Below are 144179 nucleotides of genomic sequence, written 5' to 3'. Positions count from 1 at the left end.
TTCAAAATGTTCTTTCTATAGAAAATCTAGTCAGAATTTCATTTGTATGGGAAATTTTGTCAAAATTTCTTTTGTATGGGAAATTTTGTCAAATTTTTTTTTTTGTGAAAAATTTTTTCCATTACAAATTTTGTCGAAATCATCATATGGTTGTCTGTCTCCCTTTAAGCAAACCATAGAAAATAATAAAAACCCTGAAATATGTATTCGTTGTTTTTTTCTGCTCCTGGAATCTTTCGCTTGATTTCGCTTTATTTTTGGCAATTTTCCCCCTTCGTTTTTCCTTAAAACTGTTGTGATGATTCAAGCTTTTATTTCCATTTTATAATAATTCCATTTAAAAATGTCTGTCACGAATACTCTCAAGTAGTATTTTCGGCAGTTTTTCTAAGAGATTGCCAAGACAAACACTCAAACCGTGAACTTAACACTGAAATGTTGAAGTGTCCTTTTATTGATGTATGATCCTTGATAACAAAACAAAAATAAAAAAAAACAGGCACAAAAGTTGGTAACAAAAACAACATATGAAATCTGTGCAGGCGAGTTTAAGAAATAATACCAACTCATGAAAAGAGGGGGGCCAGTACTTGAAGAGAGAGCAGAGAGTAGCAACAGCAACATCAGCCTTACACGTGTGAATGGAAGGCACACGTATTTCCAACAATGGTCTCACAAAGTGAAGAGCTCCATCAGCGTCAGGCATGACATCTACATCGTCCTAGGCAGCACCAGCACCAGGCAATGCCAATGGCAATGGCAATATTGTCACAGCCATCCATCCACTGATGGTGGAGGCTGTTGCAATTTATTTACGTGTTTGCCAAACAACAATTGTCTTGCCCCTAAGAGTGCTTCAGGCTTCAGGCTTTTTTCGGCACCATTAGGTGATGGTGGCCTAGGGTACCAGGTTAAATAAGGTACATAAGGTTGTAAAGATAATTTTTTTACTGTGTTTTTTAAGAGATTTTTTATATGCCAAAGTTTTTATAAGGGATGCTTTTTATGGGATATAAGGTTAACCTTTTCTTTATAGGAAGTTCAACCGAAATTTCATTAATTCAGGAAAAATTTCTACGCGAATTTTCAAGAAGAATTTTTGTAAAAATTTTAATTCAATAGGAAATTTTGTCAAAATTTCATTTCCATAGGAAATTTTGTCAAAATTTCAATTCTTTTGGAAATTTTGCCAAAATTTCAGTTCTATAGGAAATTTTGTTAAAATTTCGATTCTTTTGGAATTTTTGGCAAAATTTTATATCAATAGGAAATTTTTAGCAATATTTTTATTCCATATAGAAAATTTGATTCAAGTTTCCTTTCTATTGGAAATTTTGTTCAAATCTCTAAAGAAAAAAGTTATCAGATTTTCTTTGTGATATGAAACTTTGTTAAAAATGTCTTGGATTGGATTTAGAAAACATAGAAAAATGTCTCTTTTGTTCCAGCCGACTTTGAAAATTGAGCCTTCACCATATGGCTAATTAAATTTGTTTTGACCTCTAACCACTTCATATGCCGTCAATTTTGGTTGCCGGAGGCCATATACTGCTTAAATTTCTTGAGTTCATTGTCTTTGACAACTTTTGTTTCACATGATACTCACATACTTTTATCATATATCTCAAATTCTAGAGACAATAAGCAACAACATTAGACTGTCCCAATCTATTTGAGGGATATATATATATATATTTTTTTTTTTTTTTGGAAATAGAGATACGCATACCCACCAATTATTTCCTTTTGATCCAAATAAGCAAAATGCGAAATATCATGGCAACCAGTTAACTATAACCCGTGCCGCCACGATTCCTTTCTAAGGAATCTAGTTGAGTATTTTAAGTCGTAATTACTAAACTGAGTACACATTTATAGGGAACTAGCTGAACCCGGCCCGATTCGCTGCGCCTTCTTTAACTTGGTTGTACATTTGGATATCAAATTCATATTCTACTCCCAAATACCTTAATTAGAGTCCCATATTGCGATGGTCAATTAAAAAATAGCTGTTTGTGGGGTATTTTGGGAAAGGAATAGACCCACAAAAATTGGTCCCGAAAGTGGGTATAAATTCTTGCTCTGCCCCGCAATACCTTTCATTTAAGCCCCATATTGACATGGTCGATAAATATGCCCGATTTAGATGTGTTTTGGGGGATGGGGTGGTCCCTCAATCACTAAACCCTGAAATATCAGCAACGTGCTCTATTCTCATATATTAGAACCCCATATTGCCATTGGCCTCGATATTGGATATCAAATTCGTTTTCTAATCTCAAATACCATTCTCATTATTGAAAAAGCCAGGTATGGGCCCTAAAAACTATCAATATCGAGCTCCACTGTCTTGAAGACCCAAGTTGTCTTGGTGATCAAATACGTCGTACTTGGGAGTTGTTATGGTTGTTATGACGCCCACTAGACAATTGGTCCCGAATGTTGATGTCAGATTCATGGTCTGCTCCCAAATACCCTTCATTTGAGCTAAATTTTGCCATTGTCGGCAAGTATGGCCGGTTTGGGGGATGGGGCGGCCACTCAGTAACTTGGCTTTGAAAATATACATCGGATTCGTGTTCAGTATTAAAAACCCTCTTATCTGAGCCTCATATTGCAATGGTCAGCAAATATTGGGTTGCCCAAAAAGTAATTGCGGATTTTTTAAAAGAAAGTAAATGCATTTTTTAATAAAGCTTAGAATGAACTTTAATCAAATATAATTTTTTTACACCTTTTTTCTAAAGCAAGCTAAAAGTTACAGCTGATAACTGACAGAAGAAAGAATGCAATTACAGAGTCACAAGCTGTGAAAAAATTTGTCAACGCCGACTATATGAAAAATCCGCAATTACTTTTTGGGGAACCCAATACTTCCTATTTGGGTGGTGTTATGGGGGTGGTGTGGCCCCATAGACACTATTCCCGAACATTGATATCAGATTCGTGCTTTACTTCCAAAGACCTTTCATTTAAGTCCCATATTGCTATGGTCGCGGCCCCCCAAAACACTTGGCCCCATATTTAGATATCAAATTCGTATTCTGCATTCAAATACCTTTTATGTAAGCTCCATATTCCCATGGTCAGTAAATAAGTCCTGTTTGGGGGTGTTTTGGAGAAGGGGTGGATCCCCAGAAACTTAGTCCCAAATTTGGAAATCATATTCGTATTTTATTCGCAAATACCTTTCATTTGAGTCCCATATTGCCATGATCGGTAAATATGTCCGATATAGGGGTGTTTTGGGGGTTGGGGTGGTCCCCCCAAACACTTCGTCCAACAATTGGATATCAGATACGTTTTTTCATCCAAAATATCTTTCATTTGAGTCCCATACTGTCGTGATTGGTCTAAATATATGTTTTGTAGGTTTTAGGGTGGGACAGCCCCCCTAGGTACCCCATCCGAAATTTGCATACCAAATTTTTATTTCTAGGGTACTATAGGAGAGTACACAAAATTTCGCTTAAATTGCACCAACCATCTGCGAGATATGGCGTTTCTGAGAATTAGGGTAAGGGGGAGGATCCGCTCCCCCTTCAGATATCAAAACTTGTAGTATCCTATTTTCACCACGGGGTCATTGTGCAAATATGTCCGATTTTGGGGGTGTTTTGGGGGTTGGGGCGGTCCCCTGAGCACCTAGTCCTACAATTGGATATCAGATACGTTTTATAATCTTAAATACCTCTCATTTGATTCCCATATTGTCGTGATTGTTGTATATATGTATTTGGTAGGTTTTGGGGTGGGACAGCCCCCCTAGGTACCCCATCCGAAATTTGCATACCAAATTTTTATTTCTAGGGTACTTTTTGTTTTTTGGGACACTCTAATATACATTCATACAAATATTAGGCATTATTCCCAAATTTTCTGATATAAGAAAAATAATAATAATATGTGTTAGAGAGTACACGAGTATGATGGTACACTTTTTTGTTTATTCGTTGACATTTCTTTTTATATTGTCCCACTGCGTCAAATGACACGTGCTTTGGTTTATTTACGAAACCTGCTGTCGTCCTTTTTCTTGCGAAAATATCCCAAACATTTGGGTATTTTTGGAATTTTTTTCTAAGAATTTTTATTCCCTATGAAATAGCTTTTGCTGTCCAAGATATTTTTCTTATAATTTTTTCTATGGTTTATTGGCCATATTTGAAACTGTGAATATTCAAAAAGGATAGTACAAATATGTGATTTATTTTGTTTTGACTTAACTGACATTGGTTGGGCCTACCTACTTCCAGGTAGAAATTTGTTTAGATCTTAGATTTTCAGGACCAAGAACAAGGGCGGGAGAAAACATGTTCACACTCTGATAACAACAAAGGTGTTGACAGCACTGTGACCCTTCTTTCCTACTCAGATTAGGAAAATTTGTGACTATTAATTTAAATCATATTTAAAGATAGTTGAAGACATTTTTCAGAAGAAGAGGTAACTCGTTTCTCAAAGCTAAATGGAAAACTTTTGAATAAATATTTTTTTCAAATGAATTTGGACCTAAGGACTCTCTTATCAACATGATAAATGACAACTATATTGGGGGAAAAAAAAAGGTAGGGAAGGTGGCAAATGGGAAAATGTAATCCAGGCAAATGAATACTAAACAAATTAACTGAGGTACGCCATTGTTCTGGGTCCACTGAGAATTTCCTAACTTTTATTGGAATTTTGACATTCATTGAAATATTTCAGCATTAATAATAAGACGCAAAATTAAGCATAAACAAAACTACTATTTAAGATACAAATTCTTCAACAAAAATCTTTTACCAAAGAAATTTTTTCCTTAAAAATTTTTAAAATTAAGCATCTTTAAATTGAGTTCGGCATCAATTGTTTTGAATTTTTTTTTTTCAGTGTACAAAACACATCTTAAGTTCTTGTTTTCACAGCTTTCTCGCCCATGATCACCTGCCTATGACGACAGCAGCATCTACATATCAAACACCACACATTTGACTTTTCGTAGAAAGTTACCAAATGAGTACTAAATTTCGTTCATCTAGCTAAGACACCAACCACAAAAGCAGTTGATCGAAGACAATATTGCCAGACAACAGATACGTTTTATTAGAAAACCAGTAAGGAAGGGCAAAAGTCGGGTGGTGCCGACTCTATAAGACCCTACACCTACCCTATAAGTACAATTTGGGACCTATATACAATTCTGAACCAATTTTGATGGACCTCGGCGAGCAAATATATACAAACTGTAAAAACTACGATTGACAAATGACAAAATTAAGGCAAATTACCCAAATTCTGACGAATATATATATGGGAGCTATATCTACTTCTGAACCGTTTTCGAGAAAAACTTCTCAGATTATGCGGTAGTCGTCGAGGAAAGCGTTTTGCAAAGTTTTGGCAAGATTGGTTCATAAATGCGCTTACAGTGGCTCTTGGGGTGAAAATCTGGCGATATACATATATGACAGCTACATCTAAATCTGGGCCGATTTCAATGAAATTTACCAGTAATATTGAGAGTCATAAGAAAATCCTTCCTGCAAAATTTCGGCAGAATCGAATAAAAAATGAACACATTTTTCAATATTTCTCAAAATCAGACGAAAATATATATGAGAGCTATATATATAAATCTGAACCGATTTCGAGCAAACTCCTCATATACGGTGGCAGTCGTCGAGGAAAGCGCTTTGTAAAATTTTGGCAACACGGATCAATAATTGAGCTTGCGGTGACTCTAGAAGTTAAAATCGGGCGATATATAAATATATATATATAAGAGCTATATCTAAATCTGAAACGATTTCTATGAAATTTACCAGTAATATTGAGAGTCAAGAGAAAATGCCTCCTGCCAAACTTCGACAAAATCGGTAACCAAAAGACAATTTTATTGCAATTTTACTGAAAATCGGAAAGGCGAACAAATATATGGGAGCTATATCTAAATCTGAACCGATTTTGTCCAAACTCTATATATATTATGATAGTCATCAAGATAAGCGTTGTGCAATATTTTGGCAAGATTGGTCAATAAATGTGATTGCAGTGGCTCTAGGAATGAAAATCGGGCGATATATATATATATGAAAGCTATATCTAAATCTGAACCGATTTCTATGCAATTCACCAGTAATGTCGACAGTCGTAAAAAAATTCATCCTTTCAAATTTCGAGAGAATCGGTTAACAAATGACCATTTTATAGCATTATTACTGAAATCGGACGAACATATATATGGGTACTATATCCAGATCTGAACCGATTTTTTCCAATTTCAATAGGCTTCGTCTCTAGGCCCAAAAACATGCCTGTATTTGAAGACGATCGGTTGAAAACTGCGACCTGTACTTTGTACACAAATTAACATGGATAGAAGGACAGACAGACTGGCGGACAGACAGACAGACGGACATAGCTAAATCGAATCAAAAAGTGATTCTGAGTCGATCGGTATACCTATCAATGGGTCTATCTATCTGTCTTTTGGGTGTTACAAACTAATTCACTAAGTTTTAATACCCTGTACCACAGAAGTGGCACGAAGTATTTTGTTATGATATCCAACAACTGTGTCAAGTATGGTTCAAATCGGTCCATAACCTGATATAGCTGCCATATAAACCGATCTTGGGTCTTGACTTCTTGAGCCTCTAGAGTGCGCAATTCTTATCCGATTGGAATGAAATTTTGCGCGACGTGTTTTGTTATGACATCCAATAACTACGCCAAGTATGGTTCAAATCGGTCCATAACCTGATATAGCTGCCATATAAACCGATCTTGGGTCTTGACTTCTTGAGCCTCTAGAGTACGCAATTCTTATCCGATTTGACTGAAATTTTGCACGAAGTATTTCGCTATGATATCCAAAAACTGTGTCAAGCATGGTTCAAATCGGTTCATGTTTTGATATAGCTGCCATATAACCCGATCTTGGATCATGACTTCTTGAGCCTCTAGAGGGCGCTATTCTTTTCAGATTTGACTGAAATTTTCCACATAGTGGTTTGGTATCACTACCAATAACTGGGTTCAGTATGGTTCAAATCGGTTCTTAATCTGGTATAGCTGCCATATAAACCGATCTTGGATCTTGACTTCTTGAGCCAATAGAGCGCGCAATTCTCATCCAATTTGGATGAAATTTTGCACGAAGTATTTCTTTACGACTTCCAATAACTGTGCTAAGTATGGCGCAAATCGGAACATTACATGATATAGCTGCCATATTTTCCCCCAAAGGATGTTTCCCCACAAATTTGGAAAAATGTTCATCGTTAAATTAAGTTTACTTATCTTTGGCTCGAATCTCTAAAATTAAGGCAACAATTAGGACAAAAATCATTATCATGTACGAAATATTCAACAAAAATCCTTAAAGCCAATAAATTTCCTTAAATGTCCCTGAAAATCAATGAACGCTTCATGATAACTACTATCAAATTTTCTCCTGCCTTCTCTTTCTAATTCCGCCTCTTAATTCTTCGAATTAATTACAATCTTTGGAAATGTTTACATGCACTTAATTTTCTTTCTCTCTTCTAGGCGAGATACTTAATTTGTATTCACTTAATGCCATTCTTCAGAATGTCTAACAAACTCGGCATTAGCACCATAATCACCATCACATTCATCATCATTTGGAATAGTCAAAATTCTCATTTGCCCATTGCCGAAATGCTTTAGCAAAATCCACATCGGCAGCAGTTGTGAGGAAAATTCGAATGCAGCCAATGTCATGTTTAACAATTCCTCAAATGGATTTTGTCTCTTCATGCCGAACATTGTCTTGCTATAATGCTTTGGGTTGGAAATCAACTATCCTTCATGTCTGCTAGCAGGACTTGAAAATCCTTTTTGTTTATCTGTGTATCATTCTGCATATCCATGTTGCCATTTGTTAGATTTTCTACTAGTGTCAGTGGTAGCAAATATTGCTATCAGTACTCCTACCCATTTTGTGATCACTTCAAAGGTCTAGGGGGAGGTAAAATATCCGATTTACAATAAAAGCTTCTCTGAACTCGACAAACGTGTGATGGGAAGGCACAGTGCTTGAAAACGGGATTATCGAAAAAAAAAATTGGCAAAAATTCACTTTATAGGGAGCATCTCTGATTTCGCTGATATTTAGTATGCAGACGTAGTTTGACCCCAAAAACACAAATCCAAAGTTCGTTTTTGGAAAACATATCAGAAACTGTGGCCCGGGAAGAACCTACTGGGTCTTGTGAATTTTGAACCCTCTTTAACCCTAGGCAATATGGGTATCAAATGAAAGGTACGAAGAAGTAGATAACGATAGATATGCAAAAAAAAATTTAATTGAGTTCAAAAAATAATAAGAATAAAACAAACCTGCGATTTTTTTTTTTTTTGAAAATTTAAATTTTGTTTTAATCAATGAAAATTTTTAAAAATTTGAAACTAAAACAAAGTACCCTATATTCTGCTGTCGGACAATATGGTATTGTATGAATTATTTCAGAGCAGAGCGGACGAGTTTCCATTTCGATCTTCACAGAAAAATATCTGTATCACTGTATGGGAACTACATATAACACAAAAATGGTAAAGCCTTTCAGGAATAGACTCAAAATGGACTCCAAAGACCCAATAGGTGTGGGTGCCTTGGCACCTGTAGTCGGGAGTAATGCCTCAAGCGCACAACCAGTCATCAGACTAACAAATGTGGATAAACCAGAGGCATGCGTAGTTCGTTCCCCGCCTTTAAGTAAAGATGGTTTTTACGATTCTGATTTATACAGCGACAGTGTCAATTAAACTGTTATCGCAGCTAAATCGAGAGATGAGGACAATGGGATGGCGGCAGTATTGAAAGAAAGCTTGGCTAAGCATATAAAAAACCAAGATATCACTCCGGGCAGAACGAAGGAGAGTGGGGAGTTATCACCGGCAGCGCAATCAAACGGAAGTGCAGGATGCTGGCAGGGAATGTACTGACATTCCAAGCCTTCCCGCCATGGAGACTCCAGACAGTGTCCTGCGGAGGGAGACAAAATCGGAAAAGGAACGAAGGAAGCGCGCACGGCCCTGAGTCATCATGGATGCCACAGGCATCACGGAGGCGCAGAGAGTGGCAAGGAAGCACAACTTTATATGGATCTAATGTCGGAAGGCCTTAAACTACTCACTGTTTCAAATTTCAGCGAAATCGTATAAAAAACAAGTAAAAGGTTGCTAAGTTCGACCGGGCCGAATCTTATATACCCTCCACCATGGATCGCATTTGTCGAGTTGTTTTCCCGGCATCTCTTCTTAGGCAAAAATGGATATAAGAAAAGATTTGGTCTGCTATTAGAGCGATATCAAGATATGGTCCGGACTACAATTAAATTATATGTTGGAGACCTGTGTAAAATGTCAGCCAATTCGAATAAGAATTGCGCCCTTTGTGAGCTCAAGAAGTAAAATAGAGAGATCGATTTATATGGGTGCTGTATCGGGCTATAGACCGATTCAGACCATAATAAACACGTATGTTGATGGTCATGAGAGGATCAATCGTACAAAAATTTCAGGCAAATCGGATAATAATTGCGATCTCTAGAGGCTCAAGAAGTCATGATCCCAAATCGGTTTATATGACAGCTATATCAGGTTATGGACCGAATTGAACCATACTAGGCACAGTTGTTGGATATCATAAGAAAACATGTCGAGCAAAATTTCATTCCAATCGGATAAGAATTGCGCACTCTAGTGGCCCAAGAAGTCAAGGCCCAAGATCGGTTTATATGTCAGCTATATCAGGTTATGGGCCGATTTCAATCATACCTAGCACAGTTGTTAGATATCATAAGAAAACAAGTCGTGCAAAATTTCATTCCAATCGGATAAGAATTGGGCATTCTAGAGGCTCAAGAAGTCAAGACCCAAGATCGGTTTATATGGCAGCTATATCAAAACATGGACCGATATGGCCCATTTACAATACCAACTGACGAACACTAATAAGAAGTATTTGTGCAAAATTTCAAGCGGCTAGCTTTACTATTTCGGAAGTTAGCGTGCTTTCGACAGACAGACGGACGGACGTGGCTAGATCGACATATAATGTCGCGACGATCAAGAATATATATACTTTATGGGGTCTCAGACGAATATTTCGAGTAGTTACAAACAGAATAACGAAATTAGTATACCCCCCATCCTATGGTGGAGGGTATAATAAAGCTTTTATGACCATTAGACCCTTTATCGGCAGATCGGTCTATATAGCAGCTATATCTAAATATGCTATATATAAATATTTCAGCTCAATATCTCAATTTTTGAAGGCTGTTTCTGTAGTGATTATAACAGATGGACTGACAGACACACGGACATCGTTAAAATGTCTTAGAATTTTACGATGATCCAAAATTAATATACTTTGTAGGGTCGGAAACTGATATTTCGATGTGTTGCAAGCGTGGTGGTGGGTATAAAAAGCCTTCCATAAAACAATTGTGTCTAACTTTGTCTCTATGAGGCTTGCATGGATATCCTCAACACTGTGACCCCAATTTCTAAATAATTTGTATACCAATTTCATTGGTTTTAGTGTGTTATGAAAGTGCTGCCAACTCTTTATGTCCATGAATGTGTGATGGGCTCACCCATATACTCATTCCATGCAAACATTTTTGATCGCCATATAATCTCTAGCAAAACTTCAAGATGAAGGATATGATCGCGGACGAGCTCGTCGAAAAGTCGTAGATGATTCTCCCGTCGTGAGGACTTGTATCCCCAAGAAAATTCTTCTGGAAGAGTGTTGCGCAAATCTTCCATATCAGATGCTAGCGAGTAAGTCAGAAGAGTCTGGGAGGATCTAAAAAGAGTCGCTCAAGAATAGAGTGGGCGATTACACAATAAGTGTTTCGAAAGATTTATAAAATACTCTTCTAAAAGAGTAACACATTACTCGTCTGGACGAGCAACAAACTCAAAAACAAATTTTTTTTTCGTCATATTCGTCCTACTAATTCCAACCGCCATTTAAGCCAAGTGAGAATTCTGTTTGGTGTTGTGAAAGTTGACCACTCAAAACAAAACATCGGATAACTTAATTACATACAAGTCCTAAACGCACCACATATGAAAATAAAAGCAATCGCAAATGTTAACTCAGGCGATTTGTAAACAAATCTTCGGGGTGTTTAAAAAGCAATGAGTTGCGTAACAATCGTCGCACAGTGGGATGGAAAAAAAAAACGGAAATAAGTCTGCCATTTTGAAACGGATAGAGATATCTTCCTGAAATTTTACAAAGTTATAGCTGAAGTGTTATCCAGTTTCAGGGCCGTAGAGGTACCAGATGCCCATTAGTGGGCCTTCAAAATTGGTCACCTCAGCCCTACAAAATTTTGTTCGGGCTATCGAAAGCGCTTTTATGGTCCGATTTTCAAATTTTCTGGAAAGTGCTTAAAAAGCCCTACAAAAAGCAGGCCAAAATGTGCGGGGATATCTTTTATAGTGTCCAAGAAATTTGTCTAGCAATTTTTTTTTTTTGAAATTTTCGCAGAGCCTGGTCTCTTATTTTGTTGATTGTGAAAGCATTTCTAAACCGATTTCAAAATTTTTAACTGATTTGGAAAGCTAACAAAAAAAAAAACTGGGCAAACGCTTCGAGTTCTCAAAACGCAAAGCTGAGACCCCCACCTTTATAACATACTAGCCGAACCGGGCCCGCTCCCCTGCGCCTTCTTTAACTCTTTCATATCTTTTTAGGGTGGGGACACTTTGCCCTGAATCCGGATATCTTATTCGGACGCGTTCGAATCCTAGCGAGAATATCGGACAAAGCTGAGTCTTATCCCTCTAAATGTTAGCGTCAATTGCGAGGTACAATGCATGGTCATTTAAAAAAGTTTCCCCAAAAAGATGACGCACTACGGGACGCCTTTCGGACTCGCCTATAAAAAAAGGTTTCTTATCATTGAGTTTAAACTTGAATCGCAAATCACTCATTGAAAATAAATATCAAATTCGTTCTTTATTCTCAACGGAAACGAAGTTCAGGGCTAACCCGAAATCACTTGACTCCAAAATTGGATATAAAATTCGGGTATTTGGACCCAATGGTCTCCAATACCTTTTGATTTGACACCCTTATTGTGCCCATCAGCCTATGTTTCCTTCCAGACAAACGCACACAATCTATGAAAATTGAAAATCGGTTAAGCCAAGTATCATATAATCATAATGGGTCTAATGGCGTTTTTGTGGGCTGCCGTGACCCCCTATACTTCGATCTGATTTTGTATGCCAGCTTCAAAATCTACTCCCGAATAACTTTCGTTTTAGCCACATATTGAAATGAACGTCCAATATGTCTGTTTGGGGGAGTTTTGGGCTTGGGGCAACCCGATGGGTACTTAGACCATATTCGTATTCTACTCTCCAATACCTTTCATTTGATACCTATATAGTCCCGATCGATCCACTTTTGATTTTGGGTTGTGTTTTTGGCATAAGGGGGAGGGTCCGTCCCCCTTTCGATACCGAAAAATTAAATAGCCTATGTTTCCTTACAGACCAACCTACACAATATGCGAAAATTTCGAGAAAATCGGTTCTGCCATTTTTCTGTCTATACGGAACAAACAAACCGAGTCCCATATATCCGTGATTGGATAATGTGTCAATTTTGGGCATTTCTGTGGGGGTGGATTGACCGCCTATACTTTGACATGAATTTATATGACCGATACGTTATCTACTCCCGCATACTTTTCATTTGATACTCATATTGTCTTTATCGGTCCACTTTTGATTTTGGGTGGTGTTTTTGGGGTAACGATGGCGGACTCTCCACCCCCTTCCGTTATCAATAAATTATAAAGCCTATTCTTACTTCCTGACCATATTCGTAATCCACTCCCGAATACCTTTCATTTGAGCCCCATATTGCCACTATCGTCAAATAAACCTATTTTATATTGTTTTGGTGCTGGTGCGGCCCCCCAGATACTTGGACCCAACTTTTATTACGAAATTCGAACTCTACTCTTGAATACCTTTCATTTAAATCCCATCGTACTTTTGGTGTAAGGGGGACAGTCCGCCCCCTCCCCTCTCCATCAAAAAATTATATAGCCTATGTTTCCTTACAGACCAACCTACACAATCTGTGTAAATTTCAAGGTAATCGGTTCAGCCGTTTTTGAGTCTATACGGAACAAACAAACAAACCGACAAACAAACAAACAAACACAACTTGAATTTTATATATAAGATTTTCATTGCCCCAAGTATTGGGTTGCCCAAAAAATAATTGCGGATTTTCATATAGTAGGCGTTGACAAATTTTTTCACAGCTTGTGACTCTGTAATTGCATTCTTTCTTCTGTCAGTTATCAGCTGTTACTTTTAGCTTGCTTTAGAAAAAAACTGTAAAAAAGTATATTTGATAAAAGTTCATTCTAAGTTTTATTAAAAATGCATTTACTTTCTTTTAAAAAATCCGCAATTACTTTTTGGGCAACCCAATAATAACATGAAATATATGAAATTTTACAAATAAACTGGATAACACCTCAGCTATAACCATGTAAAATATCATGAAGATATCTCTATCCGTAGCAAAATGGCAGACTTTTGTTTCACTTATATTTTGCCTCATCCCACTGTGCGTCGTGAAGAGTTGCTTAAAATTTCGCATACGAGCTGGATCGTCCAATGATACTCTAGGAGAGTATTTCTCGACTCATACGGATGATTATAACGCAATGAGTTGTAAGAAAACCATCGCGAAGTGTTGTTAAAACTTCCGAACATGCCAGGGATTGCTCAATGATGTCACAGAAGAGTGTTTTGCGACTCATACGGAAGAACAATTACTAAAAATACCTTTCCAGAAGATTGTTTTATTCATCGCGGAAAGCTCTTCCAAAATTATGAAAAATGTTTGCAGGGTTCTAACACTCATCGTCATCTTCATCATCGCCTCTGACAATGATTCTAATTTCCCCCTCGTTTTCCTTTTCAATTTCACATTTGGTGTGCGACATTCATTTGTGGAGCTCTTTTGGTTATGGATGTGTTGCCATTATTGTTATATTCAAATGAGTATTTGCAATAAATTTAGAATTTGTGGCACGACAATTGTGGCACCACCAGTCACATATTGAAATAACCGAAATATGTGATTTTTATTTGAAATCATTTGCATAGATCCTGAGGTCGATAATGAAACACATAGTGTGGTTGCATAAAGGGATTCGCCATGGCGTGCTTAAGGAGAGAGAAATTACAAGCATTTAAAAATGATGGAGAATGAATGTTTAAAGGCAAATAAATTTGGGTAAAATGTTTAAAAAACTATTTAAAAAAAAAGTTTTAATGGAGTTGCAAGAAGTTTCTTAAAATTATTTTTCTTCTTCAAATAATCTACACCAAAAACTTTCTGGGTGTAAATGAGCCAAATAACCATTTGCATATTTTAAGACTTACTCAAGGATTTGCACGTTCACAGTGGGAAATCACAGAAGTTGATGTTACTTAAATAGTTTTAGTAACTTTGGGATTAAATGAATGAATTCCTTAATCCTGTTATGATACGTATGTGGTGTGGTAACTTGGGCACCAGAGGCCCACAAAACGCCATCAAAAGTAGTTTTATGTATCAAAATATTGGTTGCCCAAAAAGTAATTGCGGATTTTTTAAAAAAAAAGTAAATGCATTTTTAATAAAACTTTGAATGAACTTTAATCAAATATACTTTTTTTACACTTTTTTTCTAAAGCAAGCTAAAAGTAACAGCTGATAACTGATAGAAGAAAGAATGCAATTACAGAGTCACAAGCTGTGAAAAAATTTGTCAACGCCGACTATATGAAAAATCCGCAATTACTTTTTGGGCAACCCAATAGAAGTAAAAGAGTTTAACTTAAAAACGAGTAAAAGCGTGATAAGTTCGGCCGGGCCGAATCTTGGGAACCCACCACCATGGATTCTGATAAAAATTCATACAAACTTCTGTCAAACATACCAAACTTCTGTCAAACCAGCAAAAATTAAAGCTTCTAGAAACCGAATAAGGATGATATGGAGACCGGTTTATATGTCAGCTATATCAGGTTATAGACCGATTGGAAACGTATTTGGCACAGTTTTTGGAAGAAGAACAGAGCACCACATACAAAATGTCAGCCAAATCGGACAAATATTGCGGCTGGTAAGGACCTAAGAAGTCAAATCGGGAGATCGGTTTATAAGGGGGCTATATCAGGTTATAGACCGATTTCGACCGTACTTACCACAGTTGTTGGAAGTCATAACAAAACACTACATGCTCAATTTCAGCCAAATCGGGCAAAAATTAAAGCTTGTAAAGGCTCAAGAAATCAAATCGGAAAAACGGTTTATATGGGGGCTATATCAGGTTCTTGACCGATTTGGACCGTACTTCACACAGTTGTTGGAAGTCATAACAAAACACTACATGGTTAATTTCAACCAAATCGGATAAAAATTGCGGCTTCCAGGGGCCAAAGAAATCAAATCGGGAGATCGGTTAATATGGGAGCTATATCAGGTTCTTGACCGATTTGGACCGCACATGGCTTGTTAGAAGTGATAACAGAACACAACATGCTAAATTTCAGCCAAATCAGATAAAAATTGCGGCTTCCAGGGGCTCAAGAAGTCAAATCGAAGATCGGCTTATATGGGAGCTATATCTAAATCTGAGCCGATTTGACCCATTTGCAATTTCCAACGACCTACATCGATATTAAGTATCTGTGCAAAATTGCAAGCGGCTAGCTTTATGCGTTCCACCTCTATCGTGATTTCGACAGACGGACGGACGGACGGACATGGCTAGATCGATTCAGAACATCGAGTGGATCAAGAATATATATACTTTATGGGGTCTTAGACGAATAATTCGAAGTGCTACAAACGGAATGACTAGATTAGTAAACCCCTTTTCTATGGTGGTGGGTATAAAAACAAGTAAGAGCGTGCTAAGTTCGGCCGGGCCAAATCTTATATACCCTCCACCATGGATCACATTTGTCGAGTTCTATGTGCAGTATCTCTTCTTAGGCAAACAAAGAATATTGAATAAGAACTGTTATGCTATTGGAGCTATATCAAGTTATAGTCCGATTCGGGCCATAAATGAATGCCGAATATTGTAGAAGTCGTTGTGTAATATTTCAGTTCGTTCGTCATTAGGGGCTCAAGAAGCCAAATCGGGAGTTAAGTTAATATGGGAGCTGTATCAAGGTATTGATCGATTCAGACCATATTTGACACGTACGTTAAAAGTCATGAGAAAAGCCGTTGTTCAAAATTTCTGCCAAATCGGATGACAATTGCGCCTTCTAGATCCTAGGTTCTATACCGATTTACCGAAACACCTCATGCAAAATTTCAGTCAAATCGGACGAGAACTACGCCCTCTATTGGCTCAAGAAATCAAGATCCAAGATCGGTTTATATGACAGATATACCAGATTATGAACCGATTTGGATCACCCTTAGCACAGTTGTTGGAAGTGATACCAAAATCATACGTATAAAATTTCAGTCAAATCGGAGAAGAATTGCGTCCTCTATAGGCTCAAGAAGTCAAGACCAAGATCGGTTTATGTGGCAGCTATACCAAAACATGGACCGATTTAAACCATACTTAGGGCAGTTGTTGGAAGTGCTACCGAAACATCACGTGCAGAATTTAAATCAAATCGGATGAGAAATGCACCCTCTAGAGGCTCAAGAAGTCAAGACCCAAGATCGGTTTATATGGCAGCTATATCAAAACATGGACGGATTTAACCCATTTACAATCCCAACCGACCTACACTAATAAAAGGTGTTTGTGCAAAATTTGAAGCGGCTTGCTTTACTCCTTTAAAAGTTAGCGTGCTCTTGACAGACGGACGGACAGACGGACGGACAGACGCACGGACGGACGGACGGACAGACGCACGGACGGATGGACGGGCAGACGGACGGACGGTGGACATGGCTTTTTCGACTTAAAATGACAAGACGGTCAAGCATATATACTTCATGGGGTCTCAGACGCATATTTCGAGGTGTTACAAACAGAATGACGAAATTAGTATACCCCCATTCTATGATGATGGGTGTAAAAATAAAGAATATCTGAAATTGACACCTTACTTTACAATATTCTGCAATATGGTGAAAATTGTTCCCATATTTTTATCGATTTTTATACCCTCCACCATAGGATGGGGGGTATACTACTTTCGTCATTCCGTTTGTAACACCACGAAATATGCCTCTAAGACCCCATAAAGTAAAGATTTATATTTTTGATCGTCATGACATTTTAAGTCGATCTAGCCATGTCTGTCCGTCCGTCTGTCTGTCAAAAGCACGCTAACTTTCGAAGGAGTAAAGCTATGCGATTGCTATTTTAAACAAATACTTCTAATAAGTGTAGGTCGGTTGGGATTGTAAATGGGCCAAATCGGTCCATGTTTCGATAAAGCTGCCATAAAAACCGATCTTGGGTCCTGACTTCTTGAACTTCTGGAGGACGCAATTCCTATTCGATTTGGCTAAAATTTTGCACGTGATGTTTTAAAATCACATCCGACAACTGTGCCAGGTATGATCTAAGAGGGCGCAATTCTTATCCGATTCAGCTGAAATTTAGCACGACGTGCTTCGTTATGACTTCCAACAACTGTGATAAGTATGGTTCCAATCGGTTCATAACCTGATATAACTGTCATATAAACCAATCTTGGGTCTTTACTTCTTGAGCTTCTAGAGGGCGCGATTCTTATCCGATTTGGCCGAAATTTTGCACGAAGAGTTTTGTTTTGACTTCCAACAACTGTGTTAAGTATGATCGGAATCAGTCCATATCCTGATATAGCTGCCATATAAACCAATCTCCCGAATAGACTTCTTGAGCCTCTATAGGGCGCAATTCTTATCCGATTCAGCTGAAATTTTGAATGACGTGCTTCGTTATAACTTTCAACAACTGTGCTAAGTATGGTTCCAAACGGTTAATAACCTGATATAACTGTCATGTAAACCGATCTTGGGTCTTGACTTCTTGAACTTCAAGAAGGCGCAATTATTACTCGATTTGCCTGAAATGTTGGTGGTGGTGTTTTCTATGACTGGCGTTTATACCCTACACCACTACTGTGGTACAGGGTATTATAACTTAATGAATTTGTTTGTAACACCCAAAATAAAAAGAGATAGACCCATTGATAAGTATACCGATCGACTCAGAATCACTTTCTGAATCGATTTAGCTATGTCCGTCTATCCGTCTGTCTGTCTGTCTCTCCATGTTAATTTGTGTACAAAGTACAGGTCGCAGTTTTCATCCGATCGTCTTCAAATTTGGTACAGGCATGTTTTTCGGCCTAGAGACAAAACCTATTGAAATTGCAAAAAAATGGTTCAGATCTGGATATAGCTCCCATATATATGTTCATCCGATTTTCAGTAATAATGCAATAAAATGGTCATTTATTAACCGATTCTCTCGAAATTTGGCAGGAAGGATTTTTTTACGACTCTCGAGATTACAGGTGAATTTCATGGAAATCGGTTCAGATTTAGATATAGCTCTCATATATATATATCGCCCGATTTTCACTCCTAGAGCCACTGCAAGCTCATTTATTGACCAATCTTCCCAAAAATTTGTACAACACCCTCCTCGACAACTGCCACAATATTTGAGAAGTTTGCTCGAAATCGGTTCATATTTAGGTATAGCTCTCATATATATGTTCGTCCGATTTTCAGTAATAATGCAATAATATAGTCATTTATTAACCGATTCTCTCGAAATTTGGCAGAAGGGATTTTCTCTTGAATCTCAATATTATTGGTGAATTTCATGGACATCGGTTCGTATTCGTATATAGCTCTCATATATATATATATATATATATATATATATATATATATATATATATATATATATATATATATATATATATATATATATATATATATATATATATATATATATATATATATATATATATATATATATATATATATATATATATATATATATATATATATATATATATATATATATATATATATATATATATATATCGCCCGATTTTAACTCTTAGAGTCAAAGCAAGCGCATTTATTGACCTATCTTGCCAAAATTTTGCAAAACGCTTTCCTCGACGACTGCCACAGTATCTGCGGAGTTTGCTTGAAATCGGTTCAGATTTGGATATAGCTCCCATATATATGTTGGTCCGATTTTGACAAATATTGCAAAAAAATGATCATTCTGTCGAAATTTTGCAAGAAGCATTTTCCTACGACTCTCAATATTACTGGCGAGTTTCATAGAAATCGGCTAAGATTTAGATATAGCTGTCATATATGTAAATCGCCAGATTTTGAGCCCAACAGCCACTGCAAGCCCATTGTTTGACCTATCTTGCCAAAATTTTGCACAACGCCTTCCTCGACGACTACCACATGATCTGAGAAGTTTGCCCGAAATCGGTTCAGATTTAGATATAGCTCCCATATATATGTTCGTCAGATTTTGGGTAATTTGCAATAATGATGTCATTTGTCAACCGTAGTTTTTACAGTTTGAACACATTTGCTCGTCGAGGTCCATCAAAATTGGTTCAGAATTGGATGTAGGTCCCACATTATACTCTGGAGTAGGTGTATGGTATTATGCAGTCGGCACCGCCCGATTTTTCCCTTTCTTACTGGTTTTCTATTCGAAAAAGTCATTTAAAGAACTTGACAAATGCGATCTATGGTGGAGGGTATATAAGATTCGGCTCGGCCGAACTTAGCACACTTTTACTTGTTTCCAGCTATACTCTTTATAATCCTTTATTCGCCTTCTTTCCGCAATCCTATGCTTATGCTTTCCTTTCAAGGCCCTAGGTCATAGACGATTTTATTCCATCCAAGCCTATTGCATACGAGTTTCAAGGGCGACTGTATGATACGCTAAATACTCCCCTGATGGTCTTTGAGGACATCGTGCAAAATAATCTCGAATTTATTTGGTCTGTTGCCAAAAAAAGATTAACCTTACCCCTTATGACTCTTTTGTTGCCTTTTGAATGTTTCCAAAATTGTTTGTTACCCTTAGGGAGCATCCAGAGTATGCCGAGTAGGGAAAAGGGTAGGCCTAACATCTCCTTTGTTTCTTAACTGAAAAACTTATTTTTTTGTTTCCTCCACCAAAGGGGATTCCTTAAAGTGTAAACTATTTGAGGTTTCATTGTGAATGAAAAGAGCACCTGTTTTTCTTTAAAGAAAAGTTTCCTTTCTTTTGTTCGCCCACAATTTGGCCAACAAGTTTTTCCATGTGTTGGGGAAACTTTTCAACTTTTATGGCAGTTAGGTGCATTTGCATTTGAACTGAGGTTGATTTTTATCAACCATACAATTTTATGGGCTCAACAAAAAGTTTTTCAAGATTTTTTCCAAACAAAGTTTGAGAAATTACACAGCTGTGGAAAGCCTTCATAAATGTTTGAGATGATTAGGTTTCAACAACAGTCATTTATGGTATATATGATTTTTATGTTATCAAAGATTGAGGGTCCAAATTAAATTATGCTTAATTGGGTTAATTTCCATTTTCCTCTTTAACCAAAGAAAAAAAAAATATAATAAAGATTGGTAACAGTTGGCCAGAGATTTCTGCCACACCTTTATATCACATACCATTAGCAGAGTACATAAGAACATTGGCTACAACTAATATTTATTTCCGGCCTCCCTATTAACGCTGTTGAGCCCTTATAAGCCTAAACGTCTATCGAAGCTAGGTTGAAAAGAGGGGGCGGATATTAATCCGTCCCATGCCACTATGGCCATACACCTAAGCCTATCTATCAAACTCGGCTGAAATTGATTCTCTTTCCAGCTTCCGTAGAAGTGCTTAGAATGTCACTTTTATACCTTCCAGCATCCTGCACCTTCGCCCAATGCATTGGACAGAATCATTGCAATGGTTCTCCTAAGTCTCATTCGTCGGGACCGTATAGCTTTCTCGGTTGTCTTGTGACCTTAGCAAAACCCTTAGCTCACTACTGCCGTCAACTGTCTCAGAAACACCATCTTCACTTAAAGGCTGGATACGCGCTGCACATCCCTCTGGTTTATCCTTCTCTTACTCATTTGTTAGTCTGACGACTGGTGGTACGCTTGAAGCATTCCTCTCTACTACAAGTGACAAGGCACCCATATCTGTAGGAGACGCAAAACGGTTCCATGGCACTACCGCAGTTTTTAGAGTCCATTTTAGGCCTACTCCCGAAAGGCTTTAAAATAGGTAGTACCTGTTCTGGGACACAGATATTTTTATTTGAGGAGCGACGTGAAACACTTCTGCTCTGCTCAACAGTTACTTACCAATGAAATAACATGCAAAAGCGTACAAGTTCGGCCGCGCCGAATCTTACATACCCTCCACCATGGTTCGCATTTGTCGAGTTCTTTTCCCGTCATCTCTCCTTAGGCAAAAAAGGATATAAGAAAAGATTTGCTCTACTAATAGAGCGATATCAAGATATGGTCCGGTTTGGACCAAAATTATATTATATGTTAGAGACCTGTGTAAAATTTCATCCAATTCGAATAAGAATTGCGCCCCTTGAGGGCTCAAGAAGTAAAATAGAGATCGATTTATATGTGAGCTGTATCGGGCTATAGACAGATTCAGACCAAAATAAACACGTAAATTGATGGTCATGAGAGGATCCGTCGTACAAAATTTCAGGCAAATCGGATAATAATTGGACCTCTAGAGGCTCAAGAAGTCAAGATCATGCAAAATTTCAGCCAAATCGGATAGGAATTGGGCCCTCTAGAGGCTCAAAAAGTCAAGACCCAAGATCGGTTTATATGGCAGCTATATCAGGTTATGAACCGATTTGAACCATATTTGGCACAGTTGTTGGAAATCATAACAAAATACTTCGTGCAAAATTTCGTCTCAATCGGATAAGAATTGCGCACTCTAGAGGCTCAAGAAGTCAAGACCCAAGATCGATTTATATGGCAGCTATATCAGGTTATGGACCGTTTTTATCCATACTTGGCACAGTTGTTGGATATCGTAATAGAACACGTCGTGTAAAATTTCATTCCAATCGGATAAGAATTGCGCACTCTAGAGGCTCAAGAAGTCAAGACCCAAGATCGGTTTATATGGCAGCTATATCATGTTATGAATCGATTTGAACCTTATTTGACATAGTTGTTTAAAGTAAGAATAAAATACATCATGAGAAATTTCAGCCAAATCGGATAGAAATTGCGCTCTCTAGAGGCTCAAGAAGTCAAAACCCAAGATCGGTTTATATGACAGCTATATCAGGTTATGGACCATTTTTATCCATACTTGGCACAGCTGTTGGATATCATAATAGAACACGTCGTGTAAAATTTCATCTCAATCGGATAAGAATTGCGCCCTCTAGAGGCTCAAGAATTCAAGACCCAAGATCGGTTTATATGACAGCTATATCAGGTTATGATCCGATTTGATCCATACTTGGCACAGTTGTGGAAAATCATAACAAAACACGTCGTGCAAAATTTCGTTTCAATCGGATAAGAATTGCGCACTCTTGAGGCTCAAGAAATCAAGACCCAAGATCAGTTTATATGGCAGCTATATCAGGTTATGAACCGATTTTAACCATTCTTAATACAGGTATTGGAATTCAAAACAAAACTCCTGGTGCAAAATTTCAGCCAAATCTGATGAGAATTGCGCCCCCTAGAGGCTCAAGAAATCCATATCCGATTTCGGTTTATATGGGAGCTATATCAGGCTATGAACCAATTTGGGCAGTACTTGGCAAAGTTGTTGTAAACCAAAGCAAAACACTTGGTCCAAAATTTCATCCAAATCGGATAATAACTGCGCCCTCTAGAGGCTCAAGCAGTCAAGATCCCAGATCGGTCTATATGGCAGCTATATCAGGTTAAGCGTCGATTTGAATCATACTAAGAAGAGTTCTTGGAATTCATAACTGAACACGTCACGCAAAATTTCAGCCATATTGGATAAGAATTGCCCCCTCTAGAGGCTCAAGAAGTCAAGATCCCAGATCGGTTTATATGGCATCTATATCAGGTTAAGCGCCGATTTGAACCATACTAAGCACTGTTGCTGGAATTCATAGCAGAACACGTCATGGACAATTTCAGCCAAATCGGATAAGAATTACGCCCTCTAGTGGCTCAAGTAGTCAAGATTCAGGATCGGTTTATATGGCAGCTATATCAATTCAATGACCAATATGGCCCATTTACAATCCCAGCCGATCTACACTAATAATAAGTATTTGTGCAATATTTCAAGCGGCTAGCTTTTCTTCTTCGACAGGCAGACGGAGCGACGGCCAGACAGACGTACGGACGGACGGACATGGCTAGATGAACTTAAAATGTCATGACGATCAAAAATATTTATACATTATGGGATCTTAGATGAATATTACAAACGGAATGACTAGATTAGTATACCCCCATTCTATGGTGGTGGTTATAAAACTGGGCCATAGAGTAGACTCCGCTGTTCTCTGGATAGTTCAAATCTAACATCATCCTCATCCAAAAAACTACAAACCTTGCTATATTGTGATCGATAGCAAACATGCCCAAAAAGTAATTGCGGATTTTCCATATAGTCGGCATTGACAAATTTTTTCAACTGCTTGTAACACTGTAATTGCATTCTTTCTTCTGTCAGTTATCAGCTGTCACTTTTAGCTTGCTTTAGAAAAAAAGTGCGCGAAATTTTGTTTACATTTGTTTGTTTGGCGTCAATTTTAATATGGAGCCCACAAGGGAGCATTTTCGTCATATTTTACTTTATTATTTCCGTAAAGGAAAAAACGCGGAGCAGGTTGCTAAAAAGTTACGAGATGTGAATGGTGATAAAGCCTTAAAAGGAAGACAGTGTCAAAATTGGTTTCGCAAATTCCGTTCTGGAGATTTTTCACTTAAAGGTGAGCCACGTTCAGGTCGGCCAAATGAAGTTGATAATGACCAAATCAAAGCATTAATCGAATTGGATCGTCATGTAACTGAGCGTGAGATAGGAGAGAAGTTAAATATACCAAAATCAACGGTTCATTATCACATAAAAAGTCTTGGACTGGTGAAAAAGCTCGATATTTGGGTACCACATGTATTGAATGAAATTCATTTAACAAACCGATATGCAACTTAAACGCAATGAATTCGATCCGTTTTTAAAACGAATCATAAATGGAGATGAAATTTGGATTGTTTACAACAACGTTAGTCGAAAACGATCATGGTCCAAGCATGGTGAACCAGCTCAAACCACTTCAAAGGCTGATATCCACCAAAAGAAGGTTATGCTGTCTGTTTGGTGGGATTGGAAGGGTGTGGTATATTTTGAGCTGCTTCCAAGGAACCAAACGATTAATTCGGATGTTTACTGTCAACAATTGGACAAATTGAATACAGCCATCAAGGAGAAGCGACCAGAATTGGTCAATCGTAAAAGTGTCATATTTCACCAGGACAACGCTAGACCGCACACATCTTTGCTCACTCGCCAAAAACTGAGTGAGCTTGGCTGGGAACTTTTGATGCATCCACCATATAGCCCTGACCTTGTACCATCAGACTACCATTTATTTCGATCTTTGCAGAACTCCTTAAATGGTAAAACTTTCGGCAATGATGAGGCTATAAAATCGCACTTGGTTCAGTTTTTTGCAAAAGAAGTTCTATGAGCGTGGAATACGAAATTTGCCAGGAAGATGGCAAAAGCTTATCGAATAAAATGCAATTATATATTTGATTAAAGTTCACTCTAAGCTTTATTAAAAATGCATTTACTTTCTTTTGAAAAATCCGCAATTACTTTTTGGGCAACCCAATATCCGCAATCTACGATCCATTCATTGTACTAACATTGACTACGATCCCGAAATTCAATCAGGAGATCGATGTATCCATGGACTTTTCGGGCTTATATCATATCGTATAATGTTTGGAGCAGTATCAGAAGGCCAAATACAACTAGGCCAAGCGATCAGTGGTCGGCAGACACACATAACATGACTTTGTAGTTTTAACCTTGTCTATTTCGAAAAAAAAGAACTTTATTAAAAATTTATTTCTTCCTCTTCAAGAAAAAATTTAATATTCCCATACAACTCATTACTATGGTGGAAGTGGGGGAGGAAGAATTATGGCCTGTCGTCATTGTCAACTCTACATTCACCACCCCCTTCGCCAAATAGAGCGACTCCTATCAATCGAATAGCATCTGTATCTTCAGAATATGCTTTTGTAGCTTCTGTATCTTCAATTTGAGTATTTATAGAAATATTATCATTTTATGGACATAACAGAACATTTGATGTATGGAATATTTTGGCCTTATAGGGCTTTAACAACACTTTAATATGAACATAAAATAAAATGGATTTCGGAAGTGTGTGTATTTGGTCCATCATGCTGCCAAGCATGGCCACCATGCAACTCACATCACCAAATATCATATGATTCACATGGTTGATATTAAAGGTTCTATTTTATGTACTTCTCGCCGTCTTCATCAACTTTTGGAAACATAAGTGCGTGTTTTTATTCTTTTTGTTTTTTTTTTTTTTGGAAAAAAAATACATCCAGTCATGTCTTTATGCGGTATAAGACAGCTGTCATAATGTGTTGAGTTTCGTATTTTCCTTTTCATATCAAGCAAGCAACAAATTCCCATTCTTAACGAAGAGTTGATCTATGATTATTATAAATTTAAACACATGTAACTCAATTTATGAAGATGTATAAGAATGATGTATGAAAGTACTACATAAAATTCTATGACAGAAAATAATTCTTTGTGGTTGAGATGTGAGAAGATTAAATGGCATAGAAATAAACCATAGAAATAAAATCAACAATAAGTGAAGATAAACTTTTTCAAGCTTAGTGTACAGTTTGAGGTGTAAAGGACTTTGGTATACGCCAAAACAAGAGATATATTTTGCACAAACTTTGCCTTTTAAAGTGCAGCGTAAGAACATTACAACAGGTTCAGGTTACAAAAATGGAAATTTTGCCCATGAACATTCCACTAAGGAACAGGGACAAACTTCTCACATATCAATGAGTGCAGTCCGATTCAAGTTTTAAGCTCAATGATAAGGGGCCTCCTTTTTATAGCCGAGCCGAACGGCGTGCCGCAGAGCGACACCTCTTTGGAGAGAAGTTTTACATGGCATAGTAACTCACAAACGTTGCCAGCATTAGGAGGGGGAAACCACCGCTGACAAATTTTTCTCATGGTCTCGCCAGGATTCGAACCCAGGCGATCAGTGTCATATGCGGACATGCTAACCTCTGCCCTAATTTCGGGGATCATCGGGCAATAAATGAGCATTTTATGGGCTCAAAACCATAAATCAAGAAATCGGTCTATATGGCAGCTATATCCAAATTTGAACCAATCTGGACCAAATTGAAGAAATATGTCAAAGGGCCTAACACATCTCACTGTCCCAAATTTCAGCAAAATCGGATAATGAATGTGGCTATTATGGGCCTTACACCATAAATCGGAGGATCGATCTATATGGCAGCTATATCCAAATCTGGACCGATCTGAGCCAAATTAACGAAGGATGTCGATGGGCCTTACACAATTCACTGCCCCGAATTTCATCAAAATCGGATAATAAATGTGGCTTTTGTGGGCCTAAGACCCTAAACCGGAGGATCGGTCTATATGGCAGCTATATCCAAATCTGAATCGATGTGGACTAAATTAAAGAAACATATCAAAGGGCCTAAGACAACTCACTGTCCCAAATTTCAGCGAAATCGGACCATAAATGTGGTTTTTATGGGCCTTAGACCCTAAATCGGAGGATCGGTCTATATGGCAGCTATATCCAAATCTGGACCGATCTGAGCCAAATTGACAAAGGATATCGAAGGGCCTAACACAACTCACTGTCCCAAAATTCAACAAAATCGGATAATAAATGAGCCTTTTATGGGCCTAAGACCCTAAATCGGCGGATCGGTCTATATGGGGGCTATATCAAGATATAGTCCGATATAGCCCATCTTCGAACTTAACCTGCTTATGGACAAAAAAAGAATCTGTGCAAAATTTCAGCTCAATATCTCTATTTTTAAAGACTGTAGCGTGATTTCAGCAGACAGACGGACAGACGGACGGACATGGCTAGATCGTCTTAGATTTTTACGCTGATCAAGAATATATATACTTTATAGGGTCGGAAATGGATATTTCGATGTGTTGCAAACGGAATGACAAAATGAATATACCCCCATCCTTCGGTGGTGGGTATAAAAATGAGTCATGCACTGCCGCCAGATTACCAAGCCATATGATAACTTTGCTGCCCACTGCTCCATGTAATCATGACCGCCAGGACCGCCATGACCTACTATCAGCCATTTGTGGTCAAATTTACGAGCAGATTGGAGTGTAACAATGGATTTCCATTGATGGGATACGAAATCAAGTTGTATACGGACGGCTCCAAGGAGAGGTGTGGAGTAAATTCGATTGTTCTCTCAGAGGAAACTTTCTTAACAACCTCTGTTAAGCTTTCTGAGTATTGCAGTGCATTTCAGGAGAACATACTGAACAAAAAGTACCAAAATGTTTGAATTTTCAATAGATCATTTAGTCCCCCATCATATATATCTAAGTTGTACCTAAATGTCAAATTTCAGACCACAAGCTCCATCTGAACAGAAAGTACAAAAATGTACCAATTTTGGTACTAAACTGTACGAATTTTGAATAGATCATTTAGTCATTCATCATTTATTTCTTAGTACCTACATGCCATATTTCGAACCTCTAGCTCACTCTCTAAAAAAGTACCATATAGTACCAATTTTGGTACTGAAGTGTTCGAATTGTGAAAAAAACCATTTAGCCCATCATATATTTCTAAGTTTTACCTACATGCCAAATTTCAGACCTCTAGCTCGATCTATGCAGAAAGTACCAAATGGTACCAATATTGGTACCAAAGTGTAGTCACCCATTATATTTTGCCTAGTTGTACCTTCATGCCAATTTTCAGACCTCTAGCTCCATCTGCAAAGAAAGCACCAAATGGTACCAATATTGGTACAAAAATGTACGAATTTTAAAAACATCATAGTCACCCATCATATTTCGCCAAGTTGTACCTTCATGCCAATTTTCAGACCTCTAGGTCCATCTGCAAAGAAAGCACCAAATGGTACCAATATTGGTACCAAAATGAACGAATTTTAAAAACATCACAGTCACCCATCATATTTTGCCTAGTTGTACCTGCCTGCCAAATTTCAGACTGCTAGTTCCATCTGTTAAGAAAGTACCAAATGGTACCAAAAAAGTTCGAATTTTGAATAGATCATTTAGTCACCCATCATATATTTCCTCGTTGTACCTGCATGCCAAATATAAGACCTCTAGCTCCATCTGTAAAGAAAGTACCAAATGGTACCAATTGCGGTACTAAACGTTACATTTCCTCCCGTTAGCAGTACTATTTTTCATTTTTTTTTTTCACCCTCTTCCTTTTGAACCAGATGCATTTGAAGTCAAAATTCTACCTCTATCCATCCGCCCTATACAAAGTTCATTCATTCGAACATTTTTTGGTACTTTTTTTAGTACCTATATGTATAAATTTCCAAAAAAACTCTTATAATCACCCAATTGAGGTTGCATGTAAGACACAGATGTCAAAAAGCTAAACATAGGTCCCTCTGTCCAATTTCAACGAAATCGGGTAATAAATGCGGCTTTTATGGGCTCAAGACCTTAAATCGGGGGATTGGTCTCTTTGGCAGGTACATCGAAATATGGGCCCAAGACTTTAAATCAAGAGATCGGTATGTCTGGCAGCTATATCCAAATATAGACCGATCTGAACCATATACTACACAGATGTCAAAAAGCCTAACATAGGTCCCAGTGACAAATTTTAGCAAAATCGGGTAATAAATGCGCCTTTTATGGGTTCAAGACCTTAAATCATTAGATCGGCCTATGTGAGCTATAACGAATTAAGACCGGTAAGGGCAATATTGAACGAGGATGTCGAGGAGTAGAGTAGAGTAGAGTAGAGTAGATTAGAGTAGAGTAGAGTAGAGTAGAGTAGAGTAGAGTAGAGTAGAGTAGAGTAGAGTAGAGTAGAGTAGAGTAGAGTAGAGTAGAGTAGAGTAGAGTAGAGTAGAGTAGAGTAGAGTAGAGTAGAGTAGAGTAGAGTAGAGTAGAGTAGAGTAGAGTAGAGTAGAGTAGAGTAGAGTAGAGTAGAGTAGAGTAGAGTAGAGTAGAGTAGAGTAGAGTAGAGTAGAGTAGAGTAGAGTAGAGTAGAGTAGAGTAGAGTAGAGTAGAGTAGAGTAGAGTAGAGTAGAGTAGAGTAGAGTAGAGTAGAGTAGAGTAGAGTAGAGTAGAGTAGAGTAGAGTAGAGTAGAGTAGAGTAGAGTAGAGTAGAGTAGAGTAGAGTAGAGTAGAGTAGAGTAGAGTAGAGTAGAGTAGAGTAGAGTAGAGTAGAGTAGAGTAGAGTAGAGTAGAGTAGAGTAGAGTAGAGTAGAGTAGAGTAGAGTAGAGTAGAGTAGAGTAGAGTAGAGTAGAGTAGAGTAGAGTAGAGTAGAGTAGAGTAGAGTAGAGTAGAGTAGAGTAGAGTAGAGTAGAGTAGAGTAGAGTAGAGTAGAGTAGAGTAGAGTAGAGTAGAGTAGAGTAGAGTAGAGTAGAGTAGAGTAGAGTAGAGTAGAGTAGAGTAGAGTAGAGTAGAGTAGAGTAGGGTAGAGTAGAGTAAGGTAGAGAGAGTAGAGTAGAGTAGAGTAGAGTAGAGTAGAGTAGAGTAGAGTAGAGTAGAGTAGGGTAGAGTAGAGTAAGGTAGAGAGAGTAGAGTAGAGTAGTTTAAAGTACAGTACAGAAGAGTGGAGTAGAGTACAGTATACACACCAGCATGTTCGCCGAGATGGGAGAAGTACCGCCTTCCTAGGATGGAAAGTTCTTGCTGTTGTAAACCCGCGCATGAACAAAGTAGGTGTTTGGCTGTCTCCTCGTCATCCTTTTCAAGACATCGTTCACAGTAGTTGTGGTGCGGGGCTCTTTTCCACACGGCCACGTTGTCTATCGCACAGTGTGCTGTTATTACTCCCGTAATCGTACCCAGTGACCCTTATCTACAGCAAGCCAGCAATTCCCTCGTCCTCCTCCGGTCAACAGCTGGCAACAGTGTGTTGGCAATCCGACAACTATCCACTGACCTTACCACCTTCCTTACATTCAGACAAATCCGGAAATCTCCCCATTTTTTTTTTTTTTTTTTTTGGAGACAGGTAGTCTAAGACCCTCCTCCAGAATGGAGCCTCAGCATAAGTACTACCTTAGCGCCACAATACCGAATATACACCTCAACAGTTTATAAATTCATCATGGCCTACAGATCCGCCTGTGTCTCAACGACACCCTGATCCCGACCCAGGCCCGTTTCTGTACCTTACGATGTTCCTTGGTTTGTATACTCTTCTCCACAGCCTTCCACCAAACCAGTTCGTGTTGATCGCACGCAAATTTCTTATGATTCCCCTATCTTCTCTGATTCCTTGATTGTAGAAATAAAAATGCAAAAATTTTCACATACATACGATTTTCTTAAATTTTTTTATTTTTTAAAAATGATTTCTAACCAAATAACACACATACATAGACATTGAAAAACAGAAAATATTTAATAATTTGTTTTATTACAATATTTGGGCAATGTAAAAACTATGTTAAAAATTTTCATGATATTACAATGTTGAAAATTAAGATTTTTAGGCTTTTTATAAAAGGTGAGTAAGAGGTTAATTTGTTTACCCTCTACCAATAGTTTGAGTGCGTTAGTGTTTATGTGTGTTTAGAACTTTGGGGTAAAAGTTTACATTTCGTTTATATAGCCAAAGGAAAATGGAAAAATATTTTTTTTATTTTTTCAAAGAAATATAAATGGATTTATGTCTCTATAGATGTATTAAATATCTTTAAAGCATAACATAATATAGCAAACTTATTTTTTTTTTTAATTAATTAATCTGTTCTAAAGCCAGAACAAAACTTTTGGGGATATATTGAAAGACAATTTGTGCAATGAGTGAAGGGAGAATTACTACTCTATACACTAATTTGTGTTAAAGTTGTTTCTTTGGTTTTGGATTTCCACTAAAAACTAATGCATTAAGCTAATCTAAGGGGAAAGTGAATATTAACAGAAAGTTTCATAAAACAAAATTTCTTGGCAATATTTTTTTACAAAAAAATGAAAAAGGAGTTAAAAAAAATATTTACATTCATGGTTTTTAAGAAAGTTTTTGTTTTCTGTTTTGTAATATTAATAATTGCAATTATAAGGCCACTTGGTTAAGCATTGAATTTGGTAGTAATAAGCTTTACACAAAAATACATTATTTGGTTTTAATAACTAAACAATAAGGGTAACATTCACTATAAGCGACTAATATACATTTTTTTTCTATTAAAAATTTCTATGGGCCTGCTTATTTTATGAATATAACCCTATGCCTCTAAGCATTTTCAATACACTACATAAATATAATATTTTATGATGGTTATTTTAGATTTTGGCAGTTAAAAGCCTGGGGGCCGTAACAATTTGCTCGAATTTGACAAGTTTTTTTTTACGAATGACTACAAACTACTATATACAGCTTAAAAGTAAACATTTTTCTTATACTCTTCATGTGCATAACATGTTAAAATTCTCTTTCAATAACCAACTTTATATACTTTGTGCTTTAGAATGAAAAAAAAACCAACAAAGTCAAAAAAATCAAAAGTTATGTAGAAAGTTTGTATGGCATTCTTTTAAACGAATTGATTTTGACAAAGTAATGGCAGATAACATTTCGTTTAGTCTGCCTCTTTGTCGAAATATTTATTTGATTTATGTGTGCAGCATATTTTCAAAAAGTCCACGGTGGCGTATGATTAATTTAAAATAATAAAAGTTAATTTGGTGAAGCAAATGAATTGATATTAAAAAAATTATTTCACTGCTTCTTTGCCTACCATTGCAACTACACTGACATGGATTTTCCATTCCTGTGTGCAGCCAAATGAAAAATCAATGTCGTAACTACTAAAAATCATGGAAAAACTTTCCCATTTTCTTAAAGGAACTGATTTTGAGAAAACTATACAGCAAAATAGTTGATTTAATCTTTCTCTGTTTTTCTCCAATATTCATTTTGCGTGCAGCATATTTCCCGGAAGTGAACATAAGCGTATGATTAATTTAAAACAAAGACAGTAAGCAAACGAATTGATATTAAAAAACTTACAACGCTGTTAGTTAGGTGAACATTCGAACTATAAGACCATTTAGATTTCGTTCATGTGTGCATAAGGCTCAAGTACCCCAATTGTACAATTGTTATCCCAATTGTATAAACGAATTGATTTTGCACTTACAAAGGCACAAAATATTTCATATAGTCTCCCTCTTTCTCAAAATGACCGTTGAATACAGGTGTGCAGCATATTTTTGGTTAGTCTGCAGAGACGTGTGGTTAATTTGGAATAAAGTTTGTACCGTTAGAAAATCAAACGAACTGATATTAAAAAAAGTATACCACTGGTAATTTAGCGAACATTCAAGCTAAAAGACCAAGTAGATTTCATTTGTGTGTGCATTGCAATCTTAATTCAATATTGCACCATAAATCGCCTATGGCATTCCATTTGCACAAACTAATTGATTTTGCCTAATCGATACCACAAAATCATTGGTTCATCTCCCCTCTGTGACAAAATGATCATTTGATCTTTGTGTGCATTATATTTCCTGTAGGTCTACATAGGCGTATGATTAATTTGCATTTTAAAATGTAGGTTTAAAAAAGTAAACGAATTGATATTGAAAAAGCGACACCACTCAAACGTTCACATAGTCCAAAGCTATAACAAACTGTTTATTAGATCTAAGTGTGCAGCACATTACTCATAAGTTCACTGTGGCGTATAATTAATTTTGAATAAAGAAATTTTATTTTATAAAGAAAATCAATTGATATTTTAAAATTTATTGCACTGACCTTTTAAAGAATATGGCGACTACTACAGTACGTATATTTCATTTATGTGTGCACACAAATGCAAAAACAATGTCTTAATACAAGTTATTTCAAGGGTTGCCCCATTAGCTTAAACGAATTGTTAATGAAAAAGTCAAATCACAAAATTGTGCCTTTGTCCATCTGCTGTAACAATATGTACATTTGACTTATGTGTGCATTATATTCCTTACAAGTACATAGTGGCGTATGATTAATTTGGAATAAAGAATGTTCACTTTGCAAAGCAAAAGAATTGATATTGAAAAATTTTTTTAATAGAACGTTTTTGTGGGATTCAAACTAAAAGATCAAGTACGTTTCATTCATGTGTGCATTCAAATGCGGAAACACATCTACAACAGAAGAAAGATAAACAATTGGTAATAAAAAAAAACGTCCTCATAACACACATAAATGTAGGGCATTAATAACCGCAATTTCGTACTCTAATCTGTGATAGGTGATATCGCATTCACTTCAAGCTATTTATTATGAAAAAATTTTTCCTTGATCAATTAATAATTTTAACATTTTAAAGCAAAAAGTTTTAAGTTGGCCTTTGACATGTTACTTGAATATCAAATTTATAGTTTTTTTGGTTAATTTCTGTATACAAAATCCCTACAGTTTCTACAAAATTATTCCTAACAACTTAAGACAAATACACTTAAAAAAGAAAACAAACAAATATGTTTACAATAAGGTTCTTTGTTCTTGCTGCCCTTTTGGTTGCTCGCTTAAATATACACAAAATGACCCAAGCCTTTGGCCGGATTATTATTGACCTCTTCGCCGCCCAATGTTGTGGTCAATGACATGCTACCACCGGTATGATTACCATTTACGTCCTGCTGTTGTTGCAATAACGCCGCTGCCGATGTGGTTTCTGTGGGGCTAGTGGCATCCATAATTATACGCGGCACTGTTCTACCCACATACACTGATTGTGGTCGGGGACGGCAAGTCGAAGGCTCAAAACGTCCATTCATTTCAATGTCTAATAATTTCTTATCATTACCCAATGAAGAAAACGAGTGGGTGGCAGTTCTAATTTCACGTATATTATACACCGGACTATAGCTGGTGGGCAGAGATTGGCCTGCTTTGGTTGTGGATACACTTGAGGGGCTGCGGGTTAACATGGCATGAGGTTGATTTTTGTGGCAAAAATCGCAGGATTTGTAACTATTATGACATTGAGTGCATAATTGGGCAGATTTGGGTATGACGGTTAGGGTGGAAGGTGTTCGCCGTATGCTGGAGGAGCCCTCGGAGGATGTATCCGAAGAGCCCGAAGTTGAGGAAGCACATTCATCATCCTCATCGCTGGTCATTAGGCTTTGCAGATCATCCGATAGGGTTTCTATGGAGATATCCAAAAGGCTGGTGCTGTCATCCAAAGATGACATGCTACAATCACCATCATAAGATTTGTTGGGGCAGATATTGACACCATTAGCAGAGGCATTTGAAGCATAGGCTTGTTCCACCTCATCCAAGGCATTGAGTATCTGGCGGCGACGGGCATAGTTGGGATTACGTCTAACCAAGAAATGACAAGTCTCTCCACGTTTGCAGCGTTCATTTTGTGCTCTCAAAGGTATATCATCAGGATGGAGTTTGCGTTGATACTCCTGACCGGGACAGACCTAAGGGAAACCATAAAAGTGGAATATTAATGAGAGTCCTTGGTTTAGAAAATCTATTGAAATCCTTACCTCATATATTGAAAATTGTTCTACTGGTTCCATGGAATTATAACATGACAACAACAATTGCAATAACTCATCCGAGGTTGTCTCTTCCGAGATGACCAATGATTTATATTGCGAAGAGGGTAGAAGAGCTGAGGTATGTACTCGTATTAGACCGCCTGGCTTTAGCTGCAAACAGAAACGTGATTCACCTTTGGGATGACAGGCTTGCAGAATTGCTGGTCTGGTATCCTCATCAAGTACCATGACAGTCTTAACGCCTGCCCGACGCACTGAGACTTCCATGGACAGATAGAAGAGGCGAGGATCACGGTGACGCATTTTAAGGCTAAAAATAGAAAAAAAAAAGAAATTAAGTAAGCAAAAAAATATTAAAAGTTAAACAAGTTAAAAGGAATTAAGTTCAGCCGGGCCGAGCTTTGGATACCCAACACCTCGGGTTTATATGTAGGTTAGAACTTCTTACTGTTTCAAATTTCACCGAAATCGGATAAAAAATAAAGCTTTTTTTCGCTTCAGACCCTTTATCGGGAGATCGGTCCGTAGGTAGGTATATTTAAATAAAGTCCAATCCGAACCCTATTTGAGACAGATATTGGGAGACCTAAAACTACCTACTGTTTTAAATTTCAGCGAAATCGGGTAATAAATAAAGTTTTTATGGGCTTCAGACCCTTTATAGGCAGTCCGAACTGAACCATATTTAGGTCAGATGTCGGGAAGCTTAAAACTAATCACTGTTTCAAATTTCAGCGTATTATTTAAGCTTAGTATCATATAAATGTTCCAAAAGACAAGCCAACTGAACATAGGAGTTACAAGCATTTTAAGTTACAATGCCATTGAAAAAGATCTCTCCAAAAGAGTTTGGGAGTTACAAGCATTTTAAGTTCACAATTAAGGAATTTACTACCCACAAAAGAGAAGTTTGGTAGATACAAGCATTTTAAGTTACTCTACTATTGAAGAAGAACTGGCCATGCTTGAGAGTTACAAACATTTTAAGTTATCCTTCTATTTCATACTATTTCCACTGAGCATAGGAGTTAAAAGCATTTAACGCAGGTGTTCGGTGCCATAGGCGCCTCAGTGCCAATTCTTTTGGGTAATATCATGAGAAAATGCATTAAGCGTCTGACAAGTGCATGTTTTTATCTACGGTACCATCTTAAATCTGTCAATGTTTCAACCCGAGGGATAAGTTTTATCCAGGAACCGCTTTCGCATTGCTTTGAAGTGGATTCATATCTGGTGATTATCCATTACTCAGCCAGATCTCCGCATTCATACTCTTCGCCGCTGCGTCCATGTCTGTCTTCTTACTGCGCAGTACATTTCTCATCACCGCCTAGGAACTGTTAGGCGGTGATGAGAAATGTACTGCGCTGTCCAAAATCCTCTGGAAGGGTTATTTCAGGTGAAATGTTTCTAAAAGCGCTCGCAGTGACTGTAAATTGTCTTCCCCTAATGCAATGGCAGGAAGAACATTTACCAATTCTATGTAGGAGCTTTCGGAAATAAACATGGCCTGTTTACACCTGAGTAACTCTGTAGTTAGTACCCGTCAAGCTCCTAAAGGTGAGCACGCTCGTTCCGGTCCATAAGACCGATCGTCGCGGGAACGAGATGGCCATTGGTTATTTAAAAGCGCCAAAAACTCGCCTTGTAATTTTGAGCATCATAGGCACGCAGCATTTAAGCCGGTGCCGCCCGTCCTCTCACTGAGACTCTCCACTCGATACCGCTGATTGTTCGCAGCTGCAATAACAGTTACTCCATATGGAGTATGCCACTATCCGCCACCTGTAGACGCGCCTGGTAGCTCTCAGCTAAGCTTCTTGTGATACCGATAAACACCACACTGATCGGAACTCATAGATCCAGCCCGCGTGGTGCTCACACGTGCCTTTGTTATCAACAGTACCGGCTAAAATCTCACCCTGTGTCTCCCCAGGGGATTGAATCCACCTCGGAACCTCTTTCGCATTACTTTGAGGTGCACACCAAAGCTGTTTATTATCCGTATCATCATCATTATGTCTGCGTCCAGACCTACACATACATAATCTAGGGCACTGCGGTAGGTCCGTCTTCTTATTGCGCAGTATTTTTCACCCAGTACTGGCAGTGACTTTACAGCGTCTGTCGCACTGCGGCCGTTCGGACTCGGCTATAAAAACGAGGCCTTTTGTCATTTCCTAAACTTCAATTGGACAGCACTCATTGATATGTGAGAAGTTTGACCCTTTGCGGGCAAATTTGGATCTCAAACTGCATACCTTACATCGGCATAAGTCGTCGCCTCCACCTTTCCCGGCTCTCATTTATCAACCTTTATTGTCTTCGCTCAATAGTCCTCTGGTGTATGTTAAATCACAATTTCTCTATCTGAGGTTATACCGCGTGGTGTATAACCTAGTCCGCTCCGTGGCCATTCCATTTATTACGAGGGCTGAGGTCTCAATCGCTGTTCAATAGGATGATATTACCTCAGCTCAGCATACCGTCTGTTGTAGCTGGACCTATATCTCGCTTTCATATAGGAGAATGCTTCTCATGTCTCCATTAAGAGTGTGTGTCCACTTGGATGAGGCCATCCAGATACTGAGTTGAACCACTATAATCGCCACCTTTGTCATCGCATGCCGGATTTAATCAGCTTGTCTTTGTATCCAATTGGATCCCAATCTCTTGGTATTCCCCATCATGTCGTCTATAAGCATATTCACTTCCCTTGTGATATTTTTCTCATAAGTGGCAGCCACTCCATCTTAAGCATTGCAAGTTGTAAGCCGTGCGAGTTCAGCCAGTCCATTGCTCTTAGCATCACTTGTCGTAGTTTGCGCTATGCCTCTTCCACACCTCTTGCCTTGATGACTGCAGTGATCTCGTCAGCGTATCCTACCTAAAGAGGTTCCGTTGGAATTTTCCATTATGACTGATATTCCAGAGAACTGGTCCATGTATGAAGCCCTTCGCCTTTCCTGATGTAACCTCATATCCATTCGTTTCATGTGGAGTGTTATAAATCAGTACCCTATTATGCACTGCTCATTATTCTCCTCACATAGGCCGTCATATTAAAATTCTCTCTTGGCTCATGAAGGATGTCAGTCTTTTTGAGGCTATTGAATGCATTCTTCACATCTAGTATGGCCAAGAGGACAATTGACTAGGAGTATGAGTAGTGGTATGACTCTACGATTTGTTGGAGATGGTTTTCAATAATTTTATTATTTAAGGAGCTATATGCATTTTAAGTTAAATCGTTGAATAATATGGAGGAACCAGTGCGGAAATAAGCGCGCTGCACAAAGGAGCTACATGCATTTTAAGTTTTATCATTGCATAGGGGAATGAGAAAATGAGCCCACTGTGCAATGGTGCTGGCAAAATATCGATAGGACTATCGATATTTTATATTTTGACTGAACATCTGTTGATAATTTTCCTTTAATCTTATGGTGGAAATAGGAGCGCTGCACAAAGGAGTTCCATGCATTTTAAGTTTTGTCATTGCATAAGGGAATGCGAAAATAAGCCCCGTGCGCAACAGAGCTAGCAAAATATCGATAGGACTATCGATATTTTATATTTTGACCGAATATCTGTTGACATTTTCCCTATCGATGCTACCGCCAAAGTTAATTTTTTTTGCGAAATTTAACAAAAATAAGCGATCCAACAATGAATGTATCCTCTAAGATACATTGCGCCTATAGAGGGCGCAATTTTAATCTGATTGGGTAAACATTATGTATAATGATTTCTCTCATGAGTTCTAATTGACTTTAAATAAATTGGGATTTATTTGATCTGTGCATTGATATCGCTTCTATATAAATCGATCTCCCGATTTTTGAAAAATAGGTGATGGGAGTGAACGATAGTATCTAAGCAATCGATATTTATATTAAGAAATATCCAAAATATCGATTGTTGCGATTATCGATAGTTTGCCAGCTCTACTACGCAAAGCAGTTACAAGCATTTTAAGTTTCACCACTGCATAATGGAGTTTTTGGTGCAAATTTTTCATGGACTCTTATACTTCTAAGCACTAATTTAGGACTTTTATGGTATGATTTAAAATAATTTTAGCTTCCAAGGAGCTACAAGCATTTTAAGTTATATAATAAAGCATGAGTTCTGGATCGTGGCATTTTTACCCAAAAACTAAAACCAAAAGGCTTTGAAGGAGTGAAGCAAAAATCCTACGGGAAGTTTCAACCACTGGTAATTTAACAAGGAAAGTAGTGTCTCACTAGCAATAGGCAACTGATGGCTAAGAGCACTCTAAAATAACGGCTGAATAGCTAGAAAAGATGCTAAAAACCTTCAGAAGGTAAAGGGAAATCACTCAAGCATTATTTTCATTAAAACACCCAGCTTATGGCCGAAACAGAGACCTTTATGATAACCTGAGGCCACTGTGGCGCAGAGGTTAGCATTTACGCCTATGACTCCGAACGCCCGGTTTAAAATCCTGGCGCGAACAGCAGAAAAATTTTCAGTGGTGGTTTTTTTTGTATCAGTAGTAGTATAAGATAATCTTCGGGTGTTTTTGCATATCCTCAGATCCATGGACAGTCAAAACCCTGATCTTCTCACTGCTGTTGTCACTATAACTTTCTTTTCGTTGCCTACCTCCTTTCATCTTAGTTTTCTTTTGAAATTATATCACATTTTCTTACTCACCGTCTTAATAATTGTGCAATAACCTCTTTGCTCGTTGTATCCCATTGTATACCCAGAGTTTTGTACTCAATATCAATTTTCAAACAACTGGTGAAAACTTTGATAGTAGTCTGCAACAAAGAGGAGTATAGATAAATTATTAAGAGAAAAACTTATTTTCTTATCACTCCATCTTACCTGAGGTAATTGTTCATTCAGACTGGAAAAGCTGGAGGCCCTTGAAGGCGTACGCTGTAAGTCTGTGGGTGGTTCGGGACTGCCACACATGGATGAGGCACATGATGTACTTGAACGCAATGAGACCGAATCCGAACGATTGCGTAGGGGTGAAATTTGAACGTGTTTGAGCATCTGTAAATAGAAGAAGAAAGAGGAATTTCAAGTTTAGCAAAGAAGGAATTTCAAAGAAGTTTAAGAAGATTTCCTAGAAATCTAGTATTGAAGAACAAAACAAAACCATAAACAGCAGTTAGGAAGTATAGAGAGCATCGGCAATGGCATAACAAGATTTTTTTTAAAAAGGGCTGTTTTTGCTTAAAAAAAAAGAAGTAAAAACAAAAACGACCCCAAAACTGTTTTGTTCCAAGCAATTGATTTTGATGAACAAAAAAAAAAACACTTGGTACTGATGTATAAAGAAAAAATAAATAAAAGAAGAAGTAGAAAAAAAAAGAGTTCACATTTTTCAATATGACAAAGCTTAAAGACTTGGAAACCTCCGCCCGAAGATGTATCCGGTTCATTCAAGCAGAAAACAAAAAAAAAGAGGAAAAAATAAACAACACACCAAAAAAAGTTTCTACCTTCATAGCAGACATTTTGCATATGTTTAACTGTCCCCTGTAACTGTGAGCAACTCACATAGGGGCATCAAAGCCTATGGAGCGTAATTCTTGCAAACAAAACTTCAGAGCGATAGGCAATACAATGGACAAAAATATAAGCACGTACATACATACACAGCATAAAGAAGTGGGGACTACATGGCATGTATCGCATAATTATACGAGTTTAAGTGGGTATTTAAAACAGAGAGACAGACAAGCCTCACACAGTACACACCCACATAGGGGCCAAGGGAAATGCTGACACAATCATAATTCTCATTTGAATAGAAAAGGGTCCCTCTCCCCTTGGATAATGTCAGCCAATTTATCAATGTATTGAATTGTTAAGGCATAACCATTGAACTCACATAGCCATTGTAGCATAAATCCCTAAAAATATGACATGATGACAAAACCATCATATAAATCTGTAATCATCTACTATTCAAAAAAAAAAAAAAAACCCAAAAAAGTGCATTATAAGTGCATCCGCTTAGTTTACCTCATATCATAGAATATGAATGTTTCATCGCAACAATTTATTCTAAACAGAAACGCACTCACACACTTGCTGTGACCCATAGCAAGCCAGGGGAGTAAGCAAAGCGTTAAGTATACCGCAAGTAAAGTTCAACTGGGTGTGTTTGTCACATACGACTAAACGAGCATATGGTCGATCATATGGAGGAATAATGCTATGGGCTTGAAAAAAAAAAAACATACACAAATTACAACAATTCCCAGGCATGTGTAAAGAGGGCAGGCCCCAAAACAGAGGTGAACAAACTTTCGATAGAAGTGGAACGAAACATGGGATAAATATGCAAAATAAGCTAATTACACTATAGCAGAGCAAAAGGATAAAGATCGGCCACCCGTATCCAATTAAGGAGTTACATGCATTTTAAGTTATCCGGATCAAATGAAGGAGTTACAAGCATTTTAAGTTAATATTTAACCAATATAGAATGGATATTGATATGTAAATCTATATTCCGAACTGGAAATAAAATTTCATTTCAGGACTTTTCGATTTGAAGAAAATGGTTCATAACAAATTTAAGTAAATTAAGGAGTTACAAGCTTTTTAAGTTAATATTTAACCAAAATAAAATCTTAATGGATATTGACATGCAAATCCATATTCCGAACTGGATATGAAATTCTTTTTAAGGGCTCTTCGATTTGAAGAAGATGGTTCATACAACAAATATCACCAATATAAGAAAATTAAGGAGTTGCACACATTTTAAGTTAATATTTAACCAAAATAGAATTTTAATGTATATTGACATGTTAGTCCATATTTTGAACTGGAATGGAAATTCATATTATGACTTTTCGATTAGAGAAAGATGATTCATAGCAAATTTAAGCAGTTAAAGAGTCACTTGCATTTTAAGTTATTTCATTGCCATGAGTTCTGGATGGTGAAACTATATGTTCCCATTCTCATATATATCAAACAAACTGGCCCGGTGTGATTTGCTACACCCACAAGTGTTTGCGGCCCCGTTTCCACATGATCCAATTTTTAAAATCATTTTTGTTCGTATTTAACCCCAAATAGCTTTTATTTGCAAATATTGCCCATGAACATTTCACTAAGGAACAGTGGCAAACTTCTCACATAACAATGAGTGCAGTCCGATTCAAGTTTAAGCTCAATGATAAGGAGGCTTCCTTTTTATAGTCGGGTCCGAACGGCGTGCCGCACCTCTTTGGAGAGAAGTTTTACATGGCATAGTACCTCACAAATGTTGACAGCATTAGGAGGGGAAAACCACCGCTAAAAATTTTTTTCTGATGGTCTCGCCACAATTCGAACCCTCTGTGCTACGGCGGCTTCCAATCCCATATTTTCCAGTTTGGTATACATGTTCATTTGGTGCATAATTCTGGGGTGGGACAACTTCCCGGAAATCGACCTAAATATTTATATAAATTTTGTATTCTCCTCTGAAATACCTTTCGTTTGAGTCCCATATTGCCCCGTTCGGTGTATATGTCCATTTGGTGCATAATTGTGGTGTGGGGCGACCCACCTGGGAATAGATCCCACAGTTTTATATAAGTTTCATATTCTACTTCCATTTACCCTTCATTTGATACCCATATTGCCCCAATCGGTAAACATGTAATTTTTTATATAAGTTTCATATTCTACTTTCAATTACCTTTCATTTGATAAAGGACAAGTTTTGAATTATACTTCCAATTACCTTTCATTTGATACCCATATTGCCCCAATCGGTAAACATGTCATTTTGGGCGGTTTTTTGGTGGTTGGGACGGTTTTTTGGGGGTTGGGCGGTTTTTGGGAGTGGGGCGTGTCCCCCGATACGTGAGGTCAAAATGTTATATCAAGTTCCTACTCTACTCTTAAATACCTTTCATTTGATACCCATACTATCCCAATCGGAAAACATGTCCGTAAGAGTGGGTTTTGGGGTAGGGCGTCCCCCTCGGTTATTCGACATCAAAGTTTTATTCCAATTTTGTATTTTTGGATTACCATAAGGTAGCATACAAAATTTCACTTAAAGCAATACACCCATCTTCGAGATCTAACGTTTTTGAATATTGTGGTTAGGAGGAGGGTCCGCCCCGCTCTCAGATATCACAAAATTAAGTTCCCTATTTACTCCAGGAGTCGAAACTCTACTATCTGCGAATATTTCATGGGTTCAGCCGTTTTTGACATTTATCTATACTTGGTACCTATTACATGGTTAGAATGCCCTATTACATACGAAGGCTGACCTATTACAAGCGAAACCTGACCTATTACATGCGCAAACTGGGCATTGGCATGGCAATGGTACCAGCGTTTCAACCACCTTTCCGAATGTTCTAAACACATTTCCACTAGCCGCCTTTGCTTTATCTCATGGCTGCGGAGTCTGTTACTCGATGGAGTATTTAGACGGATTGGAGACCGGTTATTGTAAATTCCAAGGCATTACTGCAAGAAATTTTTGCTTTTGATGGATTCTGCATCAGGGTGCATTGGAAGCTATTCTATGTATTGGACCAGAGGTGCATAATATGGAAGAACGGAAAGCAATTTTAAAGCAGTTCTTTAATATCTTTGGAGTAAGGTTAGGTTGAAAATGGCATATTAATCCGCCCCTGCCACTATGGACATATCCCTTGTCGCTCTAAAAACTTAAAAACTGTTCCACCCTAAACATGTCCGTTAGGGTGGGTTTTGGGGTAGGACGTCCCCTCGGTTATTTGAAGTTTTGTTCCAATTTTGTGTTTCTGGATTATCATACGGTGGCATACAAAATTTCACTAAATTCGATACACCCACCTCCGAGATCTAACGTTTTTGAATATTGTGGTTAGGGGGAGGGTCCGCCCCCTAACGGATATCTCAAAGTTAAGTTGCCTATTTTCACCCGGGTGCTTTAAACTCTATCATCTGCGTAAATTTCATGGAAATGGTATCAGTTGTTGTTGACATCTATCTACATATACCTGGTACCTTTTACATACGAAAGCTGACCTATTACAAGCAAAAACTGACCTATTACATGCGCAAACCAGGCATTGGCATAGCAAAGGTTCCAGCGTCTCAGCCACCTTTCCGAATGTCCAAAATACATTCCCACTAACCGCCTATTCTTTATCTCAGGGCTGCGGAGTCTGTTACTCGACCAAATATTTAGACGGATTGGAGACGGATTGTAAAATCCAAGGCATTACTGTAAGAAATTTTTGCTTTCGATAGATTCTTCATCACGGAAGCTGTTCTCAGCAGTGAACCAGAGGATCAAAATATGGTCGAATAATAAGCGATTTCAAGCAGATCTTTAACCCCTTTTGGAGTAAGTTAGGTTAGGTCGAAAAGAGGATATTAATGGAAATATCCCTTAGCCAGTGATCGGCTTGTTGAACGCTCTAAAAACTTTAGGAGTAACCCTGTATCGAAGTAACGAATTTTGTGCGACTCGCAAAATCTATAGTTTTTTATCAACTCCAAGCCCCTAAGTTGGCCTAAATCTGATATTGCGTCACCACCTAAGTTCAGAAGTCAGTTGCCATGAAAGTCAGGCAATGACATACGAAATGTTCCAAAGCGCTGCACATGATCTCGATAACATCTCAGCTCTAACCATTTCAAAGAGATATCTCCATCCGTTCTCAAGTGGCATATTTTTTATTATTTTTTCGATTCAATCCCACTGTGTAAAGTATCATCATCTTTTCCAGATGCGCTACACATGGTATAACTTGCTGCACTTATTCTCCATATGTGCTCTGCGTTCGTTTACTGCGCCCTAAACTCAAACTACATTGCCCCGAAAGGCTTGGGATTCATCATGTTCTCTGATGACGGTCCTCTAGCCATCGCGGGGAAATGGCCTGCCCTTTCATTCTTCTTACTCCTCTAGGGCTCGACACCTCTCGGTGACTATGCCGTCCTGATCTTTACAGCCCTGATGGCCATATTACTGTGGCTTAAGATGATCACCACACCACCTCACGCGTTGATTGATCGCCCGGATCTCCGTTTGCTGGATAAAAAACTAAATATGCAAAATTTTCCATAAATCAGATAAAAACGTCTTCTAGCGGTTCCGGAAGTTCGTTTCCTGTGCCCTAAACTCGGACTGCATCGCCCCAAATGGCTTGGGATTCACCAAATTCTCTGATGACGGTCCTTTAGCCATCACGGTCAAATCGTCTACCCTTTCATTCATCTTACTCCGCAATGGCTGGGCAACTCTCGGTGACCACGCCGTCCTGATTTATATAGCCCTAATGGCCATATTACTGCGAGTTTAGATGTTCATCATATCACCAAACGCGTTCCTTGATCGCTCGGATCTCCGTTTGATGCATAAAAATCTAAATATACATAGTTTTCACCAAATCAGATGAAAACGCCTTCTAGGTGTTCTAGAAGTAATATTATAAGATAATCGGTTTCTACGGGAGCTACAGCAGGTTAAAATTTATCACGCATGCTTGTTGGACCGTATGCAGTGTTTAATCCAAGACGGATACAAGTTACGTCACCCAGGTACTCAAGAAATCGAACCAAAAGATAAGTTTATATAAAAGCTATACCAAGAATGGATATTGGCAGTAATAGGTTAGGTTTAGGTAAGGTATGCTATCTTAACCCAATCGTATACACAACTTTGCTCTTCGGGATCAAGACCGATATGGGCCTTTTGGAATGCCAGTCAGTCATTGTCAAATGGAAATATTTGCAAAATATTTCAAGCAGCTGGCCTCAGTCGTTCAAAGATTTGAGAATGACTCGGCATTAAATGTGCGATCAGAAATATCTTTACTTAAAGACCCTTAGACTAGATTTTGAAGTGTTACACGCAGAATGACGAAGACTTTATCACGAAGTTTGTATGTCCCGTTCCTTAGGCAGAATATACAAAAAAACGCTTCGATTACAATGGAGGAGCAAATGATACCAGCACAGATGCTGAACAGTTTTTATGATCTCAAATTCAATATAGGTAAGCTTTAAGCTAATACTTATGATGAAATGCTTTTAAGGGGATACAGTCATTTTAAGTTAAATAATAAATCTTTTCTTAAACAAATTCAAGCCATGTTCCTGTGTTCCGTATACTGGGCATAATGTTGCAGTAAAAGTCTAAGAGAGAAAATAGTCTGCAGAGAAAAAACATGTCTCTGCAAAGATATGGTCCAATATACGATTTACTCACTAACCTTGACAGTTGTGTGAACTTTTCATGAGAACGAATATCTATAACAAAACCACTATTCATTGAGCTTTTCGAAAATTGTGGCATCCCGAGAATTCGAAAACTGTGTTATTCTAAGTTAGGGCGCCCCGGTAGCCGAGTTGGTAGCGTGCTTGCATTACCAGTGGAGGGGTCGTGGGTTTGATTCTTGCCAGAAGCCTTGGTCTGTCGCTACTGTGGTATCACAATGGACTTAAAATTGTCTAAGTGAATCTGTAAAGGACTGCCACTCTTACCTAACCTAACCTAAGATCCAATCCATATGTTTTCTCCAAGCCTTCGCCTATCGAATGGATATGGAAATTGTTATCCATTAAGCTGACGACCATATATTGAAAAGTTTTAAAATTTCCCCCGAGGATTCCATTAAAGAATAATGGGGTCTTGTCTTGGAGGCTACCGTAGCGCAGAGGTTAGCATTTCCGCCTATGACGCTGAACGTCTGGGTTCAAATCCTGGCGAGACCATCAGAAAAAAATTTTCAGCGGTGGTTTTGCCCTCCTAATGCTTGCAACATTTGTGAGGTACCATGCCATGTAAAGCTTCTCTCCAAGGAGGTGTCACACTGCGGCAAGCCGTTCGGACTCGGCTGTAAAAAGCAGGCTCCTTATCATTGAGCTTTAACTTGAATCGGACTGCACTTATTGATATGTGAGAAGTTTGCCCCTGTTCCATGGTGGAATGTTTATAGGCAAAATTTGCATTTGGGGTCTTGTCTACAATCAAAGAAAGACCTCTCCTAAATGCCTGCCCTGGAAATGCCGACACCTTATTTTAAAAAAGTTAAACATGGTGGGTTATTTATTGACTTTTTAGCTATCGCCCATAGGCGACAATTATTATCATTATTTATTAATCATTAATTTTTTCAAGTATGTTTCAAAGCAGAGTGTATCTAAATTAGAGTTGGTGATATTTTTAAGGAAATACAAACATTTTAAGTTATTTTAAATACAATTCGTACAGCATTTTCCCATATAATAGCTTCTTGCCAAGATTTGCAGCTGTTTGTGCAGAAGTTTCACATGGTGGGTAATCTCTCGATTTGTCTTAGGGATGCCCCATACGTTGCTCTTGCTCTTTCATTCATTAATTTGCGTTAAGGGATTGGCTTATTAGGAGTTTATGCTAATATTAAGGAAATACAGACATTTTAAGTTCTTGTTACAATTATTTAAAGAGCACTATTCTATAAAATAGATGTTCCTCAAATTCAGTATTTACTGCTAGAAAATCTTAAGAGAGAGAGAGAGAGAGAAATACGAGAATTTTAGGTTTTTTAGGAAGAAATTTAAATGAAAATAAAATTTTTCATATTTCCTAACAAACATAATTTTTTTTTTATTCTAAGGTGCCTATTCTGGTCCTTTCCTGTCCTCCATTGCTAGCTACTAAATACATTAAAATATACTTATGCGCAATTCATGTCTGGATTGTTGCTTGCTGAAGCCTTAAGGAAAATATCATTTCCCATCATATGCTCCCACTATATTTCTATTCACTTTGCTCTAAGTGAACAGTGGTTTAAACCTTCCAATGCTTAGAACGTGCCTTAACATACCATCATGTGCGTATATGGCTCTTAGTATAATGTCTTCCTATTCTGCCATATTTCAATGCAAATGTTGCATGCAACAACACCGACATCTGAGTTGCTGTCAAGTAATACAAAAGCTACCATAAAAGGAAGTATTGCGCGTTCTTGGCTGTGTGGCTCTCATGGTATCACCCATACCATTTGGGAGGAAACTCCACAAAAAAATGCATAAATGCACGTAGTGCTAGCTATCAAAACAATAAATCTTCATATTGTTTTGAAGAAAAACAAATAAGTTTATACAAATAGAATATACTCAAAACTTTAAATCCAATTGTAGAGAAAGAGCGTTAAAGTTTGGAATAAAATAAATGTTATTATCCTAGCTAACTGCTATACTCTAATTCTGTTAAGGGTGATGTAGAAGTTTTGCCTACTTAAGAAAATATAATGTTTCTCCCTTTACTGTTGCGAGCTTTGCTAAAAGTAAGCTTCATATGTCGATTTTTTCAAAACAGGAACTTAAGGACTTTGTAGGATTTTCTTTTACTCCCACTTGCTCTTTGGCTGGGAAACTATTTTAACTTGCAACAGAAGCTATTCTTCTTGTTTTCTCCACTTTTTTTCCACTTACGTGTGAATTTTTTCGCCTTAAACTATAAAGAGAGACACTTTGAATGGCACACGTCTCAGACTTGAAAGAAGCAGGCAATGATGCATTGCATAAGGCCAAAAGGCTATAAATTATAGTATAAAATACTATTTTACCCTATACTTGCTGGTTGAGTGATGGTTCTGTAAGTGCTACATAGTACTACGAGTAGTTGGAAAAACAGCTTAAAAAGAAAATTCTTTGATGATGCCTTAGTGGGTGTGAGTGTGTTTGAATGACATAAAAGTTACTAAAGACTTAAGCATATTGACAGTATGTCAATATCGAAATTAAATTTTATGATGTTTGCATTTGAAAAGAAATTTAATAGCTTTGAGACAAGAAAATTACATTTATTACATTATAATAGGATACAATTAATGTGTGTGCTGTAAAAATTTGAAATGCTGTAAATATTTACATTTCCAGAAGATTAAATAATTTTGTGTTATTGAATGAAAAATATAACCAAAGGGTTAAATAAATTTTTGAGGAGTTAAAATCACTAACTAAAGTATAGCCCAAATTCGAATCACAATCAAATATATTTAAAAGGAAACAATTCTTACGTAAAGGTAGACACGACCGCGGAGTAGACAATTGCATTGAAATTCTCACAAAAACGAGCCCAATGAAAGAAGCATCCCAAGAGTGAACACTAACTTAGTGTAGACGCGACCCAAGAGTAGAAAAAAACCAAGGGTAGACACTAGTCTGGAGTATACCCAACCCAACAGCAGGCACGACTCAAGAGTAGACAATGACATATAAGCTATCCCTCTGTAAACTCGAAGAATTTGAACTCACTGAAAGCTAACCTTCAAAAAGGAAAATCATCCAGTTCTAAACGAATTCCAGTTGAGGAGGTACAAGCATTTTAAGATATTGGATATACATTTGGATTTTGGAACTGTCTCAAAAGTGAGCCCAAGAGAAGAAGGATCCCAAGTGTATACACTATGCGTAGACGCGACCCAAGAGTAGGAAAAACACCAAGGGCAGACACTAGCCTGGAGTGCACACTACCCATCAGTAGGCACGACTCAAGAATAGACAATGACATTTAAAGTACCTCCCTTTAATCTCAAATAACTTAAATTAGCTGCATCTAATCTTCAACAAGGAAAATCATCCAAATCTCAACGAATTCCAGTTGAGGAGATACAAGAATTTTAAGTTATTGGATCTACAATTGGATTTTGGAATTGTCACAAAAACGAGCCCAAGAGAAGAAGAATCTCAAAAGTATACACTAACTAAGTGTAGACGCGGGCCAAGAATAGAAAAAAAAATCGAGGAAAGGCACTACTCAACAATAGGCACGACCCAAGAGTAGACAATGACATTTAAGCTATCCCCCTTTAATCTCAAAGAACTTAAACTCGCTGCAGGTAACCTTCAAAAAGGAAAATCATCCAGTTTCAACCGAATTCCAGTTGAGGAGATACGAGCATTTTAAGTTATTGGATCTACAATTGGATTTTGGAAATGTCACAAAAATTAGCCCAAAAGAAGAAGAATCCCAAATGGATACACTAAGCGTAAACGCGGCCCAAGAGTAGAAAAAAAACCAAGGGTAGACACTATCCTGGAGTATACTCAACCCAACAGTGGGCACGACCCAAGAGTAGACAATGACATTTAAACTACCCCCTTTGAAACTCGAAGAACTTAAATTCGACAAGAAAAATCATCCAGTTCTAAACGAATACCAGTTGAGGAGATGCAAGCATCTTATAATATCGGATCTACAAGTGAATTTTTAAACAAACAAAGACAATTCTCAACAATTTGGGTTGACCAAGCCGATATTTAGACGGACATATATCACTTAAATATAGACACGACTCAAGAGTGGAAGCAACCCTAAAGTATATACCACCAAGAGTTCCCACCATTCAAACGTACAGAATGGGATTGAAGCTATCGCAAAATATAAGCCCTCTAAAACTCGGAGAACCCAAAATCTGCGCACGTAGCCTTCAAAGAGGAAAGGCATCCGCTCCCAACCGCATTGCAATAGAGAAGACACAAACATTTTAAGTTATTGGCTCTATAAGAGAATAAATCTGATTTTGTCAACAATTTTGGTGAACGAAGAATCTTTTTAAGAAGATACGAGTTAAGTTAATGGTTACGCTTTTTGGATGGATATATAATCATCAGTCAAAAATAATTTCGACTAGAGAGCGGACGCAAATTTAGAGTAGATACTGCTAAGAGTTATCGCTGCACAAAAGTAGGTAATGACATTAAAACTGTTGCAAAATAACACTCAATAATACTCGAAGAACTCAAACCCACTGCATATAGCCTACAAATAGGAAAAGCATTCGATCCCGACCGAATTTTAGTTAAGCAGACTCAAATGAACAAATCTAATTTTGTCGACAATTTGGATTAACTAAGAATCCTTTCTTTGAGAAGATACGAGCACTTTAAGTTAATGGTTACGACTTAAGTCAAAAATAATCTCGACTTGAGAGTGGACGAAAATTTAGAGTAGTCACTGGCAAGAGTTATCACTACACAAAAGTAGACAATGACATTGAAACTGTTGCAAAAGTACACCCACTTATACTCAAAGAACACTAGGGCCTCCTATAGGAAAAGCATGCGATTCCGACCGAATTCCAGTTGAGGAGACTCAAGAATTTTAAGTTATTTGAAGATACCAAATCGGGAAAAAATTAAAGCTTCTAAGAATCAAACAAAGATAGCCGAGAGATCGGTTTATATGGGAGCTATACCAGGTTATAGACCGATTCAGACCGTACTTAACACAGTTGTTGGAAGTCATATGAAAACACCAGGTGCAAAATTTTAGCCAAATCGTACAAAAAATGTGGCTTCCCGGGGATGCAGACGTGAAATCGAGGTGCTACTATTTCTTTCTCACTTAATAGAAAGAGTCATTAGATGATGGCTTTAAGTATATGCCACATGGATTTTAGCATCCTTATAACTTCTCAGTGTTGCTCTAGTATAGATTTTTTACCCTCCCCTGTTCCATGATATTTTATCATTTAGTCTAAAAACTATAGCATACTTTAAGGCATCCCGTTTTATTTTCCTTCCTTATTTATCACATAATTTAAAATCTCACATGCCGCCTTTTCGCCATTGTCCTTTTTTTACACGGAATTAATTCTCTTTATAACTTTTTCATACTTTAAAGGCTAGCAATATAAACTTTGCAAATACTTTCAATAGCAAGAAGACGTTTACGTTGAAAAACTAAAGCATATATACTATTGCTTTAGTTTTTTCATTGTGTAATATGTGTGTGCAGAAAGAAGGAAAAAAATGTTTGTGTCAAAGGACACATAAAGGGGGAAAAGAAGGAAAAATGAGCACAGAATTAAGTCCCTGGCAAAATGTGATAGTGGGCGACGAAAACACAAACAAACAAGATGATGCTAGGAAAATGGATATGTAACAGATGCTGCAATTGCATTTTGCCATAGTAAGTCAAGAATTTTTATTACAAGTCCTCAAGAATAATAATTTTTTTTGTCTTTTAGTTCTTTGAAGCAGCTCTTGCCAAAATTGTTTTTCTTTAACACCAAACTTCCTACAATGTTGATGGCATGGTTTTGTTTTTAATTATTGCCAAAGTTTTAACATTCCTGTCACGACATATGGTGGAAACAGGAGGAAGAAAGGAAAATTCTATTATTGTTGTTTTCATTTTCAACACTTGTTTGGTTTGCTTTTATTAAAAGAAAACTTTAGTAAATATGGTCATAAACTAAGGGAAAACTAGTTTTGAAAGATTTTCATAACTTAGAGAGAAGGAATGAATAACATTTCATATGATAAGGCCTACATTGTGACTGGCATTCTTTATTAACTACAAAAATTTTCCATGAACATTCCATTATGGAACTGGGGACACTTCTCTCTTATTATTGAGTGCAAACCGATAAATGTTCATGCTCAATGATAAGAGGCCTCCTTTCAATGCCGAATTCGAACGGACCTCCATTCTTTATTGATAAGTAAAAAATGGGGTATACTTCTAGGGGTTAATTTTTCTTCCTCAATTTAGACGTCAAGTTATAAAAGCAGAGGCACATGCCATGGCCCACCAAGCTGTTTGTTTTACAATGTTATTAATAAAAAAATATTTAAAATCAAAAAGTGTTGCCTACTTTTTGGAGTTTTTCTATGAAATTTTCTTAGAGTCTAAGAAGATTTTAATAACTAAAGATAAACCTTTTATTAGGATGGCTATGCTACCACTACTATATTAATATGATAAATATTCAAATGATGTATTTAGAGGATAAACTTTTGCAGCATTTTTAAATAAATATAACATTTTACAAAAATTTTTGCCTACTTTTTGGGTTTTATTATAGGAATATGAAGAAGAGGCTATGACAGAACGTTTGAAAATAATCCTATTAATGTGATGGCTCTATTAAATTTATTTGGCAGTATTTCGAAACATTTGTCAAATAATAGTTAAAATTACAGAAAATGTTGCCTACTTTTTTGGGTTGTTGTATTGAAATGCCTGCTAACTTTTATGAGAAAAGGCTTTGAAGGATTATCATAACTTACAGCTATGGAATTAACAAAGTATCTTATGATAATCATTTTTATTGTGATGACTGTACTATATTGATGATAGAAAACAGAGTCTACTTTTTGGGATAATTTTCCTTTTTAATTAACTATTCTTTTTTAAAAAGTTATTGGAGTTTTCACATAAAAATGGAAAGTGTCAACCTTATTCTGTCAATAAGTTATCAAATGTGATGCCTCTTGTCTAGAAAAATAAGCATTAAAAAAGGTTGAGCTTTATTAGAAAAACATTAAAAAAATAAAAAAAATATTGCATACTTTTTGGATCATAATACAGATTTTCTGATTTAGACTGATTTTCATAACTTATAGGTGTAGAATGGATAAAGTATCTGAAAATAATCTTTTTATTGTGATTACTCTGCTATTTTTGTTCGCCAATAATTTCGTTAAAAAATATTTATCATTACAAAATATATTGCCTACTATTTTGGGTTAATGAATACAAATATCTGGGAGATTTGATAAGAAAAGACTTTGAATGATTTACATAACTGAAAGTGTTCCATTTATTATTATAAAGAATCTAGAGATTATATTTTTACTGAAATGACTATAGTATATTCATGGCATAAAATGGAGTATACATTTAGGATATTTTTAATTTCCAAAGAAGCTGTTACACAATTTTTGAGTTTTCGATTAACATGGGACAATATGAAACCAGAAGATGTTTAGGCATTCCCAAATTTGAGTCGTTTTATATTAAAAAATCAAATTAAATAGAAAATGCAGCCTACTTTTAGGGGCATTGAAATAGTCATATATTCAAGGTAAAATTAAGAAAATTACTAAAATAATACAATTTTAATTAAAAATAATTTTAAATGGGTTATTTCCTAAATTAAGCCGTGAAATCTAATTATGATGCCTACTTTTAGGCTTCAAAATAACCTAGAAAATTTTTGCTTAATATTTCAGAAATTTGTTTTGATGCTAATTTAGTCAAGAGTAATTAAAAAAATTATTTATATAATAAAATTTAAACTCAAAATATTTTTTTATAGCCTATTGCTCGCTATAACGAAATCTTGAAAATATAAAGAATACTTTTGGGCTTTATATGAACTTAGAAAAATAGTGCCTACTTCTAGGGTCATCTACAAGAAGTTTGGGTAAGAGTTAAAATTAAAAATTTTAAAATCCTAGCTGTTATAGCTTTTTTAAAACTCTTGTTTTGAAATTTTCAAAATATGTTGCCTAGTCTAATGCTATAGATTTTTCTTATCTTGTTATTATAAAAAAATTCAACTAACCATATCATAAAAAGTTATTTTCTTAAAAAAACATATAAAGCCCATAAATGTCTACTAAACCCGTTTTTATTATTTTCTATTTTATGATACTTTTCTGCCGGTTAATTTCATATTTTCCCTATGATCTTATATGGCATTTTCTTTACGGTTTGTGAATCAAGGAAGAGAAAGACAGCAAAACAGAAAATTCTAGAAGTCACCCAAGGAAATATTAGAGAAAGTTATTAAACGGAAATTACAAGCGATGAAAATATTTCATTTACACTTGAGGGATAAGGGTGTTTTTTTCCAGTCATAAAGTCTAAATAAAGCATACTTTTAGGGTTGAACTGAAAGCAGAAAGGAAAAATATGAATTTTTAAAATATGAATTCTAAGAAAAACGGTACGGTGAATATTTGAAAAAATTAAGAAATGATATTCTTGCAAACTTTTGTTTTAGTGAGAAAAAACAGTACAAAGGGAACGGAAAAATTAAAAAATTATTTTTCTGTTTAAGGGTATTTCGATGAAGGGACATAAATAATGAACAAAAAATTATGAATGCTTAAGACAGATAACATTATGATAAACAAAAGGCAAAACTTTTGTTTTAGTGGGAAAAAATGTAAAGGGCAAATAGAAAATTTTAAAAAATATTTTTTTTTTTCGTTTAAGGGTAAGTGGATGAAGCGACATAAATAATGAACAACAAATTATTAAGGCAGAATACATTTTCGTAAGCTGAATAAACCTTGGGATAACTTTTTGTCGTATGAGAATTGTATATAGATCACCTTTAGAACTTTTTTTCACTGGAAAATAATTTTTTTGTTTGGGAGTTTGGGTTAATGTTAAAGATTTTCTTGCCATGAAAAAGGAAAGTCATCGTATGCCATACAGCAACCACTATGTAAAGCGTTTTGCCTTTTGGCAAATAATTGACATGTTTCTTGACTTGACTATGAAACAAATGTTAATATTTCATAAACCCTTTAAAGGACTGCAACAAGTACATGCTGCATTAAGACTCATACATAATGTCTACCTTCTGTTCCCACACTCAATAGTAGTCTTTTTTTATAACACCTACAGTGCAAAAATTACTATGTCCCAAGCTTGCCTTCCATTGTAGTCTTAAGTAAGCTGATAATTACTGAACGTCATGCGATTGTAAATGCCTACTTTCAGTGTTCCAAAGCTATTTGGAAAATATTTTTTTATCTATGAATTTGGTTCACATAATTTTTTCGCCATCAGGCTTCTAGCCGTAAAGCCTCTAGACTTACAAAAATGCTTAATTAAGCGTGGGAAGAATTGTTTGCAAATGCATTATTTGAAATGTTATTGTTTTCAAATGTTTATGTATACCCTTTGATGCATGTCTGTCATAAGATGACGTTAAAAGTAATAATAAATTATGAGAAAAAATACTTTATGGATTTGCAAATATCAAACCTAAAAGTATGCTTTAGCAGAATTTAATAAATGAGAAAAAAATTTAAAAAAAATATATTGGCTTTTTGGTTAAATGAGTTTTCATTTGGCTTTGAGTGGACTTCACCAATAATAGGTCGGATGCACACTTTTGTGGGCTACAAGCCAGACCATGATATATCTGCTAATAAGTTATCCCTTTCCTTCGCTCCACATGTCAGTTTGGTGATTTTTTGTTATTGTTGTGGTGTGGGGTGATCTAAAATACAATTCATTTGATACCCACATTGTCCCAATCGGTCAACATACTGGGTTGGGGTAGATCAGGAAACCTGCCAGAGGTACGTTCGGAAGATCACCCAGATCGCAGTAAACCGGCTCCTATTCTGACTATTTATCATTTTTTTACTTACAACCCCAAAAGTATGCCTTAAAAATTACAGTAAAAAAAATGTATTTTCTTTTTATGAAATCACAACTGTCCAAAATTATTTAAAAAAATTTCATTAAAAAAAATCTTTTTTAACCAGCATTACCTTAATTTCTTAAAAACCTCCTATAAGTATGCTTTAGAATTTGAAAATTTAACATAGCTGCAAAACTCCATGAATTCAATATCAACACATGTGCTGTTTCGTAAGTTTAGAAAAAAATTTTCCTTTCTAAACACATTCCTTGCAGTTGAACATTCAACTCCTAAGGGTATGCTTTGAAAAAATTCCTATGCTTTATTTTCCTAAGAGCCTTAAAATCAATAAATAAACACTTGAAGAGTGCGATGTTGAAATTGCTTATAGCAAACTAAATAGTACTTTCATTACTCACATTTCGCTTTTAAACCAGTGAGCTTCTTACAGCACAAAAGTAGGCTCTGAAATTTGAAAAGAAAAACTCTAAAGCAACCTCTAAGCCATTAGCTTGTGAAATAAAACAAGCATGTAACTTAAATTGCCTATAACACAATATCATTTCTCATACACATGTAGCACACTAACTAACTTTATTACATTAAGCCCCAAAGTATGCTATGGAAAATTGAATATAAATCTTAGCAACACATTAAATCAATATTTATTGATTTTTCTATTGCACTCCACTTCCATTTTTGAAGCATTTTCACTTTTCCGCCACTAGTTGCACTAAAGCTTGCCGTGTTCGTTTATGACCCATGAAGTATATGGCTGGAACATGGGTAAACGTTGCATTCGTGCCTGCAGCGCAAGTCACACTTCAAATGCAATGCTAGGGTGTTATGCATGACTGCAGTTTTATGTTTAAGAAAAAAAAAGGGAAACAATATATGCATGTAGTACGAGAAATATATAAGAAAAACTAAATGCTAAGGCCAGGAATGGCAAATGGACTTTTGGACCCCCTTGGAAAACAACCAAATAAAACGGAAACAAAATCTACAAAATTTATATACAGTGAAAATATTACAAAAGATACCACAACGAAATTCTATGGAATTTTATTTTTCAAAATCCCATACAGGCAAAAAGGGATTTCCTCTCTAACAAGCTCAACCCATGATTTATTGACTTTTGACTATAGTACAGCATAGAAAACGGAAAAGTGGGGGAGTGTGTACTTCTACACAATTGTTATTGCAATCATAGTACATTTTTCCAATATTCACTTAAGCATGAAGCAATAACAGCGTTTTAGCTCTTCTTTGTTTGTGCGTGTGTGTGTGTAGTTTTTTTTTCAATTGATTTGAATTGAAATTTATTTGCATCAATGCTTTAACTGACATTATATATGACATAAAACGAGTTTAGATTTTTTATTTTTTGATTTTTTATGTGGTTTTTTTCTATCAATAAACCCGCAATTTAAAATGTTGTCTTTTTTATTTTTGTATGAATAATTGATGCTATTGTTTGATGAGAATTAATGGCATAATGTTTGTTTCTATTGTTTTTTGAGTTTTGTTGGGCAATTATTTATAATTTTGTGTTGCTTCTGAGAACATTAAGATTTAAGTTGAAATTATTTTTTTTGTTTCTTACAAGATGCTATAGTGGGAGATATTAGATGGCATGTTTTAGGAAACAATAAAATGTCTTGCTTTTGTTCACATAGGATTATAGGAAACTTAAAGAAAGAAAATAAAAACGTCAGCTTGAAGAAGAGTTATTGCATAAATGCTAATTGGTCCATGAACATTCCATAAAGGAACACGGGCAAATTTTTACATATCAATGTGTGCTATTCGATTCAAGTTTAATCTCAATGATAAGAAACCTCCTTTTTATAAACGAGTCTGAATGGCGCAGCGCAGTGCGACACCTCTATGGGATGAAGTTTTCTACATGGCTGCCATATGAAATGGTAAAGTACCTCACAAATGTCGTCAGCATTTGATGCTCTCGCCAGGATTCGAACCCAGGTGTTCAGTGTTATTGACGGACATGCTAGCCTCTGCGCTACGGTGGCCTCCAAAACACACCGCGTGTACATTTTAAGTACAACACATCTTCCATGCAATTACTTAGTTTTATCCTTTAACGCCTCAAAGTATGCTTTAACATATGTAACTTCATTTAAAAAAATCACACATATCGCCAACATTAGAAGGGAATAAACACGACTGAACATTTTTTGTGAAGCTTTTGCCAGGATTCGAACTCATACGTTCAGCTTCATAGATGGTAACCATTGCACTATGTTGGCATCTAACACACATCGCGTATAAAGTTTTAGTCCACATTACAAATTCAATGGATTTTATTAGTTTTACCCTTTAACGCCCAAAAGTATGCTTTAATATATGTAACCTAATTTTAAATCAATTTCAAACCATATCGTAAATTTTAGAAAGATTTGAAAGCTTTGGATCAACACTACTTTTTCTTCTCAACCATTCTTATCCCATTGATAAATTTTTCTTAAGAAGCCCAAAAGTATGCTTTAAAGGTGCAAATTTAGTATAATATCAAATTTAAAACAAGAAATTTCTCAAAAATAAACTTCTTTATAAAAATCCCAAACAATGACTTGTCTTAAGTTTAGTTCTCATTTTTCATCACCCTAAAGTATGCTTTTAAAACGTTTAACTTAATTTTTATAATCAAATAATCAAAAAATAAATTTAAATGCTTATGATTAGAATGAACTCTTCCTTACAAACATTTTGCTAGTTTTCATAAAAGTAGCCCAAAAGTATGCCTTGAAATTGCATGGTAAGTCTTAACCCAAAAGTTTGCTTTGAAATTGTGAAATAAGTCTAAAATCCCACAGAAATCAACAAAAATTTTACTTCCAAAATAAGGTTAAGAAATTTTCAAAGAAAAAAACCTTCTTAATAAAACTCCCTCATCTGCCTTTAGGTCATCCTTAAGCATTTCAAGCACCCTAGATTGTTGGTTGATTCTTAAAAAAAGAAAAAAAAACTTAAATTTGGATGAAGATTTATAATATATTTGCTTACAAATTGTAATCCCCACACCATTTACTAGTTTAACCCTATAACGCCCTAAAGCATGCTTCAATATTAGTCACTTTAATTTAACTCAATTTTTCACCAAATCATAAATCTTTGGAAAAAACTACAAGCTTTGGCTAAACACCACTTTTTCTTCTTGAACATTCTCATCCCATTCAACAATTTTTCTTAAAAAGCCGAAAACTATGCTTTCAAAGAGCAAAATAAATAAAAAAATTTAGATTAAACAATATTTAAATTTTCAAAAAATTAAAATAAAAGAAATTGCAAAAAATATAAACTTTTTAATAAAAATCCCAGACAATCACTTGCCTTTGGTTTAGTGCTAACTTTTCATCGCCCTAAAGCATGCTTTGCCATTTTTTAACTTACATTTTTTTAACAAATCGTTAGTTCATAAAAACAAATTTAACTGCTTTTGATTAAACTTACCTCTTCCCAACAAACTTTCCTAAGCCATTGCTAGCTTTTCATAAAAAAGCCCAAAAGTATGCTTTGAAATTGCATAGTAAGTCTTAACCCAAAAGTATGCTTTTAAATTGTATAATAAATCTTCAAACCCCCAGAAATCAACAAAAATTAATTTAATTTCCAAAAAAATGTATGAATAAAAAAAAGATTTTTACAAAACACAAACTTCTTAATATAAATCCCTGCATTGCCCTAAGGCCATCCCTAAGCATTTAAAGCACCCTAGAAACTAATAAAGAATAAATTTATGAAGCACCTTAACCTCTTAAGTTTGTTGCTGCCAATAAAAATTTCAACTCAATTGGTTTGACCATTTTGTTAACCGTTTTTCTTTGTCTGCAAGACAGTTTAAACCCAAAACAAAATTTTGGGCTACCATTAAAACAATAAAACAAGTAAAAGCGTGCTAAGCTCGGCCGGTACGAATTTTATAAACCCTCCACCATGGATCCCATTTGTCAAATTTTTGGCTGGTATCTCATTATCGGCAGGCAAAGGGTATTGGATAAGAATTGCTATGCTATTGGAGCTATATCAGGTTATGAACCGGTTTGTGCTATACCTAGATCTGATGTAGCTAACCATAGTAGGTGCCATTGAGCAAAATTTCAGCCAAATTGGATAAGAATTGCGGATTCAAGAGGCTCAAGAAGCAAAATCGGGTGATCGGTTTATGTGGGAGCTTATCTAGCTAATGACAGAAAAAAATAGCAAAAATATTGTATAACCACCTGGAATGAAAATTAGCTATTACTCCAATAAATGCTAATATTTTGGAGCAATATACATTTTATGGGGAAAAAATCAAAAAGAATATAAGCCCCTTTAAGTGTCAAGAATTTAAAAATTTTATTTAGCATTGCATACTTTTAGGAAGTATACAGTCTTAGCAAAAAATAATTGAAAGTCTAATTTTATTCTTTATGTACAAGAAAATTATAACTTGTGAATGTTATATATAAAAATAATTCTTGGAGGCCTTGCATATTTTTAGGCTTATATTCGAAAATAATTTACAGGCTGACAGAAAAATATTAAAGAAATTGCTAGTTTTTAAAATTAGCTATTTTTACTCACAAATATTATTAAGAAGACTTAAAATGAGACCACCGCTACCCAGAGATCAGTATGTCCGCCTATGGTTTGTTCACACCCTGCCAGAACATTATGCAATTTTCAGCAGCAATTTTCCATCACTAATGCTGGCTATACTTCCATTTCATGGTTTTAACCTTAATCAATGACCCCAAAGTCCTATCTAAGTACTTGAAAAACATAAAACAAAAGCATGCTTTTAGGAATGGCCTTTGGCTCAAATTAAGAACCAAAGGCAAGAAATATTTTGTGATGTGATGACCCAAAGAAGAAACATAAAAATAACATTCCGAACTTTACTAGGGGATAATGCACATAAACAAAAACGAAAATATATATTCAATAAATAGAACAAAGAAGTTTTTTTATATTTTTTTAAAGTTTACAGAACTTGTATCTTCATAATAGAAAAACAGAAAATAAAAATATTAAACTTTTTGATCTAGTGTCTTAGTGTAATTCCTGCTTCATCCTTATAGACAAAGAAATTTCAATAAGGCATGAGAACTAATAACTTTACTGAAAAAAAGTAATATGGGTAATTGACCATAGTGTGGCATACTTTTAGGCAGGAAGGAATGCAAATTTCTTACCTCTATTATATTTCCGATAAGTGTTATTGCCAAAAAAAATATTAAAATCGCAACAAGAAATACATCGAAAATTCAATCCTTCATAATGTTGCATACTTTTAGGCATGTAAAACAAATTGTTTAACCTAAATCAATAATATCCCTTGTATTATGGAAACAAAAATGCGTTTTATAAATAGCAGTGGTGGGAAAACTAACAGTGCGACACATTTTTGTACTATTAAACGCCTTCACATTTTTGTTGCATTCTTTTAGGGAAATGGGAAAGATTTTAATTTTTCAAACATAAAATTTGAAACTTTTTGCTGTCTTTACTCAACACTTTCAAAATTTTCCAAGAATAACATAAAGCCACAAAAAAGAAATAAAATAAAGTATAAATTCAAGACCAAATTTTTTGTAATTAAGAAACTAATTTATTGAACTTCTTTCATTAGAAAAATAAATAAAACCTTAATACGTTATTGATCTTAAGCCTTAATGGCATTTCTTCTCATCCTTATATACCCAGAAATCTCAATAAACCCATTAAATATAAAAACACTATTAAAAATAAGTATAAATATAAAAGCATATTGGCGTAGCATACTTTAAGGCTTTCGTGTATAAGCCTTCTTCTGATTTTAAAGTAATTTCTTTTTATCCTAATAGTCAAAGATATCCTAAAAATACATTGAACAAAAACAATACTAATACAAATAACAAAAAAGGATAAAAGTTTGGTGTAGCATACTTTAAGGCATATATGAAAGAAAGAAAATAAATATTTCATAACATCTGGTGTCTTATGGGCGCTTATATGCGTTTTATAGACTTCAATGGCAGAATGCTTAACCCTAATTCAAGCTCTGTAGTACTATTGAATTATTTGATATGTTTATAGCATACTTTTAGGTATATAGACGGAAACGTGATTAATTTCTATTTCTCAAACTTTACGAAAACCTTTTGTTTTCTAGTTTTATTAAATGTCTTATCCTTATTTCTTTATTCTAATTATTTAAATGTCTTATTATGGTCCTTCAATAAAAACCTCAAACGCAATTAAAAAATTTCCCTCCCTCTTTATCACATTTTATTGTGGCTGCATTAAATGCAAAAACCTAAATTACATTTCTGCTTTTCCTTTTATTGCAGTGGCGAATAGTTTGTGCAAAGTTTTGTGTTTTTTTAACACTTCTTGGCACATTCCTTGCATATAGTAGTGTGCAAATGTGGTTTCAACGCCTACAGTTATGCTAAACACAACAACAACTAAACCCCAACTAACAACATTTTCCAAGCTCTAATACCAACACTTTACAAAACAAAGCCTTAAATAAATACAGACATAGAAAAAATGGCGCTTGGCATGTTGCTCCGGGGGCTACCAGAGAATAAAAAAGTTCTATTCAGAGAAGGAAGGATTCGCACACCTTGCTTTTGTAAAATACAATGAAAGCATGTTGTGCTGGCATGGAATTCTGCAAATGACTTAGATTGTTTGACTCGCTACCCTCCCCCAACCACATCATCCTCCAGGCTTTTTTTGCCAACAAAGGCAAATAAAATTTTTTTTAACGCCAAAAAAGTTTTTCTATACTTTTGTTCTGCAGAGGGTTTTATGTTTTAACCAAATTGTTTCACATAATTACCACTATTTTGTTGAAAATGCCATTGTCTGCCACTAGCTAGCTAGCTAGGGGTATGTCCAAAAGTATACGTTGGCGAACGGTAAGGGAAATGTTGTACAAACAGTCTGGATTGGGGAAAGCCAAACTAAAAAAAGTTAGTTTGCCAAAAATGTTTTATCCCAAGCAGTAATGGAATGGCATGGTCATAGTATAATCAGATTTTAGTTTTAATTGTAGCCTTTTAAGGTAAATTGGTTTAATTTGAATTTACGGGTATATACAATGGAGATTTGTAGCGAAAAATAATAAAAAATATATATAACTTTTTTTAACTCAGCCTAAAAGTAGGCAATGGTAGGTAAAAAAAGGTGGTTATTGGTATTTATAAATTTTAATCTTTATTGTTAACCTAGGATATTCATCCTTTGCAAAAATAATGACACGTGCAAAAATAAATTTTTTTAAATCATCCTAAAAGTAGGCAATGGTAGGTATAGGAAAATGTTTGATATTAATAGTAAAAATTTTAAATAATACATAATCTTTTTTGTTTAAGCCTGTCATCCTTTGCCAAATCGGCAATGCGCGACGACTTTTTTATTATTGTAAACAAAATAGGGATGACTATCCAGGGTTAATGACTTTTGTTAAAAAAGCCATGAAGAATAAGAGAACTATGAGTAACGTTTTAGAAATTTAAAAATACCCACAAATAGAATAGAATATTGAAAATAAGGAAAAAATTCGAACCAATTGTGTGGGGCATAATTTTAGGCGTTTGCAAAAACATTTTTTTGAATTGTATTAATAATATCGGGTGACATATGGGTACCGATATGCATTTCATAAACTGCTGCAGTTGTACGTTTAAGAGTAGCCCAAACTGTAGTACTATAGAACATGCTGCCAATTATGTAGCATACTTTTGGGTTTTTAAAGAGAAACAAATTTAACTTTTATCCTTAAACTGACATATTTTATTAAAGCCGAAACATCTTAAAATTTATCTACCTTAGCCCAAATTGTTCGCAATTTGTGCAGCATAGTTTTGGGCATATTTATGGAAAATCCTGGCCTAAAAAAATTTTTTGCTTACTTTATAGTTGAAAAAATTTAGTAAAGTCCAAAAGCAAAACATTTTGAAATTAGGAAAAAGTTCATCCATCTTTGTGGGGCACACTTTAAGAAGTTTATATAAAATTTTTTACCCGTATCAATAATATTATCATGTCCCTGGTGGCATATGGGCACCAATATGGGTTTTATAAATTGCTGCAGTTGTATGACTACCAGTGGCCCAAACTGCAGAACTATAGAACATGGTACCAATGATGTTTCATACTTTTAGATGTATTCAAGAGCAAAAAAATTTAACTTTTGTCCTTAAATACACATATGTTATTAAAGGTGAAACAACTTAAAATGTATCTACCTTAGCCCAAATTGTTAGCAATTTGTACAGCATACATTTGGGCAGATTTAGTAAAAATCCTGGCCTCAATTAAATTTTCTTCTTACCTTATTGTTTTAGAAGTTTGAAAATACCCACAAAACTTCAATATTTTGAAAAGAAGTTTAAACTTAAATCCATCTTTGTGGGACATACTTTTTGGCGTTTATATAAATATTTTTAAAATCTTTATCAATAATATCTAGTGGCATATGGGCACCAATTTGGGTTTTATAAACTGCTGAAGTTGTATAACTAACGGTGGCCAAAGCTGCTGTAAAATAGAATGCGCTGAGAATTATGTTGCATACTTTTAGGTGTATAAAAAAGATGGAGAAATGAGGTTTCTGATATATTAGAAAATGGCCAAAAACAGCAACATTGTGAAAATAAGAAAAAAGTTCAATAAATCTTTGTAAGACATACTTTTAGGCGTTAATATATAAAAATTTTTCGACCTGAACCGATAACATATGTTGTCACATGGGCATCAGTATGCGTTTTATAAACTGCTACGGCTTAATATGTAATACTATACTGTACTATACACAGTAGCGCAAACTTTGGTACTATAGAACGCGCTGAGAATTATTTAAGCCATATTTCTTCTTTTTGTGAGCTGTTACATCAGCCCAAGGGTATGCTTAATTTTTTATTATTTAAATATCTTATGAATTCTGCCTCTCGTCTTGTTAAAACCATATCCAGCTTAATAAATCAATTTAATTAGTTTTAGGAAGTATGACAATGACAGCCTGAATATATGCTACATGTTTTGCCTATTAGCTTTAAGGGAAAATTAAACTTTGACACAATTTTAGGAAATAAGGCAAGTATTTTATTATATGATTTTTTAATGATGACATTTTTAATCTCAGAAAATACTAACTCAATTTTTTAAATCATTATTACTGAAAATAAAAAATCTAAAAACATTGCCTATATTAGGGGGTTGAAATTTTAAAGCATAGTTTATTTTATGCTTCAGTGTTTTAGTTAATATGCAAGCAGTCTTCAATTAAAATTAACTTCCTTCCCTTATAAGCCCCCATTGATTTCATGGTTGTTTGCATTATCCTCTCTCTCAAACTAATATATAATAAATTGAGTTTCATAAAATTAAATGTTGTCAACCATATTTTAAGGCTCGCTATTTCCTGTTGTGTCACTCAAATCAAAAAAAAAAAAAAAAAATATTTCGTAAAAAAATACCATAAGTATATGGAATACCTTAACATTTTAGTCTACCTATCAACAATTTATAGGCATATAAAATTTATGCGGTTAAAATATTGTTCGCAGATAAATAAGTTGTATGAAAAACAAAAAGAAGAATTCGTTCGACATAAACATACATATATATAAGGCTTAAATTTATTTATCGATATTATTTCACACAAATAACTTTATCCATTGGCTTGGGCATATTTTATATTTGCTGGTTGATTGTTGGCCAAACACTTTGTCATCAGGGATATAAAAATCCTGCACGCAATATTGTTGAAGAATTTAATAGCCTTTATGGTCAATGCATTGCAGAATTATGGGAATTTGTTTTGTTTTTCTGCTGAGCTATTTTAATTTTACTTATGTGCCAGGAAATTATGTATATACAGCTTTAAAATTTTAATATATTTATATTTTTGCGTGCAAGCTGATAGTCATAAATTATAGCATACTTTTGGGGGATGGGAGAAAAGTGTATATATTAGTCCAAAGGGAGTCTTTTTATACTTTGTGGACACCTCGAATGACAAAGTGTTTCAATAAAGTGCTATAAATATTAAAATTTTAAAGCAGATGGCTATTTATTGAGTTTTTGTTTAAAGGATGATTTTAATGAATAACAGAAAAAAGTATTTTTAATATTTTTTTTCGATATTGTTTTCATTATTTTTATGAAGTTTTTTAATATTTTAAGACTTTTAATATTTTTGAAGAATTTTGTTCATCTTTGTTACCGCCTTACAATAGGCCTAAAAAAATACTTACTAAACTTGTAGCATACTTTTAGGTACACAACAAAAACCAATGAGAATTAGTTTTTATACCCTCCATTAAGGGGCGGTGGCTTTTTAATTTCGTCATTCCTTTGCTTTGACATTTCAGAACCTGCCCTTTTCCCTCGCATGCTCTCTTCGTACCATTACAAAAATTGTTTGTCACAGTAATTTCAACAAATTTGTTCAAACTGCATGTCCTACTTGGTTTTTGTGGGGGGCAACTAAAACTGTTTTACATCACTTAACAGCCCTATATGTGGAAGCTTTCCATTCCAGTTATGCAAATTTCAATCCTTGTTCAGGGACGAACAACGAGCAGATAGTTGCCTGTCACTGACACTAGGCAGTGCTCGTTTCGTTTTAATTTTTGCCACATGATTTTGGCGGATTAAATAGGCTCCAGCTGTGGCCTAATGGCAAGTGTAGACCACAGAACAACTAATACGCTTTTGCACAATACGCATAAATGTGGTCGGAGGCACTGCCATCAGGGATTTGCAAGCATTTTGCCGGTAGCAGATACCACGACACATGCCATTTGCCACATTTTCCCATCAAACTAAACGAAATGTTTTTTTTCCTGGCATTACAAATTCTATTGCTACATGTGACATTTTTGGTTATGTCAAAATTGTTGCCGGTAATGATGCCTCAGCAAGTGATAGATGTGCCTGCATTATTATCATACTCTCATAGACATTATTGACATTATGTGGCTCTTTATGCCTGAATTCCTTTTATAATTTTGCCATATTTGTATATATGACGGTCTTCTTATGTTTGCAATCTAATCAAATAGTTATGCTGAATATTATTTCTGGTTTTTGTGGTATTTACAATACAATAGCAGACATATGTTAGATGACAGTTTTTGTATAACATTTTTAAAACTAAACAGTAATATATTGGATAAGTTTTGATTGTAACAAATTGCTTAATGGAAATCATTTATGTTAATTAAAATTGATCAAATTTTAAATGACATGTATAAATAAAGCCTATAAATAAGAGATTAGATGTCATAAGCCTAAAAGTATGCTTTATTATATAATATATAACAAAATGTTTACTTAAAAGGTCAATTAAATGCCATTTATTTAAAAATTAAAGAATTTTATTTGTAAATCAGTTGATGGATTGTCAAGTTTGTAGCTTTCATTTACTTGCACTAAAATTTGTTGTGTTTGGGGACATGTTGGGAAAATTTGCCACATTTTGGGGACATGTCAGAAAATTTTTTTAAAGTTTTGGGGACATGTTGGGAATTTTTATACCCACTATTATGGGATGGGATTATTCTAGTGTAGTCATTGCGTTTGTAACATTTCAAAATAGTGATATGTGCTGCCATAAAGTATGTATATTAGGGCGGGTTGATTTGTATAAATGAAAAAAAAGTTAAAAATCGTATTCCAAAAATGTAATCTACTTAAAATTTTAAGAAAATTCTCTGAAGAAACCATGGATCTAAAAAAATGGATCAAACCTAATCCACGTCTCTCGACTAGGAAAAATCAATTATTTTTTTTAACACTTATTTTTTTGGCAAAGGCGGGCATCAACATTTTCAAGTCGAGAGGCGTAGAATAGGTTTTTATTCTAGATGCATGGTCCCATCGGCGAATTTTCTTAGAATTCTATGAGGTTTACGTTTTTGCTATACGATTAAAAAGTAAAAAAATCGACCCGCCCTAATGTATTGTCTTGATATTCTAAGTCGATGCATATCCGTCCGTCTCGCCGTCTGTTGAAATCACGATAGCAGTCGAACGAACTAAAAAATTCACTTGAAATTTTGCATAGGTATTTCTTATTGATATTGGTAGTTGGGTATTTCAAATGGGCCATGCCGGTTCAGATTTGGACAAAGCTCCCATATAAACCGATATCCCGATTGGACTTGTAGGGCCACCAGAAGATGCTATTGTTTTTCGATTGAGCTGAAATTTTGTACATAGTGTTCTTTTACGACTTTCAACTACCATGCCAACCGATCTCCCGATTTGACTTCTTGAGCCCCTAGAAGCCGCTATTGTAGTCCGATTTGGCTAAAATTTTGCACGTGGTATTCCGTTACAACTTCCATGAAATGTTCCTAGCGTGTTTGCCTAATATGGTATAAATTTTGAGCAATCCATTATAGTGACTATCTAAAGTTCGCCCCGGCCAAACTTAATGCCTTTTTACCTGTTGTACTGTAGCATCTTCCATGAAATATTTAAAGTATATTATATTTAAAAATGTTACTTATGGAATATAAATTGAATATACCCCCATTCTGTTCAGATGTTCATTGAACTATTTCCGATAATTTCCTAAGGTTATTGCTGTCAGAAAAGTTTGTATACTTAATATTTCCCAATATTACAACCACACTCGACCTCAAACATGTTCACCATACTTTGCCTTTCTATTATGTTCACTGCTTTATTGAACCATAGTTTGATTTGACCTAACATAGACTCCCCACAAGATTTCTCATACAACCTTTACGCATTTGAGTTTAATTATTTTCCAAGCAAAATTTTAAGAGTTTTACCCAAAAACAACTTTCATATGAAATTTATGATATCAATATGAAAAGGAAACCTTGTAGGTAGCTGCCAGCTGGCTTAGAAGTTTCAAATAAATTCGAGGAGAAACCATAATATGTTGTTAATAAAAATTCAAGTTTATATTGTCAAATGCAATATGCTCCAAAATAAAACCCTAGATGTATGCAATGAATTTATTAATTTCTTGTAAATATTCACTGGTACGTTGAAGCACAGGAAATGCATTACAGGAAAAATTTTAAATTGCAATTAAAGAGTACATTTAAAACAAATTTTCTAATATGTAATTTTCGTGACATTTGATCCTAGAAGTATGCAATGGGATTTTTTAAATTTCTGAAAAGAAAAAGACTCATGGGAGTAATTTAACATTTTTAACAAAAGAAGTTAGAACAAATATAGGTATCTATATTAAATGAAAATTTAATAAAATCACTAAAGGTTCGATGTATGGTCCGATATATGGTGTTTTTGTGCCTTAACGTGTGCTACAGATTTTAGTTTATTTTTATATGTTTGAAATTAAAAGTTTTTATTGTAACTCCCATTTGATTATCCTTTCAGAAATGATAAAATTTTCACAAAATGAATATTACACTATGAATTAAAAATGTAATTAAAGAGCCTATTTCAACTAAAAGGCCAATTTTCTAAAACGTATCTTATATGACATGGCATCCTAGAAGTATGCAATGGATTTTATTAATTTCTCAAGAGGAAGAAGATTTGTGAGAAATATGTTTTATCAAATATGGATACGATTATTAAATTGAAATTTCATAAAATCACTAAAGGTTCGATGTATGGGCCGACATATAGTGTTTCTGTGCCTAGACGTGCGCTACAGATTTTAATTTATTTTTATATGTTTGAAATTAAAAGTTTTTATTGTTACTCCGATTTGATTTGATTATTATATCAGAAATTATAAAATGTTCACAAATTGAATATAACACCATGAATTAAAAATGTAATTATAGAGTCTATTTCAACTGAAAGGTCAATCTTCTAAGATGCAACATGTATGACATCGAATCCTAGAAGTATGCAATGGGTTTTATTAATTTTCCAAGAGGTAAAAGAAAGAAAAAAAAAATTGAGAGAAATGTGTTTAAACATGGGTTTAAACTCCTTTCTCACATTGATTATTAATAGAAAATTTCCTAAAATCACTTTGTGCCTTAATGTGTGCTACAGATTTTAGTTTATTTTTAAATGTTTGAAATCAAAACTTTTTCGCGTTACTCCTGTTTGATGATCATAGCAAAAATTATAACATTTTCCAAAAATGAACTTAAATATGTGAATTTGAAACGTAATCAAAGAGCCTATTTCAAGGGAAAGGTCAATCTTCTGAAATGTTACTTGCATGAAATGTCATCCTAGAAGTATGCAATGGGTTTTATTAATTTCCCCAGAGGTAAAGGACTGAAAAAAAGTTATGAGAATTGAGTTTAATCAAATATGGGTATGATTATTAAATGGAAATTTCGAAAAATCACTTAAGGTCCGATGTATGGTCCGATATTTGGTGTTTTTGTGCCTTAACGTGTGCTACTCTTGTCACTTCCATTTGATTACCATATCAGAAATTATAAAATTTTCCAAAAATGAACTAAAAATGTGAAGTTGGAACGTTATCAAAGAGCCTATTTCAAGTGAAAGGTCAATCTTCTGACATGTTACTTGCATGACATGTCATCCTAGAAGTATGCAATGGGTTTTATTTATTTTCTAGTAAGTACAAAACGCATAGGAGTGCATAAAAATTTTTGAAAAATAGGTTTAAACAGATATGGGTATGATAATTAAATGAAAATTGAAAAAAACACTAAAGGGTTACACTGTATGATAAACATATGTGTGTTATTTTCGCTCCTTAAGATATGCTACAAATTTTGATTTATTTTCCCTATAAAGTCATAAAATGTTTCCAAATTTTATCATGCAAGAAAGTTTCTTATAAACGCCATAAAATGATAAATCTGGTATTAAACGAATTGGTTCGCCATTTTCTTATTTATTTTTCCAAAAATTTGATCTAGGAAATTTGCAAGAATGTTTCTTATAAACGCCATAAAATGATAAATCTGGTATTAAACGAATTGGTTCGCCATTTTCTTATTTATTTTTCCAAAAATTTGATGTAGGAAATTTTTCCATTAGCTCCCAAAATATGCTGCATATTTTAATAAATTGATGCATACTGCCATTCGATATTCAAAGCACAATTCATTAAATGTTGCCAAAATATTTGATATAAGAAATTATCTTATGAAAGTTTCTTATAAAGGTTAAAAAAATGCTGCATATATTGATATCAGCTATTTAACGAATTGTTTCGCCATTTGGTGTGCATTCTTTATTTTTCATAAAATTTTTCCAGGACTTTTTCTTTTAAGCGCCTAAAAATATACTACAAAAATTGATAAAATTCGTTATACAAAAATTGGCTCGTAGTTATTTTTAATTTTTTCTTTTCATAAAATTTTTCCAATGAATTAGGTGTAGGAATTTTTTGTGTAAGCGCCTTAAAATATACTGCATATTTTGATAAATTGATACATTTGCTATTTAACGATTTTGTTAGCCATTTGTCGGCATTCCTTCCTTTTCATAAAGTTTTTTCAAAACTTTTATAAAAGATATTTTCTTTCAAACTCCTAAACATATGCTTCTTAACTTGTTAAATTTGCTATTTAACCAATTGGATAGCCTGTTTTTCGGATTCCTCTCTTAGAAATTTTAAATTTTCTGTTTTTCATTTCAACTTAAAGATTTTTTTCTGTCAATTATTTTTAAAGCACTTCCTACCTACTACAGCCAGGCCATGATAAAAGCTTCCCATTGAAGAGGTGTGATAATATTGTTATCATGTTTATCTTAAGACAACAAAATATACATACCTCTGTGCAAACTAATAAAAGAAGCAAAAAAAAAAAAACAACTGCAAAATACTACTTGCCATCGCTAAAATACCCAGATAACTGGTGACAGACAAAAGGAAGCAATTTATTGGCATGGGGATTGTCAAGCAAGCAAGCAAGCCGCCAAACTGAAAGACAGACAACGGCATACACATTAAAGCGGAAATGAAATCGATTCTAGTGGAGAAGGAGCAGGGATAAACTACATATGACTTCCTTAGCAAAGAGGCCTCAACAAATGGATAGATCAATAATGATGATAATGACAAGGAGTAGATTCTTTTGTTATACAAAAATGTCATGAAAGGAAGTACATCCCATCACATGGCCACCCCACCCCATTAATGAAATGGGGTTTATCCCTTTTCATTCAATCTCGAAACGACTTAAAACTCATTAATTTCCTTCTTGGCAACAGTGTCAGTTTCTTCCGCTACACTTTGGAATCTATAGCGCTCAAAACTTTTATTTGAGCATGCTTAAGGCCTATTCTGGCTACAGTAGTTAATGGCATTTTTAAGCGTAAATAATTAACACTTCCTGCTACTTCCGTTATTAAGGTTCTCTTGGTATGCATGCAGTTTACCATGGCGTTTTTCACGAGATGCTTGTAACAATTATAAGCAACTAGTTTATGGCATAATCATGAAGAGTGCCAAGTGCGACAATACCAACAAATTGTCTTAGTTAACTTTAAAGCGATGATGTTGTTGCTGCAAAGCAAACCCAAGTATGCTTTCTATACATTTTTGCAACTTTAAAAGATTTTGTTCTTTAATGTTTAAACTTTATACATAACAGGCAACACACGCAACCGGTTATAATTTCCGGTGGTTATGGCTGACAGCATCAACATGGAAATGTAAATGAAATGAAAATGTTATGGTAAGTATTATTGTAGTGATGATGGTTATGGTCTTGGGGAAAATATGATAAGAAATTTTTGCAATGATGGGAAAATCTAAAGGAAGTTGAAGAAAATAAGAATTTGAAAAAAAGAAGGAAAAAACATTAAGGAGACAAATGGTTTTGGAAAAAGGAAGCTATGAATATTTTATTTGAAATAAAAATTAAGCTTAATGGCATGTCATTTTTGAATTATAGACATTTTTCTTAGCAAAAAAATAAGTTTGGGGACATGTCAATACACAATTGTCATCAATACATTCTACTCACTTGTAGAGACCGCGAGACCGGCATCTATTGGGTTGCCCAAAAAGTAATTGCGGATTTTTTAAAAGAAAGTAAATGCATTTTTAATAAAACTTAGAATGAACTTTAATCAAATAAACAGCTGATAACTGACAGAAGAAAGAATGCAATTACAGAGCCAAAGCTGTGAAAAAATTTGTTAACGCCGACTATATGAAAAATACGCAATCACTTTTTGGGCAACCCAATATATCCACATATAGTCCAATATAGCCCCACCGAACTTAGAACGCTCTTACTTGTTTATAGATCATGTCTTCAAACAACATTTTATTTGTGGATCATCTTCTCAATCTTCATTTTATTTATGGATCACGTCCTCCTACCACACACCATTTATGTATGACGTCCTTAAATTACGATTTATTATATCCTCAAAAAAAAAAAATTATTTATCCATATCTTCAAATCATGTTTTATTAATGGATCGTGTCCCTAAACTACGTATTTTTAGGGATCATGTCCTAAAAATACGATGTTTTTGTGGACAACATGTAGTTTGAAGTCATAATTCATAAATAAAGTGTAATTTGGGGCTATGAACCACAAATAAAATGCAGTTTGAGGACATTAATTTAGAACATTTTCCATTAATAAATTAGTTTGGGGACATGCTCCATAATAAGGCATAATTTGAGGACATGATCCATTAACAAACTGTTATTTGAGGACATTATCGATAACCGTTGCTTGAGCACATGATCCATAAAAGAGTTAGTTTGAGGACAAACTACATTATTTCTGCAAACAACGATTTACTTTTGGATCATGTTCTCAAATAACAGTTTATTTGTGAAACATGTGCCAAACTATTCATTGTTTTTGGAGCCTGTCCCTAAGCTAGGATTTATTTATGGATAACGTTCTCAAGCTACTATTTTTTTATGTATCATGTCCTAAAACTGTATATTATTTTGTGGATCATAACCCCAAAATATACTTTATCAATGAACCATGACTTCAAACTACATTTTGTAGTTATAACGTCCGCCAAAAACCATTTATATGTTAATCAAGTCCTCAACTATGCATTCTTTATGGAGAATGTCCCCAAAGTAGGGTAAATTTATTAAATTTGTCTTCAAATTACATTTAACTTGTGGATCGTGTCCACAAATAAAACTTAATTATTGGATCGTGTACTCAAGTCGTGCATTATTTATTGACCATGTCCTCAAACTTCACTCAATTTATATATCATGTCCTCAAACTAGGATTTGTTAATGAATCATGTCCCCAAACTACTCTTTATTTATTATGTCCCCAAATCACGCTTTTTGATGCATCACATCTTCAAACTACGATTTACTTGTGGACTTTGTTCCCAAATTAAGCTTTATTTATGGATCTTGTCCCCAAACTAAGCTTTATTTATGGATGATGTCCTCAAACTACGCTTTATTGATGGATCATGTCCCTAAACTACCCATAGTTTATGGATTATATCCCCAAACTATGAATTTTTTTGATCATGTCCTCAAACTATGCTTTATGTAGAGTGCATGTCATCAAACAACACTATATGTAGTGATTATGTTCCAAACTCCAATTGCTAAAAAAAAATGATTCCCCACAAAAATTTTAAAAGTTTTCGTTCCAATTATGAATACATTTTTTGCATCCCTTAAATATCCCACAATTTTCCTTCATGTCTTCAATAATTCGTAATTTTACTGAACATGCACATGCCAGAAAATAATTTCCCCAAAGATTGCTTCAAACTTATTTTAGCACACTCAAAACTTTCCAAACTCAATATCCTGCAACTTATATTGCAGTTCAATCCCAAAAGACACAATCATGATTTTCAATCAATTGAATAAAGGCCGAGATAGTAAGAAAATTTCTCAATTCAATTTCATACATATAAAGCCAACATTAATGATTTCATACCAACAAAAAAAAAAAAGGAAAACGCTACACCCACAAAAACTTCAAGCTACCGCACCTTTAATCATCATAAGATGCTTCCTTCATTCTCAGCCCACATTTTGGTTTTGGGGAAATACTGAATTGCCAACACATGAATGATTTAAGAAGGAAATTTTCTCACTCTTGTCTTCATACATCTCCACGATTGATGATTACTTTAAGAACTTCTTATCAACATACTAAGCATGTAAATGCCTTGGCATTAAAGAGGAAGAACACAGCTTAACGCACTTGGAAGATACATGCACGCACACCTTTTTGATGGAAACTTATTTTTTTGTATGGCACTTTTGTAGTGTCATAACACCACTTCCTGTCATTTTCTGTTGCCCAAGATTTTTCTTTCTTTCTTTCGAAGCACATCATTTTTAAAGGATGGAAAACATTTTGCTACTCTTGGGGTTGGGTTTTCTTTTTTGTTTGGGACGTTTTCGTAACATTTTCCTGTAAGATAACTTGGTTAAGTTAATTGATTTTATAAGAAAAACCAAAAAGGGTGCAACTTTTTTTTGGTAAACAACCCGTCAGAACGGAATACCTTTTCCACTGTAAGGCATTATGGAAATGAAAGACGGTGAAGTTAAAGAAGGCAAGCTAACGATGATGTATTTTAAAGTAGGTTGAGTAGAGAAGGAGTAAGATTATTGAAAAGCAGCCCACAATGTCGCAGTATGAAGTTGGAAGCCAATATTTTGTAAAGATTAGAATGCTCGCCTCAGGACAGTGTCAAAAACAAAAAAACTTAATTTACCTTAAGCTGTAGTATTAAATTTGCTAGTTTAAACGATGCTTCTTAAAGTTCGAGTAAATTTTTTTATGAAGTTTTCTTAAATGGGCCCTTAACTCCAATCCTTTCCAGGCCCGGGTGGCATATCAACACTTGTCCATTGTTAGTGTTCTTCGACGCTTGCTCGTCCACTGTGCAAACTTTTCAACCTTGCTTACCGTGCAATAAACACTATTCCCCCAATCCTTAACTTTACTAATTGGCAAGGCAATGCACTGCATTTATAGGGGACATCCCCTTCGGGTTGGTTACGAAAAAAAACATCTCTCTGGATAGAAGCTTTTTTGTTATCCAACATGCCCTCAAACTAGGCTTTGTTTATGGATCTTTTCCTCAAACTAAACATTTTAATGCAATACATCCTCAAACTATGCCTTGCTTATTCATCATTTCCTCAAACTACTCTCCGTAATGCAATATGTGCTTAAACTACGATTTGTTAATGGATTATGCAAACTATAGTGTTCAGACTACTCTTTGTTTTGAATAATGTCCTCAAACTACATTTTGTTTGCGGATAATGTCCCCAAAGTGCGGTTTTAATGATATGTCCTCAAACTACTCTTTTTTTGGATATTATCCTCAATCTACCGTTTTTGATGGTAGGTCCTCAAACTACTTTAATTATGAAGCATGTCCTCAAACTACGCATCGTAATGCAAAATGTCCTCAAAATTCGATTTGTTTATGGATCTTTTCCTCAAGTTTGTAATGCAATATGTCCTCAAAATATGTTGTGTTTATGGATCTTTTCCTTAAACTAAGCATTTTAATGCAATATGTCCTCAAACTACGCTCCGTAAGGCAACATGTCCTCAAACTACGGTTTGTTTTTGGATCGCGCAACCTACTGTTTTAATTATATTCGTTTAGGCTACACTTTTTTTAGATAATGTCCTAAAACAAAATTTAGTTTGTGGATGCAAATGCAAACTTGCCCTCGAACATTGCATTAAGGAACAGGGGCGAATTTCTCACATATCACTGAGTGCTGTCCGATTCAAGTTTTAGCTCAATGATAAGAGGCCCCCTTTTTATAGCCGAGTCCGAACGGAGGGCCACAGACCGACACCACTTTAGCGAGAAGTTTTTACATGACAAAGTACCCCACACACGCTGCCAACAGTAGGAGGGAATTACCACCGCAGAAAAATTTAGCGTCAAAAGCGGACATGCAAAGCCTCCGATAATAATATCCTCAAACATGCTACCGTTTTAATGTTAGTTCCTCATAGTACGCTTAGTTCACAGATTATGTCCTTAAACTACGTTTTGTATACGAACAATGCCCTCAAACTACACTTTACTTATGAAGCATGTCCTTAAACTACGCTTCGTATTGCAAATTGTCCTCAAAATACGCTTGTTTATGGATGTTTTCCATAAACTAAGCTTTTTAATGAAGACATTATGTCTTCAAACTATGCTTCGTAATGTAAAATGTCCTCAAAATACGCTTTGTATGGGTCCTCAAACTACTATTTGTTTATAGATCCTTTCCTCAAACTATGCTTCGTAATGTAAAATGTCCTCAAAATACGCTTTGTTTATGGATAATATCCGAAAACTAAGATTTTTAATGCATATGTCCTCAAACTACGCTTTGTTTATAGATGGTTTTCTCAAAATACGTTTTCTAATGCAATATGACCTCAAACTACTATATAGATCATTATAGATCATTTCCTCATACTTATGTATAATGTCCTTTTTATGAAACATGTCCTCAAAAAATGCTTCCGCTGTATGGTGAAGGACATCTATATTGTTGAGGACTACTTTAATAAATCCTCAACCCAACACAGGATAGCTGTGAGCTCCACACAGGCTGGAACATTGATCTCCGATCTGTGTGGTATTCATTGCTGTCATGAGAAGCTTAGCTTCGGGTAACCGGGCTCGTCCACAGGTTGCGGATAGTGGAATGCCCCATACGGCGTAGCTGCAACGGTAGTCGCGAAAAATCAGCGGTATCGAGCGGAGAGTTAGAGGTCGGGCGGCACCGGCTCTTGCACGAATACTGAAATCACGAAAGCGGTCGAACGCTTAAAGCTAGCCGTTTGAAATTTTGCACAGATACTTTATATTGATGCAGGTCATTGGGGATTGCAAATGGGCCATATCGGTTCAGATTTGGATATAACCAATCTCCCGATTTGACTTCTTGAGCCCATGGAAGCCACAATTTGTATCCGATTTAGCTGAAATTTTGCACATAGTGGTCTGTTATGGCTTTCAATAACTGTGCAATGTACGGTTCAAATCGGTCTATAACTTGGTATAGCTCCCATATAAACCGATCTCCCGATCTGAATTCTTGAGCGCCTGGAAGCCTCAATTTTAATACGATTTGGTTGGAATTTTTTACACTATGTTCTGTTGTGACTTCCCATAACTGTGCCAAGTACGGTTTAAATCGGTTAAGAACATGATATAGCTCCCATATAAACCGATCTTTCGAGTTTACTTCTTGCTTATATATAATATCCTCAAACTTCGCATTGTGTATTGATAACGCCCTCAATATATGCTTTTTATGGTATGTCCTAATACAAAGCCTTTAGTGATGTGTCCTCAAACAATGCTTTAGTTTTGGATAATGTTCTCCGATTACGGCTTTTATGATATGTTCTTAAGCAACGCTGTTTTATGGATAAAGTCCTCAAACTATGCTTTGTTAATGGATAATGTCCTTAAAATACGCTTTTAATGAAATGTCTTCAAATTATGCTTTTAAGAATATGTCTTCAAACTAGACTTTCAATGATATGTCTTCAAATTACGCTTCTAATGATATGTCTTCAAACGAAGCTTTTAATGATATGTCTTCAAACTACGCTTTTAATGATATATCCTACGCTTTGTTTGTGGGCCATTTCTTCAAACTACCTGTTTTTTAATATGACCTCAAAATTAACCTTTAATGATACGTTCACCAAATGTGCTTGTAGTGACATGACCTCAAAATGCCCTTTTAATGACATGACCTCAAACTACGCTTTGTTTATGAATCGTGTCCTTAAACTGCTCTTTATTCATGAATCATGTCCTCAAACTGCGCTTTTATTGATGTGCCTTCAGAATTTTAATGATATATACTAAAAAAGCGTTTTCAATGATATGTCCTCAAACTATACCTTGTGTATGGATCATGTGCACAAACTACAGTTTTAATGATTATGCTTCAAGCTACCCTTTGTTAAATCAAGCCCTCAAACTAATCTTTATTTGTGGATCATCTCTTTTCTTAAGGACCATGTCCTCAAAATACGATTTATTTGTGTTGCATGTCCCCAAACTGTGCATTTCCCCACATATATGTCCTCAAAGTATGGAGTGTTCCAAAAATTTCACTTTCTCTTAAGAGTTGGTCTTCAAACTATGCTTTTGCTAAAGAGTAGGCACATAGCGCCTCCTAACATTGCTGTTAAAAATTTACCATTTATAGTAACTCATCTCCTTAATGTATGCAACACTTTTTGTTGTTAACAAAATGCCAGCTAAAATAATTTAATTATCATACTTTTTTTTTGATTTATGTATAAATATTGACTGAAATTGATTGCATAAAAAATGTATACAATTTACTTTCCTAGCCATTTAACTTTCATTAATATTCACTTATTTTCAACTTTATGTTCGTGATTAATGGAACTTTTTATAAATCTCATCTTTTTTGTGGCGGTCTTATTTACATTTCAAATGGAAGTTCATAAATATATTTTATTTGCTGCTTGCTTAGCCTTTTTCAATATTGGCTTCTACTTTTTCATCATCTTTTTTTTTTTTTTGTAGATATTTTCGTATGTGTAAATAAATCATATGTTTATTTTGCATTTTTATACCCTCCACCATAAGATGGGGGGTATACTAATTTCGTCATTCTGTTTGTAACTACTCGAAATATTCGTCTGAGACCCCATAAAGTATATATATTCATGATCGTCGTGAAATTTTATTTCGATCTAGCCATGTCCGTCCGTCTGTCCGTCCGTCCGTCCGTCCGTCCGTCCGTCCGTCCGTCTGTCTGTCGAAAGCACGCTAACTTCCGAAGGAGTAGAGCTAGCCGCTTGAAATTTTGCACAAATACTTCTTATTAGTGTAGGTCGGTTGGTATTGTAAATGGGCTATATCGGTCCATGTTTTGATATAGCTGCCATATAAACCGATCTTGGGTCTTGACTTCTTGAGCGTCTAGAGTGCGCAATTCTTATCCGATTGGGATGAAATTTTGCACGACGTGTTTTGTTATGATATCCAACAATTGTGCCAAGTATGGTTCAAATCGATTCATAACCTGATATAGCTGCCATATAAACCGATCTCGGGTCTTGACTTCTTGAGCCTCTAGAGTGCGCAATTATTATCCGATTGGAATGAAATTTTGCACGACGTGTTTTGTTATTATATCCAATAACTGTGCGAAGTATGGTTCAAATCGGTCCATAACCTGATATAGCTGCCATATAAACCGATCTTGGGTCTTGACTTCTTGAGCGTCTAGAGTGCGCAATTCTTATCCGATTGTGATGAAATTTTCCACGACGTGTTTTGTTATGATATCCAACAATTGTGCCAAGTATGGTTCAAATCGGTTTATAACCTGATATAGCTGCCATATAAACCGATCTGGGGTCTTGACTTCTTGAGTGTCTAGAGTGCGCAATTCTTATCCGATTGGAATGAAATATTGCACGACGTGTTTTGTTACGATATCCAAAAACTGTGCTAAGTATGGTCCAAATCGGTGCATAACCTGATATAGCTGTCATATAAACCGATCTTGGGTCTTGACTTCTTGAGCCTCTAGAGGGCGCAATTCTTATCTAATTTGAATGAATTTTGGCACGTAGTATTTTGTTATGATATCCAACAACTGTGCCAAATATGGTTCAAATCGGATCATAACCTGATATAGCTGTCATATAAACAGATCTGGGGACTTGACTTCTTGAGCTTCTAGAGGGCGCAATTCCTATCCGATTTGGCTGAAATTTCGCAAGACGTTTTTTATTGTTACTTTCAACAACTATGTCAAATAAAATACAAGTCGGTTCATAACCTGATATATTGGGTTTAGGTTGCCCAAAAAGTAATTGCGGATTTTTTAAAAGAAAGTAAATGCATTTTTAATAAAACTTAGAATTAACTTTAATCAAATATACTTTTTTACACTTTTTTTCTAAAGCAAGCTAAAAGTAACAGCTGATAACTGACAGAAGAAAGAATGCAATTACAGAGTCACAAGCTGTGAAAAATTTGTCAACGCCGACTATATGAAAAATCCGCAATTACTTTTTGGGCAACACAATAGCTGCCATATAAACCGATCTGGGATCTCGACTTCTTGAGCCTCTAGAGGTCGCATTTTTTTGTACAACGGATTCTTTCATGACCATCAACTTACGCGTTTATTATGGTCTGAATCGGTCCATAGCCCGATACAGCTCCCATATAAATCGATCTCACTATTTTGCTTTTTGAGCTCACAAAGAGCGCAATTCTTATTCGAATTGGCTGACATTTTACACAGATCTCCAACATATAATTTAATTGTGGTCCATAGCGGACCATATCTTGATATCGCTCTAATAGCAGAGCAAATCTTCTTATATCCTGCTTTGCCTAAGAAAAGAACCGGGAAAAGAACTCGACAAATGCGATCCATGGTGGAGGGTATATAAGATTCGGCCCGGCCGAACTTAGCACGCTTTTACTTGTTTTTTTTCTTTCTTTTTTTAGGAATTTTATTTTCATTTATATTTCGTAAATGTCGGCAAAACAAATATATATATAAGAAATGTTTGTTTAACATTAAACCCATATGTGTGTGGAGAATTTTTGTTTAAGGGCGAGGGGTGTGATTTTAAGAGCAATGTTTCCAAAATGCTTGTTTCATTTGTCTTTTTCGTTAGAAATCTAAATAACACAGCACAAAACAATCCCTTAAAAAATTTTGTTTTGTTTTGGGTTTTTTTCTTTAAATGACATCTTGGGGCTATTATATCAACGTATTTGTCCATGAAGAGGGTGGAATAAATAATCATTGTGTGTCTGTCCGTCTGTCCGTTCAAACATTGTTTCTTGCATCTGTTCATCGACGAATGTCTTTTGCCTTTGCCTAAGGGACTACCCAACTGGGCCTTTGCTTTGTTTAATTTACTTATTTTTGTTTTTTGAAGTGTCCGTTTTTTATGATATTTTCTTTGGTTTTAAATTTCCAATGAAATGTGCCAAAAAGGCGGCTACTGTTTGCACAAGGTTGTTTGGTTTTATTTCTTCCTATTGACTTACTTGGAGTATTTTAGCGAATTAAATCACTGTCAATAATGTTATTCAATACTTCAACATACCTGAAATGAGAAAACGAAAAATCAAAAAATTAGTAAATAAAAAATACTTTTAAAGAAAAAAAATATATGAAAACTCTATGGTAACCACAAAATGAACTTTAAATTACATAGAAAACTATTTTAAATACATAATTTAATATAACAAAAAACCCATTCTATTTCCTATGGTCATTGCTTGGTATTATCATATTTGAGGCAATGTGTTTATGCTACACAATGCAATAATTAATTGTTCATTTCATCTCATGCCTGTTTTGTCCCAAACCCCCCAGACCCAATTCTACTTGAAAATTGTTGCTTCAATTTAAATTATCTTCTCATAACCCCCTACTTAAGCCTATTATTTCTCTGTGACAACCGAAGTCGCCATGAAAACAATTTAATTTGTTTATGAATATAGCAACGGCTCATAATTAGGTTAAAAATTTATTCATTGGTATAAGGGATATGAGAAGGAGGACGTAGAATATTTGCATATTTTTAATAATATTTGCTATAAATAACACTGAACCAAGGGATTAAGTTATTGTGATATAATTAATGGGGTTTTTTCAAGCCGACATCATTAACAAATGACAAAAGTAGTAGGTGGCCTAAGAACAAAAGAACGCTGAGCAGAAACCAGTATTTAAGCGTAACGTGTGTCCGGTTCAAACCTCACACTTTTATTCTATTGTAGATGAGATATACCAACGTCTCTGGGAGAATAAAATAAAATAAAATAAAATTAAATAAAATAAAATAAAATAAAATAAAGTAAAATAAAATAAAATAAAATAAAATAAAATAAAATAAAATAAAATAAAATAAAATAAAATAAAATAAAGTAAAATAAAATAAAATAAAATAAAATAAAATAAAATAAAATAAAATAAAATAAAATAAAATAAAATAAAATTAAATTAAATTAAATTAAATTAAATTAAATTAAATTAAATTAAAATAAAATAAATGAATGTTAAAGACCATAGCAGAAGTCATTGGGACCATTCGCATAAGAATTGCGCCATGTAGGGGCTCAAGAAGCATAATCGGGAGATCGGTTTATATGGGAGCTGTATCAGACTATAGATCAGATTCAGACCATATTATAGCTCATGAGAGAAACTCTAGTACAAAATGACAGCCAAATCGGATATGAACTGCGCCCTCTAGAGGCCTAAGAAGTCATGATCCAAGATCGGTTTATATGGCAGCTACATCAGGCTATCCACCGATTTAAACCATACTCAGCACAGTAATTGGAAGTCATAGCAAAACACTTCAAGCAAAATTTCAGCCAAATCGTATATGAACTGCGCCCTCTAAAGGCCTAAGAAGTCAAGATCCCAGATCGGTTTATATGGCAGCTATATCAGATTATGTACCGATTTGAGCCATACTTAGTACAGTTCTTGAATTTCATAACAAAACACTTCGAGCTAAATTTCAGCCAAATTGGATGAGAATTGCGCCCTCTTGCGGATCAAAAAGTCAAGATCCCAGATCGGTTTATATGGCAGCTATATCATGTTATGTACCGATTTGAAATATACTTAGTACAGTTGTTGGAAGTCATAACAAAACACTTTATGCCAAATTGCAGCCAGATCCAAGATCGGTTTATACGGCAGCTATATAAAAACATTGACCGATATGGCCTATTTATAACTGCAACCGACCTACGATGATAAGAAGTATTTGTGCAAAATTTCAAGCAACGAACCGTACTCCTTCGAAGGGCGAAGGGACAGACGGACGGTCATGGCTAGATCGACTTAAAATGTCATGACGATCAGGAATATATATATATATATATATATATATATATATATATATATATATATATATATATATATATATATATATATACGTAATGAGATCTCAGACGAATATTTCGAGGTGTTACAAACGGATTGACGAAATTAGTACACCCTCATCCTATGGTATAATGACATGTTATAATGAAATACAAATCTACAAGAACAAATTAAAATTGTATTATTGGGTTGCCCAAAAAGTAATTGCGGATTTTTCATATAGTCGGCGTTGACAAATTTTTTCACAGCTTGTGACTCTGTAATTGCATTCTTTCTTCTGTCAGTTATCAGCTGTTACTTTTACCTTGCTTTAGAAAAAAAGTGTAAAAAAAGTATATTTGATTAAAGTTCATTCTAAGTTTTATTAAAAATGCATTTACTTTCTTTAAAAAAATCCGCAATTACTTTTTGGGCAACCCAATAAAAAACAAATCAAACTCAACGGTACATTACGTTAGTAACGTTAAAGGGTTTTCAATATTTTGTATATATTTCGGCTCATAACGTAGCATAAAGTGTTGCGTTACTAATACATTTATAAACTAAAGTTAACTGCTGCGTTACATGTTTAAATTACTGAAACATAGACTATATCTATGCCCTTTCATCAAAATAGAGTGACTAATTACGTCACGTTACTTTTTGTTCTTCTACAGCTGTTTAATGTTTTTTTTTTACAACATTTCAATATAGGCAAATCTTTATATCATCTCATCTTTACATTTATACGCGAATATAGTTTCCTTTAATAATTTCCTTTAGAGGGGGCTGTGATCATTCCAAAACTATGTGGCCTAATCTAGACTTGAAGACGTCTACTGCTTTGCTGTCATTGGCTAGAACAGATGTGTCAGCCATTGTGTCCGTCGTGACAGGTCACTCTCTAATCGGAAAACATGCTCACAGACTGAAAGTTGCCAGCAACGATTTTTGCCAAAGCTGTAGGGACATCGAGGAATAAGAGACTATAGAACACCTTCTGTGTGTGTGTCCCGCACTAGCAGTTATTTAGTTTGGAGTTCCACTTTATGTTCTCATTTCTTTCTGTCTGATTTAGCGGATGGGAACATTCACAAATTATTGGGCTTTTTAAAGCGATCTGTATAGTTCAACGGTAGGAACTAGAAGGCATCTTCTTTCTTCCGTTCTTGTGGTATCGCAATGGACGAAAACGTCTAAGTGAGTCTGATGACTGCCACTTAAATCTAACCTAAAACGGTACATATATTAAACAACATATTTCCTTAAACGAAGCTTCATACGTTACAACAAATTTTCTACCAATTAGTCACAGATGTTATTTTTATGCACATACACATTTTTTGTCCTCAATGGCTTTAATTCAAATTACTATGAACTCATATTTAACATTTCATCAAATAACTTTAATGTCTTCTGCTCTCCTTATTTGTATTTTTAAGTATTTTGGCATGCATATCTTCTCTACACTTTTAAGAAGCTTGAACAAATAATAATTCAATAAACTTTCCGTTCCGTTGCGTTACGTTACAATGCGTTACGTAACGTAACGTAACGTTGCAGTACTTTCCAAATATTAGTGGCAAACGGTTTTGCTATTACCTAAATGCTTTGTTTACTGTATGGTTCTACCAAATTTATTACATCTTCCTTCACCCTACATTTCTCCCAAACATTTCCCCGCCTTTTCCCTTTGCCATAAAAAATTCATCGCTCCATATTTAGGTCTCTGCACCGTTATTTAAGTTATTGCCGTATTATTTCTCTAACTCCTCGCTCGCTGCCCTTATTCCACCAAAGTAATTTACTCTTAAACATTTCTTTTTTTTTTCATTTTCATTTCTCATCCGCTCTTCGTTCTACGTTTTTGCGCCTGAACTTCTTTGGTCCAATTTCATTTGAAATTCATATATATGTGGTACTATAAAAGAATGTTAATTGTGCGGATATTATACAACTCTCCGTTTTTTTCCCATCATCGTAGATAATCATTACCCCACCATACTCTTCTGAGCCTTAACATTATAAAAGTTCACAAGCATATGTATACAGTTGTAGAAAAGTTGTAAAGACGTAAAGCGTATGTATATCACGATATATGATCATTATTATTATTATTATTATCACTGTCCAACAACGACAACTACAGTTTCGAGACTAGTAAAGTATTTAACTTCAGATTAAATTTATATCAAACACACGCACAGAAATCTGACGAATAATGATGGTGATCATGTTGATGAAGAAGATGTTGAAGAGGAAAAAACAAGTGAGGGTAAGGGATACACCTTAAAAAAATTGAGTTTGTTAGTAAATAATAACTGATTAAATAATATTCAATAATATTTAAGTTCGGCCGGGCCGAATCTTGGGAATCGTTACCAATCAGGGGAACGGTTTATAGGGGGGGCTATACCAGCTTCTTGACCAATTTGGACTGTACTTGACACAAATGTTGGAAGTTATAACAGAACACTATGTGCATAATTTTAACCAAATCGGATAAAAATTGTGGCTTCCAGGGGCTCAAGAAGTCTAATCGGGAGATCGGTTAATATGGGAGCTATATCCAAATCTGAACCGATATGACTCATTTGCAATCCCCTACGACCTATCTGAGCAAAATTTTAAGCGGCTAGCTTTACGCGTTCGGTCGCTATCGTGATTCCGACAGACAGACGGACATGCCTAGATCGACTTACGATCAATATTTCGAGGTGTTACAAACGGAATGGCTAGATTAGTATACCCCCAACCTATGGTGGTGGGTTTAAAAAAGATTAGGGATAACCACCGCTGAAAAGTTTTTTCTGATGTTATCGCCAGGATTTGATTCCAGGAGTTCAGCATCATAGGAGGACATGCTAAACTCGGCGCTACGGTGGCCTCCAATTCTAAAATATAGCATTAAAAATAAAAAAAATTAAATTCAAATAATCTTTGTTTAATTGCCAAAAGTCCTTTTATAAGCCAAAACGTTCTTTAAATGCTAAAATTTAACCATTACCAAATTGTAAGGAAGTTTGTATGCTTCAAAAACTGAAAGAAATTACATTGTTCACAATATGTCCTTAATTTGTCTTTTTGTTTAGATATTCGCTTAAGTGCAAAAATTTGCTTAATTGACAAATTTAGTTTAAATGGAGCATTTAGTGTGGCAATAATTAAATCAGTGAGCAGGCAATAATACTAAGACTAGATGCTTAACCATTGAATTATTAATAAACATATTTTTCTTAATTTTATTGTCAAAAATTCGCTTAAATGCAAAAACTTCTTTTAAATGCAATCCAGCTCAAGATTTTCAATTTTTAAATACAAAAATTTTTTCATGCATCTGAAACATTAAATATGCGTTAACATTGGTTTATTGCAAAAACTCGCTTAATTGCAATGATGCGCTTAAATGCAAAAAAAACAATTTATACTGTTTTTTTTTAAATATGGTGCAAAAACAAAATAGTTTACTCCTTAATCGTAGACAGCCACTTTCAGAAAATCGTTTAAATGCAAAAACTTCGTTTAAATGCAATACAATTCAAGGTTTTCAATTTTTTAAAATGCAAAGAGTTTTTCATGCCTCTGAAATATCAAATATGCGAACGTACATTTTTTCCTTATATAAATCATTGGTTTATTGCAAATATTCGCTTAATTGCAATGATACGCCCAAATGCAAAAACCCAATATTTTACTATTTTTTTAAAAAATTATGTACCAAAAACAAAATTGTTTACATTGTAACCCCTAGACAGCCACTATAAAAAAATCGCTTAAATGAAAAACATCGTTTAAGTGCAAACCAATTTAAGATTTAAAATTTTTTAATGCAAAGAGTTTTTCATGCATTGGAAACATTAAATATGGGAACGAACATTATAATATTCGCAAATATGCGCTTAGTTGCAAAAATTATTTAAGTGAAAAAAACCTATTTTTTATTATTTTTTTTTTTTAAATTGCAGCAAAAACAAAATTGTTTACTCTTTAAGCCCTAGACTGCCACTCTTAAAAAATCGGTTAAATACAAAACTTTAATTTTAATGCAAACTCGCTTAACTTTTTTAATTTATTTTAATGCAAATACTTTTTCATGCAAATAAAACATTAAATATGCCAACGTACATTATTCCCTTATATTCAACATTGGTTTATTGGAAATATTCGCTTAGTTGCAAAGATACACTTAAATGCTAAAAACCAATTATTACTATTTTTTTTTTTAAATATGTAGCAAAAACGAAATTGTTCACTCTTTAACCCCTAGACATCCACTGTCAAAAAATCGCTTAAATGCAAAATGTTCGTTTAAATGCAATTCAATTCAAGATTTTAATTTTTTAAATGCAAAGAGGTTTTCATGCATCTGAAACATCAAATATGCGAACGTACATTATTCCCTTATATTCGGCATTGGTTTATTGCAAATATTCGCTTAATTGCAAAAAATTCACTTAAATGGAAAAACCCTATTTTTTATTGCTTTTTTTTTTTCAAGCAAAGTGCAGCAAAAGCAAAATTTTCTTTTCTCTAACTTCAAGACTGCCAACATTGTTTTATTCTTTACTACATATCCCCAACTGTATCTCTTAGTGTATTCCTCAAACCAAATGGTGTGCCGCATAATAAGGCAAATGCTGCGTTAATGTTCATGACTTCAGATAGTTTTGTCATCTGAATTGTGGTCAATGCTTGTTGATGGTGGTGGCGATGGTGATAATGATGATGTCTTTGCCCATCTGTTGTTGGTTATTTCAGTCTTGACCATTTGTCTGCTCCTGCTTGTTGACGTTGACGTTTTCCTGTTGTTGTGGCCGACAACACATTGTTGTTGGCTGTTGGTGTAACAACAGATCATAAAATTTTACAACTTAAACAGTCAGTCAGTATGACTGCCCATACAGCCAGTCGGCCAACAACTTGTTTTGCCTTTTCCACACACATAAAAACTTTTTTGTTTTTGACCAATTGTCTGCCGGTTTTCGTGCCTATGCCCGTCCGTCCGTCCGTCCATCCTTCTAGCTGCCAGTAAAATGATTATAGTTGGTAAGGTTTTGTTGGTACTTTTACATATCCGTTGTTTTCGTTTGTTTGGAGGTTTTTCTTTTGGATTTTGTTTTGCTAATTTCTGAGAGGTCTTAGCTGAAGGTAGTTTTAGCCAAGTTTTCTGTGTTGTTTTTTTTTATGCCATTATATATCATATCGTTTAACAGCATTTCTTTATGAGAGTCATTGTTTTTGTTTTTGTTTTGGGCGAGAATGATGGGTAGCTTTTTGAAGTGGGGTTTTGTGTTTGTCAAAAGCCACAACGGATGCTTCAGCAGACCGCAGAAATGTGGCAATAAAGGGGAGATATACAATAAGAAGGTAAAATGATATCATGAGCCATGTGAGAGGAGAGAAGGAAGCAAATCCACCACTAAATCATAACGAGTTGGTCATGATTTAAAATTACTCCTAAAAATATGCAACAAATTTGGAATATAAATTATGAAACCAAGCCCCTAGAAATATGCTGTATTATATTAATTATATTATTAAGTATAATTTTTGCTTCTTGCGAATACATTAAGTAGGCTATTAATAATTTTAAATATTTCCGAATTATTTATTATTTTTTTTTTAATATTTTTTTATTATTTATTAAAAAATTTTTATTTAATTTTTCAACAATTTATGATTTTTATTTTCCAACGGAAACTAAATTAATATTATGTGACATAGGACTTACTCAGTGATTATTAAAACGCTTTGAAACAAATTCAGTAACTTCAATATGTTGTATTATTATAGCGAAGCTATTGAATGCAATTTTACCATTATCCAAATCTGAAAAAACATTCCCTTGCTCAAGGGCTCTTTTTTGAAAGCATACGCTATGAAATATTTTTTCATTGATTTTTTTTATATTCCCTTAGACAACTCAAGAAGAAGTACCGCAAACATCGCTTAGGGAAATTTAGCATTTTAAGGTTAATATACACGTTTACTATACACAATTTATGTCTTAGCGTCTAATTGATTTTCTTTCATGTCTGGTCTTTTGTATATTTAATACATTTTAAATTTGTTCAATTAATTAATCATAATAACCAAGCAAAACTTTGTTATAACCTAGTACAACAAGTGGATAGGAGTATGGAAAAAACCTAATCTATCAGCAACTTTGCTTGGCGAAAAAAAAAACAAAAGCGATTTTTAATGCAAAATTAAAGGCCACATCAAATTATGATTTATTATTATGAAAAGTGATAAAAACTTCCATGTTGGTGGCATTCAAAATGTAAATGATTGTGAATGAATTGCTAGATTTAAGTTAAACGATTTTCATAAAATTAAGAACAAAATAAAATCTAGAACAAAATGGTTATTAATTAAGGTAATAAAGATGAGATGAGCAAAAACTTATGAAACTTGAATACAGTCATGCCCTAAATTTTAGTGGTTAAGAATTGGTTTTGAGATTTTTTAATTCTTAAGGGATTTTAGTTTTTTTTTACTCTAAATACACTAAATCACCTCTGTGGTACAGGGTATTATAACTTTATAAAATGTCGTGACATTTTAAGTCGATCTATCGATGTCCGTCCGTCTGTCCGTCTGTCGAAAGAACGCCAACTTTCGAAGGAGTTAAGCTAGACGCTTGAAATTTTGCACAAATATATCTCATTAGTGTAGGTTGGTTGCGATTATAAATGGGCCACATCGGTCCGTGTTTCGATATAGCTGCCATATAAACCGATCTTGAGTCTAGATTTCTTGAACTCCTAGAGGGCGCAATTCTTATCCGATTGGGCTGAAATTTGCAGTAAAGTGTTTTGTTATGACTTCCAACAAATGTGTTAGGTATGTTTTAAATAGGTTCATAACCTGATATAGCTCCAAACCGATCTTGGATCTTGACTTCTTGAGCCACTAGAGCAATTAGGTGCAATTAGTTTCCGATTTGGCTGAAATCTTGTACAGCGATCTATATATAGCCTGATAAATCTCCCATATAAACCTAAAGGACACAATTCTTATTCGAATAGGCTAAAATTTTATATAACGACTTCGATGAGGATGAGAAAATGGATTGAGGATGGGCGCAGCTCATACCATTGCGACATAATCGAGGCGACGATAGAAAACCTGGAAGAAGGGGAAGAGGTTTCCGATCGGATACCTGAGATAAGCCTTGAAGTCGAGTGCGAGGCATTGCTGCCAACGGCACAGTCTTGGATTGACGGAACCCTGGAAGTTCATGTTACATGGATGGATCAAAGCTAGAGGACAAAGTGGGCCTGGGGGTTTACATTGAGAACCCAGGGACTAAGTTCTGTTTAAGACTGCCTGACCATAATGCGGTCCTGCAGGCGGAGATCCGGGCGATCACGGAATGCGTGAAGTGGTGTGGTGCTAATGTGAGGACGTCGAGTATGAACATCTTTACCGACAGTAAAATTGCCATAAGGGCAATAACAACCAGGACGGTAAGGTCCCGAACAGTCTTGCAGTGGTAGGGAGGAGATTAACACCTTCTCTGAGCATGGGAAAATCCGCATCGTTTGGGAGCCGGACCATAACGGAGTAAGGTGAAATGAAAGGTGAGACGATTTGGCGGTGAAGGCCAGAGGACTGCCGTCAATAAACTTGGTTAACTCGAAGACTTTCTGGTCGACGCAGACCGAGTTAAGGAAGTGGGCGACGAATGCGCATGCAACATTGTGGAACAGCGAAACGGTCGGTAGGACGGCAAAAATCATATGGGGGGATTCAGATTGTGAGAAGACCAGGCTATTACTGAAAGGAAGCAAGAAGGAGGTCAGTATAGCTATTGGTATCATTACGGGACACATAGGACTACGAGCTCACTTATGTGCGGCAAGTGATAGCATGTGTAGGGCATGCGGGGACGATGATGAGACGTTGGAGCATTTCCTTTGTCATTGCCCGGCTTTCGCGCCTAACAGATACCGGTACTTAGGTGGAGACACAATATCAGACATGAACCAACTTAGGGGAGTTGTATTGAAAACAATTAAGGATTTTGAAGGTAGCACGGAATTTCTAAATTAAAATGTTAATTTTAGAGGTTACTTTATGATTTTTAGAGCGCACAACAAGCCGATTACTGTCTTAGGTGTATGTCCATAGTGGGATGGGGCGGATTAATATCAGTACCCTCTTTTCAACTTTATTCTGAATTGGTGTGTTGCAAATATTCGCTTAATTGCAAGTATTCGATTAATTGCAAATATTCGCTTAATTGCAAATATTCGCCTAAATGCGAAAAAACGAATTTTATACAATGTGGAGCAAAAACAAAATTGCGAACGTACATTACCTTCCCTTATATATTCAATATTGGTTTGTTGCAAATATTCGCTTAAATGCGAAAACCCGATTTTTTTAACAATATGGAGCAAAAACAACATTTGTAATCAAGATTGGTTTGTTAAAAACATTCGTTTAATTGCAAATATTCGCGTAATTGCAAAAAACGTATTTTTTATTATTTTTTTAAAAAAGTGAATCAAAATGTTTTATTTTATTTTATTTTATTTTATTTTATTTTATTTTATTTTATTTTATTTTATTTTATTTTATGTTATGTTATTTTATTTTATTTTTGCATTACCCCCTTGCACTTTGTTATAATCTAAAATAGCCTACTTGCTCGTTTGAAGGATAAATGGATAAAATACTTAGTCCTAAATGAAAGTTTGGCCCTAAGTGACTGACCTACCCCTACAAACTCCCCTAAGCTGTCATCTAGACCGACCAATACATTACGAGTACACATGTGCATCTCATTGTAACTTATGACATTTATTTTGAACTCCACCCTTAAACCTTAACCAACATTTAATTAAGCCTCTTCCTATAGTTTGACATTAGGTTTTTTTGCCACTCATCTCCAAACTTGACCGAATTTATGAGACTAATTATACAATTAGGCAAACAAAAACATTGAATATTAAATTTTATATGACAAGTTGATGATTATTGTCAATATTTATTAGTTTTTGACAACATAAAAAGAGAAACATTACAAACCGATAATGATAAGCAAAATTCAAAATTCATTGAGAGCTACAGCGCCAATAAGGGATTATAATTCAGTGGGGCTTAATCCAAGAGCAGTGGCAAAACCTGTTTTCAAATCATGGGAAGTTTATGAATGAATTTTTGAATTTTTCCTATTCACCACAAGACAAAACCAAAAAAAAAAAAATCAACCTGCTGAGCTCAAAAGTGGAATTCCATAGAAAATTTATGAATGACTTAGGAGTAGGTTTGATTAAAAATAAAAATCCCATAACAGGTCATCTGGGGTTTATGTAAATTTGTTAAATTTTTGTTAAGTGGTATCTAAAGCTAACGGTTTAAGAGGAATTCCTATGATTTTTTTTTTGGTTGATTTGAAGAAAAATAGAAAAAGCCCTTTCAAATATTTATAATTTTTATATAAGCCTTTTGAGTAGGAGAGTTTTGGAGGGGGGGGGCGGAAATTATAACATCTCCGATTTCTATACGGCAGCTACTGTGATTTTTTGTTTTTTATTTTCATAAAAAATTTATTAACGTTTGTTTAGGTTAATTAACCTTATAAACTAATTATGAATATCTTGGAAAATCCCTAAAAATTGAAGATATGAAGATTTCTTAGATTGGATATAAGATAACAATTTTCCCATAATAAATTTATTTTTTTCACTTTGTTACATCTTTATTATTATGCTGACTTTTTTTTTTAAATAAATTCTCATTAAAGTTGTTGCTGTTTGTTGCTTCATTTCCAAGTTTGGGGACAGTTATTTGTTTTGGGAACTGACTACCTTCGTAAGAGTTTGGGGACTTATTATCTCCTTAACAATTTTTGGGATGAAATGAGTTTTTGCGTTTAATTTGAAAATTAATTAAGCTGTTGTTTTTGTTTTCTCGCTTTGCCGAATATGGGTTTTATATTATTATGAATTTTGTTAGTTAATTATGAAATATTTTGTTTGTTTATTTGTGTCCATCATGATGAGCAGTTTTGGGTTTCGTGTCAAAGTCAAAGAGGGTCTTTGGCTTGAAAATGACGGTACTACTGAGACCAAAACTAAAGCAAAAAAACACTCATAAAGCGTTATAGTGGTGCTTGTTATAATTTTTTTCCCATTTTTTTCTGTTTTCAGAATGTGTGGTCATCCTAGACAAACATAAAACTGTCAAATTAAAGCACCTCAAATGATGAAATGGAGTGTTGGTATTACCGATGACCTTGAGTCTAGATGAGATTATGATTTATAATGTCTTGCTTAATGTTTTATAATGGTAGTCTTTTAATTCCCAAAGCTCAGCTGTAATAGGAGTGTAGCTATAAAAAAGGACATTAAAGGAAAACAACTGTTAGAAAAACATTTTTTAAGAATAATTTCCAGCTGTTATTTGATTTAAAACGGAAATCATTTCAAGCTAAATGCAAAATATTAAAGAATTTTTATAAGACATCTAAAAATTATGGGAACGTTAAATTCATGGGCAATTATTTTTGCTGCATTTCTCAGTTTGTAGGAGAAAAATTTGAGGTGAATGGAAAAGGGCACACAGTTCACTGATATTCTTCTCCTAGAAATTCGGAATTACCCCTAGTGTGATTCAGAACTAAGGCACGAAAAAAACTCTTTAGATAACTTATGTTACTTTACTATTAATGTTACCTACTTTTAGGGGTGTTGGAATATTGCTTAAAGAATATTTAAAGGAAATACTCAGAATTGCCACAAAAAATATGTCTTAGGGTTAATCAATTTAACAAACTATTTTGAATAATTGATCTCACATTATAAATATTTGCCTACTTTTAGGGTTGAATTTTTGAAGAGAATTTTTTAAAATATATTTTTAAAGGAAATAGTTTACTTTGTAGGAAAAAGATTTGAGGAGGATTGAAAAGGGCACACATTTCCCTTATCTACTTCTCCTAGAAATTGAGAATAACCGCTAGTGTGATGGGAGACTACGATATTAAACCCACTCTTTAGATAACTTATGCTACTATTGCCTACTTTTAGGGGTGTTGGAATATTTTTAAAGAATATTTAAAAGAAACACTCAAAACTACCGCAAGAAAAATTCCTTAGGTAAAATCAGGACTTAGGCATTTACTAAACTATTTAAATTACTTATCCCACATTACAATTTATTTTGCCTACTTTTAAGGATGTTAGTTTTGAAGTAGGAATTTTTTAAAATATACTACGACATTAAACATACTCTTTAGATAACTTATGCTACTTTTCAATTAATGTGGCTTACTTTTAGGGGTGTTAGAATATTGTTTAAAGAATATTTAAAAGAAGAATTCAGAACTACCGCAAGAAAAATTCCTTAGATTAACTCAGGACTTGGGTATTTTACAAACTATATCAATAACTTATCGCACATTACATTTTTTGCCTACTTTCAGGGGAGTATTAAGAAATAATATTTAAAAGAATTTTTTAAAATGAATTCTTCATGGAAATAATTCAGTTTGCGAGAAAAAGAATTTAAGGGTGATGATTCAGGACTAGAGCATTAAATATACCTTAAGATATTTTATTCTACCCAATAATTATTGCTGCCTAATTTTAGGGGTGTTGGAATATTGATTAAGGAATACTTAAGAGAAGAACTCAGAACTACCGCAAGAAAAATTCCTTAGGTTAACTCAGGACTTGGGTATTTTACAAACTATTTCCATAACTTATCCCACATTAAATTTTTTTGCCTACTTTCAGGGGAGTATTAGGGATAATATTTAAAAGAATTTTTTAAAATAAATTATTCATGGAAATAATTCAGTTTGCTGGAAAAAGATTTTAGGGGTGTTGAAAAGGGCACACATTTCCCTGATCTGTTTCTGCTAGAAATTGAGACTTACTGCTGGTGTGATTCAGGACGAAAGCATTAAACATATCATTAAAAATTAATGCTGCCTACTTTTAGGGATGTTGAAATATTGTTTAAAGAATATTCAGGAGAAATACCGCAAGAAAAATCCTTAGGGTAGATCAGAATTTAGGCATTAAACAAACTATTTGAATAATTTATACCACATTACATTTTGCCTACTTTGAGGGATGCATTTTTGAATAATATATAAAATAATTCTTTAAATATTTTTTTCATGGAAATGTAGGAGAAAAATGTTAGGGGTATTGTAAAAGCACACATTTCCCTGATCTTTTTCTCCTAGAAATTGAAAACTACCGCTAGTGCGATTCAGAAATACGGCACTTAACGAATTTTTTGGATATTTTACTTAACAATTATTGTTGCTTACTGTTAGGTGTGTTGGAATAATGTTTTAAGAATATTTAAAAGAAATACTGAGAATTAACGCAAGAAAAATTCTTTAGGGTAAATCAGAAATTAGGCATTAAACAACTTTTTTTGAATAACTAATCCCACATTAAATTTTTTGCCTACTTCTAGGGGTATATTTTTGAAGCATATTCAAAATATTTATTTAAATATATTTTTCATTCAATTTGTTGGAGAAAATCGTAAAGGGGAATTGAAAACCATTTCTCTGATAAAAATTGAGAATAACCGCTAGTGTGATGAAGGGCTACGACATTTAACAAATTCTTTTACATTCTACCTAGCAAATAATGTTGCCTACTTTTAGGGGTGTTGGAATATTGTTTTAGAAATATTCAAAAGAAACACTGAAAAATGCCGCAAAAGGCAAATCGGGACTTAGGAATTTACTAAACTATTGCAATAACTTATTCCACATTACAATATATTCTGCCTACCTACCTAAAAGAATCTTTAAAAAAATATTTTTCATGGAAATAATTCCGTTTAGGTTAAATATGATTTTCAAAATCTTGAGTCAATTTGAATCGGCTATTTTCATTAAGGGAAGTAAAGGGTGATTTTTTTAGCTATTATTTTTTGGCAACACTGGTTTAAACAGCTCACGCACGTTTCTTGTTTTGTTTCACTGTCAAGCCTATTCAGTTTGGTCTATAATTTTCTCATGAATCGTCTTTCAAACGAACAACGTTAGCAAATTATTCAATTTTATTATCAAAATGCGTGCTATGTTAAGAAAGTTCATGGTGCGCTTCTTTTTCTTCAGCAACGACGCTCATTTTTGGCTCAATGGGTACATAAATAAGCAGAATTGACCATTTTAGAGTGAATATTAGCCAGAAGCATTGCAAGAGCAACCAATGCATCCAGAAAAAGTCACTTTTTTGGTGCGGCTTATGGGCTGGTGGCATCATTGGACCGTATTGTGCTAAAAGCATTGCATACTTTTAGGGTTCTGTAATATACGTCCATAATACCATTAGCTACTTCTTTGCAATATAACTAGAATTTTTTTTTTTAGCTCATTGTGCTAAAAAATTACATACTTTAGGGTGTAAATAGAAATTTCCCCAAGAACATTCCATTAAGGAACAGGGGCAAACATCTCACATATCAATAAGTGCTGTCCGATTCATGTTTGTGCTCAATGATATGGGGCCTCCTTTTTATAGCCGAGTCCGATCGGCGTACCACTGTGCGACAACTCTTTGTGGTGAAGTTTTTTGGAGGCCGTACCGCTGATGTTAGCATGTCCGCCTATGACACTGAACGCCCTGAACAAAATCGGATCAGATTTATATATATGTAACTTTCATCCGATTTTGGTAAGGTTTCCCATAGAAATCTAATTGTTGCAAAAAAAATGACCAAAAACTATTCTCAGACCAATTTTATGGAAAATTTGGTTTAGGAAAATCTAGTTAACAGAGGCCCTTCATAAATTCTCTCCTTATGTTATGCCATGACAAAATGCTTTTCATTATTTATTTTTGAGCCAGGTTAATCAAAACATTCCAATTGCTGTTTTGTTTATATTATCATTCCCTAACCTCTTAAGATCCGCTTTGATTCATATAAGTGTAAATAAGGCAAGAGAAAAAACTATTCAATTTATTCTTGAAGTAATTTATGCAACTATACCGTGTCATATGTGACACTCCTTCACCTAAAGTGGTGGGGGACTTGATTTTAAATGCGGGATATTTTTGTTTATACCAAACCATGCACTGCTGGCCATCGATTTAAGCGGATTTGTCATAAATGTTACGAAATGCAAAAAAAGATTTTCGAAATCATGATTGCTGATTGCAATGGCTGGACATTTTTTTTGTAACTTAAGCAGACAATTGAATTTTTATACCCTACACCATAGGATGGGGGTATAGTTGTTACACCTTACCGTTGGAAACACATCAATATATTGATTTGAAACTCAATAGAGTATATAAGGGGTGATTTTTTAAGAGCTATAGGAAAGTGTTCCAAAAAATAAAGAAACACATAAAATTCAGAAAAATGCTTGAAATCTTTAATTGAATCGATAGTACGGGCCATATAACTTAAAGTTTGAAGATTATTTCATGTAAATGTTGACCGTGACTGCGTCTTAAATCGTCCATCCGATAAATCCTATTTTGGCATACTCTTTCCAACATTTGGGCCGGTATCTCATGAATAAATGCTTCCATAATGTCTTCCAATGCGTCAATTGAAGAGGGCTTGTCTGTATAGGCATAAACCCACAAAAAAGTCTATAAACGTTAAATCGCACGATATAGGCGAACAATTGATCAATTCCGAACGTGAAATAAAATGTTCACCGAAATCGCTTCTCAATAAGTCCATGGCTACGCGTGCAGTGTGGGACCGTCTGGTTGAAACCACATGTTAAGCAAGTCAAGCTCTTGCATTTTGGGCAAAAAAAGTTGGAAATCATCTCACGATAGCGCTCACCACCCACAGTTACGTTACGATTTGGATAATCTTTGAAGAAGTACGGTCTAATGATGCCACCAGCCCATAAACGTAAACTTTTAGAGCCTCTAAATGGCGCAATTTTTATACGATTTGGCTGAAATTTCGCATGAGGTGTTTTGTTATGACTTCCAACAACTATGCTAAGTCTGGTCTCAATCGATTCATAACCTAATATAGGTGCCATATAAACCGATCTCGATATTTTTCTTCTTAAGCTACTAAAGGGCGCAATTCTTAACCGATTTAGCTGAAATTTTGCATGAAGTATTGAGTTGTAACTGCCAACAACTGTGCTGAATATGGCTCAAATCGGTTCATAACCTGGTATAGCTCCCATATAAACCGATCTCGGATTTTGACTTCTTGAGGCTCTAAAGAATGCAATTCTGAACCGATTTGGTCGAAATTTTGTTCAATGATTCCCCCTATGACTTTCAACATATGTGCCAAATATGGTCGAAATCGATTCAAAACCTAATGTAGCTCCCATATAAACCGATTTCGGATTTTGACTTCTTGAGCCTACAGAGGGCGCAATTATTATCTGATTTGGCTGAAATTTCATACAAAGTGTTCTGTTTAGACTTCTAATAACTGTGCTAAGTATGGTCGAAATCGGTTCATAGCCTGATATAACTTCCATATAAGCCGATCTTCCGATTACACTTCTTGAGCCTCTCAAGCGCGCAATTCTTAACCGATTTAGGTAAAATTCTGCAAGAGGTGTTTTGTTGTGACTTCCAGTAACTATGCCAAGTATGGCTTAAAACGGTTCATAATCTGATGTAGCTCCCATATAAACCGATCTCCCGATTTTACTTCTTGAGCCTCTAGAGGTCGCAATTTTTAAACGATTTGGCTGAAATTTTGTACAATTACTTCTCCTATGGCCTCCTACATATGTGCCACATATGGTTTGAATCGGTTCATAACCGGATATAGCTGCTGTATAAACCGATTTTGGATCTTGACTTTTTGAGCCCATAGAGGGCGCCAAATTGGCTGAAATTTTGTAGGAAATGTTAGGTTTTGACTTTCTACAACTATGTTAAGTGTGGTGTCAATCGGTTAATAACCTGATATTGCTGCCATATAAACCGATCTCAAGATTTTACTTCTTGAGCCTGTAAAGGGCGCAGTTCTTATCCGCTATGGCTGAATTTTTGCACAAAGACTTCTCCTACGACCTTCAACATATGAGCCAAATATGGTCCGAATCGGTTTATAACATGATATAGCTGCCATATAAGCCAGTCTTTAATCTTGACTTCTTGAGCTTCTACAGATCGTAATTCTTATCTGATTTTACTTCCTGAGCCCCTATAGGGTGAAATTCTTATACGATTTGACTGAAATTTTACACAATGAGTTCTACAATGGTCTCCAACATCTGAACCCAGCATGGCCCGAATCGGTACATAATCTTATATAACTCCAATAGCATAGAAAATCTTATCCATTATCCTTTGTGTGTTTATAAAGAGATACCGGGCAAAGAACTTTACAAATGCGATCCAGGGTGGAGTGTGTATAAGATTCGACCCGGCCGAACTTACACCGCTTTTACTTGATGGTTTTTTCGGTGTGTCACATTAGATTTCTATAATGCCATATTGAAAGAGCAATTTGTAAGTGTCTCGTTTTGATATTATGAACGTTTGTTGGGTCTCTAAGCCTTAAAGTCACAACAATTAGCCTAAGGAGAAAAATGGGAAAATTTTTACCAAAAGTACTTCATGAAGATTTTTTTTTTTGTTTTTTTTTTTTAACAAAAATGTTAAACTTTGTTTAAAGGAAGATAAATACACAAATTAATTGCTATTTATTTCACTAGACAAAACCTTAAATAGCTTCCTCCTCTTTTGTTCCCTCTCTCTCAATATCTCTGATTGACAATAACAAGGAAATCCTTTCTATTGAGTCCTTTAGAATTTTCAATGCACCCAAAAACTAAGAAGCCTTGAATGTGAGTGCTTTGTTTAGCACACAAAGTCTTTCAACCACAAATCCGTTTTGGCAACATAAGCCGGATTAAGGACAATAATGTAAGGACATATATTAGGTACTCAAACATTATGTCTATCGCTTTCACTCTCTTAGCTACCCACTGGCATGGTATTCTGTTTTTTTTTTTTTTGTGAAGACAAGACATTCAACTGCATTTTGTGCTAGTTTTCCGGTAATTTGCACCTTCTTTTGAACACACACAACGACACCTTTGGGCTCTTAACTTATTTGAAGCACGTAAATGTTCAATATTTCCTTTAGCCCTTACCTATGAACTACGGTGTTTGTCTTATGTACCTGTTTTCTTACGCCGTAAAAGAGCAGCGGGTCAAAGTTTTAATAAGCCTGAGCATTTGAAAAAATCACGTATCATTATCTTGACGACACTCCATGGGGGATTATGTTCAAATGATCAACATTGAAGAAGACAAACAATGCAATAATTTTTTGAAACATTACAAGGCATTTTTCTTGATAAGCCTCAGGTAGAGGAGAAATGACCACAAAACAAAAAGAATTTTGAAGGGAAAAACACAAAGTGACCTATAAAAGAAATTAAAAAAAAATTGAACTAAAATCTAAGTTATATAAAAAGGGGCTAAGAACGTGAGAGGAATTGGTAAAATATGAAATAAAATTAATTTATAAAAAAAAATAAATAAATAGAGGAAAAAAATTATATAAAAAATAAAATAAAATAAAATAAAAAAAATAAAATAATATAAAATAAAATAAAAAAAAACAAAAATAAAATAAAATAAAATAAAATAAAACAAAATAAAATAAAATAAAATAAAATAAAATAAAATAAAATAAAATAAAATAAAATAAAATAAAATAAAATAAAATAAAATAAAATAAAATAAAATAAAATAAAATAAAATAAAATAAAATAAAATAAAATAAAATAAAATAAAATAAAATAAAATAAAATAAAATAAAATAAAATAAAATAAAATAAAATAAAATAAAATAAAATAAAATAAAATAAAATAAAATAAAATAAAATAAAATAAAATAAAATAAAATAAAATAAAATAAAATAAAATAAAATAAAATAAAATAAAATAAAATAAAATAAAATAAAATAAAATAAAATAAAATGAAATAAAATAAAATAAACTAAAACAAAATAAAATAAAATAAAATAAAATAAAATAAAATGAAATAAAATAAAATAAAGTAAAACAAAATAAAATAAAATGAAATACAAAAAAAATAATATAAAATCAATTAAAATAAAATAATATAAAAAAAAAAATAAAAAAGAAATTAGATAAAAAAAAAATAAAATAAAATAAAAATAGAAGGAAACATAGGCTACATGATTTTTTGTTATCGGAGCCCTTATCCCCAAAAGTACTACCCAAAAGTAAAAGTGGCACGATCGTGACAATATGGGATTCACATGAAAGGTATTCAAAAGTAGAGTACGAATTTCATAATCAAAGTTGGGTCCAAGTACCTGGGGGGCCGCCCCAGCCCCAAAACCCCTTAAAATAGGTTTATTTCACGATCATGACAATATGACACTCAAATGAAAGGTATTCGGGAGTAGATTACGATTATGGTCAGGAAGTATCAGGAATAGCCTTTACAAGTTATTCATAACGGAAGGGGGCGCACCCTCCACCGTTACCCCAAAATCACCACCAAAAATCAAAAGTGGATCGATAAGGACAATATGGGTATCAAATGAAAAGTATGCAGGAGTAGATAATGAATCCGGTATACAAATTAGTGTCGAAGTATAGGGGGTCACCCCAACCCCCCAAAAACGTCCAAAATGGAAACATTAGCCAAACACGGATATATGGGACTCGGTTTGTTTGTTCCGTATAGACTGAAAAACGGCAGAACCGATTTTCTCGAAATGTTCGCATATTGTGTAGAAACATAGACTGTATAATTTTTCAGTATCGGAAGGGGGACGGACCCTCCCCATTATGCCGAAAACACAACCCTAAATCAATAAAGCACCGATCGGGACAATATAGGTATCAAATGAAAGGTATTGGAGAGTAGAATACGAATATGGCAATAAAATATGAGTCTAAGTACCCATCGGGCCGCCCCAACCTGAAAACTGCCCCAAACAGACATATTGGACGTTCGTTTCAATATGGGGTTCAAATGAAAGGTATGCGGGAGTAGATTGCGAATCTGCCATACAAAACCAGATCAAAGTATTGGGGGTCACGCCACCCTACAAAAACGCCATTAGACCCATTATGAATATATGACACTTGGCTGAACCGATTTTCTTAAAATTTTCATAGATTGCGTAGGTTTGTCTGGAAGGAAACATAGGCTATATAATTTTTAGATATCGGGTGGAGGCGGACCCTTTCCCTTACCCCAAAAAGGCCACCTATATCCGAAAGTAGTCCGATGGGCACAATAAGGGCATCAAATGAAAGGTATTGGAGACCAGCAAACGGTTATGGTTAAAAAATTTGGGTCCGAGTACCAAATATATGCGAAGTCCATGTCTATACGGGACTCAAATGAAAAGTATTAGGCAGTAGATTACAAATATGGCATAAAACATTAGGTCCAAGTAATGAGAGGACGCCCACTCCTAAATACCCCCAAATGGGCATATTAGCCGACCATGGCTATATGGGACTCAAATGAAAGGTATTAGGGAGTAAATTAAGAATATGACATTAAAATTTGAGTTCCAACCTAGGTGGCACTTTTCCTCCTAAAGATACATCAAATAGGTTATTTGACCTATTATGAAAACATGGGACTCAAACGAAAGATATTTGAGAATGGAAATCGAATTTGATATTCAATTTTGGAACTAATTGTTTTGGGGTAAGCCCTAAAGTACCGCCTAAACTGAAATTCATTTCCGTTGGGAATAAAGAACGAATTTGATATCTCCACTTGTTTGGGGAAAATTTTTTAAATGACCATGCATGGCATTGTACCTCGTAACTGTCGCCAACATTAAGAGGGGATAAACACCGCTTTGTCCGATGTTCTCGCCAAGATTCGAACACGTTCAGCGTCATAGGCTACAATGGCACGAATTCGATATCCGCATTCAGGGCGAAGTGTCCCCACCCTAAAAAGATAGTAGAGTGTTAAAGAAGGCGCAGAGGCTAGTTGTGAATAAAAATTGTGTATGAAATGCATTTTTATTGCCTCTAATTTTCATGCCCTCCACCATAGGATGGGGGTATACTAGTTTTGTTATTCTGTTTGTAACTCCTCAAAATATTCGTCTGAGACCCCATTAAGTGTATATATTCTTGATCGTCTTGACATTTTATGTCGATCTAACCATGCCCGGTCGTCTGTTCGTCCGTCTGTCCGTCCGTCTGACCTTCCATCTGTCCGTCCGTCTGTCTGTCGAAAGCACGCTAAATTTCGAAGAAGTAAAGCTAGCCCCTTGACATTTTGCACCAATACTTCTTATCAGTGTAGGTCGATTGGGATTGTAAATGGACCATATTGGTCCATGTTTTGATATAGCTGCCATATAAATCGATCTTGGGTCTTGACTTCTTGAGCCTCTAGAGTGCGCCATTCTTATCCGATGGGAATGAAATTTTGCACGTGGTGTTTTGGTATCACTTGGAGGAAACCGTAGCGCAGAGGTTAATATGTCCGCCTATGACGCTAGACGGCTGGGTTCGAATCCTGGCGAGACCATCAGAAAAAATTTTCAGCGGTGGTTTTCCCCTCCTAATGCTGGCAACATTTGTGAGGTACAATGCCATGTAACACATCTCTCCAAAGAGGTGTCGCACTGCGGCACGCCGTTCGGACTCGGCTTTAAAAAGGAGGCCCCTTATCATTGAGCTTAAAACTTGAATCGGACTGCACTCATTAATATGTGAGAAGTTTTCCCATGTTCCTTAGTAGAATGTTCATGGGCAAAATTTGCATTTGTTTTGGTATCACTTCCAACAATTGCGGTAAGTATGGCTTAAATCGGTCCATGTTTTGATATAGCTGCCATATAAACCGATCTTGGGTCTTGACTTCTTGAGCCAATAGAGGGCGCAATTCTCATCCAATTTGGCTGAAATTGTGCATGAGGTGTTTTGTTATGACTTCCAATAACAGTGCTAAGTATGGTGCAAATCGGTACATAACCTGATATAGCTGCCATATAAACCGATCTTGGATCTTAACTTCTTGAGCGCAATTCTCATCCGATTTGGCAGAAATTTTGCACATAGTGTTTTGGTATCACTTCCCACAACTCTGTTCAGTATGGTTTAAATCGGTTCATAATCTGGTATAGCTGTCATATAAACCGATCTTGGATCTTGACTTCTTGAGCCTCTAGAGGGCGCAATTTTCGTCCGATTTAACTGAAATTTTGCATGAGGTGTTTTGTTATGACTTCCACCAACTGTATTCAGTATGGATTAAATCGGTTCATAATCTGGTATAGCTGTCATATAAACCGATCTTGGATCATGACTTCTTAGGCCAATAGAGGGCGCAATTCTCATCCGATTTGACTGAAATTTTGCACATAGTGTTTTGTTATCACTTGCAGCAACTGTATTCAGTATGGTTTAAAGTGGTTCATAATCTGTTATAGCTGTCATATAAACCGATCTTGGATCTTGACTTCTTGAGCCTCTGGAGGGCGCAATTCTCATCCGATTTGGTTGAAATTTAGCGTGAGGTGTTTTGTTATGATATCCAACAACTGTGCCAGGTATGATTGATACAGCTCCCTTATTAACCGATCTCCCGATTTTGCTTCTTGAGCCCGTACAAGACGCAATACATATCCGAATGAACTGAAATATTACACAATGACTTCTACAATGTTCAGCATTCATTGATGATCCAAATCGGACTTTAACTTGATATTACACCAATAGCTTAACAGTTCTTGTTCAATATTCTCTGTTTGCCTAAAAAGAGCTACCGCGCATAGAATTCGACAAATGCGACAAACGGTATATAAGATTCGGCCCAGCCGAACTTAGCACGCTCTTGCTTGGTTTAACTATAATTTTTTAGTAATAAAATATTTGAAATTTAATTTTTTTTTAATTTTTAGTAATTTTAAAAAAAAATTCTTTCTTTTTTTTCTTCTCTTCCCCCTTTAAGGCAAAAGAAAAGAAACAAATTAAAATTCTTTCCCCAGCAGCAAATTCCTCTTATCCCCTTTCTATTCTTTGCCTTTCATTAACACTAATAGCCCATTGGTTATTCAAATGATTTTTCAATATATTTTAATTACACATGTTTTTTTTTTGCCTTGGTTTGTTGTTCTTTGGTCTTGGGTACCGTAAAGCCGCCTTGAATGTAAGTTCATTAATTTTACACTTGACTTAAGTGTTACGGTGGGGTGTTTTTTTTCCAACATACATTATTGAATATTTTGTAATGTTCCATTATGAAATAGAAAAGGTAGAGTGAAAAAAAGGGGAGGTAACTGTTTTTATAAAAAAATAAATTGATGTGAAGGGATTGGGGTCATTATTGATAAATAAGCTAAAAATAAAATAAAAAAATCTTAAAATTTTAATAAAATCTTTTATTGTAATAATGCCTCATTTTGTTGCACTATATGATCGAATTGGCCAATTTTCAATTTATCATATCGGACCAGGCCAGTGATCCGGTTTTCGAAAACACACAAATGAAAAAAAAGTTTTCTGCCTATATTTTCTAAGTTTTCTTCTTTTATGGTTTGGTATCTCTTGAGGTTGCTCTTACTGTATGACGTTTTACGTTTCGAAAGCCTGAGCAGGACCTATAAATTATGAAATAAATTCAATAAGAAATTCCTCTTTGAAAAGCATTCCTACTGTCCCATACTATGTCCATACATCGTTTCTCATACCACCTCGTATAACACATGTCACAACTTCATTATTTCTCTACTATGGACATTTCTAATTAAAAAAATCCCATATAAATAATTTGTATAACTTTTCCAATAATTTTCCACATACCATAGAGAAAATTATATGAATTAAATAATATAATTTGCTAATTATAATAAAAGTAATTAATAATTATAGCAATTTTGACATCATGTTGTTATGTGAAAAATTACTGCAACATTTTAATTACATGCCATATAACTAATCCCAGTACAACAGCAGGTGATGTCAACTCAAAGCAACTGATGAGCAATTAAAGATATTACAAAATGAAATTCCAATTTTCTTTAGAATAGTAAGTGAATCTCAAAGATGATATCATCTTAGGCAAGGGGCTGGGTTGGCATATGTAAGTATTGTAGTTTTAAGACAATTTATATTGACGTTACTCACCAAATGCCTTTATCTATAGGCTTACGATCTAACTTTTCCATTGGTTTTATATTTTTTTTTATTCCACAACCATTTAACAGCCATTCAATGCCTTATGGTTTTATATGGAGTGAATGAACGATGGTTAGTAATGTCTTTGACGCCTCAAAAAGTCTCAAAGAAAGCAAGCCAGTCGAGTGAGATTATTTAGCTTCTTTAAATGGCTAATTTCACTTTTCCCATAAATATTTTACATGGTTAACCACAATTGTTTTGATGGCTTTGTTTTGATATGAGATGGGTTGCTGTTGCTACTGCTGTTAGGGAGGGAAAACAGTGGCCAAAAAAGCATTAATTTTAAAATTGTTCTTCAGTTGTTCAACACTGAACAACAAAAAACTATGCAATTTAAGGGAAAACCAGTAGGGAAAGGCAAAAATCGGGCGGGGACGACTATATAATACCCTATACCCACCATACTACTTTCAATATAAGGAAACCTATGTTAAAATCTAATCAGACTTTAATTTTACACAGCCTTAAAATTGGGTCGAATTTTGATGAAATTTTGTAGACAAATTTTGTTCAGATTGGATCACAATTGTGGCTTCTATAGTCCTAAAAAGCCTTATAGGACGAATGATATATATGGCCGCTATATCTAAATCTGAACCGATTTTGATGAAATTTTTAACACGTGATAGGACGTTAAATAAAGCATCTCATGCTTAATTTTGTATAGATTGGACCAAATTTGTGGGTACTACAGCCTTAATAGGCCTTATCGGATGAAAAATATATATGGGAGCTATATCTAAATCCGAACCGATTTTAATGAAATTTTGCACACATATTGGGACATCAAAGAAAACATATCTTGCAAAATTTTGTAAGGATCGGAACAAAATTGTTCCTTCTATAGCCCTAAAAGTCCACATCGGATGAAAAATGTATATGGGTGCCATATCTTAATCTGAACCGATTTTGATGAAATTTTAAACACGTGTTAGGACGTTAAATAGAACATCTCGTGTTAAATTTTGTAAAGATCGGAACAAAATTGTGGCGTCTACGGCCTTAATAGGCCATATCGGATGAAAAATATATATGGGAGATATATCTAAATCTTAACCGATTTTAATGAAATTTTGCACACATATTAAGACGTCAAATAAAACATCTCCTGCAAAATTTTGTAAGGATTGAACCAAAATTGTAGCTTCTATGGCCCTAAAAGTCCACATCGGATGAAAGATATATATGGCAGCTATATCTAAATCTGGACCGATTTTAATGAAATTTTGCACACGTATTGGGACGTTAAATAAAACATCTCGTGTTAAATTTTGTAAAGATCGGAACAAAATTGTGGCGTCTACGGCCTTAATAAGCCATATCGGATGAAAAATATATGTGGGAGCTATATCTAAATCTGAACCGATTTTAGTGAAATTTTAAACACGAATTGGGACGTTAAACGAAACATCTTGTGCTAAATTTTGTAAAGATCGGAACCAAATTGTAGCTGCTATAGCCCTAAAAGTCCACATCGGATGAAAGATATATATGGGAGCTATATCTAAAACTGAACCGATTTTAATGAAATTTGACACACGTACTTAGAAGTCAAATAAAATATCTCATGCTAAGTTTTGTAAAGATTGAGAGACAAAACGGATAAAAATTGCTCCCTCTAGAGGCGCAAGAAGTAGAATCGGGATATCGGTTTATAGGGAGCTATATCCGGTTAAGGACCGATTCAGACGATATATAGCAGGTAAGTTTAAGGTAGCAGAAGAGGTCGTTAAAGAAAATTTCAACCTCGCATTATAAGAATAGCGCCCTCTAGAGGTTCAAAAAGTCAAAATCCAAGTTCGGTTTATATGGCAGCTATATCAGATTATAAACCGACACAAACTATACTTGGCATAGTTGTTGGATATCGGTTTATAGGGAGCTATATCCGGTTAAGGACCGATTCAGACGATATATAGCAGGTAAGTTTAAGGTAGCAGAAGAGGTCGTTAAAGAAAATTTCAACCTCGCATTATAAGAATAGCGCCCTCTAGAGGTTCAAAAAGTCAAAATCCAAGTTCGGTTTATATGGCAGCTATATCAGATTATAAACCGACACAAACTATACTTGGCATAGTTGTTGGAAGTCATAATAAAACATCTCACACAAAATTTCAGCCAAATCGGTTAAGAAATGCGCCCTCTAGAGGCTCAAGAAGTACAATCGGGAGATCGGTTTATACGGCAGCTATATCAGGTTATAGACCCATAAATACCATACTTAGCAAAGATGTTGGAAGTCACATCAAAACGATATCCAAATCGCATAACAGTTGCGCCCTCTAGAGGCTCAAGAAGTCAAGATCCGAGATCGGCTTATATGGCAGCTACATCAAGTTATGAACCGATTTTGACCACCGTTGTCGGAAGCCATTATAAAACACTTCACGCAAAATTTAAGACAAATCGGATAAGAATTGCTCCTTCTAGGGGCTCAAGAATTCAAGATTCATGATATGGCAGCCATATCAGGTTATGAACCGATTTTGACCATACTTAATATAGTTGTTGGAAGTTAAAACAAAACACCTTATGCAAAATTTCCTCCAAATCCGATAAAAATAGCGCCATCTAGAGGCTGAAGTCATGACAAAGCACCTAATGCAAAATTTCGGACAAATCGGATAAGAAATGCGCCCTCTAGAGGCTCAAGAAGTAAAATAAGGAGATCGGTTTATATGGGAGCTGTATCAGGCTATAGACCAAATCAGACCATGTTTGACACATTTGTTGAAGGTCGTGGGGGAAGTCGTTGTACAAAATTTCAACCAAATCGGATAGTAATTGCGCCCTCTAGAGGCTCAAGAAGTCTAATTTGGAGATCGGTTTATATGGGAGACATTCCCCCATTCTATGGTGGAGAAAATGCGAAGAATTTGTGCTAAGCTTCAGCTTAACATATTAATTTTTAAAGTCAAAAGGTCGGGCCGATGGACGGTCATGGCTAGTTCGTCTTAGACGACCAAGAATATCCTCCCATCCAATGGTGGTGGGTGTAAAGGTGTGTCAGCTAGCATCATCCTGTGAAGTCGTAACAATTATGCAAGGCAACCTAATTCAGACCTGACTTGAACCACTTTTGACCGCTTCGTTGTCTACGGAAAGGATTTGGTGTGAATATATTGGCTAGGAGGCCACCGTAGCGCAGAGCTTAGCATGTCTGCTCATAACGCAACAACGCCTGCGTTTTTCGTGAATTTTGATTTTCTCGTGAGTCGAGAGTGTTTCGTGATTGTCTCGTGAGTCGTACGTGAAAGCAAAGGATTTGGCGTAGTGTGAATATCTAGTCTTGGAGGCCACCGTAGCGCAGAGGTTAGCATGTCCGCCTACAACGAGCATGAACCCCTGGGTTTTTTTGTGAGTTATGATTTTCTCGCGAGTCGAGAGTGTTTCGTGTGTTGTGAGTGTCTCGTGAGTCGTGTGTGAGCAAAATCTCCGTCTCGTAGGTCCTACGTAAGCAAAATTTTTTTCTCGTGGACGTGAGTGGAAAAATCACTCACGCGCACATCTCTACCATGCATAGAAGCCATCTAAAAGCTTCTCCTCAAAGAGGTGTCACACTGCCACACGCCGTTCGGACTCGGCCATAAAGAAGAAGTTCCTTATCATTGAGCTTAAACTTGAATCGGACATCACCGATTGATATGTGAGAAGTTTGCCTCTGCTTCTCAACTGAATGGAATGGGCAAATTTGCAATTTGAATATCTTTTGTAAGGTAGATTTACCAGCTCTGCTCTCTCATCAAAACTCTCTAAAGTATTTTCTATGCGATGGGTAGGAGATTTATTCCTCTTTAGCTGGCACATATTGTCTTGTTTCCTCTCTGGGATACTGGGTATAGTATGCTGAAGTTCCAATCTTGGGGTATCTTTTATCACCGTATCGCCTTCGGTCTTAAAAAGTTCTGCTGGTAACCCATCGGCACCAACTGCCTTGTTGTTCTCAAACTGGAAAACTGCTAAGACGATATTCTGACTTTCTATACCATTACGATTATCATGGGAGGGCACCGTAGTCCAGAGCTTAACATGTCCGCCAAAGGCGCCGAATGCCTAGGTTCGAATCCTGGTGAGAACATCAGAAAAAATTTTAGGGGCGGTTAGCCCCTCCAAGTGCTGGCAATATTTGTGAGGTATTATGCCATGTGAAAACTTCTCCCTGCTTGTTTCATAAGTTCCTTGGGAGATGACTTTTAGTACCCAAGTTAGGGTTTGGTGGAGCTTTTCATGCAGAGAGCTGTGGTTTGCTATTTCGCCGCGTCTTGAGGAACAAAGACAAACTTATCACATATTAATTAGTGCTGTATGCAACATCCATGATAAGAGGACGAACGGCTTTCCGCAGTGCTACACCTCTTTGGGGAGAAGTTTTTTTTTATTTCAGTGATATTGAGTCTATGTAAATGTTATAGCATCCGTTTGTTGCCTAGTGTTTCCACCATGAGTTTTCGACAACTGAAAATATAAACATTTTCACAACCACAAAACAAACGGGCAAAACCACAACGCATTTGTTGAAGTGATGATTTTGATGGTAAATTAATTAGAGTTTTCAGAAAGAAAAAAACCAAACTTTTACTGAACAAATAACAGCTTTTTACTAAAACCATTAGCGTGATTCTTTTTTTTACAAATCTAGACTTCAATTCAATCAATTTTCTATAGCAATTAAATGGGGCAAATGAAAACACAAACCGGTTGATGGCTGTGAATATCAAAGTAATTTCAAACAATATAAAGTGAACTACTTTATATTTGTTCAATCTCAGAAATCACCTCATATCATATTCTGTAAAACTTTCATTTAATATTATTTTGGTTTTTTTTATTAACCATTTCTTGGTATGACATCGAGCATTCTTTATAAAATTGTTTTCATTACTCATCAGTTTTCATTGGAATTGAGTTGTGGTTGATGAAGTGCGAAAAAACCAAAAATGACAATAACAACAAAATGCTCAACAACTTTGGAATGTTAAACAAAACAAAAGCCATTGGTGTTAAGCATTGGCCAGTAGCTGGTTTAATATTGTTAAAAATGTTAATTTTATAATAAAACAAAACAATAACAAATCAGTAAACAAATGGCAGTAAATAATGTGGCAAAAGCGAAAAAAATGCTTATGCTTGAATTTCTTGGGAAAAAATGTATGAATCAAGAGCCTATTTAGCAGAAATATAAGAAAGAGAGAGGTGTGAGGGAGAGGGCGGAGGGTAGGTGGAGAGAAAGGGGTTTTATAAGGTTTAAGCCGAGTTTTGGTTGCTACCTTACGTTTAATATTTTATGAAAACATGGCTTTTTTCATGGCATTATTCCTTTGTAGGCGAAATCATTACAGACATTGTCCTGCATATTGTCCTAACCAAGTCATATCCTTTAAGCTTTTAAACACCAAATGAGAATGGAAGTAAAGAGTGAAGTGTGCTTCAATCGATAAGAATTTTGAGCAAACTTCATTGATGAAATCATTAAAGACATTGTCCTCGATCAAAGACTGTTCCTTAGGCTTGTAAACACCAAAAATATTTGTATAAATATAAAAGGGAATTATTTTCGTTTATTTTATGGAATTTCATGATACAACTTCGTTAACGAAATCATTGAAGACATTGTCCTCTATATTGTCCTGAATCAAGTAATTTTTTCTAGGCCCGCAAACACCAATATTATTCGTAGTAATTAAAAGGGAAAGACAAAAAAAAAGAAATTTGTTCAATTGCTAGAGATATGGTACAATTTCGTTGATGAAATCGTTAAAGACATTGGTCCCTGAGATTGTCCTCAATCAAAGACTTTTCCTTAGGCTTGTGAACGCCAAATTTATTTGCATAAATGGAAAATCTAAATATTTTCGTTGTTTTTATAGGTATTCACGATACATCTTCGTTATCGAAATCGCTAAAGACATTGTCCTCTATATAGTCCTTAATCAAGTTATATTTTCTAGTCCCGAAAACCCCAACTTTATTTGTAGCAATAAAATGGAAAATCTAATTTAATTCGAACTTTGTTCCATTTGGTAGAAATATTATCCAATTTCGTTGATGAAATCATTAAAGACATCGGTCCTTAATATTGTCCACAATGAAAGTCTTTTCTACAGCCTTGTAACTAATCAATTTATTTGCATAAATGGAAATGGGTAATATTTTTGTTAATTTTATGGCATTTCTTGATACAACTTCTATAACGAAATCATTAAAGACATTATCCTCTACATTGTTCTAAATCGAGGAATTTTTTCTAGTCCCGAAAACACCAACTTTATTCGCCTGAATTAAATGGGAAAGCAAATTTTAAATAAACTTTATTTCATTTGGCAGAAATGTAGTCCAACTTCGTTGATGAAATCATTAAAGATATTGCCCTTGAGATTGTCCTCAATCAAAGACTTTTCATTAGACATGTAGCCACGAAAATTTTTTACATAAATGGAAAAGGGAAATATTTTAGTTAATTTTATGTCATTTTATGATGCAACTTCGTTAACGAAATCATTAAAGACATTGTCCTCTATACTTTCCTATATCAAGGAATTGTTCCAAGGCACTCAAACACCAAATCTATTTGTAGCAAATGAATAGGAAAGTAAATTTTAAATGAATTTTGTTCCATTTAGTAGAAATATGAACCAACTTCGTTGAAGAAATGATTAAAGACATATTCCTTTATAAAGTCCTGAATGGAAGATTTTTCTTCGGCTTGTAAACACCAACTTTATTTGCATAAATGGGAAAGAAAAGTATTCTCTTTAATTTAATGGCATTTCATGACCCATTATGGTTGATGAAAGCATTAAAGACATTGTCCTTTATATTATCGTTAAACATGTTAATTGCAAAAAATAGTAGAAATTTGTCCTTATTATTATCCTGTTTCAAGTATTTTTCTTAAGGTTTTTGAACTCAAAATTTATTCTTAGGAAAAAAAATGGAAATTTAAAGTGAATTTTGTTTCATATAGTAAGATATGACCCAACCTTGTTGAAGAAATGATTAAAGACATTATCCTTTAAATAGTCCTCAATCAAATTTTTTTCCTCCGCCTTATAAACACCAAATTTATTGGCATAAATATGAAGGGATATACTTTCTTAAATGGTATGTCATTTTAAGACCCTACGTAATTGCTGATGTCATTAAAGACATTGTCCTTTGTATAGTCCTCAATCAAAGATTTTTCCTTAGCCTTATAAACACCAAATTTACTAGCATATATATGAAGGATTATATTTCTTTAATTTTTTTGTCATTTTAAAACCTAACTTCATTGATGATATCATTAAAGACATTGTCCTGGATCAAGTGATTTTCTTTAGACTTGTAAACTAAAAATCTTTTGCTTAAATAGTTAAGAGAAATACTTTTCTTAATTTTATGGTATATCATGATCCAATTTCATTGATGACATTATTAAAGACAATGTCCTTTAGTTTGTCCTCCATTAAAGATTTTTCTTTAGGGTTTGTAAAAAACCGTATTTATTCGCAAGAATCAAATGGGAAAGGAAATTAAGTGTCTTTACTTCATTTTATGGCAATTCTATTTTCAAATTGTGGATTTCCTGGGTAAATCACTTTTATAAACCCCAGCTGCCCTCTGTTTTCCTTTATTGCTTGCTTTAAATAGTTCAAAGCTCCTCATCAAATAGCTAAACATCTTACAAATTCATATAAGACATTGTTTGGTAAAACTTCCCATGGATTTCACTTTTTTGTATAAAATTTTCACACCATTCAAACATATCTCTTTCCTGAGCTTTGTGGTCTTTGATTATCATTTTTGATTGTTGTCTGCATAGATTTCCCTTTCGTTTATATTCATCATATGAAAATATTTTGGCTTATTATTATTGGTTTAATGCTAAACCAAAACAAAGACAACAAAAACAAATTTGTTTTTTCATTCAAAAAAGATTTTCTTCAAAAAAGTCACGATTTTAACATCATTGAGTTTAATGATGTATGACCTTAAAATGCCATCATCAAACATCACCATAATAAATTAAGAAAGAAAAAGACCACAACAAATGGAACCAAGTTTACAGCAGAGAATCTAGATCAGAGGGTTTTTATAATCGTTTAAGAGTTATAGCAGCCAGATCATCTAAAGACTTCATTGCCCATTTCCGTCATTTCTTTATAAAAGACTGTGTGACGGTCATTAAGGTAACTCTTGAGTAACTCGGTCATCAGAACCAGAGATGAGATGACTTGTCTCTGGCAGACAAACCTCATAAAGTTATTAATGTCACTTTGGATAGATGAAAGAACCTAAAACAAAAAAGAGGTAAAGAAAAACCCAAGAGAAAGGAAAATGGTAGCATATGAAGTTTTGAATGTCTATGCAGAACATGAAACTTAAGTTCGTAAGAGAACAACACATAAGATCCCGCTTCAAAGAAAAAGAACAAGTTAAAAAAGTGTTCTGTTTGACTAGGCTGAATCTAGGCAGTCCACCACCTGCTGTAAAAGATTTCCACAAATGAACTTTGTTGAAGGGCATATGTGTACTTGATGTACCATATTCTTGCCAAACTAGGCAAAATTTTAAGAAAGAGGCTAATCGGGAGATCGGTTTTTATGGGAGCTATATCAGGCTATAGACCACCTAACGTGGCCATTACAAACACGCAAAGTGCTAAATTTCGGTCATATCGGACAACAATTTCAGCTTCCAGGGATTCTAGATTGGCAGTATCTGATTTGAACGATATTCAATACGGATGTCGAATATCCCAATACAACTCACTGTACCAAACTCCAGCGAAATTGGATACAAAATGCTATTTCAATACCCCTTAGACTTCAAATCGGCAAATTGGACTATATGGGTCCTTTATAGGGATATAGTCCTATAAAGCCTATATTTGATGGGCTAAGGCCCATAAATCGGCAGATAGGTTTACATGATAGATATATATCTAAATATAGTCCGATCTAGACCACATATGTGACGGATGTCGTGAATCTAAGTATAACCCACTGTGCCAAATTTCAGCGAAATCGGGTACTAAATATGACTTCAATAGGCCTTTGACCTTAAATCGGGGGATCGTTCTAAAAGGGGGCTATATCAAGATATAGTCCTATATAGCCTATATTCGATTCGAATATCCCATTTTTCCAAGACAACTCACTGTGCCCAATTCCAGCAAAATGGGATACTAAATTTGACTTCATATGGGCCTTAGACTTTGAATCGGGAGATCGGTCTATATAGGGGGGCTATATCAAGACATTGTCTGATGTGGGCAGTATTAAATGCTGATGTTAGGGGTCCCAAGACAACATACTGTGCCATATTTCAGCGAAATCGGATAATAAATGCGGTTGTAAAGGCCTTAGACCTTAAAATGATAGATATAGTGCGATATTGTCCATCTTCGAATTTAACCTGCCTATGGTAAAAAAAGGTTAGCTGTGTGAAGTTTCAGATAAATATTCTCATTTTTAAAGATTGTAGCGTGATTACTATAGACAGACGGACGGACGGACATGGCTAGATCATTTTGAAATTTTACGACGACCACGCATATGTATACTTTGTAGAGTCGCTAGCGGATATTTCGATATGTAACAAACGGAATGACAAAATGATTATACCCCCATTCTTCGATGGTGGGCATAAAAATCTTTAATAATTTGCCATAAAAGTAAGGCAAATCCAATTTAAACAAATCAACTAATCAGTTTTATATCTTGAAACTAAATCAAATTATTTTTAAAATGTGGCGCACGTAGTGGTATCACAGATAGAAATTGATTATAAAGAAAATTCTGCGAAATCTTAGGTAAGTAAGAGTTTGTCATTCTGCGAAATTTTAGGTAAGTTAGAGTTTTTCATTTATTGTTCTTGTATAATAATAATAATAATCATATATACTTTTCATTGCATACTTCCAGGGGATCACAAATATTTAAAAACCGCAATTTCGTTAGCAAAACTTTAAACAAATCGAGCCTGTGGAGTTAATAATAATCCCTAAAATCTCTGAATTAATCCTAATCCTCTGAATTATCTGAATATGTTTTAGAAAATTCATAATTTCATTGCATACTTCTAGGAGTGTAATAATTGCATACTTCTAGGAGCGTAAAAACTACTGTAAATTATGCAAATCAAAATAAATAGAACCAAAGAAAGAAGTTTTTTTGTACAAAATTTTAATATGTATGGCCTACTTTGTGGGTCTCAAAAAATTTTTCTTGGAAAATAGGGTTTCTTTATAATTATTTGGGTCTGTAAAAAAAAAAAAAATACTTAATAATTTTCATTGCATACTTCTAAGAGCTCAGAAAAAATCGAAAAATAACTCCTTAAGGAGCGTAATAATTAAAACAAGTAAAAAAGTTCTGTAAATTATTTAAAGCAGAATTTAGTCAAATGAAGATAAATAGAGCCAAGGTAAGAATTTTCTTTTCATATGTACAAATTAAATTTTTTGTATATATTGCCTAATTTGTGGGGCTCAAAGATTAAATATAACTCATGTATAAAAAACATTCGCCAATATCTTAAATTATCTTGGAAAATAGCGTTTCTTTATAACTATTTGGGTCTGTCTTAAAAAAAAAAATAATTAACTTATTTTCATTGCATACTTCTAGAAGATCCAGATTGCGGCACTCTGTTCGGACTCGGCTATAAAAAGGAGGTCCCTTATAATATTGAGCTTTTACTTCAATCGGATAGCACTCAGTAATTTGGGAGAAAAAACCTATTTTTGTAACTTTAAACCAAATGTGGTGCATACTTTTAGGCGGTCTAAATTTTTTCCTATGATTTCTAAATATATCGCAATTTTTATGACATTTTTGAGATTGTTGATGATTAAAAAAATCAATAATTAGTTAATTAGTGATAATATAAGGATTTGTTTTTCCAAAATATTTGTCAATAACCAGTGCCCATTAAAGGCTTCATTTTATTATTTTTATTTTTTTTTCTTTCTTTTTTTTTGGGTGTCTGATTGCTTATGACAAGTCCCCTAACTTTTTCGTTGGTTTATAAATAAAGAACATGTGATGCCACAATTTTATCTTCTTCTTGCTTCTTTGGGCTCTACATAAAAGATATGGGCTTGCCTTTTTTACACATGAGAGAAGATAAAATCAATGACAAGAAAACCTAAACAAAATACTCGTACTATAAGGATTGATATAATCTGTATAATGTGTTTGAGGTGATTTCCGAAGAAAACCTCTCTGATGAATTAAAACAGGAACCCAAAAAGAACACAATAACAACAATGCTAGTGTAAAATATCTCAATACAACTAAAACAAACAAACAGAAAAGACAAAGATTGTTGATTTGATAATTGGATTAGGGAAAAAGGATTTGGCCCTGTAATATAAAGAGACAAAAAAAAAAAAAAAAAAGAAAAACTAAGAGAATTTTTATAAAGGAAAAAGGGGGAGTGAGGATTTTCTAACAAAATTAAGGAAGAAGAGATTCAATATTTGTTGAAATGATTTAATGCTTATGTGACCATGTGTTTATACACTGTCCACCATAGAATGGGGGCATATTGACTTTGTCATACTATTTGTAACACCTTTATATAATGGTCGGGGACCTTATGAACTTCACATTTTATACAGCTATGACATTGAAGAAATACGGAACAGGATTGGTTGATTTTTAATGCTGAGTTTTGTTATGACTATCTACTATCCTTGATTGCATGTCCGTGCTGTTTAGCTGATTTTTGTTATGACTTCCACTATCCTAGCTTGCATATGAACAGATGTTCATGGAAAATTCTAATCCGATTCTGTTGAATACTAGATTGTTGTTAATGTAAAAGTGTGTTGTACACTGAGGCGGCTGCCCTTGCCGATGAAGGACTTCATCGGGTCAACCGCTGCTATGGGATTGAATATATTTGATTATAATGTTCCATTGTGACTTTTTGTAACTGCCCATCTTTAGATGGAGATACCATAAACTCTGACCTTCCGCATTTGGCTATAGTTTTTCATGTTCAAATATGGCTATAATTTCTCAAATTAAATTCCATTATGACTTTAAAACGCTTTACCACAATTTATGATCTAAATCCCAACATAATCCTCACTCCTCTATCTTCCTCATCTAATTTTTGATTTTTATTTTTGCCATATAATTTAAGTTCCCTTCTTTAACATTTACAGCATTATGCCCAAAAAAAAAAAGTTCCCAGCCTGGATTTTAATTTTTTTTGACACCATAAACTAAAACCAATTAAAAAACTTTTTTTGCCGGTTCCCTTTGCGGCATAGCCAATGAGATACTACGACAAAATGAATAATGTTGCTGCAGTGCCACACTTAGTTGCATGCATCAATAATTTAGAACGAATAAAGCATGAAAGTGTGCAAAAAAAAAATCCTCAAAAAAAAAAACAAAGGAGGACTTCATTCATCTAGCCGAGAATGTAAAGTAGCCTCAACCAACACTTCATTGGACAAATTGCTGGACAACAAAATTACAATAAGCATCATCACAAAAAAAATGCTCTGCATTCTTTTTTTGCCATTCTATGCTCAAAAAGAGAGAAAAAGTTATAAAAAAATAAAATCTCATAACAAAAAAAACTGATGCTGAACTGTATGTCAGTTTGTCAGTGTCACACAGTGTTGTTGTCAGAGGCTCTCTTCAACAGTAGCCAAATGACTAAATGCTGGACCAGCTTGTCAAGAGTGTCAGAATGAAGGACATTTTGGTGCTGTAGTAGGGTAGGCAAATGCACTTGAAGAAATTTATATAAGAAGAATAAAAAGAAAAACAAGTAAAAAAAGTTCGACCGGGCCGAAACTTGGGAACCCACCACCTGGATTATGCAAAAAATTTTTACAAAATAAATTTAGGGCATAATTTTATTCTACATACCAAACTTCTGTTAAAACAGCAAAAATTAAAGACCGGTTTACATGGGAGCTATATCAAGTTATAGACCAAATTGGTCAGTAACTGGCACAGTTACTAAAAGTCGTAACAGAAAACCACATGTGAAATTTCAGCCAAATCGGACAAAATTTGCGGCTTCTAAGGGCTCAAGAATTCAAATCGGGAGATCGCTTTATATGGAAGCTATATCAGGTTATAGACCGATTTCAACGGTACTTGGCACAGTTGTTGAAAATCATAACAGAAGACCACGTGGTAAAATTCAGACAAATCGGACACAAATTGCGGCTTCCAGAGGTTCAAGAAGTCAAATCGGTAGATAAGTTTATGTGGGAGCTATATCTGGTTCTTGACCGATTCGGACTGTACTTGGCACCGTTGTTGGAAGTCGTTACAGAAAACCGCATGCAAAATTTCAGCCAAATCGGACAAAAACTGCGGCTTTCAAGAGCTCAAGAAGTCAAATCGGGAGATCGGTTTATATGGAAGCTATATCAGGTTACAGACCGATTTCAACGGTACTTGGCACAGTTGTTGAAAATCATAACAGAAGACCACGTGCTAAAATTCAGATAAATCGGGCACAAATTGCGGCTTCCAAAGACTCAAGAAGTCAAATCGGTGGATCAGTTTATGTTGGAGCTATATCTGGTTCTTGACAGATTCAAATCATATTTGGCATGGGTGTTGGTAGTCATAACTCAAGTCTATGTTCCGAATTTCAGCCAAATCGGATAAAATTTGCGTCTTCTAAGGGCTCAAGAAGTTGCCCACCAAAGGTGACTTCAATCGGAGGCCAGTTTGGCCCATTGTGGTACCCTAGGGAGAGAAAGTGGAGAAAAAGAAAATGTGAGACCTCGTACTAGAGGTTGTACACGAATGAAAGAAAAAGACAGGAGGAATGGAGAAACCCGAGCGGGGGTGAAGAACCTTTAGTCCCTACGCAAGCACGGATCTACCTACGCCGGAGCCTGTGGCAAACCCTCCGTCGTAACCGTTCTGTTCCCTCAACAAACCTCAGGAGCGATACCAGAGGCACGTTTGCAAGTTCACCCAGATCACAGAAGAAACGGCTCCCCAGAAAGGAGAGCTTATGTCTCTGGAGACCCGGACAGGATCGCAGCAAGTGCTCAATAGTCTCCTCCTAATCCTCATCGAGGCACTCCTACAGAAGTTATTGTGCGGTATCACCATGCGCGCCGCCATGCGGTCCATGGCACAGTGTCCGGTTATGACCCCCTGTAAAAAAACTCATCGACCTCTTATCGATCGCCCCCTCCTGTCGACGACCGGACATCGCGCCTTCGCAATCCGACAACCATCTACGGTGTCCCACCTTGCCACCGACACCGCCCTGACCATCCCATTTACTGTGTTCAGTAGCTCGACAAATGGCACGTAGGCACGACCGATGATTGGTCCGCCCGGCGCAGACGAATCCCTTCTGGCGCACTCGTCCTCCCGCTCATTTCCTGGAATCTCCTCATGACCAGAAACCCATGTCAGCGTCACATCGTGGGCTCGGATCCTATCCAGAGATTCCAAACAATTCGCCACGCATCTCGACCCCACCATCATCGATCCCAAGGCTTGGAGCGCCACCATACTGTCCACCAAAATTAGAATAAAAACTTTTTCTCTGTGTATAAGCAACACTCGAGCAATTTTTTCCACATTTGTTGTAATAATTGAAAATATGGTGGTAGTGTGAGCTGTTTTTTTTTTTGTTGGAGAAAAAAAAAATAGAAAAATTTCCCAAAGGTTGGTATTGTGTCTAAAATACACTCAGAGAAAAATTTTTGAAAATTTGTGTTTGTCTTTAGAAAAACTAAATAATTTTTTCTCGGTGTGTCTTACATTTACTAATTATATAAAAACTAAAATTTGTTAAAGAATTTTTTCTCTCACAAATTTTAAAAAAAATTTTCTCTGTGTCCGGCGTACACTCAGAGAAATTTTTTGAAAATTTGATTTGTTCTTTGGTAGAACTAGAATGTTGTTGTAATAAGCCTAAATCTGCTGGTAGATTCAGCTGTTTTTTTTTTAGAGAAAAAAAATTCCAAAGAGTGTCTTTGTGTCTAAAATACACTCAGAGAAATATTTTTGAAAATTTGTGTTTGTTTGGAAAAACTAAAAAAAAATTTCTCGGTGTATCCTACATTTACTAATCTTATAAGAACTAAAGTTTGTTAAACACTTTTTTTTAAATTTCAAAGAATATTTCCTCTCTGTCTAAAGTACACTGAGAGAAATTTTTTGAAAATTTGTTTCGTTCTAGAATTTAGCTGTAATAAGCGAAAATCCGCTAGTAGATTAAACGGGTTTTTATTTTTGGAGGCAAAAATCCCACAAAGTGTCTTAGTGTCTAAAATACACTTAGCGAAATCTTTTTAAAAATGTGTGTGTTTGGTAAAACTAAAATATTTTTTCTCTGTTTCTTATGTTTACTTATCATATAAAAACAAAAGTTTGTTTAAAAAATGTTTCTTAAAAATTTCCAAAAAAAATTCCTTCTCTGTCTAAAGTACACTCAGAGAAATATTTTTTTTGAAAATTTTCTTTATTTCTTTGGTATAACTGGATTTTTTTTTAATTTTAACCTACATTTATTTATTATGTAAATCTGAAAAATGCTTAGAGAATACATTTTTTAAGAATTTCTAAAAATTGTACACTCAAAGATTTTTTGGATTTTTTTTTTAATTTCTTATAAAACTATCAAAGTTTTCTCCCAGTGTATCTTACATCTCTACTCCTAATGAAAATACTATAGTTTTACAAAATAAAATCCCCAAAGTAGTTTCGAGGCAATGAGCCGCCCTTAGGGCTTAAACAAAATCAGGATATTCTCACAGTTGCTTCTTTTCCCTTCTCTTTTTTTCTTTTGTGTTTATCGTTTTTTTACTCAGCTACTTAATGTCACAACGACAGACAAGCAAAGTACATGCTCAATTAAACTTGCATGTTGAGTAATGCAAAAAGTAGTAGTTAATGAGTTCCCCATTTTTTTGCACTCTTGCCAAAGATATAAAAGGACACAAAAAAAAGTATTTGTGTCAGATGAAAGGGATAAAAGGAAGGAGACTGCACTTTAACTTAAAAAACTAGTCAAGCAAAAATATTTGTTCCCACAAAAATTTCCTGAATGACAGCAAAATTGACACTTACTTTGGCTACAAATGAAATTACCTTAAGCTGTACTAAAAGCCAAACAAAAATTAAATGCTTCCGTTTAGCTTCTTTTTTTAAGGTATCGGTTACATGAAGTTTTGGCAAGGATACGGGTATGATGGTATGAATGTTACTGGCTTCTTTGGGCAGAGAATTCTCAGGAGAAGAAGAAGAAGGATGTTTCAAATATTTCAAGTGCAACATTCCCACGCTTGCTTAGATGAAGACACAAAAAGAGTGGGAAGTGTAAAGGAAAGGATGGGAAAATTCTTTTAAGGAACATATCTGCACCATAAAACAGTGTTTTCCAAAAAATAAAGTCAAAGTTTTGTGGTACAAACCTGAAAAAAATAACAAAAATCTTATATTGTGGCAAAATTTGGGTAAAAAACCGGAAAAAACTTATTCCCAAAATTTAAAAAAAAATCCCAATAATTTCCTCTAATTGTCAAAAATGTGGGGAAAACTGGAAATGTTACTGCTATAGAAATTTTTTAGACCTTTTAAAGCTTTTAAGCTATGCAGGAAGGTTTGTGTCAGGAAAAACCGCAAAAAACAGATTCCCAAAATGTTACCAAAAATTCCCGAATATTACCTTCAATGAAGAAATGTGTTTGGAATTTTTGAGTGGAGTCGATATTTCTCCCAATATTGTAGAAATTTTGATAAAAAATTGCAAAGTTTTAATTCCGAAAATTTTAACAAAAATCCCCAAAATTCCCCCAACTGGGGATATGTGTTTAATGAGTGAAACCCTTTAAAGTCTTATCTACATTTCTAAATGGGTAGTAAAACTTGTGATTAAAAAATGGCAAAAATAAAATTCCCAAAATTTTGATAATAATCCCCAAAAATTCCCTTAAATGGGAAAACATTTTCAGGAATATGAAGTATTGTTGATAATTGATATAAATTATGGTATAAATTGTGGTAAAAAAAACTGCATAAATCGAAATCCCAAAAAAACACAAAAAAACAGATTCCCAAAATTTTACCAAAAATTCCCAAAAGTTCCCTTTAACGAAGAAATGCTTTGAAATTGTTGATTTTTTTGAGTAGAATCGCTAAACCTCACATTGTAGTAACAATTTTGATAAGAGATTGCAAAAAACAAAATCCGAAAATTTTAGTAAAAATCGCCAAAATTCCCTTAACTGGGGAAATGTGTTTAATTAGTGGAAGTCGTTGAAGTCTTATCTACATTTCTCATTGTGTGGTAAAACTTGTGATAACAAATGGCAAAAAAATATATTGGCAAAAAAGTATGCGAATATAGTAAACATCCGTTTATGGTACAAATTGTGATAAAAAAACCAAAAAATTCGAATTCCCAAAAGTTTGGGAAAAATCCCCAAAAATTCCCTTAAATGGGAAAAACTGTGGGATTTTTAATATTATCGCTACTAAATTTCTCATGAACTTTCCATTAAGGGACAGGAGATACTTCTATCACATCAATGAGTGCAGTCCGTTTAAAGTTTAAGCTCAATGATAATGGGCCTCCTTATTTATGCTGAATCCTAATGTCGCATAGCGACACCACTTGGTAGAGAAGTTTTAACATGGCAGGATACCTCACAAATGTAGCCAGCATTAATAAGGGGATAACCACCGCTGACAATTTTTCTAATGTTCACGCGTGGATTTGAACCCAGGCGTTCGGCGTCAAAGGCGAATATGCCAACCTCTGCATGTTAGGTGGGATTATTTGGGGTAAGAAAATCGATTTCTCTAAATTTTTACACATATTCCCAAAAATTGCCATAAGTGAGGAAATATGTTTGAAAAAAGTAAAATTTTTAAGTATTTTCGATATTTCTCAATGTATGGTAAAATTTGTGTTAAAAAACTTGACAAAAATAGAATTCCTAAAATTATAATGAAAATCCCAAAAAAAAAACTATTTGTTGGAAAAACATTTTTGAAATGTGGCAATATGCAGTATTGTGGACACAGCTGAGATTGTGATGTAAATTGTGGTAAAAACTGAACAAATCGAGCTCCTAAAACTTTAGAAAAAATCCCCAAATTTCCCTTAACTGGGGAAAAATGTTTCAAGAAGTGTGATTTTCTTAATATTAGCATTGAAATTCCCATAAATAGGAAACATGTTTGGAATGTGAAAATATTGAGCTTTGTCGAAACATCTTGGATTGTGGTACAAATTGCAGTAAAGAACGGCAAAAATTTTATTCCCAAAAATGTTTACAAAAATCCCCAAAATTTCCTCAAATGGAGAAAAACGTTTTAAAAGCGGAGATTTTTTAATTACGTTTCATCCAATCTGCAGCTATGTTCCCAACTATAAACTATTTAAGACTTTAATACAAATTTAGGAAAAAATTGCAAAAATGTTGAATCCAAAATTTAAAAAAACTCCCAAAAATTATCTCTAATGGTGTTATATGTACGAAAGGTAAATATTTTTAATAACTTGGGTAGTGTTTCCACATTTTGCAGCTATTATGCTGGTAAAAACTTGCATAAATCGAATTCCCAAAATTTTTACAAAAATACCCAAAATCCCCTTGATGAGGAAAATGTGTTAGAAAGTTGGAATTTTGAAAAATTATCGACATTTTGCAGAATAAGTTCAAAATAACGGTAAACAATTGTAAAACAGAGAATCCCATAATTTTGGCAAAAATCCCCAAAATTCCCTCAAATGGAAAATATTTAGAAAAATCTTAGTTTCTTGATATTTTTGATATTTTGTATTGAAAAACTGCAAATATAAAATTTTTAAAGGAAATCCCAAAATTTTAATGAAAATCCCCAAAATTGCTTAAATGGGGAAAAATATTTGAAAAAAATGGGATTTTTTACATTTTTCATTATTTTTGTTCCATTTATGTTATGTCATCATGGGAAATTCTCAGTTTCACGATCTCTACCCATATCTTGATTATAATATGATCCCAACACTGACAGAGAATCTTTCTGCTCGTGCTACCAGCTTGATCATTAAAGCCAGAGGTGGATTGCTTGATCTGAATTCCAGGGCATTTCGAAGTAACACTACTGGCATATGTTCTATCTGTAACACAGATGAACCTGAAAATACTTTACATTTTATTGGAAAATGTCCTATTTTGAAAGAATTTAGGAAACTTTATTTTAACAAAATAAGTCTCGAAGAAAATGAAACATTAAACATACTAAATGGCACGAATCTTACCTCTCTGTACTCTTATTTAGAAAGCTGTATCAAATATAGAAAATTAATAATAAACTGTTTTGATGTTTGAAAATTATATAAATGATTAAATATTTTAACATGGCAAGCAGCATATGTGCTAAGCCATATATAGATTGTATGCTTAAGAATCAATATTATATACATGCATGTATTATTTTGTATTTCTTAATCAATCTATTAATAAATAATAAAATAATAATAATAATCATGGGAAATTCTGTAAAAAATCAACAAAATTCAAAATCCCAACATTTTAACACAAATCACCAAATTTGCCTTAAGTGAGAATTTCTTTTTGAGAACGTAGGATTTTTTTGGTGCTATCAATATTTCTTTAATTTTATTGCTAGTATGTTCAAACCTTTAGCAGCTGTGGTCAAAGACCTTGAAAAACTGCCTCCTTATAAAATTTTCACATTTTCCACATATGCCCCCGTCTATGCACAACATCTGCCTAGCAGATCATTTTTAATTCCCTACATATTTGCATGTGTTTACTTAAGGGGAAAAAACGGAAAAACAAGTCTTTCTGTCCAGTCTTTGATAGTTTTCTATTTTTAAAACCGGAAATGTATTACCAAAGATTCTTGTGTGTCCATTGACAGCTAGCATCTGTAAATACTGGAATTATAGTCTTGATTTGATTTCATTTCCATTTTCTCCAAAACAACAGAAATTCACTTTCCCCCTAGATACGTGTGTCTCAAAGTAATAAAGATCAGAACATATCCAGTTTCCCTATGTGTGAGTGTGGTTTTGAAAAAAAAAACAAATTTCACTACCTGCTCCACATGTAGCATAAGAAACATGTGCGCATGCTCACAGGTTCCCCTTGGTGAGCATATGAACAGACCAATGAAGAGAATGATGAGATGATCTCGTCTTGCTTTGCAGTTGGCAGGCATTCCACCCCAAAAAATCAGATCACAATGTGTGTGTGAAGAAGCATTTGTTTTATGAACAACTTCATAAGAACTCAAAGCAGCTAAGAAAACCTGCACCAAAGACGGCTGCTGTTGTCGCTGTCTTGTGTAGCTGCAGTCGCTGCATTAATTCAAGTGCAATGGAGGAATATGAAATATTTCCCACACTTGTAGTGATTGAGTGCAGTTTTTTTTCCTTAATGGTTTTTGCTTTCCTGCTTTAAACTGGGGGTTGCTAGTGCCAGGACAATGAGAATGGGTAGGCAATTCTGAGTTGTTTTGGTGGACCATACGTTTTCTTTGCTTCGTTTCAGCTTCTTTTGTGTCTTCATTTCCAATAACCTCTGCATTGAGTGTTTCATGTACTTGAAATGGTATGGCAACTAATGCATCTGTCACAAGGAGTTCATATTTTCGCCATAGCGAGTAGTGGAAGTTTTTTATTTTGCCTTATAAGCAAAATTTTTAGTTTAAATGGTCTCTTTTTGCCTGATGATGATTTGAGTTTAAAGGGCTGGCCGATTGGCCCCTTTCTTCTTCCATATGTTTTTGTGCGTAAAAATTGATTTGATTCTTTAAGGAGTTGACATTGATTTCCTTGGGTTACTTGGTGTATTACCAAGTAAAGGAAAAGAACATGTGGTGGGATAAGTTTTAGGGCAGATGGCAGCAGCAAGTGATATAAAGTGCAAGCAGATGGAAAATTGCAGAAAATTCTCAGAGAAGAGAGTTTTGTTATAAGAATTGAAAGTTTAAAAGAAACATTTTTTTGTAAAAAAAGACAAATAAAATAAACAAAATAAACCAAGTAAACGGGTGCTGAGTTCGGCCGCGCTGAATCTTATATACCCTCCACCATGGATCGCATTTGTCGAGATCTTTCCCGACATCTCATCTTAGGCAAAAAAAGGATAAAAGAAAAGATTTGCTCTGCTATTAGAGTGATATCAAGATATGGTCCGGTTTGGACCACAATTAAATTATATGTTGGAAACATGTGTAAAATGTCAGCTAATTCGAATAAGAATTGCGCCCTTTGGGGGCTCAAGAAGTAAAATAAAGAGATCGATTTATATGGGAGCTGTATTAAGAAATAGACTAATTCAGACCATAATAAACAAGTATGTTGATGGTCATGAGAGGATCCGTCGTAGATCCGAGCCTCTAGAGGGCGCAATTATTCATTTCATTCATTACATTCATTTCATAAATTTCATTAACTTCATTCATTTCATTCAATTAATTAATTTCATTCCATTTCATTAATTTCATTCATCTCATTCATCTCATTCATTTCATTCATTTCATTAATTTCATTAATTTCATTCATTTCATTCATTTCATTAATTTCATTAATTTCATTCATTACACTCATTACATTCATTTCATTCATTTCATTCATTTCATTCATTTCATTCATTTCATTCATTTCATTTATTTCATTCATTTCATTCATTTCATTCACATCATTCATTTCATTCATTTCATTCATTTCATTCATTTCATTCATTTCATACATTTCATACATTTCATTCATTTCATTCATTTCATTCATTTCATTCATTTCATTCATTTCATTCATTTCATTCATTTCATTCATTTCATTCATTTCATTCATTTCATTCATTTCATTCATTTCATTCATTTCATTCATTTCATTCATTTCATTCATTTCATTCATTTCATTCATTTCATTCATTTAATTCATTTCATTCATTTAATTCATTTCATTCATTTCATTCATTTCATTCATTTCATTCATTTCATTCATTTCATTCATTTCATTCATTTCATTCATTTCATTCATTTCATTCATTTCATTCATTTCATTCATTTCATTCATTTCATTCATTTCATTCATTTCATTCATTTCATTCATTTCATTCATTTAATTCATTTCATTCATTTCATTTATTTCATTTATTTCATTCATTTCATTCATTTCATTCATTTCATTCATTTCATTCATTTCATTCATTTCATTCATTTCATTCATTTCATTCATTTCATTCATTTCATTCATTTCATTCATTTCATTCATTTCATTCATTTCATTCATTTCATTCATTTCATTCATTTCATTCATTTCATTCATTTCATTCATTTCATTCATTTCATACACTTCATTCATTTCATACATTTCATTCATTTCATTCATTTCATTTCCTTCCATTGCATTCTATTTTCTTTCATTTTTATTTTATTTTATTTTGTTGTATTTTATTTTATTTTTATTCCACTTATTAATTATTAAATTTTTGTTTGTTTTTATTTTGTTTTAATACTTCCTAGCCTTAATTTTGATAAATGATGGAAAAACTTAACATAAAACCAGAAATCATTAAAACATTATTAGACAAACCTCAGAAAACTGAACGGAAATCAATATACTCAAGTTCAACACTAAATAACATTGATTGGCATTTGCTAATAATAACGCTGAATGCTGACCAAAGGAAGCCAAAATATAAAACCACCTTAAAAATATCAACTATGTATGTAAGAGCCCAGACATTTTTAATAACTAAAATTAACGAAAGTAAAAAACTCATATTTTCGGAGGAAGAAAAAACATAAATAAGCAAATATTGATCAATATAACCTACCTTGTTAGCTGGAATGTGTTTATGTTGACTATGGTGGCTCAGATGATGATGATGATGATAATGTCCGGCTGAAGATGAGCTTTTTCCGCTGCTTGGCTTGTTATTTAATCTGCTAAGCGAAAGTAATCCAATTAGCCGGTGCAAGCTGTCAGTCGCTCAAAACAACGGACAATTTTTGAATGCTTTTCTTCAACTGGCACAATAATATTCTTATATAAGTTTTGACGAATATGTTGAAGGTTTAAATTTTATCTTAAAAAACACTGATTTTTTTGCAGTTGATGATGATTATGATGGTTTTTGGTTTCACAACATTTATTAAAACTTAGGCATTAGCTTTAATTAGTTATTGCATAAAAATGTAAAGTTGCTTGAAGATGCAGTGAGGCATTTAACTAGGAGGATGGATGTTTTTGTTATAACTTTTTTTTATTACAAATCTCCGCAGCAAGGTCGTTGTTAAGTTTTCTTTTTTTATTATTTATTTTGTATGTTTTTTTTTTCTTCTTAAAAACAAGTTTATGTTGTGTTGCTTTAAATCCTATTGCATTCCATCTAAGTATGGCCTGTCATAGACTGTTTTAAACCATAAGCTATGATTATGCGCCGTTGCACCACATGGTGTTTTCGATACGCATGCGCACAAGAATGCTGCAGTTCAAGTCCACAGCTTACAGCACACAGGTGTGTTATTAAATGCACTTGTTTTCGTTGTTTTGTTTTTTCCCCTTCTTTCTCTCTTTTTTTGCCACTCTTATAGATCGTTTTGCAATATTACCGGTGCAAAAATAAATCCCATTGACATTCGATGGAGGGGAAATTAGTCATGCGTGACGTTGATGGTGTTTTTCAATCCATGAACTCTTATGGCATGGATAATGATTGCTGATGGCAGTTAAGAAAATATCCAATTTTTGAGTTTCTAAAGTTTTTAAGGTGTATGGAGATTTTTATTTAAACTGTAAAGAATTTAAGGGGTTTTGAAAAGATACTCAATAACTCATTGGAAGATCATGGTCTCTAAAACAAACAAATATTCTGGCAAAATTTTTCATGGAAGACAAGTAAGAGCGTGCTAAGTTCGGCCGGACCGAATTTTATATACCCTCCACCATGGATCGCATTTGTCGAGTTCTTTGAGCGGAATCTCTTTTTAGACAAACAAAAAATATTGAATAAGAACTGTTATATATCAAGTTACAGTCAGATTCGGACCATAAATGAATTGAATATTGAACATTGTAGAAGTCATTGTGTAATATTTCAGTTCATTCGAATTAGAAGTGCGCCTTGTAGGGGCTCAAGAAGCAAAATCGGGAGATAGGTTTATGTGGGAGCTGTATCAAGCTATTGATCGATTCAGACCATATTAGACAATTATGTTAAAGGTCATGAGGGAAGCCGTTGTACAAAATTTCAATTGGATAAGAATTGCGCCCATTAGTGGCTCAATAAGTCAAGCTTAAATATCGGTTTATATAGCAGCTATATCGGGTTATAGACCGATTTGAAGCATAGCTCTGTTGTTGGAACTCATAACGAAAAACGTCATGTCGAATTTCAGCCAAATCGGATGGTAATTGCGCCCTCCAGAGGCTCAAGAAGACAAGACCCCAGATCGGTTCATATGGCAGCTATATAGGGTTATGGGCCGATTTGAACCATGCTTAGCACAGTAACTGGAAGTCATAACAAGACAAGTCATGAACAATTTCTGCCAAATCGGATAAGAACTGCGCCCTCTAGTGGCTCAAGAAGTCAAACCAAGATCGGTTTATATGGCAGCTATACCAAGTTATTGACCGATTTGAACCATACTTAGCAGAATTCTTGGAGTCTTACTAAAACAAGTCATGCAAAATATTATCCAAATCGGATAAGAATTGCGCCCTCTAGTGGCAAATGAAGTCAAGATCCAAGATCGGTTTATATAGCAGCTATATCAAAACATGGACCCATATGGCCCATTTACAATCCCACCCGACCTACGCTAATAAAAAATATCTGTGCAAAATTTCAAGTGGCTAGCCTTACTTCTTCGAAAGTTAGCGTGCTTTCGACAGACGGACATACGGATGGGCATGGCTAGATCGACTTAAAATGTCATAACGATCAAGAATGTGTACACTTTATGGGGTCTTAAACGAATATTTCAAGGAGTTATAAACAGAATGACGAAATTAGTATACCCTCCCCATCCTATGATGGAGGGTATAAAAAAGTCCCATAAAAAAAATGTAGACAAAATTTATTTATACGGACAATTTCTAAGACATGAAGGGAATTGCGACTAAATTTCCTATAGACATAAAATTTTGACAGAAATTCCTATAGAATGGAAATTTTGGCCAAAGAAAACTTTGACAAAATTTTCCAAACCGTGTAATTTTCATAAGAATGAGATTTTGACAAAATTTCTTGTAGAAATGGCATTTTGACAAACTTTCCATAAAAATGAAATTTTTACCAAATTTCCCATCAAGAAGGCATTTTGACAAAAATTCCAATAAAAATGCAATTTGGACACAATTTTCCATAGATATGAAATTTTGAAAAAATTTTTTATAGTAATGAAATTTTCACAAAATTTCCTACCGAAATGAAATTTTCATAAAATTTTCAACCGAAATAAAATTTTTACAAAAATACCTTTCGAAATGACATTTTGAAAAAAATTTTGCACTAATTTCTAATTTTGACACAATTTTCTAGTTTTGACACAATTTTCTATAAAAATCAAATTTTGACAAATTTCCCCTTAAAATGAAATCAGGACAAAATTTCCCAAAGAATGAAATTATAAAAAAAATTTGAATGCAAATTAAATATTGACAAAATTTCCAATACAAATGAAATATTGACATAATTTCCCATGCGAATAAAATATTGACGAAATTTCCCATAAAAAATTTTTTTGACAAAATTTCCCTAAAAATTAAATTTTGACAGAAATTTCCCATAAAGATGAAATTTGAGAGAAATTTCCCCTAAATATAAAATTTTGACATAAATTTACCCTAAAGATGATATTGAGACAGAAATGTTCCATATAGATGAAATTTTGACTGAAATTTCCCATAAAGATGAAAATTTCATAGAAATTTCCCTAAATATTAAATTTTGGAAAATTTCCCATAAAATGAAATTTTAAAAAAATTTCCCACAAAAATAAAATTTTGACAAAATATCCAACTTAAATGAAATCTTGACAAAGTTTTCTATTAAAAGCAATTTTGTCAAAATTTCTTATAACAATAAAAGTATGTCTTAATTTCCTAAAGAAACGACATTATGATAGAATTTTCTATTGAAATGAAAATTTTCGCAAACATTTTTTAAAATTTTTTTGGTAGCCCTTGTTTTCCTTTGACAATACTTTGCTATGATACTTATTCTTATTCTTGGTACAAAAATATTTTTATAAGATCAATATAGTTAATCCAGCTTGGGTATGTATAATCCAGTTCATGAGAAATAAATGCTGAAACATTTGCAGCGGGAAAACCCCATAGAGACTGTGATCTTCAAATGTTTATTGATATCCATAAGTTGATGACGGCAGTAGTGATCAATTTTGTGTTCTTTTTTTAATTTTCAAATTATTGTTCTTTTATTTTTTAATTTGATGCTTTGCTTTTTTTTTGTAAAATTGTTTTGTTTGTTGAGCCACTTTTTGGGTTTATTTATTTTTTTTTGTAGAAACGTTTTGTTTGTTCACCCACTTTTTGAATTTAGTCTTTTGTTTTTGTGAAATATTTTTTTTTTATAATAATTTGTTTATATATTTCACTTTTTTTTATTTATTTTTTAATTTTCTGATTCAGTGTGGCTTCTTCATATATTTTTGATTTTTTTACTTGCATTTGTAACTCACTTAATTAAAAGAATTTTGTTTTTTTCCTTTATTTTCAAATCTCTATATTCTTACTATAATTAACATATAATTTTTTTATTATCATATAAAATTGTATGTTTTCTGTTTTTTTTTTAATTAATTTTTACTTTTCTTGCTTTTTATTTTTTTTTCTTGAATTTTTCTCATAATTGTTTATTATTATGTTTTTATTCTTAACTATTTACTCTTCATATATCTTTACTTCTTGTTTAATCTCCCTCTGGAACTATGCTTTTCATACAAACACTTCGCACGCTAGTGTGTATTTGTCTTGGTTAGTCGACTCTAGACGTTACGCTTTTCTTTCCGTTATTTTATAACTCATAAACCGTCTCGTAAATCCATCAGTAAACAACTAAATCCAAAAATGCTAAAACAGATCCATACTAAGGCCTCTTAGGTCTAGAAATCATACGCTGAGTACACACCAGACCGAAAACACACAGCAAACTCTCTTAGGTATGCTCACGAGCTCATAACTCAATTGCAGTTGCCCGCACAAGCAATAAGCACTCATAACAAAGCCTGAGTAAATAGAAGGCATGCAAAATATTCACTCAAAACAACCCAAGAATATGCTGCGCTGCAACAACAAGCACTTACCAGAACAACAATAGACCACAACACATTCCAATGCATAACAAACCGGCATTTGTAAAACAGGAAGAGAGGGAGAGAGAGAGAGAGAGAAAGAGAAAAAACTCAATCTGGCTTTTCGAGTGGTCAATCTGCAGTAGGGTTGCCTCAAAAAAAAAAAAAAAAATAAACTGAATTGAAATAAAATAAAATAAAATGAAATAAAATAAAATAAAATAAAATAAAATAAAATAATATAAAATAAAATAAAATAAAATAAAATAAAATAAAATAAAATAAAATAAAATAAAATAAAATAAAATAAAATAAAATAAAATAATATGAAAAAAATTAAATTAAATAAAATAAAGTAAAATAAAATAAAATAGAATAGAATAGAATAGAATAGAATAGAATAAAATAAAATAAAATAAAATCAAATACAAAAAATATAATAAAATAATATAAATTAAAATAAAAATCAAGTAAAAAGGCGTTAAGTTAAGCCGCGCCGAAAATAAAATAAAATAAAATAAAATAAAATAAAATAAAATAAAATAAAATAAAACAAAATAAAATAAAATAAAATAAAATAAAATAAAATAAGATAAAATAAAATAAAATAAAATAAAATAAAATAAAATAAAATAAAATAAAATAAAATAAAATAAAATAAAATAAAATAAAATAAAATAAAATAAAATAAAATAAAATAAAATAAAATAAAATAAAATAAAACAAAATAAAATAAAATAAAATAATATGAAAAAAATTAAATTAAATAAAATAAAGTAAAATAAAATAAAATAGAATAGAATAGAATAGAATAGAATAAAATAAAATAAAATAAAATCAAATACAAAAAATATAATAAAATAATATAAATTAAAATAAAATCAAGTAAAAAGGCGTTAAGTTAAGCCGCGCCGAACTTTGGATACCCACCACCTCGGGTAAGTATGTAAACCACCTTTCATTAAACTTCACCGCAATTTGATGAAATTGCATACCTTATGTCCCATAGCAGTTACATCGAAATAGGATCCGATTTGCACCAAATACTAATACTAATAAGTACAAGTCACTGTTCAATTGTATATAATAAACTATTGGTCTTTTTAGTAGCTATGTCTAAAAATAAACCGATCTGAACCATACACAACATTGGTATCAAAAAGCCTAACATAAGTCAATGTGTCAAATTTTAGTTAAATCTGATTATAAATGCGCTTTTTTTTGGGGCCAAACTTTGAAACGAGATATTGGTCTATAAGGCAGCAATATACAAAACTTGATCGATCTAGACCAAATAGCAGATATATGTGGAGTGGCTTAACTTAATTCTCTGTCCAAAATTTCTGGAACATCGGAAAATCAATGCGCCTTTTATGGGCCCAAAACATTAAATCGAGAGATCGGTCTATATGGCAGGTATATACAAATCTGGACCGATCTGAGTGAAATTGAAGAAGGATGTCCAAGGGCCTAACACAACTCACTATCCCAAATTGCGGCGACATCGGACACAAATTGCGCTTTTTATGGCCCCAAAACCTAAAACCGACAGATCGGTTTATAAGGCAGCTATATCCAAATCTGGACCGATCTGAGCCGAATTGACGAAGGACGTCAAATGAGCTAAGACAACTCACTGTTTCAAATTTCAGCAAAATCGGATAATAAATGTGGCTTTTATGGGCCTAAGACCCTAAATTTGAGGATCGGTCTATATGGCAGCTATATCTAAATCTTTACCGATCTAAGCCAAAATGATGAAGGACGTTGAACGACCTAAGACAACTCACTGTCTCAAATTTCAGCAAAATCGGATAATAAATGTGGCTTTTATGGTCCTAAGACCCTAAATCGGAGGATCGGTCTATATGGCAGCTATAGCCAAATCTGAACCGATGTAAGCCAAATTGAAGAAGGACGTTGAAAGACCTAAGACAACTCACTGTTTCAAATTTCAGCAAAATCGGATAATAAATGTGGCTTTTATGGGCCTTAGATCCTAAATCGGCGGATCGGTCTATATGGGGGCTATATCAAGATATAGTCCGATATAGCCGATCTTCGAACTTAACCTGCATATGGACGAAAGAAGAATCTGTGCAAAGTTTCAGCTCAATATCTCTATTTTTAAAGACTGTAGCGTGATTTCAACAGACAGACGGGCGGACATGTCTAGATCGTCTTAGATTTTTACGCTGATCAAGAATATATATACTTTATAGGGTCGGAAATGGATATTTCGATGTGTTGCAAACGGAATGACAAAATGAATATACCCCCATCCTTCGGTGGTGGGTATAAAAATAGAGTGAAATCTCGTTTGTGGCAACCCTCGTAATTTCTCTTAGCTCATTCTCTTTCCAATAACAAATCTTTTGATACTATCGGATATTGTTTTTCTCTTCATCTCATTGACATCTCTTTCACTCATTACGGGTTTTTGAGCCCACATATTTTTGTAGTTTTAAAATCTCTTCAAGCTGCGTTTTATTGAATACTTGAGCGAGCTATAGTTAATGGGCCATCATTAACTATTTCTGTTCATTGACCGCTTAACATTTTCCACAAAAAAATGAAAAAAAACGAACATATGAAGAAAATGATACAGCAGCATATAAAAGTCTAAGTCTGTGAAAAAATTGCTATAGATTAACTATCGTGAAGTGCAGTAGACTAAAGTGTAATGAACTTGGCCTCTCTATGATTAGCGATGGAAATTTGGTCATTTTCCTTGGTTGTTGAGCATGCCATAGTCTGTTGCTTATAAATATTTCTTTCTTTCTTTAAAGTTTGCTGAACTAGTTTTTTTTATATTTGCTGATTAAAATAAACTAATTGAAGTTATTGTAAGACTTAAAACAATTAAGTCGAAAGTTTTAGGTACCATAATTAAAATTTGTTAAACATGTTAATAATAAACGATTTTTCTCAAAAATTTGTCTTAATTATATTTTGAAAAAAATTAAAAAAAAAAACAATGATTTTACAAGAATATGTTAAAATTTTAGTTTTATCTTGTCGGGGTGAATTTGTTTGTCTTTATTTGTTTGTCGGTTTATTTGTTAGTTCCGTATAGACTCAAAAACGGCTGAACCGTTTACCTTGCAATTTTTAAAGATTATGTAGTTTGGTCTAAAAGGAAACATAGACTACATAATTTTTTTATATCGGAAGGGGGGCGAACCCTGCCCCTTACCCCAAAAGTACTATCCAAAAATAAGACTCAAATGAAAGGTATTCAGAAGTATAGTTAGAATTTCATATTAAATATTGGGTCCCAGTCATTGGGGGCTGCCCCAACCCTAAAACATCTTAAAATATGTTTATTGGACGAGAATGACAATATGGGACTCCAATGAAAGGTATTCTGGAGTAGATTACGAATATAGTCAGGAAAAAGGAATAGGCTTTATAATTTGTCTATATCGCAAGGGGGCGGAACCTCCCCCGTTACCCCGAAAACAACACCCAAAATTAAAAGTGGACCGATAAGGACAATATGGATATCAAATAAAAGGTACTGAAGAGTAGAATGCGAATATGGTGTTGAAATTTGGGTCCAAGTACCAAGGAAGTCGTCCCTACCCCAAAACTTCTAAAAGCAGACAAATTGAACGTTCATATCAATATGGGGCTGAAATAAAAGGTATTTGGGAGTAGGTTACGAACCAGGCATACAAAATCAGATCGAAGTGTCGGGGTCATCCTACCCCCCAAAAACGCCCCAAATGGGCGTATGACCCATCATGACTATATGAGACTCGGTTTGTTTGCTTGTTCCGTAGCATCAAAAACGGCAGAACAAATTTTCTTAAAATTTTCACAGATTGTCTAGGTTTTTGTGGAAGGAAACATAGGTTTTATACTTTTTAGATAGCGAAAGGTGGCGGACCCTTCCCCTTACCCTAAAAACTCCACCCTAAAACAAAAGTGGACTGATAGGCACAATATGGGTAACAAATGAAAGGTATTGGAGACTAGAAAATATAAATAATAAAAAAATATCGTGTTAAATTTTGGGTCCAAGTACCAAGCGGTCCGCCCCAGCCCCAAAACTCCTCTAAACAGATATATTTGACGTTTCTATCAATATGGGACTCAATTGAAAATTATTCGGCAGTAGATTACAAATATGGCATAAACAAGTAAAAAGGCATTAAGTTAGGCCGGGCCAAACTTTGGATACCCACCACCTCGGGTATATATAAAGCGCCTTTCGTCACGATCCGGTGAAAATTATGTTTGGGTGCATATCCAAATATAAACCGATCTGAACCATAAAAGACACGGATGTCGAAAAGCCTAACATAAGTCACTTCCTCAAATTTCAACGAAATCGGAATATAAATGGATCGGATATCGGGAGGCCTAAAACAATTCAATATTTCAAATTTCAACGAAATCGTGTAATAACGGCAGCTTTTATGGGTTCCAGACCCTTGCATGGAATATCGGTCTATATACCATCGGTCTATATAGGAGTATATAGGCGACGTATGAACCACGAGCTGTATGAGCTGTATGACGACGATAGCATAGTTACACGCATCAAAATACTACGGCTGAGTTGGCTAGGTCATGTTCTCAGAATGTATAAAGAAGCTCCAGCAAAGAAGTCTTTTGTAGGCCAACACGGTGGTACACGCAAACCGGGAAGACCAACACCCGATGAAAAGATCAAGTTGTGGGAGACACCTCGAAACTTGTTGTCAGAGATTTTAGAATGAGCGCGAAAGATCGTTCCACTAGCCGAACGTTATTCTACGTTCGACTAGTGGAACATGGAACAAATATTCTGTCATAGCCAATTAAAGTTAAGTAAAGTAAGTATGTATAGCAGCTATATCTAGATATAATCCGATATGAACCATATTTAGGTCGAGTATCGGGACGCTCACAAAACTCACTGTTTTAAATTTCAGCGAAATCGGGTAATAAATAAAGCTTTTATGGGCTTCAGACCCCTTATCTGGAAGATCGGTCTATATGGCCGCTATATACAAATATAGTCCGATCTCAACCATATTTGGGGTCAGATATCGGTAGGCTTAAAATAACTGACCGTTTCAAATTTCAGAGAAATCGGACAATAAATAAATCTTTTATGGTCTTCAGATCCCTTATCTGGAAAATCGGTCTATTTGGCAGCTATATCTAAATATAGTCCAATCTAAACCATATTTGGGTCAGATAACGGGTGGCTTAAAACAACTCACTGTTTCAAATTTCAGCGAAATCGGATAAAAAATAAAGCTTTTATGGGCTTCAGACCCTTTATCGGGTGATCGGTCTATATGGCAGCTATATCTAAATATAGTCTGATCTGATCCATGTTTACATCAGATATCGGTAGGCTTAAAATAACTGACCGTTTCAAATTTCAGAGAAATCGGACAATAAATAAAGCTTTTATGGTCTTCAGACCCCTTATCTGGAAGATTGGTCTATATGACAGCTATATCTAAAAATATTCCGATCTGAACTTTATTTTTTTCAGATGATGGGTGGCTTTAAACGACTCATTGGTTCAAATTTCAGCGAAATCGTATAAAAATTAAGCTTGTATTGGGTTCAGACCCCTTTTCGGCAGAACGGTCTATATGGCAACTATATCTAAATATAGTCCGATCTGTCCAAATTTGGGTCAGAAGTCGGGAGGTTTACAGCAACTCATCGTTTAACATGTCAGCTAAATCGGAAAAAAAATAAATAATTTTATCCCCAAATCGGTCTATATAACAGGTATATTCAAATATGGTCAGATTTGGCCCGTTCAAGAACTTAACCAGCTTGCATCAAAAAGACGTATCTGTGCCAAATTTCAGTTATCTACATTTTTGAAGGCTGTAGAGAGATTACAACAGACGGACGGACAGACACGCCGACATCGTTAAATCGTCTTAGGTTTTTACGACGATCCGATATATATATACTTTGTCGGGTCGGAAATTGATATTTCGGTGTGCAAACGGAATGATTAAATTAATATACCCCCCACCCCCAAATACCCCCAATGGACATATCAGCCGACCATTGCTATATGGGATTCAAATGAAAGATATTTGGGAGAAGATTGCGAATATGACATTAACATTTGTGTTCAAATCTAGGTGGGCTTTTCCTCCTTAAAATACGTCGAATAGGTTAATTGACCCATTTTGGCAATATGGGATTCAAATGAGATATATTTGGGAGTAGAAAACGAATTTGATATCTAGTTTTAGGGCAAAGTGCAGGTGGTCTTCCAGCCCCAAAACACCCTCCCAGCCTCAAAACACCCTCCCAGCACTAAAACACCCTCCCAGCCCCAAAACACACATAGGCTACAGTGGCACGAATTCGATATCCACATTCAGTGCGAAGTGTCCTTACCCTAAAAAGATATTAGAGAGTTAAAGAATGCGCAGAGGCACTGTGCCGGTTCTGCTAGTTACCTATAAAGTTGACGTGAAGTTTATTAAATTCCTTTAGATGGTAGGATAAAAAGACATTACAACCATGGTGTTTGTGGTGCACGGTATATACCCCCTAACGAGGCCTGAGGAAAATGGTCATGCGGTTTTGTAGTCTGGTGGACGGCATATCAAAAATCCACGCACTGTTCAATTTTCAGCTGGATTATTGGGTAGCTTGTATGTGTATTAGGAACATATGCGCCCTTGTTCCTTAATGAAATGTAAATGGGGAAATTTGCGTTTGGATTGTAAGAGGGTTACCCTTTATATTTCAGGATTGAACAATCCTTGTATTGCAATTTGCCAAGTGATAGATCTATCGTAACATTGAGGTTATATGTACTCAGAACGTCTATTTGTGTTGTTTTCATCTCGCCCAAAAAATGGAATTAAATCGTGAACATTTGTGTACGATTATTTTTTACAACTTTCGACGTGGATTAACGCAACAACAGTGCATCGATGAATTTATTAAAATTTTTGGCGATGAAGCTCCATCAGGGACCAGTGTTCATAGATGGTATGGTAAATTCAACCGAGGTCATTGTTCACTTCAAGACGAATTTCGTGAAGGTCGCCCAAGATCAGTTGTTGTTCCAAAAATCACTGAGGCTGTGCGCCAACTGATGCTGCAGATCGTCATGTGACCTATCGTGAGATTGAGACAACCTTAGGCATTAGTGGGACCAGCATAAATTCAATATTGCATGAACATTTGACCGCCAAAAAAGCATCTACGAACAGAACAAGGATGATCGAGGAAAGGTTTACATGGGAGTTATATCAGGTTGTAGACTGATTTGGACCGTATTTTACACAGTTGTTGAAAGTCGTAACATGCGTAATTTCTGCCAAATCGGACAAAAATTGCTCGAAAGGGCTCAAAAAGTCAAATCGGGAGATCGGTTTACATGGGAGCCATATCAAAATCTGAACCGATATGGCCCATTTGCAGTCCGCAACGACCTACATCAATAAGCTAACTTTCAAGCGGTTAGTTTCACGCGTTCGATCGCATGGCTAAATCGACTCAAAATGTCGAGACGATCAAGAATATATATATAGGGTCTTGGACGAATATTTCGAGGGTCTTGGACGAATAGATCAGTATACCCCCTATGGTGGTGGGTATAAAAAGTTATTCCTGATGGAGTATGCATTTGGACCTTCACCACAGTTGTAGTCCATCGCTTAGATGCCAGATGTCAACTCTGAGTTGATTTTCTGCACCTAGGAATTGTTATAACATAGTCTGCGTACCAAACGGATTCGAATCTCTCTTTGGTTAGTATTCTTAATAGGCTATTTATGATAGTAAGCTAAAAAGTGGTGTGATAAAATATCCCTGTGACATTTTCAGATCAGTTTTCTATATACGATCGCTTTTCACTGTTTGACATTGCCGGATATAGAACTCGTTCTTTTGAAAAAATGTGGTGCTACGGATTAGTCTCTCTCTTCAACCGACAGATTTCAGTTTTCTCCGAATTAACATTTGGACCCGTTGGTGTAATCCAGTTGTAGGCCATCGGGCTCCTATGGCCGTTAAGTATGCAGAGGCTCTTTTGGAAAACATATGGTTCGGGTTTTATGGCCATGATCGACCTAATTCCATTTTGGCATGTCTGGTACTAGTCTAGGCCATTGGCCTTCTTTGGCGAAAACATAGGCCTTTGAAGACGCGGAAGAATAATAGGTCGAATCCTACGACTCTCAACAATTAGGGGAGAGATACCCTTTGTTGGGTTCAGAAAATAATAGCTGGTCCATGATGATGGTCCAAGTTCTAAATCAGCAATAGTTTAATATATGGACATAAAAGTCTGCAGTAGGTTAGGTTAGGTAAGAGTGACAGTCCTTTACAGACTCACTAAGACAATTTTGGGTCCATTGTGATACCACAGTTGCGACAGACCAAACCTTTTGGTGGGAATCGAACCCACGACCCCCGCTCTGACTATCCGAGCACGCCACCAACTCGGCTACCGGGATGCCTAAGGACTGCGGTAGCCAGATAAACATTCCATCCCTAAGGTAACTAAGGCGAACAAATGTCCAAGAATGTCTCTGAGGACAGCTTTGTGATGGCGGTCATTAATAAGGGAGAATAAAGGAGCAGCATATCTAGGAACACATGGAGTATGATAGCTGAAGGATTGTCATTCGTTTACTCTGAAGTTCTTAATTAATCACCAGCAATTCATCCAAATTGTTATGATGCAGTCTAGTATGAGGGTCAAAACATACATCCTTTAAGGATCAGCACTTAGCCATCATGTACATATCGCCCAAAGGAAGATTGGTGAAATTTGATTTTGTCAAAAAGGAATTATTCCCATAAATGCATTTGTATCGAAATTGTCTACTTTCTTGTTTTGTCTAAAGCCTTGAAAAACCTTCTCTTCAGTTTTGATCTGAGGGTGTATAAGACCTTGGTCATGGCATGTCCCAACCTTTTGTTCCTTCTATTGATTGAATTGAAAATTAATTTCACACCAGTTACTCCTTCATAAATAAAATGACACTAATAAAAATTATAATTCATTATGTTTCTCTTATTTTTAGTCTTTGATTTTAATATTCAGATTCCACGAACTGCTCTAATTAGCATTAATTAATCGCCCCCTCAACTATGCAGCGAGTATTCGGCGAGTGTCGTAGGAAATTTACATCAGTGATTGCAATAAAATGACAAAAAGCATCAATTGGTGCTTGACTTTGAGTTGACAATGATGGACAGACTAACGAATTAATGAATGAATGGCTGACTTTCAGTGACCCCTTCTGGCAAAGAGTGTGACAAAGAGACTAAGGCTAACAACGGATGTCGATAATTAAAAACAAAATTATAAATGAAATTTTTTTTTAAATGTTAAGGGGGAAAAAATTTTTCCTCCCCATAAAACGGAAGGGAAGATTTATGATTAGCATTTATTTTTTTCTATTACTACGGATCGGCACACCCCAAATTATTCACCAAATGGTTGTGTACACCGAACGGGACAAAATGGGACTTAAACGAAAGGTATTTGAATGCATAAATACGAAATATGGAAAAATGGAGGTTAGTTCCTGAGGAGTCGCCCACCCCAGAATTATGCCTCAAATGGACGTGTAAAGCAAACGGGACGATATGGGATTCTAACGAAAGTTAATTGAGAGTTAAATATATATATAAATAATTTTCAAATTTCGACCATGTCAAAAGGGCACCGCAAACACTTTTAGGTCTAGCAAAGCACACCGGACCAACTAGTCTATTATATAACAAGTTAAAAGGCGTTAAGTTCGACCGGGTCGAACTTTGAATACCCACCACCTCGGGTATATATGTAAACCCCCTTTCGTCATAATCCTGTGAAAATAGGATAACTTAAGCACCCAAATTCGGCACGGACATTGAGTAGTCTAATATATATTGTCAGTTATCAGCTGTTACTTTTAGCTTGCTTTAGAAAAAAAGTATATTTGATTAAAGTTCATTCTAAGTTTTATTAAAAATGCATTTACTTTCTTTTAAAAAATCCGCAATT

The 144179-nt window shown here is 34.7% G+C and overlaps 1 protein-coding gene across 2 annotated transcripts; it reads right to left on the bottom strand.

Moving 5' to 3' along the window:
• Window positions 1–30637: 30637 nt before the first annotated feature.
• LOC106088403 (uncharacterized) lies at window positions 30638–133952 on the bottom strand. Of its 2 annotated transcripts, none has more exons than XM_059365018.1 (6): window positions 133786–133952; window positions 129706–130664; window positions 39712–39885; window positions 39535–39644; window positions 34840–35164; window positions 30638–34770 (listed from the first exon to the last, which is right to left on the bottom strand). In XM_059365018.1, exons 3-6 carry the CDS (start codon window positions 39883–39885, stop codon window positions 33859–33861), a joined length of 1521 nt encoding a protein of 506 aa, XP_059221001.1. In that variant the 5' UTR covers window positions 129706–130664; window positions 133786–133952; the 3' UTR covers window positions 30638–33858. The 2 variants fall into 2 exon arrangements, with proteins under 2 accessions (XP_059221001.1, XP_059221000.1); XM_059365017.1 differs by having other exon boundaries at window positions 133803–133952.
• Window positions 133953–144179: the final 10227 nt, after the last annotated feature.

The sequence above is a fragment of the Stomoxys calcitrans genome, chromosome 3 (genome assembly GCF_963082655.1).
Source record: "Stomoxys calcitrans chromosome 3, idStoCalc2.1, whole genome shotgun sequence".
Classification (NCBI taxonomy): domain Eukaryota; kingdom Metazoa; phylum Arthropoda; class Insecta; order Diptera; family Muscidae; genus Stomoxys; species Stomoxys calcitrans.
The sequence above is the reverse complement of the archived record's forward strand: the minus strand, read 5'-3'. Positions and strand labels throughout refer to the sequence as shown.

Coding starts and splice junctions, on each gene's coding strand:
- LOC106088403 (XM_059365018.1), bottom strand. CDS start 39,885: ATGCTCAAACACGTTCAAATTTCACCCCTACGCAATCGTTCGGATTCG. Junction 35,165..39,534: donor ATTGCACAATTATTAAGACG/GTGAGTAAGAAA, acceptor TTCTATTTTTAG/CCTTAAAATGCGTCACCGTG. Junction 34,771..34,839: donor AACAATTTTCAATATATGAG/GTAAGGATTTCA, acceptor GGTTTCCCTTAG/GTCTGTCCCGGTCAGGAGTA.